General features: G+C 36.4%; 2 protein-coding genes across 3 annotated transcripts; one reads left to right on the top strand and one right to left on the bottom strand.

Annotated features, from left to right (window-relative positions):
* The first annotated feature begins 34019 nt into the window (after positions 1-34019).
* Trmt6 (tRNA methyltransferase 6 non-catalytic subunit) lies at positions 34020-86900 on the top strand. 2 transcript variants are annotated; one of them, XM_090375613.1, is made up of 9 exons: positions 34020-34402; positions 41590-41732; positions 48353-48462; positions 63717-63892; positions 64451-64621; positions 68732-69065; positions 70262-70347; positions 82402-82591; positions 86708-86900. In XM_090375613.1, the coding sequence occupies exons 1-9, from the start codon at positions 34308-34310 to the stop codon at positions 86840-86842; spliced, it is 1440 nt and encodes a 479-aa protein (XP_090231739.1). In that variant the 5' UTR covers positions 34020-34307; the 3' UTR covers positions 86843-86900. The 2 variants fall into 2 exon arrangements, with proteins under 2 accessions (XP_090231739.1, XP_090231740.1); XM_090375614.1 differs by lacking the exon at positions 34020-34402 and adding an exon at positions 34698-34735.
* A 3405-nt stretch (positions 86901-90305) lies between these two features.
* LOC150084886 (diablo IAP-binding mitochondrial protein-like) lies at positions 90306-143909 on the bottom strand. The gene is made up of 5 exons (XM_090376381.1): positions 143824-143909; positions 141348-141483; positions 124448-124579; positions 106032-106160; positions 90306-90563 (listed from the first exon to the last, which is right to left on the bottom strand). Exons 1-5 carry the CDS (start codon positions 143907-143909, stop codon positions 90306-90308), a joined length of 741 nt encoding a protein of 246 aa, XP_090232507.1.
* Between the last annotated feature and the right edge of the window lie 270 nt (positions 143910-144179).

Genomic DNA, 144179 nt, shown 5'->3' with positions numbered 1-144179 from the left:
CGGTTCCCAAACTGCGCTAGGGAATATTTTAAATTTTTGAGGGAAACACAGTGATACTTGACATCTGTCCGACACCGCACGAACTACTAGCTCGAGGTAGTTCACAGTTTCAACATTTCTTATTAAGTTGTTTGGACCTAACTGCTAAATGGAACTTAAGTATTTCTTTTGGTCCGGGTGCGCCTTGAAAAAATTACTGAGACATTAAGGGCGCCGTAAACTGAGAAAGTTTGAGACATAAAATACACAATGAAGAAATGACTGTTGCAGAAATATTTGAACAGTGTTGACTTTCTCTTTTTATCAGTCAATTTCCGATAGCTGACAACAATCTTCTCTGAGTCCTGGCGAAATAAATATCGCAGAGAAATTCACCACCTTTTGTTTGAGGATCTTTGCGATATGAAAGATTTCATCTAGTTCTTTTACCGTTATCTCCTTTGTGGTAACATTTTCATCTGGCTCATTTAAAAATCTGAATTTTTTTCAATGCAAGTGTGCAGTAATTTTATTAGCAGGAGACAAACAAGTAACACGTCTTCTTCCGATGGTTGATGGAACACACCGTGGTGGGCAGCAGGGAGACGTTTGTTTATTACCCGTCTGACTCACGGTAAGCTTAATGCACGATTCAAATCTTTTTCAACTATCGCATAAAAAAAAAGATCGTGTTAACTGGAAATTTGCATCATGTAAAGTGAAAAGTGGTATAATTTTTTCAAACAGCTGTAACTGAAAAACACATTAATCGAACTCGCATTATGCGAGGCCTGGCTATATATATATAGAAACACTTAAAATCTGGCACCATTAGGGATTGAAAGGTATACCTAATGATCAAGCAGTTTTAGAGGAGCACATTTTGATAAATATTAAGCAAAAACAACTGAACTTGTTTGCATCTATAAAAATTTATAATGACTGTGTTGTCCTTGCATCTATTTCTGTGAGCAACAGGATTTAAACTACATAAATAATGCCATAGTCTTAATTTTCAAAACAGAAACTGTCTTTGTAACGAGTAGCCCTGATATTGAACTACTTTCAGTGGATAGCTTTAGCTGTATTATGTCAAAAACTGATTTCATATTCTTCACAGCAGCTCACATTGAACAACTTCTTTACGACTGTTTTGTCTGCATGTTGTCTTTGGAGACTACCTCTGTCTGATGAGAGAGAGAGAGAGAGAGAGAGAGAGAGAGAGCAGTTAGTACTGAAACTGACTGTCATAGCAGTTACATCTTTGAAACATGGCTGATTAACCTTTTGGAAGGGTTTGAAAATAGTACAATACCAAGAAACCTCAATGCATAGGCAAGTTTATCCTGCTGCAAGAATTAAGACCATTACATTATCTGTGCAATTTAAATCCTTCTGGCTGCAGAAAAAAAATAAAGAACAGGGCAGTCCTGCAAGAAGAAAGAAACATTGCTCTTTTTTTTTTACATGTATTCTTAAAGACATTGATATGAAAGCCAGATTGCTTTATTAATATTTCTGGATTGTAATTTTTATTTTTATTTTTTTGTAAAATGTGCTGGATTTTAAAGAATTCCAAATTTAAAATGCTGGATTTTTACAGTTTCCCATGAGAGTATATAGTTTGCATGTGCAAACTATATACTCTCATATCTGGAACATGGCAAACTATTACTACTATCTGAAAATCAGTAGTAATAGCACACCTGCTGAATTTTTCAGTTTTTCTGAAATATTTCTTTATTCTTGTTTTTTTTTTTTTTTTTTTTGGTTTTATGAAAGTTTATTTTTCCTCTAGAAAAATAAACTTTTCATAAATTTTTTATAGATTTTCAGTCAATTAAAAATATTTTACCATCAATACATTTCTTACCATTAATATCCAGATATCTCTCTGTTGATGGTTGATCATGTCCTACCCAAGCACTTCATGTCAGATGCAATTATAAATATGCTTGTAGACCTTCAAGAAGACAGTAGTAAGATTGTGATTATGTGATGCCATGATCGACAGAGTTAACGACCCAGAAAACCTCCAAAGCTGATGGAATATGACAGGAGAACTGTGCAAATAGTCCATTTAGAACACAGGTTGACATTGTCACAGCACACGCAGGCCCTCACTGAGACAATTAGGACACATCAGCACCAGTAAAATGCACAGGACACTGCATGATTTGGGTTACTGTGGTCATGAAGCCACCTACAAGCCACTAATCACACCAAATAATGCCAGATGCTATCTAGCTTGGTTTAAAGCTCATGTTCTTGGACTTGTAGACCAATGGAAAACTGCACTTTTGAGTGATGAGTCAGAGTATATGGTGTACCAATCTGACAGTCATGCCTAGGTGTAGCAGATGCTTTGAGAAAGCTACCTGCTGGACAGTGTAGTTAGCCAGCACAGCATAATGGTATAGGGTTGTTTTTTGGTTTGGCCTGGGACCATTGGTTGTTCTGGATGATAATGCATCACCTATATTGTGGCAGCACAACACTCTATGTCATACTACTTGTGACAGATTGGTTATAGTACACGAATGTTGAAAAGTTGCAGTGACCAGCCCAGAACGTTGACCTCAATCTTATAGAGAACCTAAGGGATGAGGTGGATCATCAGGTGCATGTGAAGAGAGGCTGTTTAAAAAACAGAGCTGAAACTGGTTGCCACTTTGTAGGCCAAATGACAGAAAATATCAGACATTTACAAATAAACTGGCAGAGTGTGTTCCATGGAGACTAGAGGCTGTCAGAAAGGCTAAAGGTTTAATTTTCCTGTAAATAAAGGTTATTTATAGATATGCAGGTCCAGATATTAATGGTCGGGCAGTATTATGTTCTTTACAGAAACCTTGGTAGCAATTTTCCACTTAATGTCTTGATGAAATTGTTCCTCCTGCTCAGCACTCACTATGCTGAGGTTTTCAGGAAAAGTTTATCATTGACATATGACATTTCATTTCTTTATGTGCATCGAAGAGTTCTGAACTCCGTTTTTGTATGTGTGAAACCTGTGGTGGTTACTCAGAAAGTGTCAACAAAGCCATTTGAAAGTCTATTATGCTTTTAGTTCTTCACCCTGCAGATCTCTGATTTTAGACCCCATAAAGATTCCCTCTTTTACTTTTGCAGCACCAATCTTTGGAAATTTCTCATACATATATTTAAATTCTCTTGAATCCATCTTACCCATCACTTTCACAAAATTCTTCTTCATTAGGCCAAGGTTAATGTGGAGAGGTGGAAGGGAAATCTTCATTTGATCCACCAGTGGAACATACTGCACACTATTCATCCCTGGCTCATGTTTCTTTGAGTCTCGTCATGTCTGATGTAATGATCTGCAGTAGAATGGCTGTCCCACTGGCATAGAAAAGAACATTTTGTGAACCCTCCTTGCACGCCTATTAACATACTGATGACTTTAAGGTCACCACAGATATTCGGTCGACAAGTGCTGTATTGAATTGCTACAAGTAGTTTCTTTACGTTATAGTGTGGCTTTAGATGAACAGACTGGTCAGTGGGGGATGGCTAGCTTTAAGTTCCCATTATGCAAGAGAACAGCTTTTTAAACTTTGCTGTAAGAAACCAATGAAGAGGTACCATTCAAATGTAATGTGTAATCGTGATAGTTCCCTAAAAATTCCATTGATATCATGGTAGCAGAGCAGGCCATTTACTATTCAACTCATCTTGGATTCAGCTCTGCTCTGATGTCTCTTCTTTCGATGTACACTCAGAATTGGCTGAAGTTCTTGGGCCTTTGCCAATTGCATCTTCATTGCATTCCATTTAGTCTTCAAAAGAATCTAGTCCATATTGTGGAGACATGGAATTGTCATACTGTCATCGTGAAGGATTGGTCTCGTCACTGAATACAGGTTGAAATAAACAATCTTGTGCTCATTCTTCACTGAGAATCCAGAATATAATTTTCCAAATATCTGTTATGATTCAGTTAACAAAGAGCTTGCATGTTGCAGAATTTGTTGGGATGATTTTACACTTTCGAGGCTGACGAATATGTTTCAGTAATTTTCCAGACCTTACCTGAAACAATTTATAATTAAATTATGAAATAACAAGGATATACATAATAATAAATAAATAATAATTATATGCATGTAGGCTGGCCGAATATGTATGCAATCAGTCTCATCATGTTCATGTAATTGGTCTCATCACAAAAACTGGACATGCTAGAGGAAAATCGAAAAACATTTGTCTATGTTTTTTTCCGGTGAAAAATACTTCACCTGTGTAATCAGGGCTTTCTCTTGTTGCATCTCTAACATGGTGGTATAGTAAACAATCATGCAGTGAATCCAGAAAAATTCTGCTACTGTGTGAGTAACCATCCCATGAGTTCCAATATCTGGAAAGTCAAAATCTCCATTATTAGATATTCTGATTTGTTGGCCCACTCTATTTGTATAGTTGTTCATTTTACTCATCACAGTCATTTGGCCTATAACATAAACAACACAAGTGGGTTTTAGTATTGCAGTATAATTATGTAGAACACTAACAGTGGTCAGTAGTAGTGACTTAAAAAATATACAAATCATTCATCAGTTCACACTCATTCTGCATTACCTTTAGTAGTTTTTGCCATTCTAAATGTGATTTCAAGGATGTCATATGCTGGTATTTACAAAAATTTATAGCTGAATATATTGCAACATAAATATGATAGTTGGTTCCTCTCTTGTAGCAAAATGTTTAGTTTTGCGAGCATCCCATGCACAATTACTGTTTCTTTGATGTATTTTTTATTCAATCTAATTGAAGTGAGACAAAGAAGAAACTGAACATCTATAGTAATTACTCTATAGTAAATAGTAAATACATCTATAATAAATTACTCTTGGGTAGCTGTTGTTTAATAAAAATATAATTGTTGAATTAGGGAATATACTACAGAAGTGAATACTATTGTATTCACTTCTGCAGTATACTTTAGATGCCATTGTAATAGCTGTTCCCGTGTTGAGGTATATTGTTTCTTTTGCTTGTCTGTTGTGATATTTGGGAAATTTCACAACAGACAAGCAAAATGTTGTGAAATCACCGTAGCATGGCAGAGCCATACTACGGTGATTCTTCTCTGATGATCTTTTATTATTTCCTTAACTGAGGAGGCCATAATTTTTACTGACACAGAAGTAAAACTTACAGGTCTCCAATTACCCATTTCACCTTTTGAGTTGCTTTTTTTTTTTGTGAATATCAGATATATTTGCTTATCTCCAATCTATAAGGACTTTGCCTTAATCCATGTATCCTCTCATTATAATAGCTAAATTTTGCTGCCTCCTTCAATGTAATTAGATTCCATCAGCTTCTGGTGCCTTGCTTAATTTTGCTTCTGGTCATTCTGTTTTTCAGTTATCATAAATAAAATAATTCAACTTCTAGTTAGCTAGGCCACAGGTATCCCCAAGCCTAAAAACTCCTCCCTTAACATGTGAACACAGATGCGAAATGTTTATTCAGCTGACAGCATCCAGTTCAGAATAATTGATACCATTACTAAAGATATAAAGTGAGCCAGATTTGATTGATTGCTTTCCTTTTACTCTTAACATAAGCAAAGAATTTCTTACTATTCTTTGACCCTTAGCTAACAAGGAAACCTTTAATAACATCATGCTGAATGCTCTCCCTTTAAATTCCACATTAACAGATATTGTAAAGAGAAGATAACATGAAAAAAAAATTGGCTGCCTATGCAAACTCTAAGGCACAACAAATTTTTAAAATTTTAATGAAAAGGCTGAATGTGTTTTGCCTATTTTTCATCCTGTGTATTTGTGACACTTATCTTTCACCACGATACAAATTGTAATTCATTATTATTCAAGAACTGTTCTGTGATAATACATAAGCATGTAAAAAAACAAAGTGGGCAAGTAGGCAGCTCATAGAGCAGTTCTTGTATTGCCGCTAATTTTTTATTATCTTTTCAGTAAAATTTTGGAATATATTTTTGTCTTGCAGTTTATATCAGCCACTAATATTTTGCACATTATTTATCGGTTAAAAAAAATTCAGGACAAGTTCATGTTATTGAAGGTTTCCTTGTAAGGACTTCTCATAACTAAAGGTTTAGGCTTCACGCCTAAACCTTAAGTAACTTTATGACAGACTAAATTTATATTGTATGAGTCAAGGTCCCTTGAATAATTTATAATCATCCCATGTATCTTTCATATCTACCACTAAGGTCATTCATTATTTTGACATCCATTTTAGTGTATGCCTTGAACAGTATACTTTCATTTGGTATAAAAATCTTAGTAGTTTCCAGAATAATTTTCTTGATCATTAGCACTTGTATATGTTAAAATTACCATTTGGTCCCAATGAAAAGAACTTAGAAATGATATAAGACTATTTTAATCTCCCTCTTAAAAACAAAAACTCTTCCCCTTTCCTTTGATAGTAGCTATTTCTTTGAATAAATCCCAAATTAATATATTGTGATTGCTGCTTAATAACATTTCCTTTATTTCAATATTCAAAATAATTTGTGAATCTTTACTGTTGAGCAGATTAAGAATATAAGAAATTGGAGCACTTCACCTGTATAGAGTCAAAATATGTCATTATTTCTTGTAAGGAATAATTACTGATACTGCTGAGAAGTTTTATGGTACTTTTTGTACCACTTCATCATCGACTGGGTTGCTGTCTCTACAATAGCATCAACTCACATCAGAATAAAGCTTGATCAGTCCTAGCAAGAAATAAAAACAGGGTTTGACTCTATACTGGACAAAGTGTACCTCACAATTTAATATTTCATTTTCATGTGGCATTTCTAACAAGCTGATACAGAAAGCAGTTATCCAGTAAATTTAGAAACTACCTACTAAGTAACCAAACGGCATTTTCCAGGGAATTTCCAACTTCTGAAAAATTAAAATCCCTGGAATTTTATCACTTTTTATTTGGTAGTTCACTCCATTTGTAAAGAATGCTTATTTTACTTAGCCATTAGCATTAGCAAAGGCACATGATGCAAGAAAGCAAGCTTATATAGCATCAGCCAAAAAAAAACCCTTATTTCACCCATCCACTCGCTCCAAATGTTTGTCAAGTTCTGCCTTGAATCTATTTAAGCTATCAACTTCTATAACAGATGGAAATTTGTTCCGGCAATCAACCACTCGCCGGCTAAAGGTAAACTTCCACACATCTATCCTACAACCGTCTTTCCTCAATTTGAATTTATGCCCTCTCAGGCAATTATTCTGAGCAAAAGAAAAAATCCCATCAGCATTGAGCATGCTCAAACCATTCAAGGCTTTATACACCTCTATCAGATCACCTCGCAGGTGCCTAGTCTCCAGACACTGTAATTTGCAAAACTTAAGCCTTTCTTCGTAAAAGCAAGGCGCCTCCGTAGCCAGGTGGGAAGGAGCAGCAGTGCATAGCACACGCTTCTTGATTAGACCGGGGTTCGAGCCCCAAATACGGAGAATGCGGAAAGGTCAGGGAATGACCACCGCATATCCCGGAGCAATATGGCCTTAGTTGCTAATGCTCCTAAAAACCAAATAACAAACAAACAATCGTAAAAGCAACCCTTTGTTCCATTCACTAATCTTGTTGCCCTTCTCTGTACTCGTTCCAACAGCTCTACATCTTTCTTAAAATGAGGTCTCCGGACCTGTATACAGTACTCAAGGTATGGTCTAACCATTGCCTTATACAAGGGGATAATCACCTCCTTATCCCTTCTAGAAAAAGTAATGTATATCATTGACAAGACACCATGAGCTACTTTTGCAGACCGTCTGCACTGCTCAGAAAACTTCATATCTGCCTGCACAATTACCCCAGGTCCTTTTCATTCTCTACCACTGTCAGTGTGGTACGGCGCCTCCGTAGCCAGGTGGGCAGGAGCAGCAGTGCGTAGCACATGCTTCTTGATTAGACCAGGGTTTGAGGCCATAACCACCAAATTCGGAGGATGCAGAAAGGTCAGAGAATGACCACCGCATATCCCAGAGCAATATGGCCTTAGTTGCTAATGCTCCTAAAAACCAAATAACAACAGTGTGGTAACACAGAGTTCAGCGCATAGCACACGCTTCTTGATTAGATCGGGGTTCGAGCCAGTGACCACCAAATACGGAGGAAGAGGAAAGGTCAGGGAGTGACCACCGCATATCCCCAGAGCAATATGGCCTTAGTTGCTAATGCTCCTAAAAACCAAATAACAAACAAACAACAACAAAACCACAGAGTTGATATGTTACTCTGGGATTACTGCTTCCCATATGTAGTACTTTATATTTGTCAATGTTAAACTTCATTTGCCACCTCTCAGCCCATCTGCTCAACTTTTCTAGATCCTGTTGCAGCAGTGTATTGTCATTAGTGTCATTAACAACCCTGCCAACCTTCGTATCATCTGCAAACTTGGACATTAAGTCTGATATACCATCATCAGTATCATTCATAAATACAGAAAACACCAATGGACCCAACACTGAACCCTGAGGGACTCCACTAATAACATTAGTCTACGGAGAGTAGTGTCCATTGATTACCACTCTCTGTCTTCTCCCATTCAACCATCATTTGCCTCGTCTATAAGACACTCCTACTTTGACTTTTGTTTTCCCAATGCATGCCACACAAGACTGACTCAATATAGTTATCTAATAAGTATGTTCACATATATGCAGTGTTTTAATATTTCGTATGACTACTGTGATAGAAAAAAATTTATTATGTGAACCTGCATAGACTATAAAAATTCCCATGAATAGTTTTCCTGATAACTGTGAATTTTCCATACTTGCTTTAACCTATTCAGTTATTCAGTTTTTTAAGATGAGTGGAATAAAAAAAATTTTCCTAAATTTAAACACCGATATTATGAAGATCATTTATAGATATTTTTAAATTTTTTTTTTCCTGGTCATTTTTATCAGGTTAATAGTGCTGTATATGCTGTACTGTATAGTAATGTATATGTAAATATAACATATCTATGATATAATTCATTGCAAGATTATGTTCATAGTTATAATAGTTTTCTCTTAAAAATTTTTGCAACAAAATCCCATTCCATCTTTAGAAGCCTATAATACAGCTGTGAATAGATTGCCCATTGAATTATTTTTTTTCCTGGATGTGTACAGAGAGAAAAAAATCCAATAATAATTTTATTTTAAATAAATAGTTTTAATAAGTAAATTTTGACCAATGTTTAGAAAGGAAGCAGAATGGGTAAGGCACTGGATAAGCTGAAACTTAGATCAGACCTCCAACCTTATCATAGTAGGTGCAGTAGCAGTCAATATGGAAGTACTGTTATCACTCTTCCACAGAAATGACTTGATATAATAAATGGCCTCACCGTTAGCAGAGTGGTTGTTTGTTTGTTATTTGGTTTTTAGGAGCATTAGCAACTAAGGCCATATTGCTCCGGGAATATGCGGTGGTCATTCCCTGACCTTTCCGCATCCTCCGTATTTGGTGGTGACGGGCTCGAACCCCGGTCTAATCAAGAAGCGTGTGCTACGCACTGCTGCTTCTTCCCACCTGGCTACGGAGGCGCCCAGAGTGGTTGTGATTACTGTTATGGCAGGTTGCGTTGAAAAGGCCTTTTTCCATCTTGCATCTCGATGGAGGAACTTTCATTGGCTTTGCAATAAGTGCTTTTTTCATAATATGGCCAAGTTAATTGGCTTTGGCCAATGATTGTATGGTTTACTTTCCAGATAGTTGGCTGTTTTTATCTAACAAACAGGCAAGATAACTGAAGAACACATGCTATTATAGACAACTGTGACAATATACTGATGCTTCATGCCCTTAGTTGCTTTGTGCATAATTATCTCTCCCCCACCTATCTTAATAAACACTTTCCCAAGGCCATAAAGCATAAGGTGTAAGTATTGGGTTCAAGTAGTTTGCTCATATATTCTAAGTTATAATATATGAGCAAAAGAATGAAAAACACTTATCTACAAAGTTCCTGAGAACTTTGGCATAATTGATCATCTGTTGAACTATATAAATGTTTGTGACCTTTGATCATAACTGTGCTTACTTACACTGCACTAAAATATAAATAAGGAGTTCTGGGAATATATATATATATTTTTTTATTTGCAGAAAGATTTAAAAAAAAACACCTGGTTTTTTTGTTTTTTTTTTTAATCTTAAAAAAAAAAAAACACCTTGCCTTATACACCTTCAAATGGGTTAAGAATTCAGTTTTTTTTTTTAAATTAAATTTTTTTTTTTTTGAGGGAGTACCAATATATATTTAAATGTCTAATAATCATAGAAATTCTCTCCCTCTGATACAGAAGAATTATGAAGATGCAGATTTCTCTTTTGTTTTCATGGGATTAGATTTATTATTGATCATTACCATGCTGCATAAAAGAAACGTTTGTTACTAAATTAATAAAACAGTACTTCTATTTCATTTATAGTGGAATTTTAATATTTTGCAAGTTACATAACATTGGTATATATTATTTTTAATCTTGGCATTCATCACATTTAAACAGTTTTCTGTAATTTTTGAATTAACTTGAATTGTGCTGCTATCCAGTTTTAGAATTATTCCTGAAAAATCATGAAAAAAAAAAAAGTGGCTTTTTAGCAGGACTGTGGTGACTGGAGCTGCTTAAGCTTCTCGAGCTCTGTGGGGGGAAAAACTGTCATGAATATTATTTGTCATTAATATAATATTTATATGATATAACAAATTTATTATACATTAGTATTAGTAGTGACAAATGATACAAGAAAGCATTATTATCAAGACTGTTCTCGACTATGCGTTTGTCCACTATCTTTTTCTCGAGTTTTACATCTAAAAGGTTATAGTTAAAGATATTGCCAAGAAATTTAGTTTATGATATTAACTAGAATTAAATTAATTTTTAATTAGAACTTATAAATGAATATTTGCTTTTGTCACTAAGTTGCACAATTTGACCACTCATGGCATGGCAGTAGATTCCTGTAACAGTATCATATGTAGTTTAGCAGCAAGTAGCATAATGTGGAAAGCTTTTGGATACAATATATGCAATCATTTCTAACTGTGGAAGTTAAGCTTTTGATTTTTTCTTTTTTTATCCCCTAATTTTGATTATTTTAAAAAACAATAAATAAAAGGAGTGATGCAAATGATAGATGTAAATGAGAAAACTTATTGCCAGGAATATAATTTATAGAGCAATTAAATTAGCTACTAACTAATAATTTAGAGTGCTTGGGTCCACAACCATGGAGGCTCATAGATTGGTCCAAGTGCAGAATTAGCATTAGAGACAGTTGCAAGCAAGCTTTGCCAAACAAGGAAATCCACTCTTGTTTAATTGTCATCTTTATGATGTTGCAAATGGGGGAAGGGGTGCATGCAAATCCTTTACTTGTACCTTTTGGTTGAATTGTTGGAAATGAATTTGCAAGCCTCCATGGAAATGCAGTGTTATGCATCTCCAAGATGAACATATAATCCAGCCTAGTATAGCAAGCATGTTTTCAGTCAGTCATATTGCTGCTAGAAAACATAGAAAAATATACCAGGCCAGATTAAACACCCATAGTTGCCATCTCTCTGGATTTAGGGTGGAAAACCTTTTTTTTTTTTATTTGATCAAATTAATTAACAGTGTCACTTGATAAAGATACCAAAGGAATATGATTAAAATTTCAGAAAAAAATATATACAGTATGCAAACTTTCTATGTATCATAAAATTTGAAAAAGGTAACACATTGGCCCTGTAGTCTGATAGACTCGGTACTATGTGTAGATGTGATTTTTCAATTTCAAGCAATGGGAAATGAGATGTTTTCTGAGATAGTTTATCTGTATACAGGATCATATAGATAGAAATGGTAATTTCATATGTTTAGGTTAATTAAAATATTAATTAACCTAAACATATGACACTGCAGACGTGAGTTTCTGATAGACTTCACACGAGTAAGTAGCCTAATTGTGGAGTAGATAGAAGTCAGCGAGGTTTATGGGGACATATAGATGAGGAAACAATTTTGAAACTTTTTATTTGGATTTTTGCAATGCATTTTACCTGGTCTTGCATGAGAGATAGCTAAATATGATGGAATATAGAGATTACAGGTAAAATCCATAAATAATTACAGGATGGCTACATAACAGGATGGAAAGAAAGAGTGGTGGTGGCAAATAGTTACTCAGCAGGGTATAGTTGGAAGTGTAGTTCTATAGGGATCAATGACCACTGCTATTTCTAATATATTTATAAAGGGACAAAAATATATAACAAAACTATTAATATGATGATTAATAGTTTTGCCTCAACCTGAAACTTGTTTGCCATCTAACAGATGCACTAATTTTGCTTTTTCTATTGTTTTTATGAATTTGGGAGTGGGAACATATCCTCCTATCTACTGTTGATATTTTTTTTCTAAATGGTTAGGCAGTATTTTCAGTTTTCATTTTACTTTACTACAGATTGCAAAAGGTTGATTGTTTAGTCAGCATCTGATAGACTCAGCACAAGTGGCCTAATTCTGGAAGAGATAGAAGTCAGCAAGTTTGAAGGGGTGATTGGGTTGCAGGGCAGATGAATGAATAAATAAGAAAAGGATTCCTGTGCAGTAGGCTTTCAAACTGTATAAAAAAAAAAGTAAAGTGCAGCCATTATCAATCCACTGCAGGATGGAAGCCTCCTCAACAATTCATGCTGAGGGAAATGGACCATAATCTGCCACGCTGGTCCAGTGCGGGTTGGCAGATCGACCGTATTCAGCAGTCAGGGGCTTGAACCCCGGTCTACTCAAAGAGCGTGTGCTACTGCACTCCCGCTCCTGACCACTCGGCTACGGAGGCCGTTACTGTATGTATTGTACCAAATATGTATATTTTCTGGATTTTTTTATCCTACAAACAGACACTTCCAGTTTGTGAGAAGAAAAACTGAAAAAACAGTAAAAAAAAAAAGTGCAAAAAAAGATAGCTCAAGAAAAATCAAATCTCATTGATAGGACTCAGTGGACACCCCTTTCTGCCTATCTATGCTGTATGGAGAACTTCGTATCTGCCTATATCATAACTCCCAAATCCTTTCTTCCTCTATTGCTTTTAAATTCAACCTCTACAAGTGTGTAAGTTATTTTGAGGTTATTTCTTCCAAAATGTAAGACCAAAATGTATTTTGCAGTATTAAAATATAGTTGCCACTTTTCTGACTGTCTTTGAAGTCTGTTTACGTTGTTTTAGAGCAGTCCTGCTTGGTTCTGGTCAGGGATGTCAATATAGGCCACCATATAGGAACAATACTAACCAGGTGACCTATATGGATATCTCTGACTAGAACCAATTTGCCTAGGTTACCAAAAAACTTAGCACGTCCATCCTTAGAGTTTGTGGGAGAGGTAACAATTGCATGTTATACTTGGTTCACCAGTATTTTGCATCTTGGCCATGGTCAGTTCTGGTTCTAGTCATTTCATTTGATGTAGGATGCTTGGCACAGAATGGCTGATCACAGCCATTGTGTGATCCATTGAAGGATCTTACCCATGTTCCTGCTTATACAGTAACCTCTCGTGTGGGAATGAGATGAATGCTTTGCTAAAATCTAAATAGTCAAAAACATTATTTTCTACTTATGAGTGACTGTCAGAACCAAGTTAATTAAGAGATTTTACTTTACAAAATTGTGTTTCCTTCAGAATACCATTTCTATCTATATATGTGGGGTGGTCAAAATGTTCTGAGAATGGAGTATAAAAGACATTGGTACATTTTTTCCCCAATGTATTCACTCTGAAGTTTGAAGCACTTATTTAATCTGCAAAGAGTTTAATTTAAAAAAAAAACACTTCAGGTTGAGCATCAAACCAAGCTTTCACAGCTGCTTTTAGCTCTTCAGTGTCTTTAAAATGAGTTCCTTGAGGTGAAGTTATAAACTGAACTTCAAATAATAGTCATCTGAGGCCATATCTGTGCAATCTGGTCTTTGTGCATGCATTGCCAAGGAGAAGAAAAACCCAGTAACCCAACTTAACCAGTCTTTTTTTCATGAATTGCAGCTTTTAACTTTTTTTTTTTTTTTTTGCATAAGGTTGGCATACTATTCCTAAGTTATTGTGGTTTTAGATACAAGGTAATTAATTAGCAACAATCCTTTTATAGCTGGTTGAGTTCAAAACCTTTTTCAGTGTTTTAGACATCTCTTGTGCTTCCACTGCACTGCATGCTTTCTAATTTGGATTCAGGATCTTAAAAATTGTAGTCAGGTTTATTCACCAGTCACTAAACTATTAAATTTTATCTGTATTAGCAAGAATTCATTTTAAATACTCTTTCAATGGCTCCACCCTCTGACAGCTGTCATGAATGGAAAAGTTTCTCGGAACCCATCTTGTACAAACTTTGGACATTCCCAAATGTTCATGTATTATTGTTAAAATGCTTCCACGGGAAATATTAAGTACATTTTAAAGCTCAGGCACTTTAATTCTTCCATTTTATAAAAAAATTTTCTTCAATAATAGCATTTTTCTCAGAAGTAATTGCTTTAGCTGACTAACCAGATCTTGGATCGTCCTCTTTTGAATGCTGCCAACCATCTTGCAACAGTAGCGTAAACTGAGTCATACTTTTAACATTCTAGTCATTCTTTCATGGATTTATATTAGCATTTCTACTCGCCTTGGTCAAAAATTTGATTACTGAACAATGCTCGATTTGCTGGATATTCATTCTTCCACCTACCAATAAAAAAAAATTTTATTTTAGAAACTGCATAAGACATTAACATATAATTTTATAATATTATTTTATAAAACATTAAGCTTTCAAAATAACCTATTCCATAATTTATTAATACACCTTATATACCCTGTTCTCAGAACTTTTTGACTACCCATTGTACCTCTGTATTACATTCTTTATTCATTGCTCCCATAATTTTTGCTACCACAGAAGCCAGATTGACTGGTCCAGTTGCCCAATTCACTCTTATAATTTAATGAATTATTGCCACAAGAGAGGGGGAGGAACTTGCACATTCCTGAAATTAAACATTTTGAAAAATATAATAAACAATGTGATAACACTAAAATTTACTTTTGGCCTCTCACCAAAATGAAACCAAAACTTGAAAATTCACTTTTTTTTTATTCCTTGTGAAATTATTAATTCTAGAAGTTAACTCCAGCAAAGCCTCCCTCTCATTCCTATCTGAAAAGCTAGTTTTTTTATGCAATATTCTTCAGGAGTACTTCGATGCCCAAGTCAGCATACACATACTTTCCTTTCCAGGGTGTGCTAGAATGTGCAAATTCCTTGTTAGAAAAAAAACAAAGCTGAACTCTTAATAAAGTAAGTCCCTTTAAGTATTCACTCTAAGATGACATTTTAAAACATTTTTCAAGGATTTTTTTTTTTGCCTGATTAATTAATTCTGACAATATGAACAGCCAGAGAAACTGGTTGGGAAGGAGGGGAGTCTCTGAGTATCTGGCAGGGTTTAAGAAGTAAAAGCAGGGGTGAAGCAAAGATCCAAGTAAGAGTCTCTTTCCAACCAATAATAATTAATTTTCTAACCAATAATAATATGCTTTTAATAGTTGAAATTTACTTTATGGTGCTTATCCATGGGTCTTTGCGACAAGAAGTGAAGTGCTTGCCCAGCTCTACCCACCGGTTTTGCAGTAATTGGGCGATCTATTCCTGATTTAAAACCAACTGCAAAGTGAGGGAAATCATTTGTCGATTTTAAACCAGTGCCAAAGAGGGAAAATCTTTTGCAATTTTAAACCCGTGCCAAAAAGGGAAATAGTTTGGGGGGTTCCCCCCTTTGGAACTGGTTTAAAATCAGGAAATTAAGATATGCAAAGGTATAGATCATCCAATCACTGCAAATTAGTGGAAGGAGCTAGGCCAGCTCTTCATTCTTTGTTGCAAAGATCTGTGGGTAAACATTAAGTAAATAGTAGTAGTGGCATGTGATGCAAGAAAGCAAATGTATGAGCTTATGCAGCATCAGCCAACAAAAAAAAAAAAAAAAAAAATCACACCATTATCTCCAAATGTAAGAAAGCAAGTAAATTTCCACCCTTTTAAGATATATTTAACCCCAGGGGCTCACAGAACATATGCCTGGCACACCCAGGGACCAAGAAAGAGAAGGATGATGATATCATTCTCTTTGGTGATTCCATTCTACTTCTGACTTGTTCTCTCTCAGGGTAACTCAGAATTTTTTTTTTTTTTTGGCTGGTGCAGCAAAAATGTCAGGTTTCCTTGCACCATACGACCTTTTCCCCCTCCCCTCTCTTGCACCATTAAAAACATATTATAATTGGTTAGAAACTGGAAATAGACTTACTTGGATCTTTGCTTTGCCCCTGCTTTTACTTCTTAAACCTTCGGTATTCGTACATTAGTTAAAACTTTGTGTTTCAAGTAGTGAAAAAAAAAAAAAAGAAGTTTTAAGACAGTTATACTCATATGCCCTAAGTAATTTGCTTCTGGAATAAATGCATCCTATTATTTTGTGAAAAAATAACCTTACATAATGTAACCGCATAGAAATATTCAAATGCTTCCCCAATTAAAATGACATCATGGTTTTTGGTAGCTTAAAATATTTTCACGATTAATAATGCTGACTGTATCGAGATTTATGACATATATATATATTTAATATACTTTCAAACCATTCGCACCTCTGTCTACGGTAGTTTCTTTTGTTGCCCAGAATTTTTTCTGGATATATTTGCCGATCTCCATCACTGATACATCGTGTATCTTGATCGTATCCAGAATTACAATAAGCAGGCGAAGCAGGGAAATAACGGTTACAAGGTGATCCGTTCTGCTTAGTTTTCCACATGTTCCAGAACTGTTTGGTTAAAGTGTAAAATAATAAAACTTCCATTGCTTTCTGCAAGCTTGAAAAGCCTACAAAAAATAAGTACTTTCAGTGATTGTTCCAATTTTGGAAATATTTAAACAACACGGATACCTGCAAAAACTACGATGAGTAATTACTTATGGTGTTCCGTGGTTGCGATAGCAACACGAAACGCAGCAGTTGAGTGTTCTTAACTTTTGCGAATAGGGATATAGTAGAAAATGATAATAAATAAATTTATATATATATTATTATTATTATTATTATTGTTAGCCATATGGTGCAAGGAAGTCTGAGGCTTATGCTGCACCGGCCAAAAAAAAAAAAAAAAAAAAATTCCCTATTACCCTTAGAGACAGAGAGAGAAGTAGAAAGGAATCACCAAGATGGGGAAGAATGATGATATCCAGCTCAGGACCCTGGGTGTGCCAAGCCCATACTCACCAGATGTGAGCCCCTGGGGATAAATATACAGTATATAGCATTTCAAAAAATACAGTACGTTGTGTTTACTCTTAAGGTTATTACGTAACATAGAATACAGTATTTTGTTTGTGAACTGGCGATATAATTTAACCCCAGGGGCTCACATCTGGTGAGAATGGGCTTGACACGCCCAGGGTCCTGAGCTGGATATCATCATTCTTCTCTCTCTCTCTCTCTCTCTCTCTCAGGGTAATTCAGATTTTTTTTTCCTGGTGCAGCGTAAACCTCAGGCTTCCTTGCACCATACGGCTAATAATAATAATAAATAATGGAGTTATTATTATTAGCCATATGGTGCAAGGAAGCCTAAGGCTTTTGCTGCACCAGCTAAAAAAAAAAAAATTTCTGAGTAACCCCTGAGAGACAGACAGAGTCAGAAATATTATTATTATTATTATTAGCCATATGGTACAAGGAAGCCTGAGGCTTATGCTGCACCAGCTAAAAAAAAAAAAAAATTCCCCGAGTTACCCTGAGAGAGAGAGAAGTAGAAAGGAATCACCAAGAAAGAGAAGAATGATGATATCCAGCTCAGGACCCTGGGTGTGCCAAACCCATACTCACCAGATGTGAGCCCCCGGGGGTATCATTATTAAGATTATTATAATACCTAAACGTTTGATTATAATTTGTATGATTTTTTGCAAATTTTAATCTGTGATTTTGATATAATTAAACTGTGATTATTGTTAGTAATGTGTTTATGAACTTATTGTATACTGACATTATTTAAGTATTAAAACAATAAATATTTCCTTTTGTTTTCTCATATTGTCTTATTACAGTGAAAACGATGATATAAATTCGAAAAGGTGAACAATTCGTAAATGAATTGATTTATACAGATATCTAATAACAACAAAAGCGACAATTGTAATTATATATTTATTCAAATAAGAAAAAGAAGACAGCTACACACGGACATAATAATCTTAAGTATTATAATATATAATAATAACAACAAGAAAATTGGATATTTTTCCTCTCTCTCTCTCAAGGTAACTCAGAATTTTTTTTTTTTTTTTTTAGCTGGTACAGTAAAAGTTTCAAGCTTCCTTGCGCCATGTGGCTAATAATATACTGTGTATCTTATATACTTTGTTCCAATCTTTTGTTTCTAATCTTTGTTTTTCGTTATTTTTCTATTTGTGTTGCTTCGGGTTGTATTTGCTCGCTAGTGTTAACTTATACATCATTTATAATTAAACATACAGGTGAAAGTTCATCACGTAAAAAAAATTAAAAGCATTTTTAATATTTTTGTGTAATCTGTGAATGCACCATCTAATATTCATAGTGTGAGAATGATTGACACCAGCTGCGCAGAGTAATTGGCGTTAAATGAATTTAAAGACAGCAAGTTAAACGGGTATTTTGACCACTTGACCAGAGTCATTGCTTAAGCTCTGATTTTAGAAAAATTAACCATACCAGCATTCACATATCAGGAACTGTTACAAAACCAGCTGAATTCCATGAGAAGTAAGCAGATTAATGAAGTAGGTGGGTCAGGATTCTTAGCTTAGTAGTTCCAGTAAGGGGTCATCATACGCTGGTGTGCAAAATTTAAGGACAAATCAGGTTTTCACCTGTATCTTCTCATAGGAGTGGCCTGGATTTGGGAAAAGCATACCAAAAGAACCTCGTGGGGTACAAAAATGATGAAGGAAACATTAGCATTAGTTGAGGCGTATGATGCAAGAAAGCAAGCTGATGCAGCATCAGCCAAAATAAAAAAACACTCCCATTTTACCCCACCGTTCGTTAGAAATACCTGTCCAGCTGAGCCTTAAATTTATTTAGGCTATCAACTTCCACAACAAGGGATGGAAGTCTGTTCCACCAACCAACTACCCACTGTCTAAAGGCAAACTTCCGCATATCTATCCTACATCTGTCTTTCCTCAATTTGAATTTACGCCCTCTCAGGTGATTATTCTGAGCAAGTGAAAGAATCCCTTCAGCATGCTCACACCATTCAAGACTTTATACACCTCTATCAGATCTCCTCGCCGGTGAGGCGCCTCCAAAGCCAGGTGGGCAGGAGCAGCAGTGCGTAGCACATGCTTCTTGATTAGACCATGGTTCGAGCCCGTAACCACCAAATAGGGAGGATGCGGAACGGTTAGAGAATGACCACCGCACATCCCCGGAGCAATATGGCTTTAGTTGCTAATGCTCCGAAAAACCAAACAACAACATCCTCGCCGGTGCCTAGTCTCCAGACACTGCAAATTTGCAAAATTAATCCTTTCTTCGCAAGAGCAACCCTTTGTTCCATTCACTAATCTTGTTGCCCTTCTCTGTACTCGTTCCACCAGCTCTATATCCTTCTTGAAATAAGGCCTCCAGACCTGTATACAGTACTCAAGGTGTGGCTTGACCATTGCCTTATACAAGGGAATAATCACCTCCTTATCCCTACTAGAAAAATTCCTGTATATCATTGACAAGATACAATGAGCTACCCTTGCAGCCCGTCTGCACTGCTCATAAAACTTCATATCTGCCTGCACAATTACCCCCAGGTCCCTTTCATTCTCTACCACTGTCAGTGTAGTACCACAGAGTTGATACGTTGCTCTGGGGTTACTGTTTCCCATATGTAGTACTTTACATTTGTCAATGTTAAACTTCATTTGCCACCTCTCAGCCCATCTGCTCACCCTTTCCAGATCCTGTTGCAGCAGAATAGCGTCAGTAGTGTCTTTAACAACCCTGCCAACCTTTGTATCGTCTGCAAACTTGGACATTAAGCTTGATATACCATCATCAATATCATTTATAAATACAGAAAACAACAATGTACCCAACACTGAACCCTGAGGAAACAAAACGGTACAAAGGGACTTTATTCAAAAATGGCAACATAGCACTGGCTGCCATGATACAGATGCATCACTGCTAAAGATGGAACAAATGGAAGAGGTGGTCCTCAGTAGGAAATATGGCTACCCGTGATGTCGATGCAGGCTTTGCACCGCCTGTTCATATTTAGAACAATGTTGTTCATAAGTTCTTGCGGTAACATCGTCCATTCACAACTCGTCGTAATTGGTCCTGGAATGCTGAAACGTTGTGTTATAGAGCAAAGAACCATGGTACATGATTTTCCATGATGGCTGCGTTTGAGCCTGGCAGATACTCAGAGTTTGGTTATCACTGAGTGCAGTTGTTTTTCGTAGTTTACGCTTAGTCTTAATCGACTTTCCTGAGAAAAAAGTAATGCTATGCGGTGCACTGGCATTCTCGACAGTTCCACTCTTTCTATACTATGAGAGCAGTATAGGGGATGGTTCTTTAATGTTTTAGCATGCCAATGCACCATAATGTGCTGCACACCAAGAGTCCCCACCTGGAAACCATTAAATACGTTTTGGATTAACTATAACGTCAGTTTTAGTCTATCCCAACACATTCGCACTGCGCAGCTGAATTGACAATGTGTCGAAGAAGGAATGAATCAAAATACAACCTTCCTATTATCAAATATTATATTGATTCGGGAATCTACCGATAAGGACACAGTGAGGCCAAACAGGTCCGACACGTTAACAAATATCAATAAACATAAAAGGCTGTTGGAAACATGTAGGTGTCTCGTTACGTTTTGACAATATAGTGTGCCTTCTAGATCTTTCTCTCCAAATAGAGACATCAAATTAAAAGAAATGCCATTTCACGAAGTACAGGTTTCGTAAAAACAGAAATCTCTTGTCCTTAATAATAATTTATTTTTAATCAATAATCAATATATAAATTTTTATTTTAATTTAAATTATATATTATTTCAATTGACTAAAAATCAGTAATTGATTTTTAATCAATTATTGAATAAGGCAACGAGAAATAAGAATATCAGATATTGATGTAATAGCCTTTTTTAAGGTTTTTTTACTCCAGAGCAATTTGGAGTAAAAAAAAAATAGGCTATGCGGTGTCATCGTATTTTTTCTGTGAATTGGTCATTGTTGTTTTAGTAGAGTTTTAGGAGCATCAGCAACTAAGGCTATATCGCTCCGAGCACATTGTCTGCAAATTATATGTGTTCTGAAGTCGATTTACTGTTTGCTTGACAAAAAACCCGAGTTTTCGGGAGAAAAAAACATGCTGTCCCCGCATGAGACCGACTAACTCAGTCACGTTGTGAAAATGGCCCATAAAAATTCCTCCGTCATCGACTGGACTAGAATTGGGGTCTTTTCCTCCCAGCGAGGGGAGGACAATGAACCCACCAACTGTGCTACCCACGAGGCAAAATTGGGGGTATTCTATTATCCATTTATTGTTTTTCGAATGAATAATGAATAAAAAGCTGGACTTTCCAGGGAAAGATCTGTGAAATCTCTGTCAGAGACAACTTAACTTCGTCAATATAAAAAAATTCTACAGTAATTCTTATCTTAACAGATTTTATAAGGCCTTTTGTACATAGTGTGAAAGAACAACACGCGGTTCGTGGGCTTTCCCTCCTCGGACCACTTTCGATATGTACAAACTAACCACGGCTGACCGTGAACATCCCACCAGCTGTGCCGTTTCGGATATGCAGACCTAGTCGTCTGGCCATTACAATTTGGCCTTTTTCAAACTCGCTTAAGTCCGCTGCCTTTCCTATCTGAAGAAGAAGAAGAGTAACACTGATTAACGGAGCTCAGTATCGGGTGTTTTTTATACCGTGTCTCGACCCGCGCACGCGCCGTAGTCCACCTGCAGTTGCTTCGCTTTGCCTAACGACTCGCTGGTCGTAATGTTTTGTCTCATCGGTTATGTATTTATGCCGCCGACGTGGTGCTGGAAGCGAAAATCTACAAGGTAGTATGCAGTGGTATGGTTTTAGGACGTTTAGTTTCTTACTCTGGCTGATTAAATATATTTAAATATATTTTTCAGACTGTGCCACCTCATTCATAAAAATCAAAAGACAGCATATATGTTTGTGCAGGACCCAGCACATGTCACTAATAAACACGATACTTGCACTAAACATACATGCATTGAGAGCTCACGAACGTTTCGGGGTAACATAATACCAGTTTCAAATGTTATTAGGAAATTTGAGGAAACGTTTTAATGAAGGGACACTTAACCCAGGTTTTGGTAATGATATTCAGTTTTAATTAAATATATCACATGATCCAAAGCCTTTAACTCTTAATTTATTCTCCCAGACTCTCAATTTACTAACTTTATAAGACTAACATTGGGTCCTTTATGGCATTTCTTTTGTGCGAAATGGGGAGGTAATGCTACGTTAGGGGTGTGTGTGTGTTTATTTTAAGCGCCAAGCAATTAAAGCTATGAGGCGTCAGTAGACTATCTGTAATTTCATATATTCCTTTGTTGGTTTTCTATTTGCTCTACGACAAAAAGCCGGGTTTCAAGGAGGAAAAACCACTCGCTTGCTCCTGACACTAACAAACTCAGCTACATTGTGAACAAAATCGAATAAAAATTACTCACATCATTGACGGGATTCCCACTTAGGCCTTTTCCAATCAGTATAGGGCCCTCGTTTTTATAATCAGTCTTACCCATTCCAGGTGAAAAGACCTGAACTCGAATCCAGACAATTACTCAAGGAATTTTTATGGGCCATTTTCATAATGTGGCAGAGTCAGACGACCTCAGCCGAAGGCAACGTGATTTTAGCGAGGGAAACTGGTTTTTTTTTTTTTTTTTTTTTTGTCCATACAATAGGCAAATCGAGTGCAGAACATACATGATTTAAAAACATAATATACAATGCAATATGGGTTAAGTCGCTGATGCGTACCTAAAATCCTACAACTAACAACAACAACAATAAAGAATGGTATTAAGGGTAAGTTGCTACAATAGATAAAAGGATGGTTGAATGGGAGAAGACAGAGGGTGGTAATCAATGGGTGCTGTTCTTCGTGGACTAATGTTATTAGTGGAGTCCCATAGGGTTCGGTGTTAGGTCCATTGTTGTTTTGTATATTTATCAATGATATTGATGAAGGTATATCAGGCTTAGTGTCCAAGTTTGCAGATGATACAAAGGTTGGCAGGGTTGTTGATGACAGTAATGGCAATGTGCTACTGCAACACAATCTAGAAAATTTGGGCAGATGGGCTAAGAAGTGGCAACTGAAGTTTAACCTTGACAAATGCAAAGTATTGCATATGGGTAGAAGTAACCCCAGAGAAACGTACCAACTGTGTGGTACTACACTTAAGGTGGTAGAAAATGAATAAGACCTGGGAGTAATTGTGCAGTCTGATTTGAAGTTTTCTGAGCAATGCAGACAGGCTACCTGGGCAGGTCATAGGGTTTTGTCAATGATATATAGGAATTTTGCTAGCAGGGAAAAGGAGGTGATTGTCCCTCTGTATAAGGTAATGGTCAAGGCACGCCTTGAGTACTGCGTACAGGTTTGGAGACCTCATTTCAGGAAGGATGTAAATTTGCTTGAGCGTGTACAGAGAAGGGCAACAAGATTGGTGAGGGGAATGAAGGGATCCTCTTACGAAGAGAGGCTTAAGTTCTGAAAATTGCAGTGGCTGGAGACTAGGCACCTGTGCGGTGATCTGATTGAGGTGTGTAAGTCCTTGAATGGATTGAGCACGCTGAATTCTGATGGGATCCTTCCACTTGTTCAGATTACGAACATAAGGGGGCATAAATTCAAATTAAGAAAAGACAGATGTGGAATAGATGTGCGGAAATTGGCCTTTAGCCAGCGGGTGGTTAATTGGTGGAACAAACTTCCATCTGTTGTTGTGGAAGTTGATAGGTTAAATAAATTTAAGGAGGAATTGGATAGGCATTTGGAGGGAACGGTGTGATTTTTTTTTTTTTTTTTTTTTGGCTGATGCTGCATAAGCTCATATACTTGCTTTCTTGCACAACATGCCACTACTACTACTACTACTACAAAGGCGGCAATGGATACCTTCAAACGTTTTCCTGTCTGGACATCTTCGTTCTGGAAACCTTTCATAGTACAAACGACAAGCCTCCAGAGCATTGCCGTCCGCCAAACCGTACATAAAGTGCATATCCGCTTGCTCCTGATTTGAGTACATGGTCGGAATGGAAAACCACCAGATTTTGTCAGTACCTTCTGATCAAGGAAATCACCTGCGAGAGATCAGACATTCCGGTTAATAACTCGGGAACCAAGCATTTTCGGAACTATGTTGATATAAAATATTTTTTTTTGTCTGTATATGAGGAATTCATTCCTGAAGTTATGCCGTGTATTTTTGAGACACCCTGTATACACATAACATTAGTATTAGTAATGGCAAATGATGGACGAGTGCAAACTTAGAGAGCATCAGAAAAAAAAAAAAAAAACAACCCAACTACTTACCCGTCCCCTCCAACAAAAAAACTAAATTATTTATTATGGTCACCCGTAATTGATTACTTCTACCCATGTGTTTTGTGTCAGTAAATTGCGTGTGTTCTCTCGTCGAGTTCCCTGTTTTGATGGATGAAAAACCCCTGTTTCTTGGGGGGGGGGAGAACCTTGCTATCTACGCCTGAGATCGACTAACTCAGCCACGGAGTGAACCAATCCAATTAAAGTTCCTCGCGTCATCAACGGATTCGAACCCGGGCCTTTTCTATCCGGTGTGGGGAGAACGGTGACCATACCACTGTGCTATGCCCAGACACCATCCCTTCCAACAGTTTGTCTAGTTCTTCCTTGAATTTATTCAAGCTGTCCCCTTCCATAACAAGAGATGGAAGTTTGTTCCAACAATCAACCACCCGCTGGCTAAAGGCAACTTCCACACATATATTCTTCAACTATCCTTCCTCACTTTGAATTTATGTCCTTCATGTGTGGGGCCTCTGTAGCCAGGTGGGCAGGAGCAGCAATGCGTAGCATGTAGCACACGCTTCTTGATTAGACCGGATTCGAGCCCGGTCTAATCAAGAAGGTCAGGGAATGACCGCCGCATATCCCCGGAACAATATGGCCTTAGTTGCTAATGCTCCTAAAAACCAAATAACAAACAAACAAACCCTCACGTGTGTGGTCTCCTTAGCCAAGTGGTCATTTAGATAGGAAAGCGTGCCCAGTGCTCGTCTACGCCAAGAGGAGGTGAGCCACAACTAGATGTGTCCCTGGCCAAGTGAAGATAGGCCATTACAATCTTTGTCTGCCCCGAAGAGGGCGAAGTCCCGCACCCACCGGAGGTAGTGATATACCATTGGGTGCCAGCAAAATCCCGTACCCACAACTGTCCAATACATAGAAAAAAAATAATAATAATAAAAATAAAAACAAATAAATAAATGAAATAATAATGGTAAATATAAAATAAAATAAAATAAAAAGATAAATAAAATAAAATCTTGCCCACTGTTTTGCAGACTGGGGTCTGTACTGTCTTAAAAAAACATATATATATATATATATATATATATTATATGTGAACTGTCCAAGACCCAGTGGAGGCAGTGCAATATTGGTGGGTGCCAGTAATATTCAGGTTGCCCATGCCTGAGGGAAGTGAAAAAAAAAAAAAAAAAAAAGATTAATGTGGGGTGGATCTTCAAAAAGATGATCTTCTAAGGGCTATTCAAGGTGAACTTTGTAAGGCACCACTCATTGAGGCATGCTGACTATGTTGAAGCTGATAACAACATTATTGAAAAGGTGCTGGAGGCACCGTAGGAGTTGGAGGTGGAGCTGAAGTGGGATTGCCCAACAGACGTTTTCTTCTAGCAAACAAATCAGAACCAAATTGTTGTATTTGAGGATTCTGAGGTGTGAAGCAAATTCTACTAGACGTTTTTCGTTGCTAGGTGAGAATGTGTTTATACAGTCTTGTAGGGATTTCCGTAGTTCACTGTACAAATGGCAGTGATAGAGCAGGTGGTTCCAGTTCCAGTCTTTCAGTTGGAGACAAAGGCAAGAATCAGTATTACTTATTCTGAACTGAAAGAGTTTGGATCCCAGTTATGATAAATAAGGTGTAGAGGTTTGGAGAGAACCATAGGAAATTTTTCTTGTTGGCAGTAAAGGAGACATCTGGTATAAATTTATATGTAGCTCTGCCTTTAGAGGTTGTGTCCCAACAATTTTGCCAAATTTTTATTAATTCGGACCAAATCCAGGCTTTTTCAGCTTTGGTGTCTGAAAGAATGTCATTCTGTAATCCATAGAATTCATGGAGGTTTGATATTTTTCAAAGTAACAGAAGGCACAATGTAAAAGTGCAGGTATAGAGGTAGCACTCCAGCTATGACCTGCAGGGCATCAGTTGAGACAGTCTTGCAGGCGCGGAGCATTGTAAGAATCACGGATCTTTGTATTGAGGGTAATTCTGATTTCCGTTTGACGTTCTTAGTTCTGTCATACCAAAGGAGCAGCATAGGTTGTAATAGTAATGAATGCTGCCTTGTAATGTAAGAGAATAACTCTGCGTCCAAGCTCTCAGCCAGTTCTTGTAATCCGAACAATAGTCATAGTAAATTTCTTCACTTTATCTGTCAGGTGGTTTACATGGAGAATAAAATTGAGTCTCTCATTAATGATCACACCATGCTATTTAAAGTGTTTGACATATGGTATTTGCTTGTGAGCTATCTTCAGGATAGGTGGATGATAAAAATTAGTTGACCTTTAAAAATCATGAGCTGGGTTTTGGATGGAAAAATTTTAAGTTAGTTGGCGATTGCCCATTCAATGAGATCCTTTAAGACTGGAGAGGCTCTTTCTTGAATTTGTTGCCTGGAGTTGCTAGAGAAGGAAATGGCAAGATCATTGGCATATGCAAATGGAGTAGCAAAATCAAAATGTCTGGTTAACCATGTATTTTGTGTAATATTCCAGAGAAGCGGATCCAGAACAGAATTCTGAGGATACCCCCTATTAACAGTTTGTGTTATGTTGCAGGTTTTTAAAGTAACCTGTATAGATCTGTGATCAAAGCAGGCTCGGATAGCTTGGTACAACTGCGAGGAGCATGAAATGTTCTGAAGAATTTCAAGGGCACTTTCCCACCAGAGAGACCGTCGAGTGGTCAGGAACAGGAGTGCAATAGCACACGCTCTTTGAGTAGACCAGGGTTCAAGCTCCTGATTACTAAATACGGTCGATCTGCCAAACCGCACTGGGCCAGCGTGGCAGATTATGGTCCATTTCCTTCAAATCAATCGTTGAAGAGGCTTCCATCGTGCAGTGGATTGATAATGGCTGCAGTTTACTTTTTTTTTTACATGTGTGTGGTCAGGGCAAGAGGAAGAATCCCTTCAGCCACGAGCGTACTGGCCATAAGACTTATCAGGGAAACCCCGGTTGGCCAGAGGCCGGTATGATTTTGGCCATAAACAATATGGCCAAAAACACTAGTATGAGGCCGCGAAAAGTTTTCCCCGGAAAGAATTTTTGACACAGTCCGCCTTTGCCATCAGCATTCAGCTTGCTCAATCCATTCAAGCCTTAAACTCCTCAATCAGATCAACTCGCAGGTGTCTCCAGACGCTACAGTTTGCAGCACTGAAGCCTTTCTTGGTAACAGCCTTGAATGGGTTCAGCACGCTGAATTCTGATGGGATCCTTCCACTTGTTCAGATTAGCATTAGCATTTAGCATTAGTAGAGGCATTTGATGCAAGAAAGCAAACTTATGCAGCATCAGCCAAAAAAAAATAAATAAATAAATAAAGTAAAATAAATAAATAAAAAATAACCACTTCCACTTCACCCCTATGTTCGTTCAAAATACCTGTCCAGCTGAGCCTTAAACTTATTTAGGCTATCAACTTCCACGACAAGGGATGGAAGTCTGTTCCACCTACCAGCCACACACTGGCTAAAGGCAAATTTCCGCACATCTATCCTACATCTGTCTTTCCTGAATTTGAATTTATGCCCTCTTGGGTGATTATTCTGAGCAAGAGGAAGAATCCCATCAGCATTGAGCATGCTCAAACCATTCAAGGCTTGGTACACCTCTATCAGATCACCTCGCTGGTGCCTAGTCTCCACACACTGTAATTCGCAAAACTTAAGCCTTTCTTCGTAAGGGCAACCCTTTGTTCCATTCACTAATTTTGTTGCGCTTCTCTGTACTCGTTCCAGCAACTCTACATCCTTTTGAAATGAGGCCTCCAGACCTGTATACAGTACTCTAGGTGTGGCCTGACCATTGCCTTATACAAGGGAATAATCACCTCCTTATCCCTGCTAGAAAAATTCCTATATATCATTGACAAAACACCATGAGCTACTCTTGCAGCCCGTCTGCACTGCTCAGACAACTTCATATCTGCCTGCACAATCACCCCCAGGTCTCTTTCATTCTCTACCACTGTCAGTGTAGTACCACAGAGGTGATACGTTGCTCAACCCTTGACAACCCTGTTTTTTTTTAAATTATTTTTTGCAACCAGTTCCTTTATAACCACATCATAATATCCTATCAAATTTGTCAGACAAGACTTTCCCTTAACAAACCCATGCTGTGTCTGAATTATTGCTGCAGTCTTGTTTAGATGATCCTGCAATGCATCTTTAATCAGTGACTCCATTATTTATCCGGAACAGAAGTTAAACTAACTGGTCTGTAATTACTCGTGTCACCCTTCGATCCCCCTTTGTGAATTGGGGATACATTTGCACATCTGGAGTCCGTGGAGACCTCTCCTGAGTCCATGGATGCTCTCATAATAATGGCAAAGGGTTTGCTTAGTTGCTTTGCTGTCTCCTTTAATATAACTGGATAGAACCCATCCACACCAGGTGCCTTTCTGAACTTCAACAATTTCTTCTCCACTTTGCTCTCAGTTATTACAAAAAATCATTAAGCACCCTACTATAATTTGATAATCTTCTGCCATTTTCAAACCTTAATAACTCCTCGTGTGAATGTAGATGCAAAATACTCATTCAGTTTGTTTGCTATCTAAGCAGGATCATCAACAGTGAAACCATCGATATCAAATGGACCAATCAGATTCATCCCCTTCCTTTTAGAGTTTATATAAATAAGGAAATCCTTGCTGTTTTTCTTAGCATCTTTTGCCAAAGATTTCTTTTAATCTGCCTTCGCCTGCCTAACCTCCTTTGTGACCTCATTGCAGACTAGCTTATATCTCCCATAGGCTTCTGAGTCTCTTGATAATTTACATGCATCCCATGCATTTTTCTTCTCTGTCACGAGTCTCATTAGTTCATTTGATAACCATTTAGGTCTAAACCTTGAACAATATTTCTTAATAGGTATGAAAATTTTAGTAGCATCCATGATTAATTCCTTGAATTACGAACCTAAGGGGGCATAAATCAAATTAAGAAAGGACAGATGTAGAATAGATGTGCGGAAATTTGCCTTTAGCCAGCGGGTGGTTAATTGCTGGAACAAACTTCCATCTGTCGTTGTGGAAGTTGATAGGTTGAATAAATTTAAGGAGGAACTGGACCTGCCTTTGGAGGGAATGGTGTGATTTTTTTTTTTTTTTTTTTTTTTGGCTGATGCTGCATAAGCTCATACACTTGCTTTCTTGCATCACATGCCACTGCTACTACTACTACTACAGCACCTCTTACCCCCTCACGAATCTCGTTGCCGTTTGTGTATACACTCCAGGAGCTTTACATTCTTCATAAAATGAAGCCTCCAGTGTATATATTGGAGAGATTGCTTCTACAGGGATGGGATACACTTAAATAGAAAGGGTGCAAGAATATTTTCTGATGCTATCGAGGCAGTGTTAGGTGGGTCGGAAAACTGCTTGGGGGGAGACAAAGACGAATACATTAACAGTAGCCACTGGCAGAGGTCAAAGAGATTCTTGCACTGCTTCTATTGGAATGAGCAGAAGCCTGAAAAACAAGATGCAGGATATTTCAGAGACTGCCGGGAGTCATTGAGGTACAAGTAAACACATGGGTTGTGTTAGGGTAGCTAAGAATAGAAATAGGTGCATGTATACTTGCTTGTACACCAATGCTAGGAGTTTAGTAAATAAATTTGATGAATTTGAGGTATTGCTCAAAACATCAAAGGCAGATATTGTTGGGATATCAGAGACGTGGTGTCACACAGATATAAGGAATGCAGAACTGGAATTTGGGGAGTACAATGTCTACAGAAAGGATAGACTGGATAGGAAAGGAGGAGGTGTTATGCTATTAGTTAAGAAACACATAAAATCCAAGGATGTGAAGCCAGTGGACATCGCTGGACAGTGCAGTGTCGAATCAGTTTGGTGTGACATAAGCATTGGGAGATCAAAATTGAGAGTAGGAGTGTGCTATAGGCCTAATGACTCTGATGAGTATAATAAGAAACTGTACAGGGAAATAGAGTGGGCCAGTAAATCAGAGAGTCTTATAATGGGAGATTTTAATTTCCCAGATATTGACTGGAATTTGGGGGCTGGTCACTCACACACTAGCAAGGCTTTTGTGGATTTATTGGAAGATTATTTTCTACATCAGCATGTTTGGGAGGTAACTAGAGGGAGGAATACTCTTGATTTGATTATCAGCAGTGATTCTTCATGCATTAAGCATCTGCAGATAAATGAAACACTAGGTGGCAGTGATCACAGTGTGCTGAAGTGGGATTTACTCAAAGAGGTAACTACCATTAGGGGTAAAGGGAAGGGTTATTGCTTTCGTAAAGGCGACTACGATGGACTGAGACAGTATTTAAATTCTATACAGTGGGACCAACTGATGATGTTACCAACAGCAAATGCAAAATGGGAAGCATTCAAAGAACTTATCTTGGAAGCTACTAGGCTTTACATACTAACTAAGAAATATTGTTCAAGGTTTAGGCCAAAATGGATGTCAGATGAGGCATATGGCAGAGAAGAAACATGCACGGGATACATACAAATTAACACGCGACACAGAAGCTTATGATAGATACTAGTTGATCTGTAACCAAGTTACAAAGGAGGTTAGGCAGGCGAAGTCAGATTACGAGAAATCTTTGGCAAAGGATGCAAAGAAAAACAGAAAAGAGTTCTTTACTTATGTAAACTCTAGAAGGAAGGGGATGAATCAGATTGGTCCACTTGATATCGATGGGTCAACTGTTGATGATCCTGCTCAGGTAGCTAACAAACTAAATGAATATTTTGCATCGACATTCACACATGAGGAGTTATTTAGCGAGGGGAAAGCCAGAGGTGGCTTTCAACTCTAGCAGTAAGCTAGAGAATCTTGTAATAACTGAGAGTAAAGTGGAGGAGAAATTGTTGAAGATAAACACAAGAAAGGCACCCGGGGTGGATGGGATCTATCCAGTTATATTAAAGGAGGCAGCAAAGGAAGTAAGCAAACCCTTAGCCATAATTATGAGAGCTTCCTTGGACTCAGGGGAGGTACCCACAGACTGGAGATGTGCAAATGTGATCCCAATTCACAAAGGAGGATCAAAGGCTGACACAAGTAATTATAGACCTGTGAGTTTAACTTCTGTTCCAGAAAATTAATGGTGGCACTAGTTGAAGAAGCACTGCAGGATCATTTAGACAAGACTTCAGTTATAGCTCGGACACAGCACGGTTTTCTTAAGGGGAAGTCTTGCCTGACCAATTTGATTGGATACTATGATGCAGTCACAAAGGAACTGGATGCAGGGAATAACTTTGATATTATATACTTGGATCTTAGAAAGGCTTTTGATACCGTTGCACATGGAAGACTGCTGCACAAATTGGAGCAGTGTGACATTGGAGGCAAATTGCTGCTGTGGATAAAGGGGTGGCTGAGGAGGAGAAGACAGAGAGTGGTAATCAATGGACACTGTTCGTCATGGACTAATATTATTAGTGGAATCCCTCAGGGCTCAGTGTTGGGTCCATTATTGTTTTTTGTATTCATAAATGATATTGATGATGGTATATCAAGCTTAATGTCGAAGTTTGCAGATGATACAAAGGTAGGCAGGGTTGTGATGGACACTACTGACACTATGCTGCTGCAACAGGATCTGGAAAGGTTGAGCAGATGGGCTGAGAGGTGGCCAATGAAGTTTAACATTGACAAATGTAAACTACTACACATGGGAAACCGCAGCCCCAGAGCAACGTATCAACTCTGTGGTACTACACTGACAGTGGTAGAGAATGAAAGGGACCTGGGGGTGGTTGTGCAGGCAGATATGAAGTTCTCTGAGCAGTGCAGTCGGGTTGCAAGAGTAGCTCATGGTGTATTGTCAATGATATATAGGAATTTTTCTAGCAGGGATAAGAAGGTGATTATTTCCTTGTATAAGGCAATGGTCAGGCCACACCTAGAGTACTGTATACAGGTCTGGAGGCCTCATTTCAAGAAGGATGTAGAGCTGCTGGAACGAGTACAGAGAAGGGCAACAAGATTAGTGAATGGAACAAAGGGATGCTCTTACGAAGAAAGGCTTAAGTTTTGCAAATTACAGTGTCTGGAGACTAGGCACCAGCGAGGTGATCTGATAGAGGTGTATAAATCATTGAATGGTTTGAGCATGCTCAATGCTGATGGGAATCTTCCTCTCGCTCAGAATAATCACCTGAGAGGGCATAAATTCAAATTGAGGAAAGACAGATGTAGGATAGACGTGCGGAAATTTGCCTTTAGCCAGCGGGTGGTTGGTTGGTGGAACAGACTTCCATCCCTTGTCGTGGAAGTTGATAGCCTAAATAAGTTTAAGGCTCAGCTTTACAGGTATTTTGAACGAACAGAGGGGTGAAGTGGAAGTGGTTTTTTTTTTTTTTTTTTTGGCTGATGCTGCATAAGCTTGCTTTCTTGCATCAAATGCCTCTATTAATGCTAATATCAATGCTAATGCTAATATATATATATATTAGCATTAGCTAATATATATAAAAGCAAATTTCCGCACATCTATTTTATAGCTGTTTTTCCTCAATTTGAATATATGCCTCCTCAGGTTTATAATCTGAGCAAACGCAAGAATCCCATCAGAATTCAGCGTTCTCAACCCATTCAAGGCCAATCAGACCACCTCAATCAGATCACCTCGCAGGTGTATAGTCTCCACACGCTGCAATTTTCAGTACTTAAGCCTTTTTTGGTGAGTGATCCCCTTCATTCCTCTCGCCAATCTATTCTACAACTATCTTTGTTCAATTTGAATTTATGCCCCCATCAGGTTGATAATTTGAGCAAGCTGTAGAATCCCATCAGAATTCCGCGTGCTCAACCAATTCAAGGCCTTATATACCTGAATCAGATCACCTCAAAGGTGCGTAGTCTTCAGCCGACGCAATTTGCAGGATTTAGCCTTCCTTGGTAAGGGGACCCCTTCGTTCCCCTCACGAATCTTGTTGCTCTTATGTGTACATTAAGAGCCACTGCCTACCTTCAGTTTAATTATTTTTGCCCTTACATTATTGCATATTAAACACTTATATTATTGCATATTAAACACTTATATTATTGCATATTAAACTGCACAGAAAACTGTAAAGAAAGCAGCAAGTGTGGACAATACCCCTTTGTGTAGAAGATCACAAAACCAAAGCCTACAGACCTTAACATTAAAAATATATCCCCCCCTATATAAAATAATTGACAAAGCAATGCCTGTAGTCATAGATAACAGAGTACCCTGTGGTCATGGTTTCTCCTGTGTGCTTGTTGTGTAATAAGATTTTACACGTGGTTGTGTGTTGATGCATTAGAGGCTTGGGAAATCGAATCCCGAAATGTAGTGTAATTACTGGAACAGTATTGCTTCTCTACATTTTTGTAAACTTTGGTTATACACAAAAATGTGGATATTTGAATTATAAGTTATCCTGCAGTTTTGATAATTTGTTATGTTTGAAAACTAAGTTACACGAAGTGTGGGAGCTGACTTGTTATAACGTTCCTCAACATTTTATAGAAGAGAAGTAGTGATCCCACGAATTCCACATCCAGGAAGTGGACGCTATTTGTCATTAAACTCATCTGAAATCACTTCCATCTCAATATTTGACTGTCATGGAAAGTGGAAATTTTCCTGTTATCAAAAACAGAGATTTTGTAGTTGTGAAACGTGACTGTTCTTCCCGACTAGTACAAATAATTGAAGGCAGGTAAGGATATTTACGATGGTAATATAGTGTTATACCCTAGATAGATATCATTCAATAATGAAATATGTAAATGTGCTAAGTTTACTATTTTCTAAGCTAAGTTCACTTATGTTTACTATTTGTATTGAGTAATTTTTATGTTAAATTTTAACATTACGAAGTTATTTGCATCCTGTTCGCCTTTATCCAGGGATTACACCAAACGTACATTTGCCAAACGTACATCTCATATGGGAATGGTGCTACAATTCTGCCATGAATTGTAGCACCATTCCCATATGAAAGGAATGAGAGGAACGATTTTTTGTGTGCATCAGAGTTGGCTCACATCTGGTGAGTATGGGCTAGGCACACCCAGGGTCTTGAGCTGGATATCATCATTTTTCTCTTTCATATTGATTCCCTTCTACTTCCGACTTTCTCTCTCACAGGATAACTCAGAAATTTTTTTTTTTTTTTTGGCTGGTGCAGCATAAGCCTCTGGCTTACTTGCACTATGGGGCTAGTAATAGTAATAGCCTGTGGCTTCTTTGCACTGTATGGCTAATACTATTATAATTTTAAGCAACTTGTAATATATGTGTTTTAGTTTGTAGCATAATTTTCAGATAAGCTAAAGATGTCTTCTTATTCCCATTTTCACATAGATGCAGTAGTTATATTATCACTGAAAAAAAAAAAGATTATTCCTTAATTAAATTCATGTCAAAATTTAATAATTTAAGATGCAATGATCAAGCTTGTTTTGTATTTGTTTATTTGGTGTAATTCATGGATCGCAACAACCACAATAGGATGCTACCAGTGGTAGCATGTTGAAATGACCTAGGGCACTTGAAGGTAACATAATTAAATTTGTTTTTTTTTTAACCTCAATCTGTGTTTAGCTCCTTTTTTATTTTTCTGGTTGCAGAAAAAAATGGGGCAGTGAGATTAGGATATGATTTGATTGAGAAATTACTTTCAAGTAATGTTTCATAAATTCTCTTACTCATTTTTGCTTTATATACTGAAATATTTTTTAAAGTGATGATCATCCAACTTTCCTCCAAAAAGATAATTGAATGATGTTAGTCTAAACTTTAGACTAGCATTTTTAACTTGTAAAGCTTTTATAAATACTGACTCTTCAAATGGGGCTGTGATGAATAGATATTTTTGAAGTGAAAAAAAACAAAGCATAGTTGATGCAAAAAATGGAAGTTTGTAAATTAAAAAAAAAATATATTCTTAAAGGTTTGTAATCAATTGAAAATAAAGCATGCAATTAAAACATTTCAAATGCACTGAAGGGACATGAAATAGGACTAAACCTGATATCAATTTGTAGATTTTACACATTGTGGCATGGACGTTACAAAATTCTTGAACATGGTGGAGAGCTATAAGTCTGACAGTCCATTTGGCCTCATCTCACAGATGTTTGATAGGCTCAAGTCAGGGGGGACCACTGGAGGATGGCAAAGGCTTCTTAGTATTCAACAGACCATTCTTGTACATGTCTAGCTGGTAGCATAGTGCATTAACCTACTGTAAGAGGTTATCACCATCAGGGGACAGCAGGAACATCAACATATGCATATGGTTAGCAGTGACAGTGCAGTAGATCACTGCTAAATATCCTTGTACCTCTATTCCAGAAAAAAATTCCAAATATAAAATGCTATTGCCTCCAGTGTGCATTGTCCACACCATTTATGTGTACATATCCTCGTGTTGTTGTGCCACCTATGTACCCTTCCATCAGCATGACACAAAAGGAAACTTAATTCCTCCATGCACTGCAGCACTTCCAGCCAACTGTTACTGAATTGCGCTATTTGTAGTACTGGGAAAGATCCATGTCTGTGATGTACAGTCAGGAAGGATGTCAAGTTGGCTGTCTTCTGTGATGCCCCATCTGGTTTGGAGTACATCAAATAATCCTGCTGGAAAATGCTCTGGACTGCCCCACATTGTCCTTTGTAGTTAACTGTGATGTCATAACCATCATTTTGGTTCACGTGAGCCACTGCAGTCATTCCTGGTTGTTTTTCCCTTGTCTGACATTCTTGTTTATACTCTGGCATGACCACCAGGTCAGTAGAGTTTACAATAAATCAATCAATACAAATTGTTAATCGTATTTATCAGTCACGGGCTCGAACCCAGTCCACTCAAAGAGCGTGTGCTACTGCACTCACGCTCCTGACCACTTGGCTATGTCAGGCCTGGAATGTTCTCACAATGGTGGGTTGGGAGCAGCCACCAGACATTGAGAGATGGATACACCCCTCTCATCTTGCATTAAAATTCATGCCTTGCTGAAAGTCCCTAATATTACAACCTCTTTCCACATCACATGTGATACTGTTTCAACTGAACACATTCATGCATTGATTATTGATTGTGTTCAGCTCACTTGCCCCATTAGAATAAGTGGGCCTATTTTGTTGTCCTTTCAGTGTATAATTGCAAAATTTAATGAAATATGGCAATTTAAACAGTTGCTTTAAATATTTTCTACGACTGGCCTCTTACAGTATTTTATTCATTTTTTATCTATATTTCTCATTTTCCTTGATTCACTGAAATGTCATGTTTATTTTGAATTGAACATTTATAACATTTGTAGTGTTTTCATATTAAACTGACCTTTTTAGCTTACTTTCCAAAATAGAACTGGCTTGTGAGATTATTACATTTATGTGGAACCTTCCCACATTCTTTGTGATAGTATGACATTTGGCCCTTATATGGAAAGGCCTGAGTTCAAATCCACTCAGAGACTGGAAGAAATAAAGACTTCTGTAATTGGAAACATAATTAGCTAATCTCTTGTAGGAGTAGGGTTTTTTTCAGTCTAAACCAGAGGTGCTCAAAGTATGGCTTGTTGGCCATGTCTTATCAAAAAGATTTTACCTAGACTGGTATGCTCAGGTAAAATTGAAGTTATTGCACGGTCAGCTATGAGGAAGATCATTTCTATAAGTTTATATAGTAAAAGTTCTTTTATTGGTATTCATAATTAAATATAAATTAAAAAAAAATTAACCTTAAATGCTGCAGTTTAGTTATTTTGAAATGGAGACACTATGTGGAATCATTAGTTCTTACAAAGCAAAACAATATGATGTTAAACCAACCCTTTCTTACGCTGCTTGAAAAGTCTCATAAATTCCTTAATGTGGCTATTCAACTTAAAGGATTGAGCATCATTGATCTGCATAATGCAAATTGGCAGTTGTCCATAAACACACTTGTACAGAACATATCATAAATACCATGTGAGTTGCTGTATTAGCACAGGTAAGAGTGTATAAGGTGGCCACCACCACTATTTAGAATATGTGAATTTACAGTTTGATCCAAACGAAATTTGCAGTATTTGTGGAATTATTCTGGTCAGTATTCCGGTGTAAGTAGTTCTAGTTTGATCAGCCATTTTGAAACAAAATGACTTTCACTCAAATTATAAGCTATCGCCATTTAGGCCAAATTTACTATACCTGGGTGGGTGGGTCCTGATGTGGATATTTTTATGTAAGAATTTTATCCTGAAACAATTTATGACAGTCAAATTATAAGGCACTGTCTATTTAGAACTTCTGAGTTAATGTTAATTATGAGAGTGTCAGTATATTGCCAATACATAAATGCAGTTCTAAGAGTGAAGCAAATAACTTACTACTAGTTAGTGTGACTTTAGTAGTAGAGAAAATCATTGAGGCCATGATCAAGAGGAAACACTGCATAGTTTTGTAAAGGGAAAATCAAGTTTAACAAACCTGGTTATCTATTTTGACAAAGTTGTTCATGAGCTGGATGCAGGAAATAATTTCAACATTGTTTATTTGGATTTCAACAAAGCATTTGGTTCAGTCCTACCTGAGAGGTCACTGTATAAGCTAGAAAGTGTTGGAATCAGAAGGAAAATATTTAGATGGAAGGAAAGAGGGCAGGAGGCAAAGGGTTGTGAATAATAGTTATTCTTCAGATTGGGCTAATGTAAGAAGTGGGGTTCCTTAAGGATCAGTACATTTAAGAAAATCAAAAACAAAGTAGTTAATGATCGTTACCAAGACGAGCTGCTTCAGGATGATTTAGACTTCAGAGATAGTCAGAAAAGTGGCATCTATGTTTCAATACAGTAAAATGCAAGGTCTTGCAATTCAGGATTATCAACACCAAAATACCTTACACACTTCATTGGGTTGAACTGAAAACAATAGAGGAAGAAGGGGATTTGGGAGTTATGATACAGTCAGAAGTGAAGTTCTCTGAGGAATGTAGATAGACAATCAGAAAGGAAGGTCAATGGCATCCTCTTGATGATTTATCATATATGTGCTTGTAAAGGTAAGGAGGAGAATCACAGGAAATGTTCTTTTAGCTAGTGAGTTATTAATTACTGGAATAAATTGCCTCCATGGATGGTTGAAGCTGACATATTGGAGAAATTCAATAGTTGACCGGATAAATACCTATGTGAGGAAGGAGTCAATAGGTAGTTAATTTATTTATTTTTTAAATTAATTCTTTTATTATTTACCTATTTTGGGCTGGTGAAGCGAAAGCCTAGAGCTTCCTTGCACCATATGGCTGATACCAATACTATAGTCTCACCAAAACAAAATTTACCGTGCATGTGAAGTTCAATAGGGGAAGAGTTCTAGAATATTTCGACAGAGGTATTTTTTATTTTGAATTGTTATTTTGAAACAAGATTGAAATATTCTACATCATTCATGTTGACAGGCAAAGTGGAAAACATCATTAATTTTACTAAGAGCTTTCTGTTTTTTCTTTTGTCCAGTAATATTCTATGAGATGGAAAACTATTGCACTCTGCATTAGTTGTAGTGTTAAACAGAAATGCCTGGACATAAATGCTTGGTACTGTGGCATTCTTAAAAAGTGGTTAATATATGCAAATTAAGTTAATTGTGTCCTGCAGTTTCTCTGATGACTTAGTTATAAAATGGTTAATCATTAGGGGTTTTACATTGAAAGAATCCCTAAGATGCAAAAGCCTAGGGTTTCCTTGCACCACGTGACATTAGCATTAGTAGTGGCAAATGATGCAAGAAAGCAATACAGCATGAGCGAAAAAAAAAAAAAAAAAAAAAACACCAACACTTCCCATTTCACCTATCCCTCCAATAGTTTGTCTAGTTCTTCTTTGAATTTATTTAAGTTATCAGTTTCCACAACAGATGGAAGTTTGTTCCAGCAAACATTCACCTACTGACTAAAGGCAAACTTCCACACGTCTATTCTGTCATCAGCATTGAGCTTGCTCAATCCATTCAAAGCCATGTACAAGTTAGTGCATTTGCATAATTTCTGTACATAGCCAACAACATAAGTAGTTACACATTGGCATCATTAAGTATATCTCATATTGTGAATACCTTCACAATGAGTTGCCATGATGTTGCACTCCCTCGAATAAGTAATGCTTCACCATAGGAGAAGACTATTGTTACTTATTCTCAGTGGATACCATCATCCATATGGCACCGTTTTGGAGTTTATTGGCTCCTCATCAGTGGGTAGGCAGGTACCCTGGTGTTGCAATGCTGACAACCCAGTTGCAAAGTATAAATCCACAATATGAGAGATGCCTGATGGTGTGGAGTAATTTAGATTATGGTATAGTTTAGGTCTAAAGCCTCAGGTTACGTAAATAGTTTAACTAATGTACAAGTTAGTGCATTTTCATCATCGGAATAATGCAAATGCAAATGTTATAATTACGACAGGTCTGTAATTACCCATGTCACTCTTGATCTCCTTTGTGAATTGGGGCCACATTCTCACATCTCCAATCCACAGGGGCTCCCTCTGAATTTAGTGTTCTCATAATTTTGGCTATGGTTGGCTTACTCTTTTGTTTCCTCCCTTAATATAATTGGATAGATCCCATCCACCTCAGGTACCTTTTTTATGTTTAATTTCAATAATTTCTCTTCCACTTTACTCTCAGTTATTACAAAATCATTTAGCTCTCTGTTAAAGTTTGATAAACTTCTTTATGGTTATGGGTCCTGATATAATGGGGAGGCACTGGCAGATGAAATACTGATTTCCTAGGTGTTTTAGGAATTTGGCTGATGTTTACTATTGATTTTCACACTCTTTGAATGCACATGGCTGGCAGATAAGATGAGAAATTCTTAGCAGGAAAAAGTGTCTTTTCATTGGTGCATTTTATAAATCCTTTTAAAATTGAGAAATGCTGGGCTGTGTTAAAATGCTGTGTGAAAATATTTGTGCTCACATTTGAAGAAAGAATATAGCAGGTGTTTGAACTTGTGTACCACATGCATTGCCCAAGTGTTCTGCAAAATTTCCACCCAGAATTACCACTTGTCAACATTTTGATGCAATCTAAAATTAAATAAAATGTACTCTATATATCTGTATTAGAACAAATTCTCATAGTATAATTAATTTGAATCTTATTTCTAGTATCAAGATAGTTTTTTTTTTACTTATTTTTAATTGAAAGGAGGAACAGAATAAAATTTATGTAGATTTGGGGTTCTGCCAGTTGCTAATGCATTCCAAAATGATCTATTATCCAAAAAGGTTCAAAATACTAGAGTAAGTTAAAAAAAAGTAGTAGTGTCTGGTCACCCCACTACTAGTTATTCTACTAAAAACTTTAGTAGTATAACTCTAGTATTTTGCTTTTATACTATAGCTGATGAGGTTTTAGGAAAGGAAAGTAGTGAGTGCAAATGGGAAAAAAAAAAGTGTACTAAGAAAATGGGGCACAGAGCAAATTATCCAAAAGAGCCATATTTTCGAATAATGGCTAAAACTAATAAATTTCTTTATATTTGCAAGGTGCCGTTGGTAATATTTTTTTTTTTTTTTTTTGTTGAATTGAGAAAATCTACATGAACGCTCGGGAAGAGTGGTGTTTTTACAGTTTTTGGATGGATTTTATTTGCACAAAGGCCACTATGACCAAAATGTGCCTGTTACTGTTATTTTTTTAACTTTTGCTATTATTTGGAAAGAATTATATCAGTATATGGTATAATTACTATGTACATAGGTTTGCCTCTTTTGATATTTTGTTTACCATGTTATAAATCTGATATAATTTAGAATGAATTGAACAAATTGTTTTATGATATTTAGTGAAATATTATAAAATATAACTTTTTATTTATTTATTTTTGCTGTGTTTATAGACCTGTGTTCCTTAATAAGCAGAAATTATTCTTTAATGGGGCAATAGGAAAACCATATGGATCACAATTTGAAATAAAGGGAAAGTATATTCATTATATTGAAGACTCATTCTCTTTCAGTGATGTGTCTTTGATGGAAACAGGTAAGAAGAACTTTTTGTAAAAGTTTAGATAATAGAAGTAATAATTGTTAAGCGAGAGTAATATAACATCATTCATTTTGACATGCTTTCACAGAGTTTGCCAACAGTGCTGAGAACATGAATTAGTAGTAGTAATAGTGGAAAATGATGCAAGGAATCATGCTTATACAGCATCAGTCAAAAAAAAAAAAAAAAAACTCCCACATCACTTGTCCATCTGCTCTGACAGTTTGTCTAGTCTTTCCTTGAATTTATTCAAACTACTAACATTCATAACAACAGTGAATGGTTGATTGTTCGAAGGTTGTTCCAACAGTTAACTACCCACTGACTGAAGGAATATTTCTTCACATCTATCGTGTAACCACTCTTCCTCAATTTTAATTTATGCCTCCTCATGTATATAGTCTGAGCAAGAGGAAGAATGTTATCAGCATTGAGCTTACTCAATCCATTCCAAGACTTTCACATGTCATCAGATCACGTCACAGGTGCCAGATAGAAATTTGCAGAACTGAAGCCTTTATTGATAAGAGCACTCTTTTGTTCCCCTCACCAATCTTGTTGCCCTTCTCTGCACCCATTCCAGCAGGTCTACATCCTTTCTAAAATGAGCCCTTCAGACCTGTATGCTGTACTCAAGATGCAGCCTACACATTGCCTCATTATACAATGAGATAATCACCTCCTTATCCCTGCTAGCAAAATTCCTGTATAACATTGAAAAAAAAAAAAAAAAAAAAAAACTCTGTGAACTATTCTGCCAGCCTCTATGCACTACTCAGAGAACTTCATGTATGACTGCAGTTAACCCCAGGTCTTTTTTCATTTCCCACCACTCTGAGTGTATTACTACACATTTGTACATAAATCTAGGATTGCTATTAACCATATGCAGAACCATGCATTTGTTAATGTTACAACTTCAGTTGCCCATCTGCCTAATTTTTCTACATAATAGCATAGTTTGATTATTGTCATTAACCACTCTGCCAGCCTTTGTATCATCTGAAAACTTTGACATTAAGCCTGATATACTGTCATCAATATCATTAATAAATATAGAAAAGAACAATGGGCCCAGCATTGAAACCTGTGGGGAGGGGACTCCACTTTAGTCCATAAAGAGCAGTGTCCATTGATAACCACTCTCAGTATTCTCCCACTTAACCATCCCTTTATTCATAGCAGTAACTTGCCCTAAATGCCACACTTCCAATTTATGCAGCAGGCTTTTATGTGCAATGGTATCAAAAGCGTTCTTGAAATTCAAGTATATGACATAAAAAAAATTTTTTTTTTTACATCTAGTTCCTGCATTGTCAAATTGGTCAGACAAGATTGCCCCCTTAACAAATCCATGTTGTGACTGGCTGTATATATGTATGTATGTATGTATGTATATATATATATATATATATATATAGAGGCATGTATAGCTGCATTCCTCTATATTCCTCCTGTAACTAGTGACTCCGTAACTAGTGGCCTATATTTCCCCACTACTTTAAGTATACGACAGTAATTGATCTAAAAATAACTTTGTTTATATCATAAAGTAGATTTTCCAAACTTATTGTTGTTCCACTGTAATATGCATTCATTGACTTGAGGAAGATCTCCCCTCCCCTCCAATTGTATCATTTGCTCATTTTGTGAATTACATGGTCTTCTCTTTATTCTTGAGAGAGATATGGACAGCTTGGTATGCAGTATGCAGAATTTCATATTCCTTAGTGATGTCTTTATTCCTTTTGCTACTCTGTTAATCACTTCTACTTTTTTTTGCTGTTTATATGTACAATGTTTATTCCCAATGTTTACCAGGCTTGTATATGAACCACATTTGGATGTGGTTACCAATTACACATTCACCTCTGGAGAATACTGTTATGATACCCTGTGGTGGAAAAGTTGAATTTGTGTTTATTATAGTGAAAAGTTCATAATTAGGCAAATAATAAATATAGCCTGGCAAATTCCTAATGTAAAAACCTGACTGACTTCAAAATTATCTAGTAATATTAGCACCAAACTTCAAATTAAAATTTCTTACTGATCTTTATGTTATATGGAATAGGAGGTCTAGGGAGAAATAATATACTGGAGCCTATCCAGCCTCCAGTGTAAATTCCTTGCCACCAAAGAGGTAAGATCTCTCAAGAAATTGAATGGCTAGTTTGTATATGTGACTAAAATGTTTCTTTATCATATTAAGATTAACATTCTAGAGCATGTAATTTAAAGGGGAAAGGAAATCATTGGAAGATGATGAGGACAAGATGCTCGATTCAGGCAACATCACCATAAATGTTTATGATGGATCCAAAAGCCAACCAGGAAAAAGAAACCCTAATGTGGAAACACAGGTGGGGGGGGAGTCACTCACCCTGAAGAAATGTAGGACTTTATAGTTATTTTGAAGATCATAGTAACATATTTCTGGGATTCAAAAGAGATTTTCCCAGTTGACTATATATCCCCTAGTACTGCACGTGAAGTTTATGTCCTCACATTACTTAAATTGCTTGATTTAGGCATTGGCCCTGGTCGAGTGGTTAGCATGCTCAGTCACGAATAAGGTGGTTCCAGGTTCAAGCTTCAATTATATAATTGAACCTTCAATCCAGGTTCAATTATATACACTGCTATGAAAATTGCACAGCCCATTGTGTACTGTAATGCCAGAAAATCCTGATTGCCCTCAATTCCAAATGTATATAATGTCCCAATGAATTGTAAACATTTCTGACCTTGGCCGTCATGAGAAAAAATATAAATTTATTATTTGATAAAGAAGAATAAACCTGAAAAGCCTTCATGTGCCATTCTGTTGCTTCATAAAACTGTGCCAATACACAAGCCGTGTGTTACATTTGCTTCTTTGGAGTATGGATCTGAATCGGTACCTCAGCTTCCCCTATAGTTCAGCTCTAGCTTCCAGAAAATATTATTTGTTTAGAAGCTTAAATGAAAGTATGTGCTGTGGGCATTGTTCCAATGATGATGGTAAACTTTAAAGTTTCTGTTTTCCAGTAGATTGAGGACCAGGTGGAATCTTTATTTTTTGAAATGGGTAGCTTCTTTGGAAACGAAATGCAATCAGAACTTTGTACCTTGTCTTTCATATCTAAGTAGATAATTTTTTTTGTTTTAGTGTTCCTCTTATATGGTAAATTTTGATATGTTATGATTTTGTGTACTAGACATACATGGAACTTGTAACTTGCTGGTTATAATAACTGTTTTTCTATTTTTTTGCCTTTCCAGTCAAAATTACTCTTTTGGGACAACAATTATTTTTGTATTGATTAGTCTCTTGTTTTGTGGTTTCCTCTCCAGGTTTGTTTTTATATCCTGAAAACTGACAACTGATAATAGAATATCTTTCTATACATTAAAATAATTTTCCTCCTGATGATATTTATTCAGCCAATGGGAGAAGAGGGATGCGGGTTACATAACAAATACAAAAATAAATAACAAGCTTCTGTTTAAGCATGGTCACATGCTATGTTTCTCTAACATGACCACGTGGTACCATTCTTGATTTCTATATGTGATGTATTTATTTAAATAAACTAAATGCAACAAGGCATAATATTTTAAGAGTTTAAGATTCTATATCTTAAACTCTTAGATAGAAAACTCTTAAAGAAAAACTATGATCGTAGTGTGAAAGGCACCCACCGATGAAAAGCCAACTATCTTTGAAATGATGCCATCTTGGTGGTGGTGCCCACTGAGATTAAGTGACAATAATCTTCTCTAGTAGTGAAGAGTTACTTATTCGAGGTAGTGCAATACATGGTAATTTGTTGAGAAGGATGAGCACAATATGAGATACAGATGAAATGATGCCTTTTACACTATCGAAGTTTTTCTTTAAGAGTTGTCTATGGTGTATCTACACCGATATTATATAGATATAGTAACGTATTTAGGTATTCATAGCTGAGGAAGAGACATACACAGAGTCGAAAGCTTCTAGAAGTATTTTATTTTATTTTATCAAAAGAAGCGAGTAGGGGGCGAAGCCGCCTAGTGTATAATTAAAAAAACAACTGATCATAGAATATATACAGTTAAAAAACCAACTGAAGAATAGATACTATAGAATATACAAAGTACAAGTGCAAAACACATTTATAAAAGTACAATGGATCAAGTATAGAATGGCCAAGTTGGAGGATCTTTCCTCTAAAATCATCATTCTAGAGTATGAAGCCCTTGTGGCTAGTAAATTTACTAATCACAAGGGCTTCATACATGTATATCAAGGCCTTAAGTTCAGTTCAGGTTGCATGGAGCTGTCATGATTTTTTTTCCCCTTATTTCTTGAATAGATTTGAAAATGTATCAAGTGCCCATTAGCTTCAGAATGTATATTTGCCCATTGGATGATAGTTATCTTTCAAGTGAATGGATTTTCTTGATGTTTTATGTTTGACTCTTTTAGAAATTTGTTTTGTTGGGCTGTTTCAAATTTCATTAAAATCAGGCAAATAAAAATCTGATGATTGACACCCCTTTCCCCACCTCTGCATATTATTGATTATTTATATATTGTGATTAGACAAATTACCAAAAATCATGTTTGTAGTTGTGCTGATTGGAGGAATGAGCAATCTGATAGAAAGGAATAATTATCAGTTCAAGTACTACACCTATTATAGTGGCTGCTTTTGATATATGAATATTTGTTTAATCTGTTAATTACACAAGATTCATGAAATAGTATGTTTTACTAAAATTCTGCTGGAAATAAATAAAGTGTGCAAAAATGTTAATTGCATATTATGTTGTGAGATATATGTTGCTATTTTTTATTTTGTTAACTTGTGGAGGATCCATGAAATATATGTCATATTTCATATTTTATTAAAATCTACAACAAAATTAACAAAGTATTACAAAATGTTGTTGAATGAACATTACATTGTGAGGCACATGCAGCGAGACAAAAACAATTACTTTTGTATGTTATTAGATAACTAGTAATTATTTATCCCAGAAAATGGAAAATTTTAATTAATTTCAAGTAAAAATTGTGTCTGAAATGTAATGCAGTTCGTATATTACCTAACGTGTTTCACACTGTAGCTGGTGAGAGATGCATGGTATCTCCCCCCCCCCCCCCCCGTAAGATGTAGGTTTGTAGGTTTCTATTTTGTAGGTTTCTGATCCCACATGAATAAAATATTATAAAATTAAAAATATAAAATAAATAAAAAATACTAGTAATTTACAAATACAATACATTGATGCATCGTGGCCACCACCTTCTGCTGCTGCTGCTGCTAACAGGTGAATAAGCAGTATATGGGATATTATCATTTTACTGAGCGTATTAGTTTATTTTGAAATTCGGAGGTTACAACACTTCCTTCATCGTTGTGATTTATATATTAAGTCTGGGCATAGCGAAATTTTTAGAAATCTTCAAGTACCGAGTTAATAGACTAGAAAAGAATAGCGAAAGCTTAAAAAGCGGTACTCACCTTGAAATTAATCTGCGATGGTTTACTTAGGTAGCGTGGTTAATGTTTAAGTTGAATTGTTAAATTGAAAAATTAAAAGGGAGGGAAGTAGGTAAAAGTTGACTGAGTTAAATGGGCGCAAGGAAACAGAAGTGTACACATCCAATCCTTGGTTGTCATCGAAATAAAAGAAAGAAGAATAATTGCAATTATTCTTCTAAATTATTCTTCGAAATAAAAGAAAGAAGAATAATTGCAATTATTCTTCTTTCTTTTATTTCGATGACAACCAAGGATTGGATGTGTACACTTCTGTTTCCTTGCGCCCATTTAACTCAGTCAACTTTTACCTACTTCCCTCCCTTTTTTAACCATGCTACTTAAGTAAACCATCGCAGATTAATTTCAAGGTGAGTACCGCTTTTTAAGCTTTCGCTATTCTTTTCTAGTTTGGGCATAGTAAATTAAATAGAGGTGAAGAATGGTGAGTGACAAGATTTCTGTGATATGGAAGTAGTGAGTAAGTGGTCTCAGTAGATTCCTTAGTTTTAAAAGGTTGTAATTAAATGTCTCCCAACTAGTTCAAAATCACATTTTTCTTCACCAAGTAATAAAGTATCATAGCATAATATAGTTTTGTTGTTAATAAATTTTGAAATGTATTTTGCTATAGTTCCATATATTATGTGTATGTGTTATTTACCTAAAGACATTAATATATTAATGCAGTGACTCCCAAACTGTGTGGTGTGTCACCCCAGGGTGCCGCACCGCACTCACAGGGGCGCCACGGGATAGTTTAAATTTTCGAGGGGAACACAGCGATACTCTACATCTGTGGGACACTGCGCAAACTACTAGCTCGAGGTAGTTCACAATGTCAACATTATCACAGTTTCAACATTACTTATTAAGTTGTTTGGACCTAACTACTTAATAAAAACAGAACTGTTAGGTATTTCTTTTGGCATAGGGGTACCATGAGAAAATTGCTGAGATACTAGGGGCACCATGAAAAAATTACTGAGATACTAATGCACCGTGAACTGAGAAAGTTTGGGAACCTCTGTATTAATGTAATGTAAATAATATTAATTAATATAACATTAATATTAATTTTCATTTATGTTCTTATTTTAGAAGATAATGCAGATATAAGAGATAACAGATCCTTAGTAGATGATGGGAAATCTCAAAAGTTAACAAAAGAAGATATAGAAGAATTTAAAGCAGAAGGAGTTTCTGGACAGGTATTAATAAGAGTGATAACAACAATGGCATTACTTTTTTTTTTCCAAACATTTTTATACAATTCCAGGAATCAGATTATCTGATGAAATGAAAAATTAAATTACTAAGTCTTTCAATTTCTGCATTATGACTAGATTACCCAAACTTATAGATGGGGGGGGAGTGTAGTAGTTTACAAAATAATTGATACAGTCATTACGTTGTGGTGATGCAACAGTATGCCATGTGAATTTATGAGTAAAACATACATTTCTAAACTGTGCAAATTAGCTCATGTAGATTTAAAAAGGAGTATTCAGCAAAGAAAGTTGTAGAACTTAATAGAATAGGGGATATGAGAATATGATTACTGTTGTTAACTACACAACTCTTGCAATGTGTTCTCAGGTCAGTATGAGAGCTATGATCATGCTGGTATTATTTAAGAATGTACCATGGCTGTAAAGTTCCACTGTTGACAAAGGAGGTGGTTGCCTTTGAAAGATTGGGCATTTTCTATTAATTTAACTCCATAATATTCATATATTTTTAATTTTATCTGTTTATGATTATTTTTATCACTTTTGACTCCATACCTTTAATCAGTGTATTTTATTTTTATATTAAATATACGGGTTGGTATATCTGTTGCAGTTATCGTCAGTAATTTGCCATTGGTTGTGTAGAATTAAGTGTTTTTGTTATATTTGTATTATTATTATTGGTAAATTGGAAATCTTTGTCATTTGTAAGTGTAATATTCTTTCTTTTGTTGTTTATTTCATACTAGTGTATTAACTGAAACGTCTTGTATTATAACTCTCTTAACTCCAAAGGTTGGCAAATATGAGTCACAAAAGGAATGGCAAAACAAAAGAAACAGCAGTGGAGATGCATAATGTGCAGGAAAGAAGAGAAGGGAAAAAAATGTTATATTTCCTACTCGGCAGAAGAATGCCATGATTTGTTGCATACATCAACCATTGCAAACGAAGACTTAGAGGTTACACAAAAACAGGTGAATACCCTAAATGTAGAGGACATACTAAAGAAGCTATCCAGTAAAATTCATTTCCTGGATTTACTAATAGAAATTGTACCCATAAAGAAACAAATGGAAGACCTGAAGACAGAAGCTGAAGATATTAAGAAATCCAATTTCATTTGTATCTGATTCCTTTGACAAAATGCAAAAAAGCATAAGTGAAATACAGGACTCCAGTGCTGCAATTAGTAAACAAATTGTGGATCTGGAAGCTTCATTCAAGCAAAATTAGGAAAATTCCAGTTTATTTAACTTAAAAATTGACTCAATAAAACAACAGCTTTTAGCAAATACAGTGGATTCTGGTTATTTGGGCCACCGGTTAATCGAGGCAGCTGTTTATTTGGGACAAATCTTAAAAAACAGAACCCAATCAAGAAAATAGCCAGGGTTTACTTTGCTTAATTGGAACAAAATGCTGTTTCATCGGGGCAGGAGACCGCAGCACTGGAGATTACTCCATGATTGTCTCCGACCGTACCACGTAGTTTGGTCGGATTTCTGGAGGTCACAACCATAAAACAATAAAAACAATTAGCAGTCACCTGTTTATTGGGCTTTTCTGTTAGTGCAATCTATCATAAATGGACAGTAAACTCGATCTTACTGAATTTGCAATAATACTGACAGCTGGAATTCTGTGAGTTATTATGGTGAAATGTGTTTACACTTCCATGGAATCTTCAATCATGTAAAAAAAAATAATTTTCAGAATCTTCTCTTCAATTTTTAAAGCTTTGTAACTCGTTACTCCGTTCTCACTTGCGTGTATTGTGTTACTTGCAATTTGTGTGTGCCGTGTTTTTTCTTATTGATTGCTTATCTTTTTACTGTTTTAAATTTTAACCCCCACCCACAAATGTAGTGAACAGAAATGTCTAGTTTAGTTAGTATGTACATATTACAGTACGTATTAATTATTCCGATTATCACGTATATTCTTCCGAATTTCACGTATCATTTAATTTTTTAATTGGTAAGGTAATAAAGGGTAAATTTGTGCTTAATATTTCTTTACTTTTATAGCCTGTGGATAATATTCCTCCTATTTTTGCTAATTAGAATCGCTGTTTAATAGAATTAAAATTGAATTCACAAACATCATCATAATGACCGGCGCTTACTGCACATCATATAGTGAACAGTACTTTACTATGGTGAGTTCTTCGTAACGTGATTTGATTGTACAGTGAACTAATTGTAAAGGGGGGGGGGGGTACATTGTATTTCTAACTATTTATGTGAAACTTCGGATAATTGGGGCAGCCGCTTAATCGGGCCAAAATGCACTAGTCCCAATGTGTCCCAAATAACTGGAATCGACTGTAATGTAGAAATAGTAGGATTAGCAGGGCAAGCTCTAGAGCATATTATACAGCAGCTAGGGTTTGCATTGCAGCTACAGCACAATAAAGAAGAAGTAGTACATTATTATATACCTAACAGTAAGAAAAAGAATACTAAGCCTACACTAATTGTGAAATTTGCAAATCATGTATAAAGGAAAAATGGAGTAGAAAGGCAAAGGAGGTCCGACTGACTGCAAATTATGTCTATCAGAACAATAGCAATATTCCAATCTTTAGAAATGACTACTTAACAAATCACCTTAAGCAGTTGTTTTGGGAAACAAAATAATTAGTAAAAACTCACAGCTATAAATTTTTATGGTTAAAATATGGAAGGATTTATGTAAAGAAGAATGAATCATCAAGACCTATAAGAATTTTGAGTTCAAAAGATCTGCAGTAAATAAAATACTCTTTTATTTTGTAATTGAAATTTTTTGAAACTCAGTGCTAAGGTAAAATTAAGACATCAGGTATGGTTTTTGAGGACTCAAAAATTTTTAATTCACCTTTACATTTTTTGAATAATCCGAATATTAAAGCTCTTATAATTGACAAAAGTCGGTTCTTTCTGGTAGCTTTAAATTTCAGGTCATTAAGAAAAAATTGGTTTAACTTCTTGCAATATATAAATGCAATGAAAGAATTTATTTCATGTATAGTTTTAACAGAGGTTAACATAAAAAGTGATTAAATTTTTTATTATAACATACAAGGTTATGACTATATGTTGAGAGAATTTAGAAGAGGTGGAGGAATAATAATATATTATAGAACATGCTTTAAGGCAGTACAGGTTTACCACTTAACTCAGTCTTGTGAAAACTGTTGTTTGAAATTATTAGGAGAAGATCCTGAAAACACATTCATCATTTGTGCTTTTTATAGGCCACCATCAGATTCTATAAACAGTTTCCTAATAGAATTAGATAACACAATTTTGCAATGGGATGACATACAGGTTGATAAGATTATTTGTAGCAGATTTTAATATTAATTTACTTACCAATGAATCTGATAATATGATGCTCAAATACTCTGCGATCTTAAACAATTATGGATTTGAACACACCTTATTTGGACTAACTAGGCAACAAAGGATGGAGGGTGATAGAACAGTAAGCTCTTATTTAGATCACTTTAACAAATATAAAGTTGAAGTATACTAATCCTTACATACTATTAAATCAATTTTCAGATCATAGAACATGTATACTAATAGTGGATATGTACTCAAAACAATATCCATGTGAAGAGATAAGATCAACAAATGTTAGGAAGAAAAATTATTTATCGTCAGGTAAACTGAAACAAAACATAGATAATATGTTAATACAAGAGCAAGTATCTTACACGACAAGTGTAAATGTCTTTTCAAATAAGATAATACAAATGATAAACAATTAGAGGTTTAATACAGAGAGAAAAGTAAATTACTCATAAAAATAAAGAAGAAATAATTGCTTGAAACATAAACTCTAGGAGTATGAGAAACGAATTTAAGAAACCTTGGACGACTGACGAAATAGAAGAATTAATGGTACAAAGGAAAAAAGAAGAATTAATGATATAAAGGGATAAATACTTCAGGCAGTATAGGAATTGTCCATCAAAAACAGAACATTATCACAATAATGTTCTGTATTTGAAATTAGAAATAAACTGACAGTTAAACTGAAATTAGAAATAAACATTAAAAAACAAAAAAAAAAAAACAAAAAAACACTTATTACAATCAACCTTTTATGGATAAGCAAATAACTCAAAAGGATAAATGGAACATAAATGACCTGTTAAGTACAAGAAAGAAATTATCAAAGGGAAATCAAATTAAAACACCATTAGAACATATTTCTGGTACAAACAAACAATATGAGGCTGCAAATAGGTTTGCCAAGGCTATATTAGATCTCAAAAGATATTATATTCATTATTGCCAAAAAGTTTTTAACCAAGATAGTCTTCCTCAGATAGTGAACTCATGTGTAGTCTTAACTGCACAATATACTGAGCTTCTTAAGATTATAGAACAGTTGAAGAACAAGAAATCTTGTGGATGTTACTGTATTACAGAACCAAAGTGAAGAGAAATAAAGAACAGTTCTCTGTTCTCTTAGTGGAGCTTATAGCACAGATGTTAGAGTCAGGAAACTATTCAACTAATTTACTTTCATTTAAGGTAATTCCAATATATAAAAAGGGATCACCAGATGACTATTACAGTTATAGACCAATAACAATACAGTCAGTTATAAATAAAATAATAGAAAATTATATTTTTTCTCATATAGCAGCAATATGAACTGCTAAACAACTCTCTGTTCTCATATCAGATGGGTAAGAGCACACAGACCTTATTAGAGAACGTAGTGGATTCTTTTAACTTACATTTAAACAACAATAACTTCATAATGATTCTATTTATAGATTTTACCAAAGCATATGACTTAATTGATATCCCAATATTGCAACAAAAATTACTGAAATATGGTATTAGGGGAAGAATCAATCAAATTTTAGCATGTTATTTAACCAAAAGAAAAATAATAGTTGAAGTAGAAAATACAAAAGAAAAATCATATAATGTAAAGAGAGGAGTACCTCAGGGCACTCATGCAGGGCCAATAATGTTCAAGGGCCAAGTTTGCAAATGTATTTGCAAACTTGGCTACAAGATAATAAATTAACACTCAGCTTTGAAAAAACAAAATTTTTGGTAATTAGCCCTTCAAGATGACTATCAAATCTTAGATAGTCATCCCTCTATTAAATTACATAAACATGAATGCCTTCATGATCAGACTTTCCAGAATTGCAAATGTCAAACTGTGATAGAAGTTTCAAATCATTGTTACCTTGGGTTATGGATTGACTACAGTCTAAGTTGGGCAATTCATATAACAAATTTGTACAATAAATTGTACAAATTTGCAATTTTATGTGTACTTTTTTTTTTACTACATCAAGAATAAGTTAAATAATTAGAACAAAAGTTACCTGATGTGGGATTTACTTAAAAATATAATTACCATCAGGGGTGAAGGAAAGGGGTTTTGCTTCTGTAAAGGTGAGTACAGTGGTCTCAGACAGTTTTTAAATTCTGTACAGTGGGATCAACTGACAATGTTACCAACAGTAAATTCTAAGTGGGAAGCAGCATTCAAGGAATTAATCGTGGATGCTACTAAAAGTTTCATACCTATTAAGAAATATTGTTCAAGGTTTAGGCCTAAATGGTCTAATGACCATTTAGGCCTAAATGAATGATTGGGCCTAAACTAACGAGACTCGTGACAGAGAAGAAAAATGCATGGGATGCATATAAATTATCAAGCGACTCAGAAGCCTATGGCAGATGTAATCAGGTCACAAAGTAGGTTAGGCAGGCGAAGGCAGATTACGAGAAATCTTTGGCAAAAGATGCTAAGAAAAACAGCAAGGATTTCTTTACTTATATAAACTCTAAAAGGAAGGGGATGAATCTGATTGGTCCACTTGATATCAATGTTTCGACTGTTGATGATCCTGCTCAGATAGCAAACAGACTGAATGAGTATTTTGCATCTACATTCACACATGAGGAGTTATTAAGGTTTGAAAATGGCAGAAGGCTATCAAATTGTAGCAGGGTGCTTAATGATTTTGTAATAACTGAGAGCAAAGTGGAGGAGAAATTGTTGAAGTTAAACATAAGAAAGGCATCTGGGGTGGATGGGATCTATCCAGTTATATTAAAGGAGGTGGCAAAGCAACTAAGCAAACCCTTAGCCATAATTATGAGAGCATCCTTGGACTCAGGGGAGGTCCCCACGGACTGTAGATGTGCAAATGTATCCCCAATTCACAAAGGGGATCGAAGGGTGACACGAGTAATTACAGACCAGTTAGTTTAACTTCTGTTCCGGGTAAAATAATAGAGTCACTGGTTAAAGATGCATTGCAGGATCATCTAGACAAGACTGCAGGAATAATTCAGACACAGCATGGGTTTGTTAAGGGAAAGTCTTGCCTGACAAATTTGAATAGATATTATGATGTGGTTACAAAGAAACTGGATGCAAAAAATAATTTTGATATCATATATTTGGATTTCAGGAAAGCTTTTGACACTGTTGCGCATGGAAGACTATTGTGGTGCTGCTCTTCGTGGACTAATGTTATTAGTGGAGTCCCACAGGGTTCAGTGTTGGGTCTTCTGTTGTTTTGTATATTTGTCAATGATATTGATGAAGGTATATCAGGCTTAGTGTCTAAGTTTGCAGATGATACAAAGGTTGGCAGGGTTGTTAATGACAGTAATGGCAGTTTGCTACTGCAACAGGATCTAGATCATTTGGGCAGATGGGCTAACAAGTAGCAACTGAAGTTTAACCTTGACAAATGCAAAGTACTGCTTATGGGTAGAAGTAACCCCAGAGAAACGTACTAACTGTGTGGTACTACACTTAAGGTAGTAGAAAATGAAAAAGACCTGGGAGTAATTGTACTGTCAGATATGAAGTTTTCTGAGCAATGCAGACAGGCTGCCAGGGTAGGTTATGGGGTTTTGTCAATGATATATAGGAATTTTGTTAGCAGGGAAAAGGAGGTTTGTCCCTCTGTATAAGGCAATGGTCAGGCCACGCCTTGAGTACTGCGTACAGGTCTGAAGGCCTCATTTTAGGAAGGATGTAGATTTGCTTGAGCCATGTACAGAGAAGGGCAACAAGATTGGTGAGGGGAATGAAGGGATCCTCTTACCAAGAGAGTAGTAGTAGTAGTAGTAGTAGTAGTGGCACATGATGCAAGAAAGCAAGTGTAGGAGCTTATGCAGCATCAGCCAAAAAAAAAAAAAAAAAATCACACCATTCCCTCCAAATACCTGTCCAGTTCCTCCTTAAATTTATTTAACCTATCAACTTCCACAACGACAGATGGAAGTTTGTTCCAGCAATTAACCACCCGCTAGCTAAAGGCAAATTTCCGCACATCTATTCTACATCTGTCCTTTCTTAATTTGAACTTATGTCCCGTAGGTTCGTAATCTGAACAAGTGGAAGGATCCCATCAGAATTCAGCATGCTCAACCCATTCAAGGCCTTATAGACCTCAATCAGATCACCGCGCAGGTGCCTAGTCTCCAGCCACTGCAATTTGCAGAACTTAAGCCTCTCTTGGGAAGAGAATCCCTTCATTCCCCTCACCAATCGTGTTGCTCTTCTCTGTACACGCTCAAGCAAATCTACATCCTTCCTAAAATGAGGCCTCCAGACCTGTACGCAGTACTCAAGGCGTGGCCTGACCATTGCCTTATACAGAGGGACAATCACCTCCTTTTCCCTGCTAGCAAAATTCCTATATATCATTGACAAAACCCCATGACCCGCCCTAGCAGCCTGTCTGCACTGCTCAGAAAACTTCATATCTGACTGCACAATTACTCCCAGGTCTTTTTCATTTTCTACCACCTTAAGTGTAGTACCACACAGTTGGTACGTTTCTCTGGGGTTACTTCTCCCCATATGCAGTACTTTGCATTTGGCAAGGTTGAACTTCAGTTGCCACTTCTTAGCCCATCTGCCCAAATTATCTAGATCCTGTTGCACACTGCCATTACTGTCACACTGCCATTACTGTCATTAACAACCCTGCCAACCTTTGTGTCATCTGCAAACTTCGACATTAAGCCTGATATACCTTCATCAATATCATTGATAAATACACAAAACAACAGTGGACCCAACACCGAACCCTGTGGGATTCCACTAATAACATTAGTCCACGAAGAGCAGTACCCATTGATTACTACCCTCTGTCTTCTCCCACTTAACCATCCTTTTATCCATTTGTACAGTAGTCTTCCATGCGCAACAGTGTCAAAAGCTTTCCTGAAATCCAAGTATATGATATCAAAATTATTTTTTGCATCCAGTTCCTTTGTGACCACATCATAATAACCAATCAAATTTGTCAGACAAGACTTTCCCTTAACAAACCCATGCTGTGTTTGAATTATTGCTGCAGTCTTGTCTAGATGATCCTGCAATGCATCTTTAACCAGTGACTCCATTATTTTACCCGGAACAGAAGTTAAACTAACTGGTCTGTAATTACTCGTGTCACCCTTCGATCCACCTTTGTGAATTGGGGACACATTTGCACATCTCCAGTCCGTGGGAACCTCCCCTGAGTCCAAGGATGCTCTCATAATTATGGCTAAGGGTTTGCTTACTTGCTTTGCCGCCTCCTTTAAAATAACTGGATAGATCCCATCCACCCCAGGTGCCTTTCTTATGTTTAACTTCAACAATTTCTCCTCCACTTTGCTCTCAGTTATTACAAAATCATTAAGCACACTGCTACAATTTGATAACCTTCTTCCATTTTCAAACTGTAATAATTCCTCACGTGTGAATGTAGATGCAAAATACTCATTCAGTTTGTTTGCTATCTGAGCAGGATCATCAACAGTCGAACCATCGATGTCAAGTGGACCAATCAGATTCATCCCCTTCCTTTTAGAGTTTATATAAGTAAAGAAATCCTTGCTGTTTTTCTTAGCATCTTTTGCCAAAGATTTCTCATAATCCGCCTTCGCCTGCCGAACCTCCTTTGTGACCTGATTACAGACTAGCTTATATCTGCCACAGGCTTCTGCGTCACCTGATAATTTATATGCATCCCATGCATTTTTCTTCTCTGTCACGAGTCTCATTAGTTCATTTGATAACCATTTAGGCCTAAACCTTGAACGATATTTCTTAATCGGTATATAAAGTCTAGTAGCTTCCACGATTAATTCCTTGAATGCTTCCCACTTAGAATTTACTGTTTGTAACATCGTCAGTTGATCCCACTGTACAGAATTTAAAATCTGTCTGAGACCACTGTACTCCCCTTTACGGAAGCAAAAACCCTTTCCTTTACCCCTGACGGTAGTTACCTCTTTGAGTAAATCCCACTTCAGCACACTGTGATCACTGCCACCTAGTGGTTCCTTTATCTGCAAATTCCTAATACACAAATGATCACTGCTGATAACCAGATCAAGAGTGTTACTTTCTCTGGTTGCCTCTCGAACATGCTGCTGCAGAAAACAATCATCGAATAAATCCACAAAAGTCTGACTAGTGTGTGAGTGACCAACCCACAAGTTCCAGTCAATATCTGGGAAGTTAAAATCCCCCATTATAAGACATTCTGATTTACTGGCCCACTCTATTTCTCTGTACAATTGTTCATTGTACTCATTCAAGTCATTAGGCCTATAACACACTTCTACTCTTATTTTTCCTTTCGCAGTGCTTATCTCACACCAAACTGACTCAACAGAGCACTGTTCATCTATATTAACTGGGTGCACTTCCTTTGATTTTATGTTTTTCTTAATTAACAGCATAACACCCCCTCCCTTTCTGTCCTGTCTATCCTTTCTGTACACATTGTACTCCCCAAATTCCAGTTCTGCATTCCTTATATCTTTGTGACACCACGTCTCTGCTATCCCAACAATATCCGCCTTTGATGTCTTGACCAACACTTCAAATTCATCAAATTTATTTACTATACTTCTAGCATTGGTATACATGCAAGCATACATGCTCCTATGCCTATTCCTGGTTACCCTAACACATCCCATATACCCAACTATTCCATGATGACTGCCATCCGTCCCTGAAACCCCCAACACCCCTCACTCCAGGTCGCTTCTTATTAGAGAGGCTTAAGTTCTGCAAATTACAGCAGCTGGAGACTAGGCACCTGCGCGGTGATCTGATTGAGGTGTATAAGGTCTTGAATGGATTGAGCACGCTGAATTCTGATGGGATCCTTCCACTTGTTCAGATTACAAACCTAAGGGGGCATAAATTCAAATTATGAAAAGACAGATGTAGAATAGATGTGCGGGGAAATTTGCCTTTAGCTAGCGGGTGGTTAATTGCTGGAACAAACTTCCATCTGTCGTTGTGGAAGTTGACAGGTTAAATAAATTTGAGGAACTGGACAGGCATTTGGAGGGAATGGTGTGATTTTTTTTTTTTGGCTGATGCTGCATAACTCATACACTTGCTTTCTTGCATCACATGCCACTACTACTACTTATATTATGCATTAGTGGACTCCCAACTCAATTATTTAGTAAATGTATGGGCATGAGCAAATATAACTGAAATAAGGGCAATAAACTAACTTAATTAACAGGATTTTGAGACTTTTAATGGGAATAAACATTTAGAATAACCTGAATAAGAGAAGGCAATTTTTGTTGAAATATAAAATACTTTAATCAGTTCAAAAGCTGAAGTTAAATTTAATCTTGAAAAATCTAAACATTATTTTTAAAGAGTTGAATCTGCAAAGGAATTTCTCTCATAATTTTAGGAACCCAAAAACAATTGTTTTGCCTCGCCCTAGGGTACTAAATAGATTTGGAGACAGGCACAATGAATATAATAAACAATTTGTTGGCTAGTGTTGATTTCAGGTTCAGGAGAAGTTATCCTATCTTCAAATTAAAATTCTTAATAAGAAAATTTTTGATACTTAATGGTTCAGTAGATTAGAATTGCTATGCAGGTGAATTACTATCTCTGTTTGCAGTGTGGAATTTGATACTAGAGAGCTATTAAGTGCTCGATATTTCCTATATTCTATTATATTATGAATCAACAGGGCTTACCTTTATTTTAGATATAGGAAGCTTCTTTTCCAACTCTCCTTGTCCAACTCGCTAATAATTCATGGGGAAGGCGATATCAATTTCGCAAGACATTGTCATAAAGTTAGATTTTGGAGGTCTAAACTGGCTAATAATTAAGGATCGATTTTTTTTTTTTTCTTTTTGGTGCTGTGGCAGGAATTTTGAGTTAAATTTAGGGGTCTAATAATTGGATATGGGGTGGGGGGGTGGGGGTTATTCTCTGCATTCCTGTTTTATTCTCTACATTCCACAGTGTGGAATGTACTATGTGTTGTAATTTCATTATCTTTTCTGTTAAATAACAAATTTGAAAAAGAAATTTACTTTTCTTAAGTTCATTTATTGTAAATAAATTGTATTATTATTATTATTATCTGTTTATTGCTCTGCTCTAGAGCCACCCCCCCTGGCCAGCAGTAAGCTGGGGTGGGGGGGTGATTATTAGATTCACAGTTTAAGGCAGGGACATGTGTCCTGGGTTACATGGAGCCACATGTGTACTTAACATGAAAGGAACAGTATTTACAGAATTCTTTAATTACATACTTGAAAATTGTGGAATACTTGCTTAGTATTCCAAACTAAGCAAGATAATATTTGATCAAAAATGCTGGATAAAACTTGAAGTATATGTACAAAAAGATATTTCCTTGGTTGAGGTAGTCCATATTTTCCTTCTGGTTGTGTTCCTGTGAGTCATAGCTGTAGATTTAAGTATGTATCCATTAGCTTCTGGTGTCTGTAGGTGTGCTGCTGGCAGAATTTATCGAGGTTGATGGTTAGACTGTTTATCAAATCAACCGTGTTTCCTTGGAACACGTCTCTCAGGACTTTGAGGTTGCTGAAACTGATACTCAGCGGGAGCCTTGTATCCAGTTGACTTCTTCCGGCAATTCGGGGAGTTTTTATTAGGTCACTGATATCAGGGGTATCAAGTTGTCCCATTAGTCTGGCCAGTGTAAGAAAGTTAGCTACCACAATTTGTATACTCACATGTAATCTTTTCCTTTCAGTTTCAATATCTAGTTTTTTCCCACATATAGCAACTTATTTATATGCACACAAAAAAAAGTTTTAATTTCATGTAATCAAGGTAAAATGTAGTCAAATGTACATTTTTCTATCTGTATCCCCATAGTAGGCATTTTTCTCTCTTCGGTTACAGCTGTCTTAAAGTCACACCATACTTGGTCACCAGTTCACACAAGCACTTTAAGACCAGGTTATGGAGCTGTAATTTTCAAGGGTAATATGCATTGTTACAAAGTAATTTGTTGAATAAGCAATACAGTAGACTTTCGAAATAACAGCACCTTTGGGGATTCAAGGTGCCGTTATTTCGATTTTTCTGTTATCTAGAAAGTTTTGCTTTTAATGTATTTATGCAGAAATAATAAGGCCAAATAAGAAATAGAGAGATTAAGAATGCAATTTTATTAACTGAAAAAAAAAAAAAAAAAAAAAACATAAACATGTAGACGATCCAATGTTACATTCTACCATTAATACACTTCTGCTTACGTTCTATATTCTTTATCATATCAAGTTTAGTCTGTGCGGTACCACAGTGGTATTGTCACTGTCCTCCCCACACTGGGTGGAAAAGGCCCAGGTTCAAATCTCGTCGAGGATGCAAGGAACTTTTATGGGCTTTTTTTTTTTTTTTTTAACTCTGTGGCTGAGTTAATGGGTCTCGGGCGTAGATAGCAAGGTTATTTCCCCAGAAACTGGGGGTTTTCATCCAACAAAACAGGCAAATCGAGCAGAGAACATGTGCAATTTACAGACATAATACACGTGGGTATATGAATTAACTTTCCGGGTGATCCAAATTTAATAGTTTATATCAAGTTTGTCACTAAGCTTTAATGTTCTTCTCTGTATGAGATTTATTAACTTCGGGAGCCATAGTGAGGGGGGGGGGGTATTTTAAAATAAATGTAAAACAGCGATATAATTCGTGATATCAGTACAGAATTCACTTTCAAAATGGCAATGCAAACAAATACAGTGATCACGTGAATTGCCGTTTTCTTTTTTTCAGCACTGCAAGACATCTGCACTGTATGTATACATCCGATCGCAATGTGCAGTTATTTGGGTGCTGTTATTTTGATAGTCTACTGTAGTACTAAAAGAGAGAGAAATGTCATCCTTTTTTCATGGATTACAAATATTAAACAGAAAATAATATTCCAAAATATGGATACTCTCTTTAGCAGATATGTAAAATTATGTGTAATAAATAATGTTGTGTACATTAGGCCACATCACTGTTATGGAGGTAAAACAAAACAGCAGTCTTTGTTATTACATGCAAGAAATTGATTGAATTTCTCCACAGTACAATTGTTATCTTTCTCATAGTGACTAAATTAACGTATTAATCATTTACAATTCACAAACATCTGTCACAATGAAATTGAGACATTCTTAATGTTTTAAAGGAAAGGATTGTGAAAATTCCATTGAGTATATACAGGGTGTCAAAAATATTGGTACAAACGTTTAGGGGAGGTAGGTAAAATATGATTTTAGGGGAGGTAAGTAACATCTAAAGGAATGTGAATCGCATAGGAACCCATAACCGGAAATGTCACCCTAAGTTGGTAGACAGCGCTGTTCATCAGTTCGCGAGAGGGAAAGTTTCTGGTTTACTCATTCAAGCAGTAGTTGCTGCACGAAGAGCATGCATCGATATACGAACTGTGAGCCGGCAGACATGCACCCTAGTGTATGGATTAGCAGAGGGCCCACACGGTGTGCACCCCCATGCGGCACAACATTGCTTTGCAATAAATGTGTGGGCAGGTATGGTCGGTGACTGCTTAGTCGGCCTATACCTGTTACCATCCCGCATGAACTCTGCTAAACATCGGACCTTTCTTGAACAAGTTCTACCAGGGTTATTTGACGATGTTCCAGCAAATGTGAGATGCAACATTTGGTTTCAACATGACGGGGCGCCTGCCCATTATGAAAGGTGTGTTCGTGACCATTTGAAGAGGTATTTTGGGCATCAATGGGTTGGCCATGGTGGACCTATTGCCTGGCCCTCACGCTCACCTGATTTATCGAGCCTTGATTTCTTTCTGTGGGGGGGCCCTCAAATCTATCGTGTATGAATCGCCTGTGGAGACGGAAATGGATTTCGTGGTGAGACTCGTCTGCGCTGCTGCTATTGTCAAAGAAATTCCAGGTGTGTTTGACCATGTCCGCCAATCCATGCTGCGTCGGTGTCACGCATGCATCACGTTCGTTTCATGGTGGAACCTTCGAGCATCTGTTGTAACATCATGAAATGCATCGATCTCATACTCCATTGTTAATATTATGTCAAATAAATGTTTGCCACTAATTACTGTCTTGTGTCATTTCTGCTTCTTGTGCCTCTGCTACTGCTTTCCCCCGTGACATTTCCGGTTATGGGTTCCTATGCGATTCACATTCCTTTAGATGTTACCTACCTCCCCTAAACGTTTGTACCAATATTTTTGAGACACCCTGTATAGAGTCTATAATAATGTATCTGATGAAAAGTTTTGATTAATACTGACATTTATCCTTTTCAAATACTTTAAACCTGTTTAAATTTAAATGAACATATTTTGGTCCCTTGAACTTCAAATTAACAAGGACATATGTACTCTGAAATATGTTTCGCTTTCACCTGTTGAGAATTTAATTAGAAACGTTTACTTGTGGTAACAGTAGCCTTTTCTGTATGTTATTTTTTTTTTATTTTTGTTTTGACTGGAACTGTGATGATGAGTGCAGGATAGTTAATAAAATGTTAAAATATATGAATGATAAATTAATATTAAAATAATGTATGTATAAGCTGAACACTGAATAAGAGTTAGAACTAGTCAGTAAAGGATATAACATAACACATATAATATAACATAGTATATAACATTCTCCATATAAGAGTTCTAAGTGTAATATACCCTTATCTTCCATGCAGTCCATAGAATTTTTGTAATTATTAAAATTTGTAATATTCTTATTGTTATTATTAAATTTTTAAAGTTCCATTTTTCGTAACTTCCACTTGTATTTTTTTTTTTTTTCTAAATATTGCTTTTCTTACTGTTTGTATTGTAATCTATAATCGTTCTTTACTTTCTGCCATGATTACTATATAATCGCTATATCTAAATTGTTAAAATTTCAAAAAATAATTTTGGTTTTCTGTAGCAAATTATTGAAAGTCTTGTTGAGAACAGTACAACATTCAAAGAGAAAACCCTCTATTCTCAGGCGAAATATCTGAAGAAAAAACAAAAGAAGTATATGAATTATATACATATATTTCAGCCTACTACCCGGCTGTTAGTAGAAATATATTATTCTCAAGGACCACAAAGGATATGGTAAGATAGGCTTATTTGTTTTAAACTTTTGTCCTAACTCAGTAAGCTAATCAGCTTGTCTTGAATTATAAATTGTAAACTTCAAACATAAAATAAAACAATATCATATAGACAGATTGACAATTTTGACTTTATGAAAATTTTGATGTATAGCCTTTCTGTTTTGGAGTTACAAATGTTCAAGGACTTTGTCATTACTCTTGTTTAGTAAGGACAATTTCTTTCATGTGTAAATCTTAAATTACTTAAATATAAAACAGCTTTTAATCAATTTTTAATTTTTAAATTTCAACTTAAATTCATTCACATCCCTATAATACATACTAGAACATTTCCATTCTAGTATGTTGTTTTTTTTTTGTTGTTGTTGTTGTTTGACATTTATGCCTTTAGAAGGCTAGTTTGCTCTTTTGTCTCAGTGATAGTATTGGTATATAGCAACATTAACTTTAAGGTTAGCTGTAACTACAATTACAAAATGACTAGTAATATGTTAAAAACATTATGTAACACTTTTATGCTTATTTTATCTTTCTAATATCAGAATGTTGCTTTCAGTAATTTACGAATAGATTCTCTTGCACAGATGTTGACAGTTTGTAATGTAATGTCTGGCGGAAAATATATGGTTGTAGATTGCACCATTGGCCTTGTTGTGGCAGCTGTTCTTGAAAGATTAGGCAAATCTGGATGTGTAATTCAGTTGCACCTTGGTGATGGCCCTGTGAGGTTAGTAACTTTTGAAAAATTATATAATGAAAGCTGTTATGTATATTTTTTAAAGTATTATTACAAGCACTATTTTAAGTAGTTTAATACTGAATGTTGCTTATTTTCTAATATGATTTTCTTCTAATAAGAAATATAAATTTTTAATTGTATTATTGTTGTTTAATAAAGATTACTTATATTCAACTAGAGGTTTCTGAAAACATTTCTCATAATTAAATTAAAGAGAGAAGAAGTTGCAGCATTATCATTCTGCATTAATATTACATAGTAGGAGCATACATATTTTTAGAAAGTTTTCAAAAGCTCCCCCCCCAAAAAAACCCTCTTTTGAGAGCAGTTATTGTAGTTACTTTTATATCACATTGATTTTTCATAAGAAAATTATGGATAACAAAGATTCAGAAATGGAAATTTCTCTTAGTGAATCAGGTTCTAGATCAGGCTGTAAACAGATGAGTTATAAATAGGTAATACTTTAAAAAATGGTGGCTATCTTGTTTCAGAATGGTAGATAAAATCAATCCTCCTTCCCCACCAGGATACTTGAGCACTCCTAATAGGGAGGGATTGATAATTTTGTCTTCAATCAGACTACAAACTGAATTTTATTATGGTGAGGGTACAGAGACATACAAATAACAATCTCGTAGTCCAACCTAATAATCCAATCAATATAAAAAAGGTGAGTTTCTGGAAAATTTTCTTGAAAAAGAAGTTGACTTTAAAGTTGCTAAATGGCATTAGAACTAGAGAGCATAAATTCAAACTGAGGGGAAAGAGATATAGATTGTATTATAGAAGTTAGTTTCCCTTTAACCAGAGAGTGTTAATTTTTGGAATGAGTTGCCTTCATGTGTAACTTAAGCTGACAGCTTTAAGAAATTTATAGGTTATCCAGATAGGTATCTATCATGAAGAACCAGACTTCTGCTGCACATTGTTGTGCAGCAGAAGTCTGGTTCCCTTTATAACTGTGATCAGAGTAACACTGGACTAAGTATAGCAAAAACATAGAATAAAAATAATACATTTTTATTCTATACTGCATAGAATAAAAATAATACATTTTTATTCTATGCAGTATAGCATCATTTTACTCTTTTAAAACCACTAAAAATGCCATAAAATTAAAAGAATTATTATTTTTTTTTCCATACTGAAAAAATGATCATGGAATTAAAAAATTGCGTATCACATTGTGTAATTTTTACATTGCATCAATGTAAAAATTACACAATGATATGCATTAATCACCTATTATTATTAATTTGGAATTAATGTTCCAGAATTACATTCTGGCCAAAAGAAGATCTATATTACAAGTTTTCTGATTTCCCAAAATTGGAATGTATGTTTTCACAAAGAAAGGAGAAAATTGCACTGCTGCTTAGCTCATCCAAGGTGAAATTTTCAGAATATAAATTAATTTTTCTGCCTGAAAACACTATATAGTTATTTTCTTAATGCCCTTGATTGGGAAATTATAAAATCCATTTTAGGCTTTTTACCTTTACAGATCTATAAACATTTATTAATGATTTTAATAAATGTTTATAGATCTGTTTTTTGGCAGTTTATGGGAAATTGTCAAAAACTATTGATTCTAGATGCTCTCTATGTCACCTGTGACACTGCAGTTGCTTCATCACTTCTTTGGAGAGGCAAGTGTGAATTCCATTAAAAACCCCAGGAATTTTCAATCACATGTGTAGTTAGCTGATTTTAGGTAGCAAATTTAATTAACCCACATGCCATGCCAAGAGTTATTCTGGGTTTTTCAGCCCATATAGCATGCCAATTAGCCTGTGAAACACACACACACACACACACACACACACACACACACACACACACACACACACACACACACACACACACACACACACACACACACACACAATGGCACAGTATAGTCTCAATTGATGGTGCACCTGAAAAATGGATACCTCTTTCTCATTAGTGAATAGTGCATCAAATATTGTTTTAAAAAAGTTAGAATGAGCTGCAGAAATAAAAGGAGTTTCAAGAATTGAGCCTAGTGTTTACCTGATAAGATGACTGAGCAGGAATTCATTGATTGGATGAATATTTACAAGGATTGTGAGCACAACCTTTACTGACCAAGTTTATTTTTCAGTCAATTCAAGAATTCAGAGGTTTACAAAGAGGATAAAGAAGAAGAACAAAAAAAGAATTTCTGCTGTCAAGCAGCAGGTATAAGAAACATTCTTATACCAGGAAGGTTTGCCACAAACAGTGAATATATGGGGGGGAGGAGGTTTAAAAAAGATTTGTATTCATCCAGAAGGTTGGAACAAACCATGTATTATACTTTTTCAACGTAGTCACCAAACAAAATGAAACATTTTTGCCATCTCTCAATACACTTCTGCAGGCCAGCTTTGTAGAAGTAATCTTACCATCCTTCAAACCACAACTCAGCAGCAAAAATTATCTCATCATCAATAGCAAAGTGTTTTCCACAAAGAAAGGAGGGTGCAAGGTCAGGGGAATAAGCAAGATGCTGCAATATTTCAAACTCACATTTGTGGGCACACCTCACTGTAGCATGCAAGGAATACACAGGGGCATTATTGAGGAGTTGTTATTATTTGGTTTTTAGGAGCATTAGCAATTAAGGCCATATTGCTCCGGGGATATGCAGTGGTCATCCCTGACCTTTCCGCATCCTCCGTATTTGGTGGTCACAGGCTCGAACCCCGATCTAATCAAGGAGCGTGTGCTACGCACTGCTGCTCCTGCCCACCTGGCTACGGAGGCGCATATTGAGGAGTAGACACACACCTTTCACAGTGTTCACCATCTTTTTTCTTTTATAGGAGGTCATAGCTTTAAGAGGAGATTGGAATGATACTTTGCCATCACAGTACAGCCCTTTTGAAGGTAATATGTTAGTATTACACCATGCTGATCCCAAATAATTGTGATAGCATTACCCTGCCAGCACTTGGTTGCACTTTTTCCTTTTTTTTTGATTCTGCATGCTTCAATTGTTTTGGTATTTGTGTAGTTTCAGGATCATAGTAATGGATTCAAGTTTCATCCATGGTGAATAGCCATGAAAAAACTCCTTTTGCTTTTCCTGGTATATTGACAACATTTCATGTGCACATTGTGCCCTTTCCTTCTTCTAGTAAGGTGTCAGAAGTCTGGAAACACATCTAAGAGATGCTTTACTCATATGCAACTGTTGATGGATGATGTTCGTCACAGACTCTACACTAATTTGAAGCTCTGCAGCTGGTTCTTTGATGCGAATGTGGCAGTTATCCAGGTTTAATGTTTCAATTTTTGTAACACTCTTCTGTTTCAGCAGTTGCTCTGTGTCCTGAGAGTTCATCATTTGCCGAAGTTCTTCCATGTTTGAATTGTTTATACTAATGTGCAACAACACTGTAACCTGGGCAATTTTCTCCATAAATGGTGACCATTTCTTCCTGGATTGTTTTGGGTGTTTTCCCTTTTGCAGAAAGAGAAACCGAATCACTGATTTGTATTCCACTTCATCCATTGTGACACTTCATTCAACACTGCAAAGAAAAAAATGAATTGTCAGATTGAAACCAAGATTTGTGTGGTTGCTATAGTGATTTCAAAGTATCAAACAAAATAAGTTTCGTATTTCTATTTCAACTACTTCTGGGTGACTATAAATCTTTTTTGAATCCCCCCCCCCCAGTTTGTTATGCCAATTTCAGAATGATAATGACTTGGAGGACTGGTATTTTAAGACAGAAATTCTGATTAAATTACGTATACATAATATGTGATATAAAGAAATTTGTAGAGAATTTTGTATCAAAATATATGTAAATTTGATATGATAAACTTTATTTATTATATGTTAAGTTTTGAAAGATATGTATGCTTATTTTTCAGTATTTTGAACTTTTATTGTTCTTCCAATATCCCTCTCCCACAATTTTTGTTTAAGAGAATTTACAGAAGTAATTCCACTTTTTGGCATCTATCGTATCAGTAAATTATTTTATTTAACATGGCTGTGAATTTTAATTAACCTAAAAGATAAGTTTTTATATGCACATATTAAAGCATTAACTTTATTAAGGAATTATTTATTTTTAGTTCATACAGGCAAGCTGTAACTGCTCTTAACTATCCAGAGAATCAGCTACATTCCTTACTGCTTCAATATCCACTGACTAGGATGAACACCTTACTTCATTCCAAGTTAAAACATACAATAGAAACTTCAGAGCAGCAGCAGCAGCAGGAGTCAAAAATACATCCACATCAAGAATTACAACATTCACTACAAAAGCTTTCAAAATGGCAGGAAAGTGAAGAAATGGATACAAATGAAAGAGAAGAAGTAATCAATGAAGATGGCTCTCCCAAACCAGAAGAAAAAGGCAAATTTGATGATGATGATGCCAACTTAAAAAAAAAATCTGAAAAGGTAAGGTTTTTATTACATTACATTACATTAAACATTCAGTTTATCTATGGCGAATAATTTTTCTATTATATTACATTCCCGTAGAAATCTGATTATATTTTGTCATAGAATTAGCTTAGGATCCTAAGCCGTTCCTAGGTTAGGATATCAGTTTTTCTAACAGGACTACACGTAAAATGAAATGGAATTAATCTAGTGGGCATAACAAATTTCTGACTAATGTTAGAGAGTAATATACATTTTAATTCATGGATAAAATACATTCCTCATTAGCCATTTTATTTTTAGTGTCAAAATACTACCAAGTTTAAAAACACGTGAAAGAAGTGGGCCTCATTCACGTTAGCTTTATTTCCCTTTTTATACACAGTCAAACTTGGTTATAATGAGCATCAAGGGACCAACAAAATTTCCTCGTTATAACCATTACTCACTACATCAGTGATGATTTAAATCTACCTCCTATTTTTTTTTAATTCTCAATAAGTTAAATAGATAGATTCAAAAAACAAAAGAAATATTAAGAGAGAAAAAAATAATATAAGTATATACCTACATATTATTTGTATTAATATGCTTGTATTTGGTTTTTAAATCAATCCAGCCAACTGTTGTTACATACAAAATCATTGCACCCAAATTGTTTAGCAAGTTTTTCCACTTGTGCCTTCAAGATTGAACAATCTATTGAAAATCCAACACTTCTTTGTGTAGCGAACCATTGAGGCAATGCTTCATCAATGTTTATAACATTGCACTTTTAAATTTTTTTTTTCGGTTATGTTCTTTTCCAGTGCCGATATGTAAACATGTTTATTCTTCCACAATGTCATCATTGTGGAAGACTAATAATTGACCTACATATTTCTGATAAGTCCACTTCTTGCCCTTTAAGCTTATAACATTGATGGCACCTATCATGATGGTCAGAAATGTTCCATTTATTATCATGTGTTGTCTAAAATAGGAAATTAAAAGGATTACTATTCTCTGCATCCTTTGTTATGCAGTTTCTTTCATTTTATTGAATGTTGAATCTCATGGACGTACATATTTACATCCATGAGAAATTATTTAAAATAAAAGTAATTGTTTTGTTAAAATAATTTTTTAGATTATTTTTTACTGGGAAGTGTATGAACACTTTTATATTTAAATTTCAGTTAAATATAAGTTGCATATTTTTATGATTACAGAGACAACAAAGAGATCAACGTAGAGTTGAAAGGGAAAAGGAGTATGAAAAAGCCAAAGAAATTTTAAAACAGAGAAATATGGATGGGTATGCAAATTTTGTTTTTAGGGGAATTAAAAATTATTTTAAAAAACGTTTTAATGAGCCACATTGGCCTAGTCTGGATTATTCTTTATGAAATGCCTATTAAAAAGGAATTTTATTAATGCTTAAATTTTTCTGACTGCATAGTATTTTACTTTCTGTATTGCCCAATTTGCTTAATATCAAAATTAATGCATGCAGAAACATAGCAGGTCTTAATGTAAACATTGTTTAATATATCAGTCAATATATTTTTCCTTTATGAAACATTTTATATAAATAAAAGATGCTACTTTCATTTTTCTGCAGTGCTTGTTTATATTGCCAACCTTAGAATGAATGCTAGTTAAAAGTTTGAAGCAGTCCAACTGGTTGCTCCAGCTATATCAGAGGCCTTTTTTCATCTTATGTTCTGTCTTTGTGTTTAACACATTTGCTGCCTTTATACATATATGCATAAAACACCACCAGGAGTGATGTGCCACAATACACAACTGCATTCAAAATGCACCCAAGTGATGTGTCGTAATGCATAAAAGCAGTCATTTCTTAAGCAGCCATCTGGCAAGTGCCATCAACATAAAAATTAACAACTACTCAGTATTGGCACACTGATTGAATGCTTTGCAGTAATGCTTGGCTTTTGTCTATAGACTTGGCACAGTTTTATTTGTTTTTTGCTTGTGCTGATGGCACCTCCGTAGCCAGGTGGGCAGGAGCAGCAGTGTGTAGCACACGCTTCTTGATTAGACCGGGGTTCGAGCCCATGAGCCACCAAATACGGAAAGGTCAGGGAATGACCACCGCATATCCCCAGAGCAATATGGCCTTAGTTAATGCTAATGCTCCTAAAAACCAAATAACAACAACAGCTTGTTATTTGATGTTAATAAACTTTTTATAAAATTTTAAGATTTGTTCTGATTTACAGCTCAGCACAAGAGTGGTTTTTTTTTTTTTAGCAATGAAATCTAAACTTTTAATTTTCAACCAATTATATATGAATTTTTGGAATACTGGTGTTGTCGAAATGTTGTTTTTTCAACATTCTGAAAATTTCTGCACATTGAACGAGTTCTCTCACATTTAGGTGGCAGCGAATGTGTTAAAGTGAACTTATGTTCTCTTCTTTTTTGTATGATATGTAGAGTAGGTTTTTCTCTGTGCCCTATGTTAAAACTGTGTTCATTTTTAAATTCTCATTTTATTGAAAATAGAAATGAAGCAAGTGCTTACCACTGTAAGCAATCAAACTGATATCTTTAGTTGTTAAAAAGCCAGGTTATCAATAAGCTATTGATTCAGTAGGCAGTTAAAAGAAGCTGTTGGATTGGCTCTAATCAGGACCTTACCAGGAATGGTTATCTGTCACTGCAGCACTCCAAAAAAGAACCAGCAATTTGAGGCATGGAATTTGATAAATCACACCTCCATAGAGAAAAATTGGCCTGAGACATTTGGAATTTCAATGTGTGCACAAATAAAATCCATCAAGTTTAGGAGGTGATTGGTGCTCGGAAGGCAGTGCAACTCAAAAGATGCATGCTGTTGAAAGAGTGATTGTCAAATCCTCTGCTGATAAAAGCTGTTCTCTGTGTATCAGATTCTGCACAAGCAGAATGACTGGATTTGGTAAAAAACATTTCCTCTGTTGATTTGTTATTTTTTGGCCTATTTTGTTTAGAGGAATGCCCTGCGATGATCTGAGCTAGAATCTTTACAATTTGCTCTACTCTGCTAGTCTTTTATGCCACGTCATTGAAATTAATTCTGAAGCTTAATAGATTCCAAAGGTCTATCTTGATCTATGGATCCAAAATTTTACCCACTGGACCTTTCAGTAGGACTTGGCACCAGTTATTACTACAAGAAAATGTTTTGGAGTTCACCAATACTTCAGAATGACTTTGTATTTAACTGTCCTATAAACCTGCTTGATTTCAGAATTTTGGAGAGAAAACTTTGTTCTTTTTAACCTCTTAACAAGTCCTTGGGTATGAATGGTAAAATACTCTTGGAAACATCTGAATCTTGTCCACACCAAAATTTTGTATCAAAAACTGTCTAGTTTCTGAGGTTTCACTCCAGTTGATTTATTAGCCATAGCCATTAACATCAATATCATAACTGATGTGGGTCCCTGTATAGGGTGTTCTAAAATTTCTGCAATATAGGAAGAACAAAGTCCAAAGGCATTTTATTAATGGCCACATCAAATCTTCCAGTTAATTTTCATTAACTGTAGTTGTTTTGTTGTTGTTGTATGGCATGTTTTTCAATCAAATTATTGGTCAGTGTTCTCTTGAGATGTTAGTACAAAGACCTTGTACAGGAATTACAGCAAAAAATTAACATTCGTTTCTACATTGTAAATAAGCTAATTCAAACCTTTATTTATTTATTTTTTTTTTTTTAGCAACATGGTGGTAAATTTCATTATTTATTTTTTATTTGCAGTTATGAATGTCTGTGTTATGTGTTTAAGATTTTATATTAAATTTGCATTGCTGCTAATTACATATGTCATCTTCAGAAATGTGAACTGCGTAATTTATTTAATAGAGAAAAGATATGCAGTTAGGATTTTTAAAGACAAAGTGGTAATTGGGTATAGTCTTTGGTCTACATATAAATCTTTGTGATGACTTCAGTGTTATGAGATTTGACAAGTAAACAAAGTAGCTTCTCTTTGCATAGTAATAATAAATGTTCAGGTAAGACTATCCACTATTAAATTAATTACTGGATGGTGACAAAAATTGTTTCAATCCATCATTTGATTAACACAGACAGACTAGATGGCATACCATTTTATATGATCACAATCATGAAGTGTTTATATATTAGAAAATCTTACTAACATTTTTAACAGATGTCTGTCCCAACAGTTTTCCCTGTTGAATGGTCTTACTGTAGCATTCCTCCTATTTCTAAAGATGAAAAACTCTCATCTTATCTTTCAGTTTAGAAGAGTATATCATTTTCTCTCTCTGCTAAAAAAAAAAAAAAAGAAAAAAAAAGCAAACTTCCTGTTTTTACCAATCAGATTTTTTCTGATTAGCTCACTGATATCAATTATAGCATTAAAAAAAATCCATCCTTGTTAACTTTACTTAAATAGAAATAGAGTGCTTTCGTGCATCATTTAGCCATTATAATACAATACTTATTTAAATATATCTGCTGTTTTTGAAGCTGATTGTGATTAACTCATTGCTTTATGATTTATGGATGACACCTTTGCTTTTATTAATAATTCTCTTAGGAATAGGACTATGCTTCTTTTATAAATAAAACTTGTAAACATTCTTAATAGGATTGCTGCTAGTCTGCCTTAAAAGGAAACCTTATCTGCTCTCCTATTATTTTCTTTTTTTTTTTTTTTTTTTTTGATTTGGAAGTTGTTGGCGCATCGGCTTCTGTGGCCATATTGCACCTCCCAAGGTTTTTGCAGTACTTTGATCCAAGCCCGAGGCGGGAATCGAACCCGCGACCTTTGGGTTGCCGGGCAGGTACTTTACTGACTCGGCTAGCCCGGTCGGCTATTATTTTCTTTCTTAAACAAAATGGTAATATTTTATTTTAACTTGATCTGATGATTTAAAGCTTTGATGCATTTCAGATTCTCCTTGTGGTGCCATAATTATGGCAGGCTGTATGTCAAGTGATTAGCATGCATTTGAAGAATTTTGTACATGATATGTTCAAATCTGTTAGTGCATGTGATACGTGGTCCACTATTAGCAGTGAATGTTATATTTGGTAACTCTAAATCACTGGGTACAGTTAATTACCTATAAAAAATTACTAGGTCAAGTTGGCAATTATGCTGATTTACCTGTAAAATATATAGAAAAATATTACATGGAAAATGCCTAATAGCTTACAGATGGACTGAATTTTTTTTTCATCGGTTTTGTATTTCAACTATATGCCGTGATGCATGCTGATACAGACCTTCCAAATGAAAAATGTCATGGTGATATGGGTTTATCAATATGTCTTCAAAGTCACTTTTAGATGGCTTTGCTCATCTGTCACACAAAGTGTGTTCCATGGCCATCATAAGAATTTCAGAAATTGCATTTTTTTGCTTTTGAATAATGAGGCTACAGTTGTTTTTGCATTATCTGTTTCAAATACAAACAACAGGACAAAAAAAGTAAGAAGAATTAATTTTCAAGCATCCCTCCCCACTGTATTTCCTAAAAAAAAAAATTGGGGTTTGAAGTTTGCGTGTGATTTGGAAATATGCATGATTGGACAAAATTATAAACCATAATAAGTATGAAAAACATGGAAATGCTCATTTGGATATTACATAAAGAACGAAGAGTTCTGTGCATGTTAGCATTAGCATTAGTTGAGGCATATGATGCAAGAAAGCAAGCTTATAAGCATCAGCCACAAAAAAAAAAAAAAAAAACCCCTTCCTGTTTCACCCATCCGGTCACTCCAAATGTTTGTCTAGTTCAGCCTTAAATTTATTTAAGCTATCAACTTCCACAACAGGTGGAAGTCTGTACCAGCAATCAACTACCCGTTAGCTAAAGGCAAACTTCCGCACATCTATTCTAAAACTGTCTTTGAATCTATTTGAATCAAATAGATTCAAATCAATTTGAATCTATGCCCCCTCAGGTTCTTAGTCTGAGCAAGCAGAAATATCCCGTCAGCATTGAGCCTGCTCAACCCATTCAAGGCCTTTATACACCTCAATCAGATCACCTTGCAGGTGCCTAGTCTCCAGATGCTGCAACTTGCAGAACTTAAGCCTTTCTTCATAAGTGCACCCCTTTGTTCCTCTCACCAATCTTTTTGCCCTTCTCTGTACTCATTCTAGCAACTCTACATCCTTCCTAAAATGAGGCCTCCAAACCTGTATACAGTACTTAAGGTGTGGCCTGACCATTGCCTTATACAAGGGGATAATCACCTCCTTGTCTCTCCTAGCAAAATTCATATACAGGGTGTTTCAGTTAAACGTTTCAGAACTTCTAAGAGGGGTAGGGTACATCCTGACAACTCGAAATCATATAGCAATGAGGGGTCGGAAATGCTTTCCTGAAGCGGTGTTGTACACAGAAGCACCATAAAGAAAAGAGACCATAAGTGAGAAATCGTTTTAATAATACATGAAAAGAAGCAAAAGGTACATGGATTAAAGTAAGTGTTCGAAGTTTCTTCCACGGGCTACAATGCACGCCTCACATCTCCGACGCATGGACATCCGAACATTCTGGAATACTCCAGGCGAATTTCGAATTTCTTCGGCAGCTACTGCGATTCTTGCAACCAGCTCCTCAGCATTGTCAACAGGGGTGTCATAAACTAGCGATTTCATATGACCCCAGAAATAAAAATCAAGACATGATAGGTCGGGTGACCGAGCAGGCCAACGCACGGGACCACCACGTCCGATCCACTGTTGACCAAATGTGACATCCAGGTAGTTACGAACATCTCCGCTATAATGGGCAGGGGCTCCATCGTGTTGGAACCACATTGTCTGTTGCGTCGATGCAGAAACCTGTTCATCTCTCAAAAGTTGTGGCAATACTTGCTGCAGAAAGATCAAGTAGATAGGTCCGGTTAGACGACACGGTAACAGGTAAGGTCCGATGAGGTGATCTCACATAATACCGGCCCATACATTGACCGAAAATCGAATCTGTGCTGCACGACGTCGTATTGCATGCGGGTTCTCGACCGCCCAGATATGGTCGTTATGCGTGTTGAAAATTCCTTCCCTTGTGAAGGATGCCTCATCGGAAAACAACACTTCAGCAGGAAAAAGGGGATTTGTAGCACATTTTCCAAGGTACCACTGTGCGAAAGCAATACGAGGTGCATAATCCTCCGGTTGCTGTGTCTGGACACGCTGCCTGGAGTATTCCAGAATGTTCGGATGTCCATGCGTCGGAGATGTGAGGCGTGCATTGTAGCCCGTGGAAGAAACTTCGAACACTTACTTTAATCCATGTACCTTTTGCTTCTTTTCATGTATTATTAAAACAATTTCTCACTTACGGTCTCTTTTCTTTATGGTGCTTCTGTGTACAACACCGCTTCAGGAAAGCATTTCCGACCCCACATTGCTATATGATTTCGAGTTGTCAGGATGTACCCTACCCCTCTTAGAAGTTCTGAAACGTTTAACTGAAACACCCTGTATATCATTGACAAAACTCCATGACCTGCTCTGGCAGCCCATTTGCACTGCTCAGAATTTCATATCTGACTGCACAATTACCCTCAGGTCTTTTTTATTCTCCACCTCCCTGAGTGTAGTACCACAGAGTTGGTATGTTTCTCTTGGGTTACTGCTACCCATATGCAGAATTTTGCATTTGCCAATGTGAAACTTCAGTTGCCACTTCTCAGTCCATCTACCTAACTTTTCTAGGTCCTGCTGCAGTAGCATACTGTCTTTAGTGTCATTAACAACCCTGCCAACCTTTGTATCATCTGCAAACTTTGACATTAAGCCTGATATACCTTCATCGATATTATTGATAAATACATAAAATAACAATGGGCCCAGCACCGAACCCTGGGGGACTCCGCTAATAACATTATTCCAAGTAGAGCAGTGTCCATGTTGTGTTTGAATCCACATGATGCCACAAAATACTGTGACTTACTTATAGTTTCATTTTTGACCATTTTTCTGACAAAGGCTTTGGAATGCAAACATTTTTAATAGTCAATTGTATGTGATTGAACAAAAATAAAAAAATTAAATAATTTTAGAACATACATAAAGTAACCAAAGTTTTCTCAAATTTGAACTATTAAATTCTCCAAGCCTGCTTATGGATAATAAATACTTCTGTTATTAATAGTGCTTGCATCCGTCATTTCATAGAACAAGCAGACTGAACAAAAAAGGCAAAAGTTTTTTGATGACATTGGATCTCTCAAATTGTGAGGCTAGCACAAGTTTTCTGTATTATATTATACTACAAATAAGTAACACTTCTCTAAAGAGTAGTATAATACTGCTTATTTGTAATGTGTCTCTCCCCCCCACCTTCCCGATAGCTATTTTAGTTATTTGGGAGAGTTGGCACTCCATTAAAAGCATTCAGTTTTAAATAGCCTGAATTTGGAAAAGTTTTGTTTTTGCACCTTTTGGAATCTCTCATTTTGTAAGTTGAATAATCACTAGGTTGGTTAGCAGCCCAGGCACTGCTGGGGTTCCACTAAGCACTGAAATGGCTGTATTTGGAAGACACTACATTGCAAATAAATAGCATTATATGTCTCTTTTAGAGAACTACTATTTGGCAGCATAACATTTTTAAAGGTTTATACCTTTGAAAAGTCTGATCATTTCATTCACTCAACCTTTTCTATAAAGTTTGTCTTATTATAGAAATAAAGAGAATAAATAACTTAAATACAACTTATTGTACTTTATAATGACATGTAATTTACCTCTGGTATCATGATCCACATTAATTTGGAAGAAGAATGTTTTTTTTTTATATTTAAATATTTTTTTATAAAAGTGTTCTAGGTTTAGAACTGTAGTAGTAGTAGTAGTAGTAGTGGCACATGATGCAAGAAAGCAAGTGTAGGAGCTTATGCAGCATCAGCCAAAAAAAAAAAAAAAAAAAAAAAAAATCATCACGCCATTCCCTCCAAATGCCTGTCCAGTTCCTCCTTAAATTTATTTAACCTATCAACTTCCACAACGACAGATGGAAGTTTGTTCCAGCAATTAACCACCCGCTGGCTAAAGGCAAATTTCCGCACATCTATTCTACATCTGTCCTTTCTTAATTTGAACTTATGTCCCCGTAGGTTCGTAATCTGAACAAGTGGAAGGATCCCATCAGAATTCAGCGTGCTCAACCCATTCAAGGCCTTATAGACCTCAATCAGATCACCGCGCAGGTGCCTAGTCTCCAGCCACTGCAATTTGCAGAACTTAAGCCTCTCTTGGTAAGAGAATCCCTTCATTCCCCTCACCAATCGTGTTGCTCTTCTCTGTACACGCTCAAGCAAATCTACATCCTTCCTAAAATGAGGCCTCCAGACCTGTACGCAGTACTCAAGGCGTGGCCTGACCATTGCCTTATACAGAGGGACAATCACCTCCTTTTCCCTGCTAGCAAAATTCCTATATATCATTGACAAAACCCCATGACCTGCCCTAGCAGCCTGTCTGCATTGCTCAGAAAACTTCATATCTGACTGCACAATTACTCCCAGGTCTTTTTCATTTTCTACCACCTTAAGTGTAGTACCACACAGTTGGTACGTTTCTCTGGGGTTACTTCTACCCATATGCAGTACTTTGCATTTGTCAAGGTTGAACTTCAGTTGCCACTTCTTAGCCCATCTGCCCAAATTATCTAGATCCTGTTGCAGTAGCACACTGCCATTACTGTCATTAACAACCCTGCCAACCTTTGTGTCATCTGCAAACTTCGACATTACGCCTGATATACCTTCATCAATATCATTGATAAATACACAAAACAACAGTGGACCCAACACCGAACCCTGTGGGACTCCACTAATAACATTAGTCCATGAAGAGCAGCACCCATTGATTACCACCCTCTGTCTTCTCCCACTTAACCATCCTTTTATCCATTGTAGCAACTTACCCTTAATACCATTCTGCTCCAATTTGTACAGTAGTCTTCCATGCGCAACAGTGTCAAAAGCTTTCCTGAAATCCAAGTATATGATATCAAAATTATTTTTCGCATCCAGTTCCTTTGTGACCACATCATAATAACCAATCAAATTTGTCAGACAAGACTTTCCCTTAACAAACCCATGCTGTGTTTGAATTATTGCTGCAGTCTTGTCTAGATGATCCTGCAATGCATCTTTAACCAGTGACTCCATTATTTTACCCGGAACAGAAGTTAAACTAACTGGTCTGTAATTACTCGTGTCACCCTTCGATCCACCTTTGTGAATTGGGGACACATTTGCACATCTCCAGTCCGTGGGAACCTCCCCTGAGTCCAAGGATGCTCTCATAATTATGGCTAAGGGTTTGCTTAGTTGCTTTGCCGCCTCCTTTAAAATAACTGGATAGATCCCATCCACCCCAGGTGCCTTTCTTATGTGTAACTTCAACAATTTCTCCTCCACTTTGCTCTCAGTTATTACAAAATCATTAAGCACACTGCTACAATTTGATAACCTTCTTCCATTTTCAAACTGTAATAATTCCTCACGTGTGAATGTAGATGCAAAATACTCATTCAGTTTGTTCGCTATCTGAGCAGGATCATCAACAGTCGAACCATCGATGTCAAGTGGACCAATCATATTCATCCCCTTCCTTTTAGAGTTTATATAAGTAAAGAAATCCTTGCTGTTTTTCTTAGCATCCTTTGCCAAAGATTTCTCGTAAACCGCCTTCGCCTGCCGAACCTCCTTTGTGACCTGATTACAGACTAGCTTATATCTGCCACAGGCTTCTGCGTCACCTGATAATTTATATGCATCCCATGCATTTTTCTTCTCTGTCACGAGTCTCATTAGTTCATTTGATAACCATTTAGGCCTAAACCTTGAACGATATTTCTTAATCGGTATATAAAGTCTAGTAGCTTCCACGATTAATTCCTTGAATGCTTCCCACTTAGAATTTACTGTTGGTAACATCGTCAGTTGATCCCACTGTACAGAATTTAAAAACTGTCTGAGACCACTGTACTCCCCTTTACGGAAGCAAAAACCCTTTCCTTTACCCCTGACGGTAGTTACCTCTTTGAGTAAATCCCACTTCAGCACACTGTGATCACTGCCACCTAGTGGTTCCTTTATCTGCAAATTCTTAATACACGAATGATCACTGCTGATAACCAGATCAAGAGTGTTACTTTCTCTGGTTGCCTCTCGAACATGCTGCTGCAGAAAACAATCATCCAATAAATCCACAAAAGTCTGACTGGTGTGTGAGTGACCAACCCACAAGTTCCAGTCAATATCTGGGAAGTTAAAATCCCCCATTATAAGACATTCAGATTTACTGGCCCACTCTATTTCTCTGTACAATTGTTCATTGTACTCATTCAAGTCATTAGGCCTATAACACACTCCTACCCTATTTTTCCTTTCGCAGTGCTTATCTCGCACCAAACTGACTCAACAGAGCACTGTTCATCTATATTAACTGGGTGCACTTCCTTTGATTTTATGTTTTTCTTAATTAACAGCATAACACCCCCTCCCTTTCTGTCCTGTCTATCCTTTCTGTACACATTGTACTCCCCAAATTCCAGTTCTGCATTCCTTATATCTTTGTGACACCACGTCTCTGCTATCCCAACAATATCCGCCTTTGATGTCTTGACCAACACTTCAAATTCATCAAATTTATTTACTATACTTCTAGCATTGGTATACATGCAAGCATACATGCTCCTATGCCTATTCCTGGTTACCCTAACACATCCCATATACCCAACTATTCCATGATGACTGCCATCCGTCCCTGAAACCCCCAACACCCCTCGCTCCAGGTCGCTTCTTATTCTAATAGAAGTTGTGCAAGAATCGCCTTCACCTCTGCCTGCGGTTACTGTTAAACTGTTAGTCTTTGTATCCCCCCAAACTAGCAGTTTTCCGACCCACCTAACACTGCCTCGATAGCATCAGCAAATATTCTTGCACCCTTTCTATTTAAGTGTATCCCATCCCTGTAGAAGCAATCTCTCCTATTAACAAGTACAGTCCAGGCTGAAAAAAATTCTACCCCTTGAGCCTTGCACAATCTTTCCAGGGCCGAATAAATTAAATATCAATAGTATTTGAATAGAAACTATTAAATAGAAACAGTGAAGCGTATTACTATATAATTATGCGTTAGAGCTACCTAGCTACCTCAATTAAAAAATTTGAATTCCCTACCACTATATCCAAAAACAATGGCTACAAAATGGAACGAAATAACGGTTTTACCTATCGTAATAGGGGTTGCCGCTGTGTTGCGTGATGACCAAGTGCAAGCTCTGGCGTTGATGTGGGCAGCTGAGAGCCTGATGGGCCCCTCAATTTAGTTCCTTCGAGGGCATCCACCCTGTCCTTCAAGCTCTCATATAGGCCCATAAGAACGCTGAGTTGTTGCCTGATTTCGATACACTCCTTGCATCGCGCACACACAAAGACATCCCCCATGGCAATATCATGTTCCGTTCCAGAGAGTTCGGCAAACATTTCACAAGTTGCACATTTCTTTAGGCTGTGATGCGTTGGAGAATTGCCCCCCTCAGTTCTCCCCCGAGTCACAGCACTCCTGCCACTTTGTGCCCGTTGCTTTGCTGCTCTAGTTTGGGGCATGGTAGTTTAAATTAATAAAATCAATAAATTAAATATCAATAGTATTTGAATAGAAACTATTAAATAGAAACAGTGAAGCGTATTACTATATAATTATGCGTTAGAGCTTCCTAGCTACCTCAATTAAAAAATTTGAATTCCCTACCACTATATCCAAAAACAATGGCTACAAAATGGAACGAAATAACGGTTTTACCTATCGTAAGTAAAATCCACAAAAACTCTTTATCTAAATTAAAAATAAAAAATAACCAGCGTAACTATAACTATATGACTACGTATTAAGTACAATATAAAATAACAATCATGTAAATAACAGGTAAACACTTATCGTTTTTGCAGAGCCTGTAACTGATAGCTGTAACTTTTAAAGAGATTCAGCGCCCTCTGTGTTTGTAATGAGGTTTCTCTTCATTTTATACTTTTTTGCTTGTAATATATTATTTACTTTTATATTTAATTCTGTATTTGAATTTATTAACAGTATACAGCCTAGTTTATTTCTTATTTTAATTGGAGATTTGCCCTGTTGTGTATGTTTTGAAGATAAAAAAAAATACAGAAAAACTGGAAATATGTCTGTGTATAAAAAGCTGAGGGATTCACATTTTTGAAAGTTGACAGATATGTACATAGTACACTAAACTTTTTTTTTTTTAAGTTAACATTTTATTATATTTGTAAATAAAAAAATTCACATTAAATATTTATTCTGGATAGTAATATGTTGTTCTTCTGTAGGCTTATGATAATATGCAAACATAATCCTACTAACATTCTTGAATGCCTGCTGGATTTTCTTGCTCCTTCCCGTCCATTTGCAGTGTTTTCTATGTACCAGACATCACTGATTGATTGCTACAGAACAATTAAATCTAGAGGTGATAATATCTTTGTAAAGCTAACAGAAACTTGGTTACGAAAATATCAGGTAAATATTTTCTTGTTAAAGACTATTTTCTTAGTTTTACTTTTTTGAAGTAAATGCAATTGCCTGTAATTGTCATGCACCTGTAGATTGAGTAGTTCTGTAATTTAGACAGGAAACTATTTTTTACCCATTCTCCCAATTTTTTTTTTTTTCCAAAAAATATACATTCACTGCTAAATTTTCATTTTAAAAACAACTAATTTGATCATAAAACTTCATTGTCTGTAGTTCAAGAATTGGCATTTAGAAGCAGTTAATTATATTTATATGCAAAATGGGCAGGCATTAATTCAATATACATTCAATTTGCTATTAGCAGGAGATGTTATAGATAAAAGGCATTATTACTTAGTTGTAATTACACCTTTTATCTCTAAGTATCGACTTTATCCCCCACGTGGTAGTTCAGTTTTATTTTAAAGCATGATGTTCTTTAAAACATATATGTAAGGTTTTTCTCTGTCTTGTAGAATCTGGAAAATTTGTGTCTGTATATAGATGTGATTTTTCAGTATCAAATGGCTGGAAATACAATGTAATCAAACATGTATAACCAAAGAAACAAGGATAATGTGCAGTGCATATCAAGAATGCAGTGATGTGTTGATTATACAAGTATATTATTCAGAAAAATGTTTCCAGACAGTAAAAAATGTGGATATTCAAAAGCAAAAACAGCAGCCATTGTTGGTTAAATTAGGTAGAGAGTAAAAGAAGCAATAGAGGTGGTGTTGAAAGAATGCACTGTTTTTAATTGATACAGATAGCAGTAAGCATAGTGATTCCAATTTATATTCTGTGGTGGTGATGGCTTTTCATGCAGGACAACCTGAAAAGGTTTAAAAGGTAATGAATCATGTATGTAATTATTGGCTGTCTCTGAGTGAATGTTTAACTAGACTGATAGCACAATGGCAGTCCCTGACAAGTCTACTTAACAAAGGTTAGAAATCTGAGAAAAGAAAAAGTTTTAAAAAGTAATTTTCAATTACAAATGAAAGCTTCAAAACCAACACAATATGTGTATTATGCAAAAATTGGCAATGATCTTGATCAGATTATTGATCAAAGGTTTTTGGTGCCACAAGTGCCTATTGTTGCCATCTGCTAGCATATTTGGAAACAGTTTTCAGGATGACTGCATGCTTGTAGTCATGCAACAAAATAGAGATGTAATCTTTAATCTGGGTTTTAGCATTAGCAAATGATGTAGGAAAGCAAGCTTATACGGCATCAGAAAAAAAAAAACACATCCCATTTCACCTATTCGTTCCCTCCAGTAGTTTGTCTACTTCTTCCTTGAATTTATTTAAATTATCAACTTCCACAACAGATGGAAGTTTTGTTGCAGCAATCGACCACTTGCCTTTCTTGGTAAGAAAGTAAGATTGCCCCTTTTTTCCATTCACCAATCTCATTGCCCTTCTCTGTACTCATTCCAGCAGCTCCACATCCTAAAATGAGGCCTCCAGACCTGTATGCAGTAAGGGATAAAACCTGCTGAAAGTTTTTTGCAGAAATTTGGCTCAATATGGTGAAGTATTCATGAGTCAATGACAAAAGTGTGAGCAGTGAATAAGTTTAAGAACATTGAAAATGTTGAGAATTCTGAATGAGGGCAAGCACATCATATCATGACATCAGAAGCCACACTGGCAGTGGAGGAACTAGTGAGGAAACTGTTGCATTACTATTGAATAAATTCCAGGGTATGCAGGGTTAGTGTCTGTTCAGTGCATAATATTATTAGCAAGAAGTTGCACTTTCAAATAGTGTGGACTCGATGAATTCCTAGGCATTTAACACCAGAACTGAAGCCTTTTTTTTTGGTAAGAGTACCCCCTCTTACCAAGGAAGGAACAATGACTTAATGTGTTCCTTGCTTTTTGAACAGTATGAGTACGAAGAAGATGCCTTCTTAGAACATGCAGCAACCAGAGATGAATCCTGGATGCATTTTAACACAGCAGAAAAAAAATGCACAAGTTCAGAGTAGCACCATATAGGCTCACCTTGGCTAAAGAAAGTTTGTAGGCAAGCATCAGTTGAGGAAGTTTTATGCACTGCATTCTGGGATTGTAAAGGAGTGATTCTGGAATATTATCTGGAGAGAGAAGAAACAGTATGGGTGACAAATACATTGATATAATTTTGAATTGCTAAACCAAGCAATTCAAAAGAAATGTGGTTTACTGCTTTCAGGCGTGCGACTGCAGCATGATAGCACCCATCACATTGTGTGTTTTACAGTAAATCAGATACAGATGAAATATGTGGTATTACCTATTACCCCATTCTCACCAGACTTTAGGGTAAATTATTATTTTTTTTTTTTTTTTTTGCCACTAAAAGGACATCACTTCTTGTCAGACAAAAAGGTCAAGACTAGTGTTTCATGAGTGATTTCACCACAAAACTTCTCTCAAGGAATGCAGGCATTAATACAGCATTGTAGGAAGCATGTTGAATACAGCTATTTAAATTTTGCAGTTTTCATCCACATGACCTTTGTACTATCAATTGGCACTGACAATTTATGGTTGGTAAATGTCCACCAAAGCCACTTAAGTTTGAAAATAAAAGTATCTATTAAAGTGATTTAAATATGCATTTTAGTATTCATTATTAGTTTGGTCTTAAAAAATAATGAAAGAAAAGTTTGTTGGGCTTCATGGAGCCAGTTCTTGCATATAATTATTAATTGCTCTAAAGCAAGAATTTAAATTTTGCAGTGTCTTTAGAATCCACTAAAATACAAAAGCTAGCATACTTTTTTGATCTGAAGCAAGTGAATGGAGCATAAACAACCTCTGACTTGCATCAGAGGTTGTGTCCAGCCACTGAGGTGTACAGAAATTCTGATTTTGTTTCCTTCAAGTTTTGCTCACCAAGACAGAAGATAACACCCAAGTTCAGATTTAAAAAACATGCTATGTAAAGCATGTCAGAAGGGGATTTTATTTTAAAAAATTAATTAAAAATATGTGTTTTTAATATAGAAACAGTTTTACAGTTGTGTTTGTAATAGTATTAGTATTAGACAAACAGTACAAAGAAGCCACAGGCTTTTAATGCACCAGCCAAAAACACAATAAATTATGCACTTCTCTCCTCATGAAGGTAACTATCCAGCTGACCTATCAATTTCTTCAAAGAATCAGCCTCAGCTACATGTAGAGGTAGCTTGTTCCAGTAATCAGCGACTTACTAGCTAAAAGAAAACTTCCTACAGTTTAGTCTAAACCCTTCCCCGTAATTTTAATTTATGCCAAGTTCTGGAATTCTCTGTAACAGTGAAAATTACGCCTTCATTCATTTTATTAACACCTCTCAGAGCCTTATAAACCTCAATCAGGTCACCTCTGAGGTGCCTGGTTGCCAAGCTCTGTATCCCCAACATATCAGTCCTTCCTCATATGGTCTCCCCTTTTGCCAATCTCACCATGTGAATTGCCCATCTCTGGACCCTTTCAAGAAGCTCAGTGTCTTTTTTCAGATGAAATCTCCATACTTGGACACATCATTCCAAATGCAGTCTTACAATTACCTTATACAGTGAGATTATGACCTCCCTATCTCTACAGGATAATGTTTGATAAATCATCTATAGGATGATCACTATAGATGTCCTTCTATTAATTGGCGAACAATTTGAAAACAGTAGCTTAATCTTACCTAAATCATAACTGAATAACATTTTTGGTAGCTGGGACAAGGAGCCTGAAATCTGTACTACTTTAATGCTGGAAGGAACTTAATCAAGTTTGTTGATGTTTACTGATACACATCCTTATAACAGGAAACATTAAATTTCTTAAGTAAAATTTTTGAAAGAAAATGCTGATTTCACAAGTCAAGTAAAAATAAATAAAATGACTGTTGAGGACTTGATATAATTTTGCTACTGATTAAAAATTGCATAATATATGTCAGGATAGTTGTTTCAAGTCCAAAATTGATATTTTTAAAAATTGACAGGCCTGTAGCTGTCACGTTTGTTTTTAGTTTACAGAAATATGGCAGAAATACACTTTTTATTAAGTTAAACGATCAATTATCTAGAAAGTAATAAGAAAATTGTAATGAAGACTTTATTATAACCCTTTATTCTTTCAGATTTTGGCAGAAAGGACACATCCAGATATAAGTATGAGTGGCAGTGGTGGATATTTGTTGACAGGAATTAAAGTTGAAAGGCATTCATCTCAGAAAGAAATAACTTGTGAAATTCCACAAACAGAAATATGCTAAATGTTAATATTTTGTATAAAATACCATTTTTTGTTTATTAAAAATATTAATTTAAGAATTTCAGCCATTTTATAGAAGTATGTAAAAATATGCAGGATTATAAATCTACACAATTTATACTACTGTATTACACTTAGTCTACTCAGCTGACAGTAAAGCTGTCAGCTGAGTAGACTAAGTGTAAAGGCCATTCTGTGCAGTTAGAGAAGGGTGAAATGTGCAATTCAGGCCAAACTGTGTGTGTGGGGGGGGGCAGTATTGGAGGAAAATATTTCAACCTTTTCTCACCTCATTTCATATTAAAAGGTTTACTGCACCAATGAATTGGACCCTTGGCAGAAACAACCTCAGCCAAGCAGTCCATGGTTTTGGGCATATTTAGAATACCTGCTCTTTTAAGAAATACTTTAAAGACATCTTTTACTACACCTTGTGGTATGTTTTTGGAATGTTTCCTGGTTTTGATATACAGAAACAAATGTAAATATTTCAGAACAATATATACTGTGCTCATAAAAGCCATGCCAAAAAAGGTTGCACAAAAGTCTTGTTTTATTATTTGTGCATTTCTCTGATGGGTGTTTCACTAGAAACTAATTATAAAAAAAAATTTTCTCTTGCTGTTTTCAGAACTCAGAGAAATTACTTCTATTTCTAATGCTATTTGCTACAGAAATTTTTTAATGATGTAAAAGCAGCAAACTGTTTAAATAAAGAGACGAATCTTTAAAATTCTGTACTTGCAGTGAAATTACCCGTTGAATCAAAATAAGTAGGAAAATTAGGTTTCTTTTGCTGTAACATAGTTAAAAGACCAAAGGAATTTAGGTAAACAATATTTGTTTATTTTTGGTTTTTACTGTATGGTTTATCAAATTATAGTCTGAGATAATTATTTTGAAAGGAAACAAAAAATTGTATTTTCTATGCAAATGTTTAATTTTACAGTGATGACTTTTTCTCGCTTAAATCATTCGAAAAATTTTACTGGGTAGCTTTACACTTGGAGTGTTACTGTGCCAGTAACTTAATAATTTTGGAATTCCAGGTAACAAAACTGACTGTTTCATATCACTGTTTGTGGCATTATTACAAAAATATTTTTATTGGATTATTTTGACTTCAAATTTAAAGATTTTGATAGCCCTCACTTTCTGGTCAGTAATACTTAATCTTAATTTGGTTTTGCTTAATTTCTTGTTGTCTTGCTGAACAGGCTGCAGTGCTTTTTTTTTTATAATACAGGTACTGGACCATTTATCCGGCTACCAGAAAACTGGCTATTTTTGAAACTGGCAGGCTTTTTTTTTTTTTTTTTTTTTTTTTTTCTTCACAATGTGCAGGTGCAGAATATAGCAAGCGTGAATCGTAGCAATCAATTGCACGATTGATTGCTACGATTTTCAGTTTCAGTATGACAGCTGCTGTGTACACTTGCCCCTCTACATTTATGTGATTATCTGTCCCAATTTATTATAATTTTCATTTAATATCATGTCTAAAAGGAAACATATTGAGCTCAGTATACTGAAAAGAGTACAGTTACTTATGAGACTGGATAAAGGTGCTTCAGTGTGGCATTTGAGTGAGGAGTATGGTGTTGGTACATGTACTATCTATGATATCAAGAAACAAAAGGAACAGATACTTAAATTCTATGGTGACAGTGATGTGCCTAAATTAATGAACAAGTGCAAAACTTTACACCAGTCGAAGAGTGTAGACATAGACATGGACAGAGTGTTGCTTGAATGGATTAGGCAGTGTCAGAGTGAAAAGTTTCCACTTGGTCGTTCCATTATAATGGCCCAAGCTGAACTTTTTCATGAGGAATTAAATTTGACAACTCCATGTGAATATTCATCTGGGTGGTTCAACAGATTTAAACAAAGGCACAGCATTTGCAAGCTGAAGGTTTGTGGAGAAAAGGCTTCTGCAGACCACAATGCTGCAGCGGAATATTTAGATAAATTTGCCAAGTTGGTTTCCGATGAGGGACCGTCGGCTGAACAGATGTACAATGCAGATGAAACTTCTTTATTCTGCCGTTACATGCCAAGGAAATCTTATGTAGCACCAGCAGGGTATAAGGATTCCAGGGAACAACTTACAATTCTTGCATGTTCCAATGCAGCCAGCACCAACAAGTGCAAATTACTCACTGTTTGGAAAAGTCAGAATCCTAGAGCATTTAAGGGACTCAGGGTGTTTCCTGTGATTTATAAGGCAAATAAGCAAGCTTGGATTACAACACAGATTTTCACTGATTGGTTTCTAAAGAACTTTGTGCCTGATGCCAGGGCTCATTGTAAATCTGTGGGGACTACCTGATGACTGCAAAATTATTTTAGTGCTTGATAACTGCTGAAGTTCCAGTCAAGGACAATGCATGTGCTTTTTACCTGCATTCCAATTGTACTTTGTTAATTCAGCCTTTAGACCAAGGCATTCTTCGTGCGTTCAAGTGCAGATACAGGGATGTATTTCTGCAGAAAATGCTAGACACTTGCAACAAAGGTACAGGGATAAAAGCATTTAAAGTTAAAGATGCACTTTGGAGTGCAGCAAAGTCCTGGGACAATGTACCCAAGGATACTTTGATAAATGGCTGGCATAAACTATGGCCATGTTAACTTATTTCTTGACAGTGATGATGATGATGAACCTGATTTTTGTGGTTTTCATATGTCTGGTGAGGAAGAAATAGTGAAGAATTTATTGGAATATGCAAAAGGTTTATCATGTGAAGTAGCCAAGTCACTTGATGAAGGGGCTATACAAGAGTGTATAAACATTGATGGTTGTGCTCCAGTTGCACTCCGACTCACTGATAGTGAAATTGTAGATATGGTAATGAATGCTGATAAAGAACAAATCAGATGAGAGTGATGATGACAGCGCACTGAAAGAAGAAGAGAAAGTGTCTATAGATAGATGCATCAGCCTGACTGGGGAATGGAGCAAAAGAGCTTCATCAGTGAACAGCATATAATGTGGATATATAAAATACAAGAGGTTTCATTAAAGAAAAACCAAAATATATGAAACAACAGAATCTGCAGGATATATTTCCAAAGATCAACCAGAAACTTTCAAGTGAAGTTCAGTCTGAGCCTCAACCTTCAATACCTGTGCATCTTCTCTTCCTATACCTGTCACCCCAGATGTTAAATTGTCTTCAGATGAAGATTAGTGGATTAATATTGATTAAAGAGACCCTACTTTAGAAGTGTATTAATTTTTATCTGTTAAATACAATTTCTTTCTTTACTTTTCATTGTTTATTTTATATTTTAAGTATATATTAAGCCTTGTTCCAGAAAACTGGAAAATCCAGATCACCTCTGGTCCCAAGCTTGCCGGATAAATGGTCCAATACCTGTACTACCAATCTTTATTTTCTGATTCCATATAAAAAAAAAAAAAAAAAAAAGTTGTAATTTGTATCATTTAAATTACTCTGTTATTCATTTTCACCTTCTTTCACAGATGTTTTCTCTTCTTTACTAGTATCCACTGTGTGACGTATTCTCTCAACTTCCTTTAAATTAATTTCTTTTTCTAGTTTATTCAGTATATCCTTATTCCACCTAATATGCTGCTGTGCTAGCAGTAATCTCTCATTTGCTGCAACCCCTGCATACTCTGCTCCAGAATTAAATGCATTTTCTGCAGCTGCATTTATTAAGTTTTCTGCTGACATCATCTGACTTTCTAATTTCTGAGAGAAAAAAAGAAGCATAATAACAAACTTTTATTACTACATGTTTATTTAAAATAAATATCACAAAGAACTTAAATGCAGAATCTCTCTCTCTCTCTCTCTCTGTGTGTGTGTGTGTGTGTGTGTGTGTGTGTGTGTGTGTGTGTGTGTGTGTGTGTGTGTGTGTGTGTGTGTGTGTGTGTGTGAGAGAGAGAGAGAGTGAGATCATGAGGTCATATTTTGTGGAAGAATGTGAGAGAAAATGATTATAGCTAAATTGATGGAAAAATATAATTTAAAAGCTTACTACTGTTGGAAAATAATACAAAGATCGCAAACTAAATGTGTTATTTGTTCGAAGACTTTATAGTTTATTTAAAATAAGAACAATGTGCTTTGAAAGCTTTTTTTTTTACTGTATGTTTATTATTGTCATTGCAAGCATACTTAGGCAAGCAAAAGTGAGTGAATTGCATCATTACTGGAAAATTTTTACAATGGAAGAGCATGAGACTTTCAGCTTACTCATTGTTAAAAGCAAGATGGGCCACATGAATGCAGAAGAAGTTATTTATTCAGAACAGACCTAATATCAACTGATAACAATATGCCATTTATACTCAAAAGGCAGTTTCCTATTCATCTAGCTTTTGCGGTGATCACAAACAAGTTTCAGGCAAACTCACATCACAACCCATTTTGACTCATGGCCAGTTTTGTTGTGTTTAGTTGGATGTGAACTGTGGCTGATGTAAAAATTAAAATAGAGAAATGGCAAGTGATCTTAAAAGATATGAAAAGTATTTGTAGCTAGCTTCTATGTCGAAGGAGCATGTACAATACATAATATGCTTAGGTTTCTAATTTTTTTTTTTATTAATGTTGATTTAAGAAATCTTAATTTAAATGAATTTTAAAAAATTATCCCTCTCAAATGCAGAATTTTCTGCTGCGACAAGCTACTACATATACCGTAATTTAAACCACATTTCAGGAAATGTAACCACTATCAATTCCTGAAATGACAAGGATTTAACCACTATGGAGGTAGTAATTATTTCCAACACCCCCAACCACCAGTCTATACATCATAGCTGAATATGATATTTCTGAAATGAGGCTGAAAGGGCCATCATGTGCATTGATCTGTTTTTGTCGATTATCTAAGAATAAAGGGATGTTATCCCAGCCGTGCAGTTAAATGTAATGGAGGAATGTTACTACTATCTTTGCTGAGACAAATCACTGCTATAGAAACAGAGATCCTACACATCTCTGTTTCTATAACAATGCTATGGTGATATTCTTAATAAACCACTCACTGTTTGTACAGTTACTATTTAATACTGGATATAAAACCCTCTAGAATTGAAATAAAGTTTGTGAGGACTGGAAGTGAACTGAATAACCACAGAATCAACAAGAAATATGCTAAATATTTTATATTAGCTTATTTTAAAACAAAAGTGCAAAAATCAGAAGGCAAGCTAAAGGCTGAATGTCTCTAAAACCATAAAGAGCATACCAATCAGTGCTGGATTAAAGCACGGACAGTAGTGCCCTAGGCAGCATTATTTAAGGGGCGCCAAAAACAGAAGAACAATGAGGCAAGAAATATATATATCCTTACTAAAAGGGTGCCAAAAAATCTTTCTGCCCAGGGTGCGAAAATACCTTGGTCCAGCTCTAATACCAGTAACACATTATTCTAAAAATTACAACTCCAAAGTCAAGCAAAAGACTTTTCATGGTCTTGTTGTTTTTGTGCCAAAGCAACTAAGGATATGAGGCATTAGATGGATTTTGTCTGTTAACTATATTTTAGGGTAAGTTTCCCTATTTTACTCGATGAAAAATCAGAATTTCAGAGTTGGGGGCATGCAATTCTTGCACAAGACCTCAGATACTGGAATTATTTTCTCACTTTACCCATAACCATCAGGCAGAAACCCCACACCTGATGACGGGCACACAAAAAACATTTCATAAAAAAATAAACTCTGCTGTACTTTTTGGTTACTCATCAAAGAAATTTAAGTTCAATGACAGTCAAAATTGTGATCAAAAGCACTTGGAAAGGCTTTTCCACCTCCACCCCTACATTTATAGAATTTATTTTGTAAATGAGTGCTTCTTTAGTGGTTTAGGTGGTTCATTTGATTGTTTGCAGCAGTGATATGATGCTCTGCTTTCTATAACAAGAAATCATGGAAATTTCTTGCAGCACTTAAAACAACTTTTTTAGTAACAAATTTTAATTTTATTTTTGATAGAGAAGGTTATCTGGATATACTGTTCATCTTATTTAACAATTATTGTTTAAGGAATGTGATTATAAGAATGGAAAAGTGATGCACATGATTCCCAAAAAAAAAAAGAGAAAAAAAAAAAAAAGTTATCATACACACTCTCACATTTCAGGTGCATTTAGTTATGGAATAAAGTACCTCAGCGAGCAGTACTTAAGGATGATGAGTATACAGAGAAAAGAAGTTATATCTTTTTACCAAATTTCATCAACATGAAATTTGATAGAAAGGTTTCATAAAAATATCAAAATATCACTTGAAATTCAGAAAAGGGCTGGAGTTGCTAATCCAAATTTATAGCAATGATTTTTTTTTTTTTTTTTTTTCTTTTCGGAGTGAGGAACTGGGAAAGGTGGTGGGGGGGGTAAATAAATCTGAGTTGGACCTAAACCTTTCTGGTGACCAACAGAATGTGTTTTGAGAATTAGGTTCTGATCTGACTTTTTTCTCAGGTAATGTTTAAATATAGAATAATCTCTTAAATCTTTACAGTTTAACATTAAATAAAAAAGAAGAGGAATTTCATCAAGTATTGGGGGATGTAAATTTTATACAGTCATGGTTGGTTGGTTGGTTGGTTGATTGGGGATTTATTTGGCACATCAGCATCTATGGCCATAGCGCACCATACAATCATGGAAACTTGGCTATAGCTTCCCACTGTCCACCACAAAGAATGCAATGTCAAAAATTGTTTCAGCATCATACATTTTTTGATTGCAAGCTTTGCAGTTGTAACATATCACTCCCCTCAAACATCTCCCTATGCATGCTGAAGCAGCAGCAGCTGTGGAAAAGTTTCTAATCACCCTCAAAAGCTTTATTGTTGGCAAAATGATGAAAGGAAGTCAGCTTATGTAGCTTCAGCCAAAAAAAAAATAAATTATAATAGGTCTTTGAAATAAAATGACTCCTTTTTAATAATTTATTCAATTCTCCTTTCAATTTACCCAACCTACCAGTTCCATAAACACTAGGTGGGAATTGGTTTTAGTAATCACTCTCTGGCTGAAGGCAAATTTCCACACATCTGTTCTGCAGCTATCCTTTTTAAATTTAAATTTGTCCCCCCCCCCCTTATGCATGTCAGTAAAAGGTAAAGATGTCATGTAAGAGCAGTTGACCCCCAACCCTTTTAAGTTTTAAAACACTTTTGTTATATCACCAAGCAGCAGATGCTATTTCCAAACTTTAATATAATCAACTAATCTTTTTTTTTTCCTGCTCCCTTTCAAACAGATCTGTATCTTTCTTAAAATGAGAATCCAACTTGTATTTTTTTATGTGAACCCCAAACACGAGAGGTATTAGAACCTATAGTACTTAGTACCATGCTTAGGTTGGAGGTTGAGAAGACGAAAGAAGATATTTGTTGACATTGGATGAACTTCTGTAGATTGTAATTTTCCGGAAATATGTATGAAGGAAGGTTGTTCCAGAAAACGGCAGTTGAATGAATAAATGAGGAAGATGAAAAGTTGGTTCTGTGGGTTTGAAGTTGGACAGTAAATGGATGTTGGCTGGTGGCGGCACGTGTTTGGACTGTTTTGAAAGAGAGGGCGGGAATTATAGAAGCCAGTTCAGAAGAACAGTGCCCATGGAAGTATCTGTAGAAGAGGCTTGCAGCAGAAACAGTACGTCTGTGAGAGAGCGAGTGGAGAGACTCTGTTAGAGATGAATCATTAATTAACCTAACTGCCCTCTTCTGAATGGAATCAAGAAGCCTGAGAGAGGTTTTGGGGGCACCACCCCAGATGTGGGAACAATATTCCATAGCAGGGCGGATTTGCGATTTATACAGAGTGAGCAGCTGTTTGGAAGAAAAGTAACGCCAAGAGCAAAAGAGAAAACCAAGTTTTTTAGATACAGAAGAAGCAATATTTGTAATGTGCTTGTGCCAAGAGAGATTAGAAGTCAGGGTAATCCCCAAAAGAAATATATCATTTTGCCTAGAAATCGGAGTGTCACTAAAGATAAGCATAGGAGCAGAAGAATCCTTTTTGCGAGATATAAGACAAGACTGAGTTTTAGAAGGGTTGAAATCAACTAAGTTGTCTTTGCCCCACTGGAGAATTACCTGAAGATCGGAATTTAAGGAATTGGTAGCAGATTTTCGAGAAGTTGAAGCTGATTGAGCAGGACAAGGTTTCTCAAAATGGAAAGTTGAATGCAATGTGCTATCATCGGCAAAACTATGGATAGGATTTCCAGTCAATGGAAGAAGATCATTAATACACAGCAGGAAAAGAGTGGGGGAAAGAACTGAACCTTGGGGGACACCAGCATTAGTGGAGAAGTTAGAAGACAGAGAGCCATCTACCATCACCCTCAGTGAGCGATCAGAGAGAAAACTGGATAACCAATTACTAAAAACAGTTGGCAAACCATAAGATGGAAGCTTGTTTAGAAGACCTTTATGCCAAACACAATCAAAAGCCTTTGAGATGTCAAGAGCAACTACTTGTGTTTCACCGAACCTTTCCATTGAATTAGTCCATAAATGGGTAACATAAGCCAGAATATCACCAGTGGATCGACACTGACGGAATCCATACTGGCGATCGTTGATCAGATGGAAGGTTTCTAGGTAGTTTAAGAGTTGGCAGTTAATTGATTTCTCCATTACTTTAGAGAGAGTAGAAGTAATTGCAATGGGACGATAATTGGATGGGAGGGATTTGTCACCCTTTTGGGAACTGGCTGGATATGAGCAAATTTCCAAGCAGAAGGAAAAACACCTTTGGAATAAGAAAGGGAAAAGAGGCAGCAAAGAATAGGAGTAAGTTCAGGAGCACAGGTTTTGAGAACAAGTGGAGAAATACCATCAGGACCTGGAGCTTTCTTAGCATCAAGATTCATCAAAATCCTTCTGATATCCTTTTGACGGAAGACCAAAGGAGGCATTGAATGAAGCATGGTGGGAGGTGTTTTACCAAGATCATAAATACATGAGCTGGAAGAAAAATGGGATGCTAGCAGGTCAGCTTTATCCTTGGCTGAAGTGACAACAGAACCATCTGGTTTGGACAGAGGTGGGAGCAGAGATGGGCAAAAGTTGCGGCCAATAGCTTTGGCAAGAGACCAGAATGCTCGGCTACTATTAGGGCAAGAAGCAAGTTTTCTACTCTTAGCCTGTTCAAACTCTAGTTTGGACTGATTAATAACTGCTTTACAATTGTTGCGAGCTTTGGTGTAGGCAGAAAATGAAACTGAAGAATTAGAAACAAGCCAATTAGGTTATGCAACATTCTTCTCTTGAACAGCTTTAGCACGTTTATTGGAAAACAAGGTTTAGATAAGGGACGAGATTTTAAAGTGGAGTGTGGGATAAAGGATTCGATTCCTGCAAGAATAATTTCACTGACACGATCTGAGCAAACATTGACATCAGACATTTTGAAACAGTAATCCGACCAAGGAAAAGAAGAAAAGAAGTCTCGCAGGTCATCCCATTTTGCATTCTTGTAATGCCAAACAACACGAGGTTGGGAATAGCCATAAGATAAAGGTTCCATTGGAGAAGAGACAATCACCAAGTTGTGATCTGAAGTGCCTAAAGGACCTCTCACTTCGACCGTGTACTTAGAAGGGTTGTTTGTGAGAAAAAGATCAAGCGTATTGGCTGTATGATTAGGATTGTCCGGTATTCTTGTAGATAAATGAACAATCTGTGCTAGGTCATTAGTAATTGCAAAAGCCTCAGCATCTCGACCTGCTGGGTCGGTGTGACTAGAAAACGGAAGCCAGCTGGAGTTGTGAACATTAAAATCACCAAGGAAAATTACCTCACTGTTAGGAAAGTTGGACTGGAGAAAGTCAAGTTGCAAAGAGAGGAAGTCAAAGAGCTCCAAGTGATTAGTGGAGTTGGGAGAACGGTAGAGACAACAGATGAATTTGACACAATGAGGTAGAGAGATTTTAAGCCAGAGAAGATCAAAGAGAGGAGATTCCAAATTGCCAAGTCTCTGACAGGGAATATCAGAACGGACATATGCACAAGTACCACCTTTGAGGCGAAAGGAATCATACAGCGAATAATTTGGGCATCTGAGATGAGCAGTAGTTGAATCAACCGATAACTGAGATTCTGTCAGAAAAAGTAGATGGGGTTTGGCAGACTGCAAGTGGAAATGGACATCGTTGAGATTAGAATTAAGACCATGTATATTTGTGAAATGAATTAGGAAGTCCTTGGGAGGTTTAGATCTTTTCGCAGATAAGCTTGCTCTATTAGTTTGACAATTCATGGTGTATTCAATAGTAAGAAAAAGTGGGTGGAACATGCTGTATGAAGTAATGAAATTTTTAGATATGGCGTACACGTGGCAAGAATATACCCAGATCCTTTACATAACGTGGCCTCGGCAATGCTCCCCGCATACACACTACTCGGACTCCCTCCAGTCACTATCTGGCAGAGTAGAGGTAGCAAGATTATACACTAGCTGATCCGGAAGCCTCCTAGAGAGTTACCAATAGATTCGGTCTGGTGTACTAACTAGCGGCCGGCCTGCGAACACCGTTTTAGAGCTGTACCCTCGAAATGTAAGGAATATTGGATCTCGTCACGATGTTCATCATAACCTCAAAAGTCATCAATCATACTGCATGATGGAAGAGATACGGAAGTGTTGACCGGAACTTAGCTCTAGAGACTAAACATGGGTTCCACCACTTCAAGCCTCCCATAAGCAAAGTGGTGGTACTTCACCGGTTGATGAGAGTCATCTACCACCTAGTATTGCCTGGTAACATAGAGGGGCGGCATTCCTCCAATGTGGTGTGGGCGCCACACCTCGACCCCTGCTTACGTTGGTTCACACCTGGGTGGTCACCCACCATGTACTTGTGCATGGAGGTTATACCCAGGATTACTAACAGTCCCACCATCATGAAGGTGCAAGCAGAGGATTTGGCTGTCACAGACCGTCTGGACTTTGCCGAAATTGGGTCCACTTGACTTGAGTGTCACCCGAATATCAGTTCCATCAGCGTTTTAGACTCCCAGGTAGCAAGTACAGCTTGTCTGGCATGTCTGAGAGAATGTCTGTGACAACTTCAAGGACCAATGTATTGTATGCAGTATTCTAGATATGGCCTAACCACCTCATTATCTTTGTTAGAAAAGTTCCCCTATATCATTGCCAAAATTCCAATAGCCATTTTATCTGTGCACTGTTCAGAGAACTTCATATCAGAATTGTATAATTACCACAGGTCTTTTTCATTATCGAGTGCTTTGAGTTTAGCGCTAGCCAAATGCCTTATCATGCATGATTAGAAACAAACTGTGTGAGATTAAATCAAAGAGTTTGATTTTCAATGAATCTCTCAATCATATCACAGCATGAGTTTACTGATAATGGGAAACATGCTTTAATACAGTTTCCTAAAGCATAAAGATACTGAGTGCTCTATATTTTTGTATGTTACTGTAAACTAAAGATATGTATGAAAGAGGGGATTTTCAAATTTTGTTTGCGTGATTTTAATGAGATCTGGGATTGGGAGACTTGACAAAATCATTCTAAAAGAACCAATTATAAAATTTCATGAAAATTCATTTACTGAGAGTTGAGTTATTACATGCAGACAGATGGTTATAATGAAGTTAACGAGCACTATTTATGCATTTTTGCAAAAAGAACTATTGAAGGGAGGCATAATTTTTACAATAGTTTAATGTTACAGAGGGCATTGCATTGACCAGAAAAACCTTTTTGACGAGAAATATTCAAAATTACTTATATTTTAATGTGGGGTGAATTTTCAACCCCACGCTGACATGCATTTTAGAATTTAATATTAACACTGGCAAATTAATAGGTAATTATTGCCATAACCTGATTAATCAAGTTTTTACATATGTATAGAGAACAGCTGTGACAGAGGTTTCAGGTGAACAAATGATGTGTGGGATTTGTAGAGTGAAGTGAAACCCATGACCATTGCTAACTTGAAATTATACAGCTCTTTAAAATTGATTTGCAGATATAAAAAAAAAAAAAAAAACTGATTCAGAATTCAGTATGACTGATGATAGTTCTAATGCTGTGATCAATGCTGCAGTCGGATTAGATAACTAGAAGTGTCTGAATTTGTTGCCACTGGCAATGAGAAGAAAGTCACCAAGAAAGACAGTGATACTGCTGCTGAATGGTGTTCAAAAATCTGACAAAACATTTAGAGCAAAAATCATGATAATGCTACCACTCAAGTTCTAAATGTAATAAACTCAAGTCATACTACAAAGGCTGTAGAAAACATCTGTGTATACCTGGTCATAACACAGGGCACCATATTCAGTTCTTACGATGTTTAAATATATAATAACTTAAAAGAAAAGAAGTGAGTCAAGCATTTTGAAAACTAAAGGTGATAATTTGTTTTTAACTCCTAAAATGGATGGTTTTGTATATCAAAAAAGTAACTGTGCGCCAGTGCTTCTGGTCTAACACTCAATGATTATGTTTTCTTTGATCCTCTTTACCTTTATACATGGAAAAAATGTGCAGGTAGATTATTTTTGGGTAATATGTACAATTTTTGTGTTATCAAATGCAAGTATCATCATAATGCTATAATATATATACATATGCCTGATGTGGCCAGGAGTGAGAGTGCAACAGCATGTGCTCTCTGAGTGGACCGGGGTTCAAGCCTGTGACTGCTAAATACGATTAATGTTTGTACAGTAATTGTGCCGTTATTTCGATTTTTCCATTATCGAGAAAGTTTTATTTTTAATATATTTAATTCAGAAATAATGAGGCTAAATAAGAATAGAAAGATTAAGAATGCAATTTTATTAACTGCACATAAAAAACAAACATGTTGACGATCCAATGTTATATTCTGCCATCAATACACTCCTACTTACACCCTGTTCTTTTTTCTGCATGGCTGTAGCATAGTGATATCATCGCCATCCTCCCCACACCGGGTGGAAAAGGCCCAGGTTCTAATCACGTAGATGAAGCGAGGTACTTTTATGGGGTTTTTCACTCCATGGCTGAGTTGGTTGTTGTTGTTGTTATTCGAAAGCTATTGGCGCAAGAGCAGCTTAGGCTATAATGCGCCTAGCCTAGGTAGGAGAGTTTTGTATATCAGCATTTTTTCACTTTACTTGTGGTTTATGGCAGAACCAAGACTTTGCTATATATATTGTGTAGTTTCTCTATAAAAGGTGTACTATTAATTTTATATGTTTTGAAAGTATCCAGTTAACTTGAGGAAGGAGAAAACTTCGGTTATATTTGGCCGGTCATCTAAAATTGTTTTAAGCATGAGATTGTTTTGTTTATTCATTATTGATTGAAAGGCTCTTTGACGTTCTCTATGAAATTTTGGGCAGTTCACCATGAAGTGATGTATAGTCAGCGGAACTTGACAGTTTTGGCATTGAGGGGGATCTTCACCTCTGAGTAGGTAACAGTGTGTCATATGTGTATGCCCGATTCGCAATCGAGCGAGGATCACTTCTTCCTGCCTATTCGATCGGAAGCTAGTAGACCATGGTCGAAGTGTTTCTTTTATTAGGCGAAGTTTGTTGTTAGTCTGATCTAGCCAGTGTTTTTGCCATTGTTTTATACTGCTTTGGTGGATCAAGGATTTGTAATCTGTATATGGCATTGTATGAAAGGCATAATCAGATGTGGAAGCTTCTTTTGCTGCTTTGTCTGCTCTTTCGTTTCCAGTTATTCCTGTGTGGCCTGGGATCCAGCAGAATCTGATATTGTGATTTCTTTGTAATACCTTTGATACTGAAAATTGGATATGTTGTAGGATTGGATGTCCTTTGGTATTTGCGTTCTGCAAGGCAGTAACAGAGCTAAGCGAGTCCGTGAAAATAATGCTGTTTGCTATCTGTTTATGTTTGATGTGGTTTATAGCCATTGAAATGGCTTGTAATTCAGCAGTAAAAATACTGCATTCTTTTGGGAGTTGTTGGATGAAGGTACGATCCTCAAAATGAATTGCAGCTCCTACACAAGTCTCTGATTTAGACCCATCTGTATATATGAAAGTGTGATTTGGATATTGTTCTTTGTATGCTGCATATAACTGCTGGTAGTTTTTTCTGGATAGAGTGTTTTTCCCCCAGGTTTGAAAATACATATCATATATGGGTTGAACTATGCACCATGGTGGAATGGTCTGTGCAATTGCAGTAGCTACGTTGTCATAATCAAGCTCTCGGCTTAGCAGTAAATCTTTCAGACGGATGTTGGCAGGTCGATTCATCCGTGGATGGGCTTGGTATATGTTTTCCCAGTTATATGAAAACAGAAAGACTCTATTTGGATGATCACTGATAGATTTTATCTTGACGGCATAGTGCAATAACAAGTTCTGTCGTCTAAGCTGTAATGAAGGTTCATGGGCTTCTGCATAAAGGCTTTGTATAGGTGAAGTTCGAAAAGCGCCGAGTGCTATACGGAGTGCACTGTGGTGTATGGGGTCTAACCATCTCAAAGCACTTGGTTTAGCCGAGTCATAAACAGCTGCTCCATAATCTAGTTTGGCACGAACTATAGATCGATAAAGTTTGAGAAGTGTATATCGATCTGCTCCCCAAGTTGTTGCGGAAAGAACTTTGAGAATGTTTAATTTCTTTAAGCAAGAAAGCCTGAGTTGTTTAATGTGATCAAGGAATGTTAGTTTCTTATCCAAAAGAAGTCCTAAGAATCTTATGCTTGGTATTACTGGGATAATATGTCCGTCAAGTTTCAATTCGGGATCAGGGTGTAGGTTTCGTTTTCTACAGAAGTGTATACACGCAGTTTTTTGTGTGGAAATCCGGAAGCCATTTGTTTGAGCCCATTTGCTTATTTTGTTTATTGTTCCTTGTAGCTGACGTTCTATACTTCGCATATTCTGAGAGTGATGGGAAATGCTGAAATCGTCAACGTATAAAGCAGCGTCAACGATTCTTGGAATGTGCTCGGTTATTGTATTTATTTTAATAGCGAACAGGGTAGTGCTAAGCACAGACCCCTGAGGCACTCCTTCTTCTTGGATGAAAACCTTTGAAAGGATTGTCTGCAGCCTAACTTGGAATGTCCTGTGTTGCAAGAAATTTTGGATATATTTAGGAAGATGTCCACGTAAACCAAGGAGGTGTAGGTTTTGTAGGATTCCATAACGCCATGCCGTATCGTAAGCTTTTTCTATATCAAAGCAGATCATGACGTGATGTTCCTTGCGGATGAAGGCATTCCGTATACTGTTTTCTAGTTTTATAAGTAGGTCTAGTGTTGAGCGATTTTTCCTGAAACCATGCTGTGCCGGGTCGAGAAGATTATTACTGTTCAAATACCACATTAAGTAGTTGCGTGGATTGGAAAGATCCTTTCCCGGTTTTGGGAAGGCCAGAATTATTGCATGATGCCAACTATGTGGAAACTGGTTTTCTAGAAAGATTTTGTTGAACAGTTCAAGTAATGCCATTTGGGATTGGTGGTCAAGTTCCTTTATCATCATGTAGTGAATTTGGTCTGGTCCTACAGCGCTTTGCTTTGTCTGCGACAGAGCTGTTTTTAATTCATGGAAAGTTAACGGAAGGTTGTACTGTTCGTCATTTCTTGTGGAAAAATTCAGTTTGTGTTTTTCTATTCTTGCCTTGTATGTTTGGAAATTAGGAGTATATGATGTGGTTGCTGATGTTTTGGCAAAGGTTTCACCCAGTGCATTGGCTATTTCTGAAGGCTGTGCGGTGATTTGTCCATTCCAGTTTAGGATTGGGGGTGGATTAATCTGGTATCTGCCATTCATTTTTCTGATTTTATTCCAGACAGTTTGAGATGATGTGGGACTTGTTAAAGTGGATGCAAATTTTATCCAGGATGCTTTGCTACTGGCTCTTCTAACATACCTGGCTCGCGCTCGTGCCTTTTTGAATAATACTAGGTTCTCTGTAGTGGGACATCTTCGGAAATTATTCCAGGTTTTAATTCTCTCTCTTTTAGCGTGTGAACATTTTTACTACTTAAACGTTTGGGACTGTAGAGTTAGTTGGCCTCAGGCATAGATAGCAAGATTTTTCCCCCAGAAACTGGTGTTTTTTTGTCCAGCAAAACAGGCAGGGAACACAAGTAATTTACAGCACAATACACATGGGTATATGAATTAACTTTGCGGGTGACACTAATGTAATAGTTTGAATTATATCAAGTTTGTCACTAAGCTTTAATGTTGTTGTTCTTTTCTTCTCTGTATGAGGTTTATTAACTTCAGTAGCCATAGTGAGGGGTTTTTAATTTAAAATAAATGTAAAACAGTGGTATAATCACAGATTATACCGCTGTTTTACAGAATTCACTTTCAGAATAGCAAACGTAAACAAATACAGTAATCATGTGACTTGCCGTTTTATTTTTTCAGCACTGCAAGATATCTGTGCTGTATGTAAACATCTGATCTCAATCTGCCATTAGTTCGAATGTTCCGTTATTTGGGGTGCTGTTATTTCGACAGTCTACTGCAGTGTTTCTCAACCTTTCGTTGTTGTGGTACACATTTAAAGACACTAAAATTTTGCAGCACACTACAATCACTATTATATTCATATATATATATATATATACACACATATTCACAAACTGTAAGCTATTTCTGTTGGGTATATTTAATAATACACTTATTATTTATTTTAAATGCTTTCAATGTTCTTTTCTAAACATACATGAATTGCATGAAATTTAAAAGAAAATATGTAAAAAATTAACATTTTTAAATCACATATACAATTATAACATTTTAATCAGTCAGACGGTTGGGTTTGATGGAAGCACACAGTTTTTTAATATGAGAATTTGTTGTGGATAGGGTTACTCTCAGCTCTTCTATCAACTTTAGTCTCTCTCTCTCTCTCTTTTAAAGCTGAAAACCCTGTTTCGCAGTAGAAATAAAATTCTAATTACCTTTTCCGAAATTCATGGATATTCATTTTGAATTTTGCTAATATTAGCACTATTAAAGTGAATTTCCAGCGATTGGTCACTACAGATCTCAAGCAATTCCTCTTGCAGATTAAATTCTAACATCGGTTTCTTGTTGCAAATGGGTCTCTTACCCACACATATTTTTTGGTATCAAGGGATGGAAAGTAATCTCAGTATGCATCATTAAAGAAAATTGATGCTGACTCCAGTTTCTCACATAATTTTCCGAAAATATGTATTTTTTGTGGTCTACTTTTGATATAATTGACCATTTTAGCCGCTTGATCAAGTACAAGTTTTAAATCGGGTACGACTGTCTCTGCTACTAGATCTTCGCTGTGTATAAAATAGTGTGGTGTAATAATATTTGAATTGTGTTGTTTTACTAAGTTTACAAATCCTTTTAGTGCTCCTGTCATTGCGGGAGCACTGTAGGTACAAATGTCAACACGCGAATTCCAAAATATACCACACTTTTATAAATAATTATTCATTACTTTTAAAATATCTTGGCCGGTTGTTCTTTCATTAAGTTTGTCACAACAAAAAAATAATAATAATGTGTCATTTTCGATAAACAAGACAAATGCTATTAATTGGGCTTTCCTGTTAATATCTGTAGAATTATCTACTTGCAATGCAAACAGTCGCCCAAAATTATTAATATGTTGAACAACTTGTTCTTCAATATCATCGGACATCTTTTATACACCTGCTAATTGTGCTGTTTGAAAGTGGTACTATCATTATTATTATTTTTTTTTTTTTGGCTTCCTCTCCCAAAATACTTTTCACGATTACCCGACATGCTGGTTAAATCAAACTTTCTGCAGATTTCTTTTTTTTTTTTTTTTTTTTGCCACCAGTTCAGCTACTAAATAGCTGGCTTCTTGCACTTGATCGGATATTTTAGCCACATTATAAAATTCTGTACCTTGTTTTCTAGTAGAGACCAGCAGTCTTTTAAAATACTCCACAGTTTTGGACAATAAATTCTCGTGTTTCGTAGAAAAGAAAAATGACGCTGCAATTTACTCAGCACCATTGATTCATTCAACAATTTTAAATCACATGTCACACAAAGGTTGAGGATAATGTTGGGTACCAGCATATGAAAATCCCATCCCCAAATAATCATCATCATATTTACAATAATATGTTTTCTTCTTTTTTCATGTTGATGGTTGCTTGTTTTTGTTTCTGTCATTTTTTACAAGCTCGCTGTTATCAAGTTGCCTCTTCTGATTTCCTTTCACTAAAAATTTATCCATCACTAATAATTTCTAAAAAGAATTAAAGTTACTTCTAGAATGTACTATTGCAGTTAATTTAAATACCTGTTCTATACGAATTAACTGAATATGATGTTTTAGAGATATAAAAGCACAAAAAGTACTTTTAAAACATAAAGGAAATTTCGTACTAAGCTGCTTACAAGTTGCACTCATACAACTGCAGGGTGCCTGGGAGAGACCCTCAAGTGATAAGAATGGCCGAATAAAGGTGAACAGATCTAGTACTAGGAATGAAAATGTGATGTCACATAGACTGCTTGAAGGGTCTGGGATTGGTTCAGTGTAAATAAACAATTTTTTTTTTATTTGAATTAATTTTTATTATAAAACTTGGATATATTAATTTTTTTTATTTGCATTTTCCGCGGCACACCTGAAGCATACTCACCGGCACACAGGTTGAGAAACATTGGTTTACTGTATGATTTATTGTAAACTCCACTGACCTGGTGGTCATGCCTGATTATATAAACAAGAACATTTTTTATATATATATATATATATATATATATTTTTTTTTTTAGCTTGCTTTATATGCAAAGTGGTCAACTGAGACCAGTGGAGTGCTAATAATTGGAGAACTACATGACAGTTTATTATTCAATAAGCTTAACTCTTTTCATCACAGGCTTAAATGCACAATGAAAACAGAAAAGGATACATCATTAATTTTCTAAACCTTACTACCATCAAGAGCAATAGTATATCTAAAACTAAAATATTAAGCAAAACAATCATGCAAATATAATTATCATTAATACCAAGTTTAAAAAAATCTGTTCTGTACAGCAAATTGTCAAACAAATTATGCACATTCTTTGGGAACTTTTTATTTTATATTAACCTCTTATAATTTTCTTTAGCTTAAATTTTATTTAATACAAAGTTGTTTTGACTATAATGATGCATTTCAAAAACTGATAAAATTTTTATACATACGAGGATTTGTTTCTTCTTGCTTTCTACATTGGCTTTAACTGTAATGATTAAGTCCCAAATATTATCTTCCTTTTCATTTCCTTGGATTAAAATATTATGATCCATTAAAATCAAAAGACTTTCTAATGCCTGTTATTAAAAGAAAAACAAAACATTACCATCTAATCTTAGAGCATCAAGAAATTAAATTACATTATAAATACAACCAAATAAGGCACTCTAGTACTTTTCTGCATGTGATTCTTTGGTTTTAAAAAGCCAAAAAACAATATATGCTTGTGTAAAATTATATATATAATAAATTATAAATCATCAGTCATTTTCAATCCATTGTAGGATGAAGGCTTCTCCAGCAACTTTGGAAAGAGACAAAACAGTGCAGAAAGGGAAACTATAGGAAATTTTGGAATTGATGAAAGAGGTGAAAGACTTGTGGAATTTGCAGAACCTCAAGGAGTGTCAGTAATGAACACTTTTTTTGAGAAAAGGGTGAACAGAAAGTGGACACGGAAGAGTCCAAATGGATTAACAACTAATGAAATAGACTTCATCCTCACTAACAGAAGATATATTGTGAATGATGTTACCATCCTGAACAAGGTAAATATTGGAAGTGATCACAGAATGGTAAGATGCACACTTGATATAGATGTAAGAAAAGAAAGGAAAAAACTGACTTGAGTAAATAATACGAAGTCTTTGAGATAACAGAAGAAGTGAAAAAGCAGTATAAACTTTCTGAAAGTGATAAAGCCCGAGAAACTTATAGGTAAAAAAAAATCCAAAAAAGAAAAATTTGTCAAGAAACACTTGTCATGATGAATTGAAGATGACAAATGAAGAACAATATAAACACTGACAAGGACAAAATTGAATAAATGCAAATGGGCCTTTGTTCTTCTTTAAGGACAAAATTGACTATACAGAGTTATGCAAAGCCATTAGAAAGAAACACTCTCTTTCATTAGAAAGAGACTGAGAGGGGATATAAGAAGATTTAACACAAGAAAAATAGAACAAGCATTAAGGACAAAGGACTTAAATCAGCAGCCACGAGCAGTAATACAGAAAGACAAATGATACTGAAACTGAAGAATAGCGATGTGTACTTATAAATAGCAGAGAAGGCATAATTCAAATAGCAGAAGACTACTATAAAGAATTATATAAGGAGCGAGGGAATAATGCCAGCAGTGGGGAAGATGGATCACAAATTAGCAACACATACGACATACCCAATATCCTTCCTGATGAGGTAGAACATCACTGAAGAAAATGAAGAATCAGAAAGCCACAGGTGAAGATGAAATTACTGTAGAGCTGTTAAAATTGGGAGGAAGAGACATGACAGAAACTGGCAAGACTCTTCACAAAATACATTAGGAAAGAAGTGACACCTAAGGAGTGGAATAATGCAATCATAATTTTGCTGTACAAGAAAGGAGATAAATCAGAATTTGGAAATTATAGACCAATTAGCTTGTAGTCCACACATCTACAAGTTGTTCACAGAGGTCATTACTAACAGATTAGAAAGAATACTTGATGAGAATCAACCAAAAGAGCAAGCTGGCTTTAGGACAGGATTCTCAACTATGGATCACCTTCACATAATATAGCAGCAAATGAATATAAAACACCATTACACCATTGTGCATTATGAAAACGCATTTGACTGCATACAGCATAAGGCAATGTTTCAGGCACTGGAAAGACAAGGCATAGATAGATACCCCATACATTTTGATATTGAAGAAAATATATGAGACTGCTACCTCCTTTATTAGACTAGACAAAGATAGTAGCAAATTTAAAATTGAGAAAGGAGTTTGACAAGGAGATGCATTATCTCCGAAGTTGTTTACAGCTGCCCTTGAGAAAGCGTTCAGAAGATTAGACTGGTCGCAGAAAGAAGTCGATGTGAATGGAGAGTATCTAAACCATTTATGATTTGCAAATGACAATTGTGATCATAAGCCACGATCCCAAAGAATTGGAGGAAAATCTTAATCAGTTATGCAGAGTTAGTAAGGATCTCAGACTAAAGATGAATATGGCTAAAACAAAAGTAATGATGAACAAGTATGCCACAGAAAGAGATATAATCATTGAAGGAGCAGTAATTGAAAAGGTGGATTCATAAACTTATCTGGGACAAGTCATTAGCTGTAATAATGATAAATGGCTGGAAGTCAAGAGAAGGAAAAATTTCGGATGGATAGCATTCAGGAAATATAGTCATACTGAGGAGCAATATCCCAATTTGTCTGAAACGTAAAATAATGAACCAATGTATACTCCCCACCATGACTTATGGAAGTAAAACTTTGGCACTCACCAAAAGAATGGAAGAGAAGCTGAAAACTACTTGGTGAAGAATGGAACGAATTATATTAGGAATAAGACTGTTAGATAAGAAGAGAAACATATGGATTAGGCAGTAAACACAAATAAAGGACATGCTTATCAAAATTAAAGAACTGAAATGGACTTGGGCAGGACACATAGCTCAAAGACATGATGACAGGTGGACTAAGAAAATAACAGAATGGTACCCAAGAGGAGCTAAAAGAAAACCTAGAAGACAGATCTGTCCTGGAGATGGACAGATGAAATTCAGGAGTTCATGGGTAGTAAATGGATAGCCACTGCACAAAACAGAAGAAACTGGAAAGTTGCTAGGAACTATAAATATATTGGTACTAATTCATGTTTATCTAAACCTACATGTGTGCCTTTAATTCAAGGTTTAGGCCAAAATGGATGTCAGATGAACTAATGAGGCATATGGCAGAGAAGAAAAATGCATGGGGATACTTACAAATTAACACATGACACAGAAGCCTATGATAGATACAAGTTGATATGCAACCAAGTTACAAAGGAGGTTAGGCAGGCGAAGGCAGATTACGAGAAATCCTTGGCAAGGGATGCAAAGAAAAACAGCAAAGAGTTCTTTACTTATGTAAACTCTAGCAGGAAGGGGATGAATCAGATTGGTCCACTTGATATTGATGGGTCAACTGTTGATGATCCTGCTCAGGTAGCTAACAAACTAAATGAATATTTTGCATCGACATTCACACATGAGGAGTTATTCAGCAAGGGGAATGCCAGAGGTGTATTCAACTCTAGCAGTAAGCTACAGAATCTTGAAATAACTGGGAGTAAAGTGGAGGAGAAACTGTTGAAGATAAACACAAGAAAGGCACCCGGGGTGGATGGGATCTATCCAGTTATATTAAAGGAGGCAGCAAAGGAAGTAAGCAAACCCTTAGCCATAATTATGAGAGCTTCCTTGGACTCAGGGGAGGTACCCATAGACTGGAAATGTGCAAATGTGACCCCAATTCACAAAGGAAGATCAAAGGCTGACACAAGTAATTATAGACCTGTGAGCTTAACTTCTGTTCCAGGAAAATTAATGGAGGCACTGGTTAAAGAAGCACTGCAGGATCATTTAGACAAGACTTCAGTTATAGCTCAGACACAGCATGGTTTTGTTAAGGGGAAGTCTTGCCTGACCAACTTGATTGGATACTATGATGCAGTCACAAAAGAACTGGATGCAGGGAATAACTTTGATATTATATACTTGGATCTTAGAAAGGCTTTTGATACTGTTGCACATGGAAGACTGCTACACAAATTTGAGCAGTGTGACATTGGAGGCAAATTGCTGCTATGGATAAAGGGGTGGTTGAGGGGGAGAAGACAGAGAGTGGTAATCAATGGACACTGCTCATCGTGGACTAATGTTATTAGTGGAGTCCCTCAGGGCTCAGTGTTGGGTCCATTATTGTTTTCTGTATTTATAAATGATATTGATGATGGTATATCAAGCTTAATGTCCAAGTTTGCAGATGATACAAAGGTTGGCAGGGTTGTCAAGGACACTACTGACACTATGCTGCTGCAACAGGATCTGGAAAGGTTGAGCAGATGGGCTGAGAGGTGGCAAATGAAGTTTAACATTGACAAATGTAAAGTACTACACATGGGAAACAGCAACCCCAGAGCAACGTATCAACTCTGTGGTACTACACTGACAGTGGTAGAGAATGAAAGGGACTTTGGGGTGATTGTGCAGGCAGATATGAAGTTCTCTGAGCAGTGCAGACGGGCTGCAAGAGTAGCTCATGGAGTATTGTCAATGATATACAGGAATTTTTCCAGCAGGGATAAGGAGGTGATTATTCCATTGTATAAGGCAATGGTCAGGCCACACCTAGAGTACTGTATACAGGTCTGGAGGCCTCATTTCAAGAAGGATGTAGAGCTGCTGGAACGAGTACAGAGAAGGGCAACAAGATTAGTGAATGGAACAAAGGGGTGCTCTTACGAAGAAAGGCTTAAGTTTTGCAAATTACAGTGTCTGGAGACTAGGCACCAGCGAGGTGATCTGATAGAGGTGTATAAAGCCTTGAATGGTTTAAGCATGCTCAATGCTGATGGGATTCTTCCTCTAGCTCAGAAAAATCACCTGAGAGGGCATAAATTCAAATTGAGGAAAGACAGATGTAGGATAGACGTGCGGAAATTTGCCTTTAGCCAGCGGGTGGTTGGTTGGTGGAACAAACTGCCATCCCTTGTGGTGGAGGTTGATAGCCTAAATAAGTTTAAGGCTCAGCTGGACAGGTATTTTGAACGAACAGAGGGGTGAAGTGGAAGTGGGTTTTTTTTTTTTTTTTTTTGGCTGATGCTGCATAAGCTTGCTTTCTTGCATCAAATGCCTCTACTAATGCTAAAAAAAATGCTAATGCTAAAAATTGAAGTTCAGGATTTTATATCTTCTTGTGTATATTGTATTATTCTGGCTTATATGTTGACTGCTGTATGTGTGTAAAATAAATCAATGTCTACTTTGTGCTTTGAAAGGTTTCACTTAATCATATATTGACCATATGTCACCCCTCTCCTTTGCAGTCATCTTTTGCATCTCGTATGGTGGTGGTGCATTATAGTGAAATCTCCAGAACCAGTCTACTTTTTAACTGAATTATTTCTGCTCTTTATTTTAAAAATTTACATTGTAAAATTTTATTACACTGCACAGTAAACTGTAAAGAGAGTGGTAAGCATTTACAGTACTCCTTTATGTGGGTCACAAAATGAAAGGTATAGATAACATGATGTCACCCTTATATACTATATGTGTATATGGAAGGTTTTAATTATGTAACTGGAATATTGGTTTTTCTATAAACAATGCCTCAGTACAGAATTGCATTTGCCATAAATTAAAAATCTTAAGAGTTTACTTTTAAAATGTGAAAAGTAAATCCAAAAACACAATTCCTAGTGAATTCTATGAACTCTTTTCATCTTATCTTTATAAGTTGAACAGATTTATAATGTGAACAGATTCTTGGATTTTAAAAAGCCAAGTAACAATATACATTTATGTAAAATTATATATGTAATAAATTATAAATAAATTGGTATTCATGTTTTTCTAAACCTACACACATGCCTTTAATTGAAGTTTAGAATTATATACTCAGCATACAAGTCAAGCCTAAAATTTTAGATGACTTTTTAGTGCTTTAATAGTTGACTTAATTAGTAGTGATAAGACTCTAATGCATTAGGGCAGGCATGTCAAACTGAGGGTCCCCCAAGGGCCATATGGTCACATTTGTGTTGTCATGAGGACCGCACATGACAACTAATTGAAGTCATTTAATAAAAATTATTACAGAATATTTTTATTACTTAAACTTAGAAACATACAATGTGCATACAAATGGTTTAGCGGCTAGCCACATTCATGAATGCAAAGTAATGAAGTAGTTTAACCAAAGAAAAAAAAAAAGAAATTTTAAACGGCAACATAGACTTGTATGCAACAGCAACAAATACATTGTACAAAAATTACAACAGTTCAAAATGAACATTTATTTACGACTATTTTTAGTGTATTGTCCTGAAGCTTGACACCTCGTTTTAATGACAGTTTTTGCTATCTGGCTGAAATGTCTGTGCAGTTCAGACTTTCATCAGAGATGAGAGGTGCTGATTTGTTATTTGTTATTTGGTTTTTAGGAGCATTAGCAACTAAGGCCATATTGCTCCGGGATATGCGGTGGTCAATCCCTGACCTTTCCGCATCCTCCGTATTTGGTGGTGACGGGCTCGAACCCCGGTCTAATCAAGAAGCGTGTGCTACGCACTGCTGCTCCTTCCCATCTGGCTACGGAGGTGTTGATCAGTCAGTCTTGTTCTCTGAGAAGTTTTTGTTGATTTCATGAAGGAAAATAACTGTTCACACACATAGGTAGGACTGAACATTGCCATAATCCTTGTGGCAAATTTTCTGAAGTTTTTAAACTTTTCAGGAAGGTATGAAAAGAAACAAGGTATCCCCACTTCAAGATACTTTGCTCTGAGTGTAGAATCCGACTGCATTTCTAATAGTTCCATCTGTAGTCTTTCTTCTGCCTTGGCAACATCAATGGTGCTGAGAATAATGGAAAGTGGTGTTCAAAAGATGAGAAATCATGAAATCTTTCCTGAAATTCTTTTGACAACAATTCCAGGTGACTGTCATACTTAGCAAAGCTAAGTACAGACTCAGTATTGGCAGTGTTTTTCAGCTCTTTGCACTCAGGAAAATGAACTAAATTTTCATTTGACAACTGTGACTTCCATAAGCTTAGTTTTGTAATGAAGCACTTGATGTCATCATACAACTGAGTGATGAGTTTGTTTTTACCTTGTAATTTCAAATTAAGATCAGTTAATTGTGCAGTAATGTCCACAGCAAAAGCCAGATCCTGGAGCCAACTTTCATCTTTTATTTCATCTGTGTTTTGACCTTTCATCTCCAAAAACATAATTATTTCTTGCCTCAACAAATAAAATCTTTTCAGCACTTTGTGACATGACAACCAGCGGACTTCTGTGTAGAATGGAACATCGGTAAACTGATTATCCATATCTTCCAACAACTGGCTGAATTGACGGTGGTTGAGAGCACTGCCTCTGATATAGTTCACTGTCTTTGTGACCAAACTAAGCACATGATCCAATTTTAAAATCTTTGAACACAAATTTTGCTGATGAATAATGCAGTGAAAATGTGCAAATGATAAATCTGGATGTGAGTTTTCTATTTTTGTTCGTAACATGGCAGCAACACCATTATGTCTGCCAACCATATTCGCAACACCGTCGGTAGATAAGCATGCAAGTTTACTCAAATCCAAACTGTAGTCATGCAGAACCTGCTCAACTTTCTCAAAGATGTCCTGGCTTGTTGTAGTGTCATGCATGGGGATCAGTTCATAAATATTAAATTCACTGTCACAAGCCCTGATGAAAACCGCAAGCTGTGCTATTCCAGTGATGTCAACAGTCACATCAATAGCAATAGAAAAATGTTCAAATCTTGATGATGATGTGGCCTTCAACTGTTGTTTCAGATCACTTGACATTTCATCAATCCGTTCAGCAACAGTGTTCCTGGTTAACAAAATATCTTTGAATAAGTGTGCTTTCTCTGGACACACAATTTGAGCCGTTTTTACAAGGCATTGCTTTACGAAATCTCCTTCACTGTAAGATTTCCCACTCGTGGCGATCATTCGGCTGAGTTCATAGCTTGCAGTAACAGAAGCGACATTCCCTTTCTCAATTTTCGTAAAACAAGTCTGTTGCTGTCTCACATTAGCCTTCAATTCCTTGAGTCTTGAGACACACATTGGGCCTTCATATTTATCGTAAGAGTGATGGTTCGTTTCATAATGTCTTTTCAAGTTGTACTCTTTTGACGTGGCAATGCTTTTGTTGCAAATTAAACAATGTATCTTTCCATTCACCGTTGTGCAAAAATACTGTAATTCCCATTTTTCTTGAAACACTCGCCCTTCTTCGTTCAGTTTCCTTTTTCTCTTAGCTGGAGAAGCACTAGCCATTTTTAAAGATGATGTGCAATCTAAAAAATAATAAAATTAAATTTAAAATAAAATCACTGGTTAAAAAACTGAAATGAAATTTAGGCAAGCTTATGTATTGTTACAAGCGAGATAAACGGGTTTACCTCATGCCCGTTGGTTCCACTCAGGCCGAGCGGTTTACCTTAACGAGAGAGGAACCTTTTCCACTTGTGGGCCGTGGAATTCGGATCAGGACCAGGTACCTACACCAATAAATTGGCAAGAATGCTAGAATTCTTGTCGTAAGGCAGCCGCCTGTGTATTTTAGTGCAATTGCATCATTTATACACAGCTAAATATAGATTAGCAAATTTGCAATAGCAGCATCGTTGCCGCTATTGCAAATTTGTTAATCTATATTTAGCTGTGCAATTGCACTAAAATACACATAGTTTAGTAGTGATAAATAAATATCACTACTAATTAAATCTCATTACTAAAAAGGCATCATTGCTGAATTAGGCATAACAGATTTTGTATGCAAGAATGTTTTGTGCTGCTTAAAATTATGTAAGCTGAAAAAAATTGAGATTAAAAACCTGAAATTATACTAACCTATATGACACTGTCTCTCCCTCTGGAATATGCAATTCACATTAAGGCATTTCTAATATCAATCTTTTAAGCTTTTTATAATTAACTTAATTATAAAAATGATTAATAATAAATAATAATAATTAATAATAATAAATAATAAATGGTAAATTAATTATAAAAATGATTAATAGTTATAAAAATTATTACAATTGCTTACATAATTATGATTATGATTAATTGTAATCTTAATTCTATAATCATAAGGTTAACCTGATTTTGTAGGTATTTAATCCACATTCGGATAGTTAAATAAAGGTTTAGTATTCAGGAGTGTTGATAGTTGCCTACTGGCCTTGGTGTCTAGTAGGAGAATTTTTCCCCTCCATTTACATACATATTTACACTAAATCAGTGAACTGAGAATACAATATTAGCTGAATTATATTAGCATTAAGCATTGGAGTGGAGTCCTGATTGTTAAAAAAAGTATTAAAAATGTAAATTAAATAATAATATGTAAAAATTAAATAATTTTTAAAATGTGTGAAATTAGTAATAAAATTGTTAAAATGTAATAAAACTTAAGAAAATTAAAGCAAAAGCTTCGGGCTTACAAGAGCTATAAACATTACTTTACAATGGTTGGCAAAATCTTCAGTTGTTTACACAGCAGAGAGCAAACTAAGTTTTCTATAAAATGTATTGATCTTATACTGTGAAGTAAATCAATGTTTGTTTGAGTTTGAGGAAGAGAGTTTCCTGTGCGGACGTGCCTTTCTGCCGCTCTTGGAACAGAGAAGTTTTTTCTGATTTATTTTCTGCTTTATTAGTTTAAATTAACATATTAACTTATTTCTAGAGTAGCTTTATATTCCTATTTACGGTACTTAAAGTTAAAGTAACTTAGATAGCTTTATATTCCTATTTACGGTACTTAAAGTTAAAGTAACTTAGATAGAGATTTGAAGGTATTACTTAGTATCGGAAAGGGTATCAAATCCACGTGTTTACCGTTCATAAACAGCCGCCATTGTTACGTGAAAATTAATCAGTAAAATCTATTAATCTTGTCGAACTTCATTGGCAATTAAATTGTACTTTTAACTATACATATAACCACTTAGGTTACGGAACATAAATAATTAGTAAGAATAAATAATTAATACATAACTTGATACAGAAGTTATATAAAGGAATTTCGTAGATAACACTCGTTACTGAAACGCGATACAGCATATCCGGAATTCGATAGCATTAGCTTTGTATAGTATAGTGCATAATATAATATTGTCAATTAATCAGTAGATCTATTAATCTTGTTAAACTTCATTGTCAATTAAATTGTACTTTTAACTATATATATATACAACGACTTAGAGTACAAACGTAACAAATAATTAATACATACTTGATACGGAAGTTATATAAAGGGAACTCGTAGATAACACTCGATACTGAAAAATAAATATAGCGTTATAACTGTGTTAAGATACAAGTTTAAGGTTTTAATTTTGTTCTGAAATTGTAATTTTATTGACATTTAAATCGAAATCATGACTCTGACCAGAGCAGCAAAGCAAAAGGCTCAAGCTAATGGGAGTGCTGTGACTCAGAGGAGAACTAAGGGGGGCAGTTGCCCTCTGAATCACAGCCTTTTAAGATGCACTGTTTGCTTGATGTTTGCGGAGCAATCGGGTACGGGACATGATACTGCCATGGGGGATGTCTTTGTGTGTGCACGATGCAAGGAGTGCAAGGAAATTAGGCGACAACTCGGCGTTGTTATGGGCCTATATGAGACCTTGAAGGACAGGGTGAATGCCCTCGAAGGAAATAAATTGAGGGGCCCATCAAGCTCTCAGCTGCCCACATCAACGCCAGAGCTTGCACTTGGTCATCTTGCAACACAGAGGCAGCCCCCAAGGCAGAATGCGCTGGTCCCACAGGAACTAGTAGTTGTTGGTGACTCTATTGTCAGGGAAAAGGGGAACATGCTTTGTAAAAAGGATAGGTGGAACAGGACCAGGGTATGTCTGCCAGGGGCAAAGGTTGATGACGTTGTAGAGCAGATATCATCTTTTAAGGGCACAAAAGGTGATATAGTTGTACACGTTGGCACTAATGATATTAAGAGTAGGAGACCAGCGGAATTACTTAACAAGTACAGGTCACTGTTGAAAAAAAGCTGTGAAGTAGGGTTGAATTTGAAAGTGTCTGCAATTCTGTCCAGACACGATAGGAGGGAGTATATGATGAGAGCCTTGTCGATCAATTCGGCCCTGGAAAGATTGTGCAAGGCTCAAGGGGTAGAATTTTTTTCAGCCTGGAATGTACTTGTTAACAGGAGAGATTGCTTCTACAGGGATGGGATACACTTAAATAGAAAGGGTGCAAGAATATTTGCTGATGCTATCGAGGCAGTGTTAGGTGGGTCGGAAAACTGCTAGCTTGGGGGGAGACAAAGACTAATGGATTAACAGTAGCCACTGGCAGAGGTGAAAGAGATTCTTCCACTGCTTCTATTGGAATGAGCAGAAGCCTGAAAAACAAGATGCAGGATATTTCAGAGACTGCTGGAAGTCATTGCGGTACAAGTAAACACATGGGTTGTGTTAGGGTAGCTAAGAATAGAAACAGGTGCATGTATACTTGCGTGTACACCAATGCTAGGAGTTTAGTAAATAAATTTGATGAATTTGAGGTATTGCTCAAAACGTCAAAGGCAGATATTGTTGGGATATCAGAGACGTGGTGTCACACAGATATAAGGAATGCAGAACTGGAATTTGGGGAGTACAATGTGTATAGAAAGGAGAGACAGGACAGGAGGGGAGGAAGGGTTATGCTATTAGTTAAAAAACACATAAAATCCAAGGAAGTGAAGCCAGTCGACATTGATGGACAGGGCAGTGTCGAGTCAGTTTGGTGTGACATAAGCATAGGTAAATCAAAATTGAGAGTAGGAGTGTGCTATAAGCCTAATGACTCTGATGAGTGTAATAAGATACTGTACAGGGAAATAGAATGGGCCAGTAAATCAGAAAGACTTATAATGGGGGATTTTAATTTCCCAGATATTGACTGGAATTTGTGGGTTGGTCACTCACACACTAGCAAGGCTTTTGTGGATTTATTGGATGATTGTTTTCTACACCAGCATGTTCGGGAGGCAACTAGAGGGAGTAATACTCTTGATCTGATTATCAGTAGTGATTCTTCATGCATTAGGAATCTGCAGATAAAAGAACCACTGGGTGGCAGTGATCACAGTGTGCTGAAGTGGGATTTACTCAAGGAGGTAACTACCATCAGAGGTAAAGGTAAGGGTTTTTGCTTTCGTAAAGGCGACTATGATGGTCTGAGACAGTATTTAAATTCTATACAGTGGGACCAACTGATGATGTTACCAACAGCAAATTCAAAATGGGAAGCATTCAAGGAACTAATCTTGGAAGCTACCAGGCTTTACATACCAACCAAGAAATATTGTTCAAGGTTCAGGCCTAAATGGTTGTCAGATGAACTAATGAGACATATGGCAGAGAAGAAAAATGCATGGGATACATACAAATTAATGGGTGACATGGAAGCCTATGATAGATATAAATTGGTCTGTAACCAAGTCACAAAGGAGATTAGGCAGGCAAAGGCAGATTATGAGAAATCCTTGGCAAAGGATGCAAAGAAAAACAGAAAAGAGTTCTTTACCTATTTAAACTCAAGAAGGAAAGGGATAAATCAGATTGGTCCACTGGATGTTGATGGTTCAACAGTTGAGGATCCAGCTCAGGTGGCTAACAATCTAAACGAGTATTTTGCATCTACATTCACACATGAGGAGTTATTCAGGAAGGGGAATGTCGTAGGTGAAGTAAACATTGGCAGTGAGCTAGATGATTTTCTAATAACTGAGAGGAAAGTGGAGGAGAAATTGTTGAGGATAAACATAAAAAAGGCACCCGGGGTGGATGGGATCTATCCAGTTATATTAAAGGAGGCAGCAAAGGAAGTAAGCAAACCCCTAGCCATAATTATGAGAGCTTCTTTGGACTCAGGGGAGGTACCCATGGACTGGAGATGTGCAAATGTAATCCCAATTCACAAAGGAGGATCCAAGGCTGACACAAGTAATTATAGACCTGTTAGTTTAACTTCGGTTCCAGGAAAATTAATGGAGCCACTGGTTAAAGAAGCACTGCAGGATCATCTGGACAAGAATTCAGTTATAGCTCAGACACAGCATGGTTTTGTTAAGGGCAGGTCTTGTCTGACCAATTTGATTGGATACTATGATGTAGTCACAAAAGAACTGGATGCAGGGAATAACTTTGATATTATATATTTGGATCTTAGAAAGGCTTTTGATACTGTTGCGCATGGAAGACTGCTGCACAAATTGGAGAAGTGTGGCATTGGAGGCAAATTGCTGCTATGGATAAAGGGATGGTTGAGTGGCAGAAGACAGAGAGTGGTAATCAATGGACACTGCTCAACGTGGACTAATGTTATTAGTGGAGTTCCTCAGGGTTCAGTGTTGGGTCCATTGTTGTTTTCTGTATTTATAAATGATATTGATGATGGTGTATCAGGCTTAATGTCCAAGTTTGCAGACGATACCAAGGTTGGCAGGGTTGTTAAGGACACTACTGATACTATGCTGCTGCAACAGGATCTGGAAAGGTTGAGCAGATGGGCTGAGAGGTGGCAAATGAAGTTTAACATTGACAAATGTAAAGTACTACATATGGGAAACAGTAACCCCAGATCAACGTATCAACTCTGTGGTACTACACTGACAGTGGTGGAGAATGAAAAGGACCTGGGGGTAATTGTGCAGGCAGATATGAAGTTCTCTGAGCAGTGCAGACGAGCTGCAAGAGTAGCTCATGGTGTCTTGTCAATGATATACAGGAATGTTTCTAGCAGGGACAGGGATGTGATTATTCCCTTGTATAAGGCATTGGTCAGGCCACACCTTGAGTACTGTATACAGGTCTGGAGGCCTCATTTCAAGAAGGATGTAGAGCTGCTGGAACGAGTACAGAGAAGGGCAACAAGATTAGTGAATGGAACAAAGTGTTGCTCTTACGAAGAAAGGCTTAAGTTTTGCAAATTACAGAGCCTGGAGACTAGGCATCGGCGAGGTGATCTGATAGAGGTGTATAAGGCTTTGAATGGCTTGAGCATGCTCAATGCCGATGGGATTCTTCCTCTTGCTCAGAATAATCACCTGAGAGGGCATAAATTCAAATTGAGGAAGGACGGATGTCGGATAGATGTGCGGAAATTTGCCTTTAGCCAGCGGGCAGTTGGTTTATGGAATAGACTCCCATCGCTTGTTGTTGAAGTTGATAGCCTAAACAAATTTAAGGCTCAGCTGGACAGGTATTTCGAACGAACGGAGGGGTGAAATGGGAGTAGTGGTTGTTTTTTTTTTTTTTTTTTTTTTTTTTTTTTTGGCTGATGCTGAATAAGCTTGCTTTCTTGCATCATATGCCTCTACTAATGCTAATGCTAATGCAAATTGTCTCAGATGCACTTGCTTCTCAATATCAGATCAACGTGCTTGTATAGATATTTTATAACTTTCAAATGTCCAGTAACTTTTGCTTAGAGCAAAAGCTTCTAGATTTACTAGTTTTAAATTTTTAATGCCATTTAAAGTTGATTCTTCTCCTTACAGCCCTGACAGTTTCCTTGCCCCACCATCAGGGGCAAGGAAACTGTCAGGGCTGTAAGGAGAAGAATCAACAATCCTAGCTCAAATCATTGATGGCCTTTTGGAGTAGGTGCACTGTATCCAGCTTTACTTTTCAGGAAACTATAGAAACTTACAGTAATGCTGCAAGTTTCTATAGCCACGGCCATTTTCTGAAAATTGAGTCTTTAAGATCTTTCAGAAGTGTGATATACCATGCAGTATCTCCAGGCTTTTGAAAATGCAGAGGAGGAAGAATGCTATAGCAGTTCCAGAAAATAGCCAGTGTTACCTTTCCTGCTATTACAGCTTTAAACTTCTTTCAATGATGTATATGGATTCATTTATATTTTAATTCAACAAATTAATATAATGTTGGAATATTTCTGTTAATTTTTTTACTTTTATAATTGACATCTAGAGCTTCTCTGTTAGCATTAAACAATAGTTAGCAAGCATATTTCAATTCTGCCTTCCCTTTTCCATGTCAGATATCTATTAATCCCCTGCAGTCTGATGTCATGACAACTGTCAATGTTTCCAATCATGGAATGTTTTTTTTTTTTTTTCCCACTGTGCTGGCACAATTACTGTATCGTCATTTATTTTCAGTTCATATAAACAATTTTAAAAACTTAATTGATGTTTATATTCAGTTATTAATGGAGACAGCATTCCCCTCTAGTTTAGACGTCAAAGAGTATCTTACACTCTGTTAGAGTGAAATATTTAAACATGCCATCAACACATAAAGATATGACATTATGCGCCTTTCTAATGATGTAATTGAGGTATATATTACCTTATATAAGTAATATTTTTCTTCTCTGGAAGTGAGCTCTCTCCAAATGGCTATGCTCAAGCAGCATAATTTCTGTCTTGCTCGGCTGTCCCACTTGCACAGAAGGCAACAGTATTTAATGTAACCTAGCTACATTGCAAGAAGAACTACCATCACGTTCAATTCACCACAAGTAATTATCATAGCCAGTAGTTTTGAAGAGCACCTAATATTTACATAGCATTCTTTCATAAAAGCATGTGATCTGATCCTAACCAAAATTCAATTCTTCTTTAGCCTTCTTAATCAATCAAAATACAGTCAATTTCCTGCACACATAATAGAATGAATAAAAATTATTAACATAAATTATTGACAACTGTGTGTGCCATATTAAATAGCTGCTTCTGCAGCATACTACGAACAAAGATCAAAACTAGCATACAATGAGTAAGGAGCAGAATGTTTGCCAATGAGATGATTTTCCAGGTTTTTAATGTGTGCATTATAAGATACTTTACTGGCAAATGGTTGAGTGATATTTGGTATTATATTAACCAATAACTGCATGCACCACACTCTCCAAGCCAAGCCAAATTTTTATGAGATATGACATTTTTATTTATTTATTTTTTTTTTTCAAAAAATTAAAAATATACTTTTCCAGAAAAATAAATAAATAATAGTGGGTAATGGAAAATTTTCGTAAGCAAGGCATAACAATGAACTAAAAACACCCACCTTTACATTAAAGTGAAAATTAGTGTTTATACAATAATAATGTAAAGCAGGAGAAAATCCTTAATGTAAATATGCACTATATATGTAAATATAAGCACTTTACCATGTGGTAACACCCTCTCTGAGTACACCTACTATATCTTTACCTTAAGAATAAGATTAAGAAATAAGGTTGTTGGAAGAAATTAAAAATATATATAGTAGAATTGTGTAAGGGGTGATAAAACAAGAAATGCATGGTTGTCTAAAAAGCCCAAATGAACTACAAGCAGCCCTCCACTATACACTTAATTGTGATCCCTGCCTTCAGGGTATCAACAACACTGTTACATTCAGAGAAAAATAATAACTATTAAAAAACCATTGGCACCTAAGATGCTATTCTTTTACTCTTTTCTTTCTTTTCTTTTCCTGGCTGGTGCAGCATAAGCCTTAGGTTTCCTTGCACCATATGGCCATTACTAATACCAATATTAATACTATTATGAAGAGGCCTAGTAAACTATGCATCCATCCTACATAACATTAAAATAGATTGATTCTTATCCTAAGAATCAATATGTCTACCTGGATTGAAAATTTGATGTAAAAATTAGGTTGTCAGTTTTAAGGGTTCTATAAGAAAGCGTTCATGTGAGAACTAGTGATATTAAATATACATGAATTGACAATCTGGTGGAAAAAATTCCACAAGTTACTTTAGAATGCATTTGTGTCTACAATTCTTCCCAGGCATAATAAGAGTATATAGGAAGGACTATATACTGAAAGTCCTGTGGATTACTTAAATACTTTAGGGCAGCGGTTCTCAAAGTGGGTGCCACTTACTCTTTATAGGGGTGCCGCGACGTCAAATTTAGCATCGGCTTACATCGTGGCCGTCGCTACAAAAGGTCATTGAATTTCATGCAACTGTGTAAATTAGAAGTCGTCATGAAATAATTGCTGACCGCATCGCAGTGTATTTGAAACAGCAGCACCTTACAAAATATTCTGTCAGCACCCGGTGCTGGGGCTGCCGGGCATCTTTCATAATGGATTTAGGGTGCCTTCACATTAAAAAGTTTGAGAACTACTGCTTTAGGGACTCTGCAAGGGTTTTGGGAGGAAATCTTTTATTAGCATGGCCTGATCCAGCAGACAGAAGAAATCTTTTTTAAGGTGATGGAATGAAGTTGAATAGAGGTGATTCAAATGTTTTTGCTGGTGTCATTGGACTGGAGAAGTAATGCCATATCTACAATATATAAAGGCAATTCTAAGAGCGAAGTGACTAATCAGTCTGACTTCAATAGTACAGAAAATGATGAATGCAATGATCAAGAGTGTAATACAGGGTCATCTGCATAAAAATGGAATTGTGAAGGACAGAGCAGTCTTAAATCATGCTTAACCAACCATTAGCTATTTTGACAGAGTCATTCATGAGTTGGATGTAGGAAATAATTTCAACATTGTTTATTTGAATTTTAGCAAAGCATTATGCTCAGTCCTGCATGAGAGGTTACTTTATAAGCTGGAACATGTTGGAATCACAGGTAAGATCCTTAGATGGATCACAGTGTGGCTGCAGAACAGGAAGCAGAAAGTTGTGATTAATGGTTACTCTCCAGATTGGGCTAACATAAGTGGACTCCACCAAAGATTGGTACTGGGCCCACTGTTTCTGATCTTATTGACACTGATGAAGAGATACAGAGTGTGATGTAAAGAGCAGGAGAGTAATTAATTATCAGTGCCAAGCAGTGCTTCCTTAGGATGAACAATAGACATCAGAAATGGTTGACAAAGTACAGCTGTGTTTAAATGCAGGAAAATGACTTGGGGAATAGCAACTCCAAAATAACATACTTAACCACTGTTTAAGTGGTTAAGTATGTTAAAAAAGTAAATGAAGAAAGTGATTTGAGGGTTGCAATATGGGCAGACATGAAGTTCTCTGTGCAGCGCACACAGGCTGCAAGGAGGACCCATGGTGTTGATGATTCATCAAACATTTGCTTGTAGAGATGGAAATTCATAATCCCTCTTTACAAGGAAAATGTAAGGCCACACTTGGAATACTGTGCCCAAGTACGGAGACCACATATAAATAAAAGGCACTAGAGCTCGGGTCCAAAGAGATGGGCAACATGCCTGGTGAGATCAGCATAACGGTATCCATAAGGAAATTGAATATATGTGTGTGCTACACAGCTTGGTAACTAGACACCTAAGAGACCTGACTGAGGTCTAAAGGCTCTGAAGGCAATAGTGAAATGAATGAAGATGAAATTTTAATGGTTATAAATGACAGCAGAATTAGGGCCATAAATTCAAATTATGGAGATAAGTTTTATTTTAGCCATTGAGTTGCTAATTACTGGAATAAATTGACTCCATGAATGGTTGAGGCTGCCTGCTTGGGGAAATTCAAAGGTCAGCTAGACAGGTACTGGTGCGAGGTGGGAATTGCACTGGTAGTTAATTTTATTTATTTATTATTATTATAATTTTATTTATTTATTTTTTTCTTGGCTTTGGCAGCCAAAGCCTGGGTCAGGCTTCCTCACACCACATGGCTAATACTAATTATGGTAGGTTGTTCCTAACAGTGTCTTGCCTCTCTTTATACATATGAGAGATAAAAATCCTCTCCTTTTAACTTTATTGCATCTTCTCATACACACATGTACAATATATGGAACTAATAATTTCCCCAGCTTAATAAACAGTTACATACCTTTTTGTATTCATCTTGTGCATCTAATATTGCCACAGTTACTTGAGTTAAAACTCTTGTTGCTGATTCTACAACATTTACGCATGCTTGTTTAATGAGAAATGTATGAGTCAGCGACGAAGGATCAGAATCCTGCAAAAATTGACAACTCTATATTATTGTTAATGTTATAATAATATAATACTTTCATGCAAATGTTCTAAATTTATGATTTTTAACTGGTAAGGTAATAAATTAAAAGATATATATGGATTTACTGATTTAAAATACTAGTGTAAAAAAAATTATATCCTGTATTTTTCTAATCCAAGCCAACATGAAGCCTTCTGTAAACTGAAGCCAAAATTTTATTATCAAACATCAAGTACTGCTAAATGTGCGAAAGCAAAGGAGAAAAATTTTAAATTGTTATTCTTTATAATTTTAATGAATGCCAATAATGTCACATAAGTAAATCACCTTGCAGACAATCGATGAATACCTATGATATATGATTCCATAAAAAAAGATCATTTCTGAAATTGTAAAAAATTAATCAATTTCTAAATTTGATGAGCAAAATCATTATAAAGTGGTTCAGTACTGTAATATTGTCTTTTCTGCCATATCTGAGGTATTTTGAATCTCAAATACTGTCTCTATAAACTATATGCATTTTAAATTGGAGCAGTATGGTATTAAGGGTAAGTTGCTACAATGGATAAAAGGATGGTTGAGTGGAAGAAGACAGAGTATTAATCAATGGACACTACTCTTCATGGACTAATGTTATTAGTGGAGTCCCCCAGTGTTTGGTGTTGGGCCCGGCATTGCTTTGTATATTTATCAATGATATTGATGAAGGTATATCAGGCTTAATGTCAAAGTTTGAAGATGGTACAAAGGTTGGCAGGGCAGTTGTTGTTTGTTGTTTGGTGTTTTAGGAGCATTAGCAACTAAGGCCATATTGCTCTGAGAATATGCGGTGATCAATCCCTGACCTTTCCGCATCCTCCGTATTTGGTGGTGACGGGCCGGCAGGGCAGTGCACTACTGCAACAGGATCTAGAAAATTTGGGCAGATGGGCTGAGAAGTGGCAACTGAAGTTTAACATTTACAAATGCAAAGTACTGCATATGGGTAGAAGTAACCCTTGAGAAACATACCAACTGTGTGGTACTACACTTAGGGTGGTAGAAAATGAAAAAGATCTGGGAATAATGTGCAATCAGATATGAAATTTTCTGAGCAGTGCAGGCTTGGCTGCCAGAGCAGGTCATGGGGTATTGTCAATGATATACAGGAATTTTGGTAGTATGGAAAAAGAGGTAATTATCCCTTTGTATAAGGCACACCTTGGTCAGGCCACACCTTGAGTACTGCATACGGTCTGGAGGCCTCATTTTAGGAAGGATGTAGAATTGCTTGAGTGAGTACAGAGAAGGGCAACAAGACTGGTGAGGAAAACAAATGGGTTGATCAGGCTCAATTCTGATGGGATTCTTCCTCTTGCTCAGTTTACAAACCTGAGGGGGTATGTTATAGAACAGATGTGTGGAAATTTGCCTTTAGCCAGTGGGTAGTTGATTGCAGGAACAAACTCCCATCTGTGGTTATGGAAGTTGATAGCTTAAACAAATTCAAGGAGGAACTGGACAAACATTTAGAGGGAATGGATCTGTGAAATGTTTTTTTTTTTTTTCTGTACTCACTCGTTAACTGGTAATCATGTTTTATTTGGAATAAACCTCCACCTGAAAAAAAAAATTCCTTTATTCACCAATGGGATTTGAATGTCTGCCACGTCAACTTGGCTATGCTCCTTTACCAAGTCATTTGTGGCCTCTGCAATTAAATATTCTATTCATTAGTATCAAGTCATAGAAGATACAATCTTGTCTTTCATCTGTAAGAATAAAATACAGTAGATACTCGAGTACAAGTCAAAAAATTTCAAAATATACAAGGTTTCATTATATACAGGTCATGTTAGGCTTCTACATATGGATAAAAATTTATATGTTAGCAGGAAAATCACCTTTTTCTCAGTTCTTTATAGAATGAGTGCAATGTACAGGTTATTGCATCTCTAGTTGCTACTAATTTTTGTTGTGCAGTATTTTGTAGAACATCCATGTGATTCTTACATTTCTCACTTTTATATTGTCTATATTTTGTTCAGCAGTAGTCAGAACTTGATATTAAAGTCCCTTTTCTTTAATCAAAAATCCAGTTGGTAGTACTGGTAATCATGTTTTATTAATTCTTTCATAGTAAGTGCAAGTATGGCTGAAATAAATCGAAAATGAGTGTCATACGAAGCTGGCTTTAAATTGAAAGTGCTTGCAAAATTGAAAAATCTCGCAAAGCCCATAGACAATTGTGGCCTCTGCAATTAAATATTCCATTCATTAGTATCAAAAAATGTTTTGAATCAAATGGTATTGCACACTTCACCCATTTTGTTATGTCAAAATATGCAAAATTGGGCAGCAATGGCAATGCCCTCAAAGCATGTTTTCTGTGCTGATTTATTCACAGGCATACACATTTTACATACACATTTTCTGACTTCTCAAGGCCCAAACTAGGGATCAACTTATAATTCCACCTGTAAAAGGTAATCAATCAGGCAAGTGACAAAAGTGTTTGAGATATTGCATCCTGAGTTTCAGAATTGTTTGGGAATATTAAATATAGAAAGAAACCTTTTTTTTTTTGTTTTCAACCTTTTAAGTTTAAATGTTGACTTTGAGTATAATTTAATCTGTACTGCAGTACAACAAATTAAACTGTTAGCACATATAAACATTTTCTCAATGCAGTAGTTATCTTGAAATACTTCAGTTGCTTCTTGTAATCATTATTATTTATATAGTATTAACATATTGTGCTGTGTATTATGTCTGTACAAGTGTATGTTCGTAGGCTGATTCGCATGTTATGTGGTGTTAAAAAAAAACAAAAAAAAAAAAAAAACAAGAATAACTTTGGGGGGGGGGCATAATCCCTCTGCTTGACTGGCTAACTATAGTCCTGAATGAATTCCTCCAGTCTCAGACAAGATTCAAACCTGGACCCCTCCTCTCCAAACATGTGAAAACTAGCAAAACCAATATGCTTTCACAGAGGACATTTGCTTCTTGATTTATCTTTTTAACTTTCATCTAATTATGTTATATAATATTATAATAAACTAAAAAAGAAAGTGTACAATTTGCTCCAGTCATCCATGACCATATATAGTGCTTTCGGAGAAGTCTGGGTTATTTTAATTGCAATAGAAATTGTAATAAAAAGATTTTAAAAAAAATTAATGGCTGTTATAATAATGGAATAGGACATTATTTGTGTAGAGAGAGAGAATTGAATCGTTCTCTGATTATATAAAAATAATAGGGAGTGAGTAATATGTGAGGTATAGTAATACTATCACATCACAATGAAGCACACACTTCCTTATGGAGTTTTGGAAGTGTATGCATGCATGCATGAAGAGTGATTTATACACAGTTTTTTTTTATTGTTTCTGAAGCAGTTTTCACCTTTCCTCTGAAAAGTTAGTGGCTCTTTGATAATATTATTGCAACTTTATAGCAGCAAAGAGATTCAGACAATTGCCTTTAGGCATATGTAGCACTTTTGCTTACATTATAAACAGGAGCCAAAAATTATTTAATAGTGATAAGATTCCTAGGTTCTTTACAGTTGTGTGCATTGCACCTACAAATTACATGTGCAAAAAAATAAATAAATAAATAATCATAGAAAGTTATAAGAAAGCCTGATAGGTGCTTTAAGAAAGTGATAGTTATAGTTAGAAAAAGTTACCATATACATCTTAATTGGGATAGATATTAATAAATAACCATGCATAATTCAGTTATAATAACAATAGAATGACTAACTTTTGAATCCACTCATTGTAATATATCAAAAAATAAATGTAACTTCATATAATAAGGTTTGGCATATTCAGTTCTCCTCTCTTCTAAGGCAGTTTCATCTAACTTAGGATTATTTTTCCATCTCCAAGATGTTTCAGCTCTGTCAGGAGCCTCATCAAGGTGGGGGGGGGGTTGATTCTAGGTTAGGGAAACCTAGAATCTAGAAGGTTGATTCTGGAAGGGAAACCTACCCACCAAAAAAATGAATGAAAATTATTGAATCCTGAAGTACATTAGATGATTATTTTATGATTTGTTTTTCATTTCTATATTCATCTCTTGATGCAATGCAGTTAGCTAGATAAAAAGTTAAAAATTTTTGTTCTTCAATATTGCTTTGACTATACACATAGGTTTTAACCTGGCAGTGCTGGCAAGTCACTTATATGTAAGAGTGACTCATGAAAATAATGATCCCGCATTAACCATTAATTGGTGATTAAAAATCTGAAATTTTTTCTACCTTCCTAAATAGAGATAAAATTTTCTGCAATCATCTCTAAAGTGATTTTTATGGGTTTTTGCAGAGCAATTAAGTTCAAGAACCTGTCAGGTGACCTGATACTTTTGCAACTATTAGTGTGGTAGGTCACTTGACACAAAGTTTTGAATTACATGCTGTTTCTCATGTTACTTGTTTTTACTCCCCCACTAATTCATCAAAGATCTAGCCTTACTAGTATAAGACTAGATGCTTTTGAAAGATTTATTATTATTTTCACATAGTAAAGATGGGAAGAGGAAACCTGATATTCTCTCCGGATGACCACTACACTGTGGGAAGAAAGATAAGTAGTCTCAAATTTTGCATGCTGTGAAGCATGTCAATTCGAAATAAATTTTGAAAAAATTTGAAAATGGAAACAAATAATATATATATATATTATTTGTATATACAGGGTGTTTCAGTTAAACGTTTCAGAACTTCTAAGAGGGGTAGGGTACATCCTGACAACTCGAAATCATATAGCAATGTGGGGTCGGAAATGCTTTCCTGAAGCGGTGTTGTACACAGAAGCACCATAAAGAAAAGAGACCGTAAGTGAGAAATCGTTTTAATAATACATGAAAAGAAGCAAAAGGTACATGGATTAAAGTAAGTGTTCGAAGTTTCTTCCACGGGCTACAATGCACGCCTCACATCTCCGACGCATGGACATCCGAACATTCTGGAATACTCCAGGCGAATTTCGAATTTCTTCGGCAGCTACTGCGATTCTTGCAATCAGCTCCTCAGCATTGTCAACAGGGGTGTCATAAACTAGCGATTTCATATGACCGTGAAAATTCCTTCACAAGGGAAGGAATTTTCAACACGCATAACGACCATATCTGGGCGGTCGAGAACCCGCATGCAATACGACGTCGTGCAGCACAGATTCGATTTTCGGTCAATGTATGGGCCGGTATTATGGGAGATCACCTCATCGGACCTTACCTGTTACCGTGTCGTCTAACCGGACCTATCTACTTGATCTTTCTGCAGCAAGTATTGCCACAACTTTTGAGAGATGAACAGATTTCTGCATCGACGCAACAGACAATGTGGTTTCAACACGATGGTGCCCCTGCCCATTATAGCGGAGATGTTCGTAACTACCTGGATGTCACATTTGGTCAACAGTGGATCGGACGTGGTGGTCCCGTGCGTTGGCCTGCTCGGTCACCCGACCTATCATGTCTTGATTTTTATTTCTGGGGTCATATGAAATCGTTAGTTTATGACACCCCTGTTGACAATGCTGAGGAGCTGGTTGCAAGAATCGCAGTAGCTGCCGAAGAAATTCGAAATTCGCCTGGAGTATTCCAGATTGTTCGGATGTCCATGCGTCGGAGATGTGAGGCGTGCATTGTAGCCCGTGGAAGAAACTTCGAACACTTACTTTAATCCATGTACCTTTTGCTTCTTTTCATGTATTATTAAAACGATTTCTCACTTACAGTCTCTTTTCTTTATGGTGCTTCTGTGTACAACACCGCTTCAGGAAAGCATTTCCGACCCCACATTGCTATATGATTTCGAATTGTCAGGATGTACTCTACCCCTCTTAGAAGTTCTGAAACGTTTAACTGATACACCCTGTATATAAATGTATATATATTTGAAACACCCTGTGTATATATATATATATATATATATATATATATACAGGGTGTTTCAAAAGTGATGGTCAATAATTTAAAGGTCAACAGTACAGACTACAATATGCAAAAAAAGCCTAGTAAACATGGGTCTTTAACTGAATCGTTTTCAAGATATTGCGCATGTCTAGTTGGGATCCACCACTGAAAAAGTGAATTATAGAGTTGGGATCCTATACAATTTGTTTAGGTTAGGTTATGCTCATTTCTCCCCCCCCCCCCTCTCAATGGTCTGAGATTTAGCAGGCATACTAGTACTTGTCAAAGAATAGTCAACATGGAAAGAGGTTACAGCAACAAAGAGTACGAGGACATGCACTTCATGATTGGCAAAGCCAACGGCAATGCACTCTAGGCTGCACGTTTATACCAAGAAGCTGGTTGGTTATTTGGTTTTTAGGAGCATTAGCAACTAAGGCCATATTGCTCCGGGATATGTAGTGGTCATTCCCTGACCTTTCTGCATCCTCTGTATTTGGTGGTGACTGGCTCGAACCCCAGTCTGATCAAGAAGTGTGTGCTATGCACTGCTGCTCCTTCCCACCTGGCTACAGAGGTGCCCTATACCAAGAAGCATTTCCCCGTCGAAGGCAGCCCAACAGGTGCACATTCATCAGGATACATCAACGCCTTACAGAACATGGGCACTTCGCACGTAGAGTACGAGCAGACAGGCCCAGAAGCATAACAACTGACGTTGAGGAAAGGGTGTTAGAAAGAATAGAACAAAATCCAGGCATTTCAACAAGGAGAGTTGCTCTGCAAGAGCATGTACTGAGCCACAGCAGTGTGTGGTGAATTTTACATTGCCAATTAATATACCCCTACCATATCCAGTGTGTACAAGGTCTCAGCAACAGACTACCCTCCCAGAGCAAACTTCTGCCAGTGAATGCAACAACAGTGAATGCAAGTGTGCCTTAACCCCCAATTTTTAACCAAAATTTGTTCACCGACGAAGCTTGGTTTACTCGTGATGGTATTTTTAATTTTCATAATTGTCACGTTTGGTCTGACGAAAATCCTAATGCAATTCACAGTCACGACATCAGAAACGTTTCTCGCTGAACTTCTGGGGAGGACTACTAGGAGACCATCTAATTGGACCACACTTTCTGCCAAACAGGCAAGCTGTACCTTCAGTTCCTGCAGAATGTTCTTCCAGACCTCCTTGATGATGATAATGTTCTATTTCAGCAACGCCAGAACATGTGGTTTATACTTAATGGTGCACCAGCACATTTTGCTCAAGTTGTGACTCTGTATCTAACTAGAAGGTATGGTCAATGGTGGATAGGTAGAGGTGGGTCTGTCATGTGGCCTTCCAGATCACCAGACTTAAGTCCTATGGATTTTTGTATCTGAGATCATGTAAAAAGCTTGGTGTACACTTCTGACATTAACACAGTTGAGGAATTGCAACGTCGGGCTGAAGGAGTCTTTCAGAAAATCAGAAATGACCCAGGAATGCCTGGGAGGATTCGCAACTCAATGCAGAGAAGACTATAAAGCTGCATACAGATGCAAGAATAGCATATGACAATGTAATATCCTGTAACATGTAACATCTGTAAAATCCTATAGTATTGAAACCAAAAATTAAAAATGTATTATCTTATGCTTAATAAAACCACCCTTTGCAAAGGATTCACAGCTTTTTGCTAAACTAGCGCTCCCATAGTCAATGGCAGATCTTAACAGAAAATGTACATTATCTCGAAAAAGGTTCACTTGCTGCCCGATGTTCACTGGGACTTTTTTTCTTATTTTAGTTTGTACTTTTCACCTTTAAATTATTGACCATCAATTTTGTTTGTACTTTTGACTTTTAAATTATTGACCATCAATTTTGTTTCTACTTTTCACCTTTAAATTATTGACCATCAATTTTGTTTCTACTTTTCACCTTTAAATTATTGACCATCATTTTTGAAACACCCTGTATATTATAATACATCTATAAAGAGATTAAATGAAAAGGAGGAGTACGAAAGAAGGGGAAATTATTTATGGACAAAGGCCACTGATAGACAGGAGGCACCTAATGACCATAATAGTAGAATATGTAAATAAGTAAAAGCTGCAGAGAAAAGAGAAGTTAAAAAAAAAAAAAAATTGATAGCTGTAGTGAAAAAAGAAGAAAAGTAACAAAAAAAATTTAAACACCATATAGAAATAAATATATGATTATATAAAAATTACATTGTCATATATCACACAATCCTGGAATTTCTTCAAGTGTCAACCACCAGAACTGCATGACAAGGGGACAATATAGTGTCCTGTTTCTAACATAAAGTACATGCCATGGCAAAATAAAAATCACTGGGAAAAAAGAAAATAAAAAATTTTTGAGAAAACCTAAATAAAAAAAATAAAAAAAAATTTTCGCCTAATGTTATTTTAAATTTTTATTTTGCCATGGAATGTACTTTATGCTAGAAACAGAGCACTATATTGTCATCTTGTCATGCAATTGTGGTGATGACACTTGAAGAAATCCTAGGATTGTCCAACATATGACAATGTAATTTTTATATAAGTATATATTTATTTCTATATGGTGTTTAATTTTTTTGTTGTTACCTTTCTTCTATTTTCACTGCAGCTATTAATTTTTTTTTAATTTTCTTCTCTTTTCTCTGCAGCTTTTACTTATTTACATATATATTATTATATATACATTTTTTAATTTTTAAGAGTATTTTTATATATGCAATAAGCATAAAACCCCAGGGGCTCACATCTGGTGAGTATGGGCTTGGCACACCCAGGGTCCTCAGCTGGATATCATCATTCTTCTCTTTCTTGGTGATTCCCTTCTACTTCTGACTCTCTCTCTCTCCCTCAGGGTAACTCAGAAATTTTTTTTTTGGCTGGTGCACCATAAGCCTCAGGCTTCCTTGCACCTTATGGCTAATGCTAATAATAATAATAAATATATATATAAGCATATATGTATAAATAAGCATAAATATATTCATATGCACATATTCCAAATTTCAGGAGCTTAAGTCTTTTAAACAGGAAAATGGAAGGGTTTATTAATAGATTCATGTTCATATTTATTTTGTCTGAAATGTTTTTTTTTAATTTTTAACAAATAAATTTTTGAAATTAAATGTGTTAAAAAAAACAGCATTTTTTAAATAATTTTATTTTTTAATAAAAAAGTAGCATAAAATAAGTATCGTAATCCATTAAGAAAAGATGAAATATTGGTACTGTCCATGCTGAATAAAATGCTGAAACATTCTTCAGAAATGAAAAAGAAAGTTGGTCACCTGTCAGATGATCCACCACTGTTTTTTATATACAGGGTTGTTAAAATTAAAATATCCCTATATAGAGGGCTCTGGAGCAACTTCTAAGGCTCGTACTGAAGAGAAATTTGGACAACAGGTACAATACAGAATGCGCTCGCCATTTATTGGAAAAAAAAAATTAGTTACAAAATTTGTCACTCTATGACATGTAACTATCTTAGTTACGATTATGCAAATACCTTACGTTATTTGCTATTTTAATCATAAGTTATTTCCACAGCACCACTACTCAGCTTTACTGTACCGTATAAAAGCAAAGCAGTTTCTTCAAAATCATACAGTAGATGCTTGCCTGCACTACAGCAGCAATGCCAACAACGTTGCAAGAAAAGGCACTATTAGTGAAGCTGTACTATTAGAACAGCAACAATGCAGCTGCAGCTGCATTGTCGCAGCTGCAACAATACAGCTGCGGCTATCAGAGAATTCCAGCATCAGAAGCACATAAGGCGTGGACCTATGACTGTTTGTGCTGTCAGCAAAATGACTGAAATTTGAAGCGACAGGACATCTTGGTGTTCAACCAGGCAGAGGTCAAAAACGAGTGGACTACTCTTGTGTTGAAGATGTGGCTATGACTGTCATGGATTTATGAAGTCAATCTCCCTATGGTATGGCAAGTGTGCCAGCTCGTGCTTGCCCTTGAGAATAATGCATCTGGGAGCTCGTAAGGGACTCAAGACTCCAGCAATCTACCAAGTCATGCACACCTGATTCAGGCCTCAAAACAGAAAAGCCTCAAAATTGTCAGATTTTAAAGGGGGTAAAGAGAATTTATTATTCATGTGGGGACAAATGACATTAAACGTACACGATCTGACGATTTGTTGGAAAAATACAGGATCATGCTGAGGAAATGCTGTGAGCTAGGCCACAATGTCTATGTGTCTGCAATTCTGCCCAGACACAATAGGAGGGATTATATGTTAAAAGCATTGTGGATTAACTCAAGACTTTTAAGGACTCTGCAAGGCTTTAGGGGGGAAATTTCTATCAGCTTGGCCCACACTTGTAGGTAGAAGGAATTTGTTTTGTAAAGACAGTATACACTTAAACAAAGGTGGTGCAAAAGTTTTTGCCAGTATTATTGAGGATACCTTAAAGGTTCAGGGAAACTGCTAGTTATGGGGATGTGGGTAATACTGACATGCATTTATCTGCATGTCAGTATTTATCTGATAACACTGGTCAAAGTAACTCTTGCACATACCTCAAGAGTTTTTATCTGTTACCCAACTGGACATATTATCTAGATGTTCTGGGGGCAGAAACGTTTCAAGTGAGCGGGTAGCTAATGCCAGGGAAGAGAGCCTTAAAAACTTCAAGGATTATGTTAGGGTTGTTAAATATACAAGAACAGTAAGTCTTATTTGTTTGTATAGTAATGTTAGAAGTGTGTCAATAAAATGAGCAAATTCGAACTGCTGGTTAAAACAAGTAACGCGGACATAATAGGGCTTATGAAAACGTGGTGCCACCTGGAAATAGGGGATGATGAGTTTCGGTATGGCTTGTATAATGTATTTAGGAAGTAGAGGGCAGATAGAAGGGGTGGTGGTGGGGTAATGCTTCTTATCAGAAGCAGCCTGAGTGCGACGATAGCTTTCCTGGATTCAGATGTTTTACGTGCTAGTATAGAATCTGTATGGTGTGAGATAGTTGGAAACGAAGGTATAATGCGAGTAGGAGTAATCTACAGACTAGGTGATTGTGAAGATTATGATGAAAGCCTGTACATGCAAATGGAATGGGCAAGTAAGCATCAATGTGCCGACCGGGCTAGCCAGGTGGGTAAAGTGCCTGCCTGGCAACCCAAATGTCGCGGGTTTGAATCCCGCCTCAGGCTTGGATCAAAGTACTGCAAAAACCTTAGGAGGTGCACTATGGCCACAGAAGCTGATGTGCTAACAACTACAAAAAAAAAAAAAAAAAAAGCATCAATGTCTTTTTATGGGTGATTTCAATTTGCCTCTAATTGATTGGAGTAAATGGGAAGGAAACTCGACATGGGGAACAAGATTTTTAAATCAACTAGACGACTGTTATTTGTATCAACATGTCAGGGAAAGTGCTAGAGAAAAGAATATCCTAGACCTCATCATCACACATGAATCAGATGACATAACAGGGCTGACAGTAGAGGTACCAGTAGCAGGAAGTGATCACACAGTTCTACAGTAGATGATGAAGAGAGAGGTAGTAGTAGTAAAAGGCAAAGGAATGGGTTATAATTTCAGAAAAAGAAATTACGATACCTTAAGGTGCTACATGGCCTTTATTGACTGGGTACATATCGCATAGAGAATGAATACAATTGAACTGTAGTATGCTTTTAAAACATTAATCACAGACGCCCTGAATGCGTATTTACCTTTAAAAAAAATACTCCACAGGGAGGGTTCCAAGTTGGATGAATAGTGAAGTTGCCACATTACTTAAGCTGAAAAGGGTGGCTTGGAAAAGTTACAGAGCAATAAAAAGTACTGAAGCGTATAACAGCTGCAAGATGATCTGTAATAGAGCCACAGAAAAGGTTCGACAGGTAAAGGCAGTTTATGAGAAATCGCTAGCAAACAGAGCAAAGGGGGGGGGATAAGGAATTCTTCACATATATAAATGCTAAGAAGAGCAGGACAAACCAGATTGATCTTTACGTAAGGGAAAGGGGATAGTATTAAATACACCAGCTGCCGTTGCAGATGAACTCAACACTTATTTTGCATCGATATTTACAGATGAAAAACCTTTTGTGGCAATGGGAAATTGTGGGAGCAAAGTTTGGCTGGTGCAGCATAAGCTATAGGCTTTCTTGCACCATGCGGCCATTACTAATACTAATACTAAAAGCTGTTTCTCGTTAAGTGGATATGCCGTATTCCACTGTAAGGCTAGTAATGTGTCAGGCATTGCAGTACTATCCTTACAAGATGCACATGCTACAGCAGCTAAAGCATGGTGATGCAGATATTCGTTTCACATACGCACTTCAGTTTCTGGCGCGAATGACAGTGGATATCATTTGGCCATGGAACATCCTTTGGAGTGATGAAGCCCACTTCTCAAATGGACAAGTGAATACACACAACTGTCGCATTTGGGCAACAGAAAACTCTCGGGTTATCCCAGAGGTCCCGTTGCATTCTCCAAAAGTGACAGTGTGGTGTGGATTTATGGAGACATTCATGATTGGGCCATATTTTTTTTGAACAGGTAACACCAACTGGACCCCGCACCTGTTTTGTCACTGGACAGCGATATTATGAAATGTTGGCAAATTTCACAATACCAGAGCTGCAACAACAACATGGGTGCCTTCAGGATACCATATTCATGCAAGATGGTGTGCCACCCCACATCCACCGTTGCATCCAAAGATTGCTAAGGCAACACTTTACAGATGAACGGGTCATCAGCCGTTATTTCCAGACATCTTTGCCACCCCTGATCATCGGACCTCACCCCCATGCAACTTCTGGTTGGGTTTTTTGAAGAACCAGGTGTATTGGGAAGGATGTCAAACTCTGCCAGATCTGAAGGACAGCATTAGACGTCATGTGCTGGCTATTCCAGTTGACATGTTACATTCTACTGTAGAAAATGCTGTTCTTCGAATGGGAACTGTTGTTGACCAAAATGGAGGACACATTGATCAATTGTAGCATAGTTGTTCAAGTGATTTGTATTGCCACAGCGCCATATAGTAACAAATTTTGTAACTATTTTTTTTTTTTCCAATAAATGGTGAGCAAATTCTTTATCGTACCTGTTGTCTAAATTTCTCTTCGTACAAGCCTTAGAACTCAGTACAAACCTTAGAACAAAAAAAAGCCGTGAATTAGGGTTGAATTTGAAAGTGTCTGCAATTCTGCCCAGACACGATAGGAGGGAGTATATGATGAGAGCCTTGTCGATCAATTCGGCCCTGGAGGGATTGTGCAAGGCTCAAGGGGTAGATTTTTTTCAGTCTGGACTGTACTTCTTAACAGGAGAGATTGCTTCTACAGGGATGGAATATACTTAAACAGAAAGGGTGCAAGAATTTTTGCTGATGCTGTCGAGGCAGAGTTAGGTGGGTCGGAAAACTGCTAGTTGGGGGGGATACAAGGACTAATAGATTAACAGTAGCCACTGGCAGAGGTGGAAGTGATTCTTGCACTGCTTCTATTGAAATGAGCAGAAGCCTGAAAAACAAGATGCAGGATATTTCAGAGACTGCTGGGAGTCATTGCGGTAAAAGTAAACACATGGGTTGTGTTAGGGTAGCCAAGAATAGAAACAGGTGTATGTATACCTGCGTGTACACCAATGCTAGGAGTTTGGTAAATAAATTTGATGAATTTGAGGTATTGCTCAAAACGTCAAAGGCAGATATTGTTGGGATATCAGAGACGTGTTTGTTTTTGTTTTTGTTTGGTTTTTAGGAGCATTAGCAACTAAGGCCATATTGCTCCGGAATATGCGGTGGTCATTCCTTGACCTTTCCGCATCCTCCGTATTTGGTGGTGACGGATCAGAGACGTGGTGTCACACAGATATAAGGAATGCGGAACTGGAATTTGGGGAATACAATGTGTATAGAAAGGATAGACAGGACAGGAGGGGAGGTGGGGTTATGCTATTAGTTAAGAAACACAAGGTCCAAGGAAGTGAAGCCAGTCGACATCGATGGACAGGGCAGTGTCGAGTCAGTTTGGTGTGACATAAGCATAGGGAAATCAACATTGAGAGTAGGAGTGTGCTATAGGCCTAATGACTCTGATGAGTATAATAAGATATTGTACAGGGAAATAGAGTGGGCCAGTAAATCAGAGAGTCTTATAATGGGGGATTTTAATTTCCCAGATATTGACTGGAATTTGTGGGTTGGTCACTCACACATTAGCAAGGCTTTTGTGGATTTATTGGATGATTGTTTTCTACATCAGCATGTTCGTGAGGCAACAAGAGGGAGCAATACTCTTGATCTGATTATCAGTAGTGATTCTTCATGCATTAAGAATCTGCAGATAAATGAACCACTAGGTGGCAGTGATCACAGTGTGTTGAAGTGGGATTTACTCACGGAGGTAACTACCATCAGAGGTAAAGGGAAGGGTTTTTGTTTTCGTAAAGGCGACTATGATGGTCTGAGACAGTATTTAAATTCTATACAGTGGGACCAACTGATGATGTTACCAACAGCAAACTCAAAATGGGAAGCATTCAAGGAACTAATCTTGGAGGCTACCAGGCTTTACATACCAACTAAGAAATATTGTTCAAGGTTTAGGCCTAAATGGTTGTCAGATGAACTAATGAGACATGTGGCAGAGAAGAAAAATGCATGGGATACATACAAATTAATGGGCGACATGGAAGCCTATGATAGATATAAGTTGGTCTGTAACCAAGTCCCAAAGGAGATTAGGCAGGCAAAGTCAGACTACGAAAAATCCTTGGCAAAGGATGCAAAGAGTTCTTTACCTATTTAAACTCAAGAAGGAAAGGGATGAATCAGATTGGTCCACTGGATATTGATGGTTCAACAGTTGAGGATCCTGCTCAGGTGGCTAACAATCTAAACGAGTATTTTGCATCTACATTCACGCATGAGGAGTTATTCAGGAAGGAGAATGATGTAGGTAAAGTAAACATTGGCAGTGAGCTGGATGATTTTGTAATAACTGAGAGGAAAGTGGAGGAGAGATTGTTGAGGATAAACATAAAAAAGGCACCTGGGGTGGATGGGATCTATCCAGTTATATTAAAGGAGGCAGCAAAGGAAGTAAGCAAACCCCCAGCCATAATTATAAGAGCTTCTTTGGACTCGGGAGAGGTACCCATAGACTGGAGATGTGCAAATGTAACCCCAATTCACAAAGGTGGATCGAAGCCTGACACAAGTAATTATAGACCTGTTAGTTTAACTTCTGTTCCAGGTAAATTAATGGAAGCACTGGTTAAAGAAGCACTTCAGGATCATCTAGACAAGAATTCAGTTATAGCTCAGACGCAGCATGGTTTTGTTAAGGGCAGGTCTTGCCTGACCAATTTGATTGGATACTATGATGTAGTCACAAAAGAACTGGATGCAGGGAATAACTCTGATATTATATATTTGGATCTTAGAAAGGCTTTTGATACTGTTGCACATGGAAGACTGCTGCACAAATTGGAGCAGTGTGGCATTGGAGGCGTTTGGGTTTGGGTTTTTTGGTTTTATTGGCGCATCAGCTACTAAGGCTATAATGCGCCAAGACCAAGGCATTGGAGGCAAATTGCTACTATGGATAAGGGGATGGTTGAGTGGCAGAAGACAGAGAGTGGTAATCAATGGACACTGCTCAACGTGGACTAATGTTATTAGTGGAGTTCCTCAGGGTTCAGTGTTGGGTCCGTTGTTGTTTTCGGTGTTTATGAATGATATTGATGATGGGATATCAAGTTTAATGTCCAAGTTTGCAGATGATACAAAGGTTGACAGGGTTTTTAAGGACACCACTGATGCTATGCTGCTGCAACAGGATCTGGAAAGGTTGAACAGATGGGCTGAGAGGTGGCAAATGAAGTTTAACATTGACAAATGTAAAGTACTACATATGGGAAACAGTAACCCCAGAGCAACGTATCAACTCTACGGTACTACACTGACAGTGGTGGAGAATAAAAAGGACCTGGGGGTAATTGTGCAGGCAGATATGAAGTTCTCTGAGCAGTGCAGACGAGCTGCAAGAGTAGCTCATGGTGTCTTGTCAATGATATACAGGAATTTTTCTAGCAGGGATAAGGAGGTGATTATTCCCTTGTATAAGGCAATGGTTAGGTCACATCTTGAGTACTGTATACAGGTCTGGAGGCCTCATTTCAAGAAGGATGTAGAGCTGCTGGAACAGGTACAGAGAAGGGCAACAAGATTAGTGAATGGAACAAAGGGTTGCTCTTACGAAGAAAGGCTTAAGTTTTGCAAATTACAGAGTCTGGAGACTAGGCACCGGCGAGGTGATCTGATAGAGGTGTATAAGGCTTTGAATGGTTTGAGCATGCTCAATGCCAATGGGATTCTTCATCTTGCTCAGAATAATCAGCTCAGAGGGCATAAATTCAAATTGAGGAAGGACGGATGTCGGATAGATGTGCGGAAATTTTCCTTTGGCCAGCGGGTGGTTGGTTGGTGGAACCACCGACTTCCATCACTTGTTGTTGAAGTTGATAGCCTAAACAAATTTAAGGCTCAACTGGACAGGTATTTCGAGCGAACGGAGGGGTGAAATGGGAGTGGTGTGTTTTTTTTTTTTTTTTTTTTTTTTTTTTGGCTGATGCTGAATAAGCTTGCTTTCTTGCATCATATGCCTCTACTAATGCTAATGCTAATGCTAATCTCGCTCCAGAGTCCTCTACATAGAGATACTTTAATTTTAACAACCCTGTATTTTGGGTGTCACCACCACCAGGTTAATAATCCTATTCTTTATTAAATGAACAAGTCAGTTATATTAGAAAAGATAACAAAGAAAATGTGCACTTACCTCCAGTGAGGAATTATTATTTGTTGCTTCTTTATTACAAAATGCAAATAATGAAAATGCTAAACTAATGGAACTCCGAAGTTTCTTAGGATAACATTCTTTCAATGATAGATGATTTCTTTTACAAATGCTTTGTCTGTTAAGATAATTTATTAATATCTGCATTAGTTTTAAGTTTAAAAACTCACTAATTATCATCAATAAATCATTTATTGACATATAATATTTAATTTCATTAAAATACAGGAAGTCCACAAATTTGCTTTACAAAACTAAAATGTTATCATATAAACAGAGTACAATAAAGCTACAGCCAGGTGATAGAGGATATCTTCAGTTTTAATTAGAGTTGTTTGATGCAAGCACCTTTAGTTACTCTGCAGATGTCGTCCTACCCATAATCTAATTCTGCCTATATTGGCACAGCGTATTCCTGTCAATGCAGCTGATTGTTTCACAGATGCATTGTTTAAGTTCCATAATGGTTCCTAGCATTGGTGAAACACACCTGAGCTTTCATGGAATCCCAGAGAATAAAATCTAAAAGAGTCAGATTGGAAAGGTGGGGGGAAGGATGTGGAGCTCTAAAATCAGTCCTCCTCTTCTGATCCACTTCACAGGAATTGCTATGTTCAAATATGCACAAACTTCTTTGTGGTAATGTGACAGAGCTCCATTTTGTTGGAAAATTAAGTTGCCATCATTGCAATCCTACAGTTGGGGCATAAGGAAATTCTGTAACATGCCCAGATAGTTTCAAGTTTGTAGTATGTATCCTATACACAACGTTTTCATTTTGTAAAGGTTTGTGGGCACCCTATATTGTTCTATTTATACTCTATATTTAATATTGCTAAAACATTGGTAATAATCTGAAAATGTGTGTTCTTTTTATAATCTGTACAACTGCCCAGATGATTTATAACTTCAGTGTAACTGTTTTATTGTAGTCAGTATATTAGCATAACTGGCAACAACAGGTTGGACATTATTTGTGAAAGCATTAAGGGATCAGTTTTGCAATATGCATGCTCATCATTAGCAGATCTATTAAGAATGAAATCCCAGTGGGTGGCTGATAGTTGGAACAAACTTCCATCTGTCGCAGTGGAGGTCAAAAACTTAAATAAGTTCAAGGCAGAACACCAGACAAACATTTGGAGCGAATGGATGGGTGAAATGGGAAGTTTTTTTTTTTTTTTTTTATTGGCTGATGCTATATAAGCTTGCTTTCTTGCATATGCCTCTGCTAATGCTAATGATTGAGAAAACTGCATCCCCCCCCAGTCTGAATATATTGGAACACAATTTTTTATGATATTAATTCAATAACTGTCCATCACATATATCGTCATTATCCCTCCCCCACCAACACTAGAAAAAGCTTGGATCCAACACTGATATCTGTGATATTCGATACCCCAGAACTGTAGCCAACCCAAATATAATGAATACTTTAAGTATTTTATTTATTATTTTTTTTTTTCGGGTTAAAATCTATATGAATCTTAAGCTTGGTATTATTGTTTGGTTGGTGTAACAGTCAAGCACTATTACTTCAAGAAAACCGGTAACTTTACAGTTTTAGCACACAGCAGAATGCATTTATCCAGCCAATAAATAATAAAAATATCCTACTGGTTAACATTTAAGACAACTGTTGTTAAAAATCATATATTGTCCTACATTTAATTTGACTTTTCTTATCTGATAAAATACAGCGCTGGATATTTACAACTTATAATACTATTTTTGGTAAAATGTTCATGTTTAAAAGCTAGTTTGTCAGGAAGCCCTCATTTATTCCTTTAAAATGAGTCATGCCGTCCACATGACAGTCCATCCACTGTTTTGTCAGTGAGTTCACAATCCATGGATCAGATAACAGTGCTAGTCCATTTTAAAAAAAAAAGTGCTGTATATGCGGGTCATAAACAGAACTCTGCATTAGATTAGATTGTTTTGCATAAACACAGAGGCAACTAAGCAAGCGTCAGTACATCATGTTTACATCCTGTAGTCAGTGTACCTGTCGTGCAGAATAAAAATATCCCAAGGTGCCAGACTCTCACCAACTTGAAAAGCGTCTTTTTAGAAGTCTCTCTCTCTCTCTTACGAAGGTACCCTCAGAAGTCCAGAGAAGTCGTTGTCCATAATAATAATAATAAAGACGATACATGAAAACACAACAGGCCGTAATTTGAAAGAATTTTTTTGTTTAACATGAGGAATAATCTATTTTAAAAAGTATTTAGGGCCTAGTCTAATTGGTAATAAATGTCCCCTATTGGCATTGACTGCACATTGATGGAGAATAAATTACCTACAGACTGGCAATAGAAATCAATCCCAGATCTTTCTGAATGACTGGTTAACTCAGTCTCATAGCAGTCTCAGTAAATATTTCATCTAAAATCTAATGCCCGTTATATAGACTATAACTGATTTTGAAACGTGTTAACACGCCATCCGTTACCTGAATCGCAAGTTAAACAGTGCACATGATCGTCTGCTAAGAATCACCGAAAAACGTGTAATATTTTCTGTTAAGGACGCTGCCATGTTACTCAGCGACCTCTTTCGTCACTAAACAGAGAAACAATAACACTTACTATAAGTAAGTCAAGTACAGTACCTGAAGTTTAATAGAGCTGGACATGTGTATTTTTAATTTCCCGGATATTGACTGGAATTTCTGGATTGGTCACTCACACACTGGCAAGGCTTTTATGGATTTATTGGATGATTGTTTTCTACGGCAGCATGTTTGGGAGGCAACTAGACAACTTAATGCATGAATAATCACTACTGATTATCAGTAGTCATTATTCA

The sequence above is a fragment of the Mastigoproctus giganteus genome, chromosome 6, assembly GCF_048544385.1.
Source record: "Mastigoproctus giganteus isolate SK-2022 chromosome 6, ASM4854438v1, whole genome shotgun sequence".
In the NCBI taxonomy this organism is placed as follows: domain Eukaryota; kingdom Metazoa; phylum Arthropoda; class Arachnida; order Uropygi; family Thelyphonidae; genus Mastigoproctus; species Mastigoproctus giganteus.
Note: the sequence above shows the minus strand (reverse complement) of the source record. Positions and strands in the feature narration are given on the sequence as shown.

What these genes read in the sequence shown, in the direction of transcription:
- Trmt6 (XM_090375613.1), top strand. Translation starts at nt 34,308, where the DNA reads ATGGAAAGTGGAAATTTTCCTGTTATCAAAAACAGAGATTTTGTAGTT. An exon ending in CAGAAGGAGTTTCTGGACAG is followed by an intron (nt 48,463 to 63,716) that starts GTATTAATAAGA and finishes GGTTTTCTGTAG; the next exon opens with CAAATTATTGAAAGTCTTGT. An exon ending in TAAAAAAAAAATCTGAAAAG is followed by an intron (nt 69,066 to 70,261) that starts GTAAGGTTTTTA and finishes TTATGATTACAG; the next exon opens with AGACAACAAAGAGATCAACG.
- LOC150084886 (XM_090376381.1), bottom strand. Translation starts at nt 143,909, where the DNA reads ATGGCAGCGTCCTTAACAGAAAATATTACACGTTTTTCGGTGATTCTT. An exon ending in ATAATAATTCCTCACTGGAG is followed by an intron (nt 124,580 to 141,347) that starts GTAAGTGCACAT and finishes CAATTTTTGCAG; the next exon opens with GATTCTGATCCTTCGTCGCT. An exon ending in CACAAGATGAATACAAAAAG is followed by an intron (nt 106,161 to 124,447) that starts GTATGTAACTGT and finishes TTTTAATAACAG; the next exon opens with GCATTAGAAAGTCTTTTGAT.